Source organism: Pieris brassicae, chromosome 10, assembly GCF_905147105.1.
Source record: "Pieris brassicae chromosome 10, ilPieBrab1.1, whole genome shotgun sequence".
Taxonomy (NCBI): Eukaryota; Metazoa; Arthropoda; class Insecta; order Lepidoptera; family Pieridae; genus Pieris; species Pieris brassicae.
In genome coordinates, this window is record NC_059674.1 from 3,772,511 (window position 1) to 3,887,193 (window position 114,683).

At 33.7% G+C, this 114,683-nt stretch overlaps 7 protein-coding genes and 1 pseudogene across 11 annotated transcripts in view; 2 read left to right on the forward strand and 6 right to left on the reverse strand.

The window, feature by feature from the left end:
- Positions 1-25,205: 25,205 nt before the first annotated feature.
- Positions 25,206-37,999, reverse strand: LOC123715631 (homeobox protein CDX-1). Of its 2 annotated transcripts, XM_045670820.1 has the most exons (4): positions 37,584-37,999; positions 35,237-35,251; positions 26,915-27,060; positions 25,206-26,266 (listed from the first exon to the last, which is right to left on the reverse strand). In XM_045670820.1, the coding sequence occupies exons 1-4, from the start codon at positions 37,909-37,911 to the stop codon at positions 26,021-26,023; spliced, it is 735 nt and encodes a 244-aa protein (XP_045526776.1). In that variant the 5' UTR covers positions 37,912-37,999; the 3' UTR covers positions 25,206-26,020. The 2 variants fall into 2 exon arrangements, with proteins under 2 accessions (XP_045526776.1, XP_045526777.1); XM_045670821.1 differs by lacking the exon at positions 35,237-35,251.
- A 5,167-nt stretch (positions 38,000-43,166) lies between these two features.
- Positions 43,167-47,013, forward strand: LOC123715501 (apoptosis inhibitor 5). The gene is made up of 8 exons (XM_045670525.1): positions 43,167-43,418; positions 43,503-43,664; positions 43,894-44,238; positions 44,401-44,598; positions 44,797-44,991; positions 45,385-45,651; positions 45,922-46,086; positions 46,256-47,013. Exons 1-8 carry the CDS (start codon positions 43,344-43,346, stop codon positions 46,526-46,528), a joined length of 1,680 nt encoding a protein of 559 aa, XP_045526481.1. The 5' UTR covers positions 43,167-43,343; the 3' UTR covers positions 46,529-47,013.
- A 295-nt stretch (positions 47,014-47,308) lies between these two features.
- Positions 47,309-48,482, reverse strand: LOC123715225 (mediator of RNA polymerase II transcription subunit 7). The gene is made up of 4 exons (XM_045670155.1): positions 48,347-48,482; positions 48,054-48,252; positions 47,714-47,982; positions 47,309-47,607 (listed from the first exon to the last, which is right to left on the reverse strand). Exons 2-4 carry the CDS (start codon positions 48,240-48,242, stop codon positions 47,403-47,405), a joined length of 663 nt encoding a protein of 220 aa, XP_045526111.1. The 5' UTR covers positions 48,243-48,252; positions 48,347-48,482; the 3' UTR covers positions 47,309-47,402.
- Positions 48,483-51,024: 2,542 nt separating this feature from the next.
- Positions 51,025-83,870, forward strand: LOC123715059 (tyrosine-protein kinase Btk29A). Of its 4 annotated transcripts, none has more exons than XM_045669874.1 (16): positions 51,025-51,175; positions 53,520-53,651; positions 55,290-55,383; positions 57,799-57,975; positions 65,293-65,363; positions 66,163-66,237; positions 68,154-68,218; positions 69,572-69,637; positions 71,319-71,447; positions 72,445-72,638; positions 76,580-76,751; positions 77,802-77,967; positions 78,646-78,741; positions 79,633-79,774; positions 80,153-80,286; positions 80,630-83,870. In XM_045669874.1, exons 1-16 carry the CDS (start codon positions 51,029-51,031, stop codon positions 80,729-80,731), a joined length of 1,962 nt encoding a protein of 653 aa, XP_045525830.1. In that variant the 5' UTR covers positions 51,025-51,028; the 3' UTR covers positions 80,732-83,870. The 4 variants fall into 4 exon arrangements, with proteins under 4 accessions (XP_045525830.1, XP_045525831.1, XP_045525833.1 ...); XM_045669875.1 differs by lacking the exon at positions 51,025-51,175 and adding an exon at positions 52,147-52,210; XM_045669877.1 differs by lacking the exons at positions 51,025-51,175; positions 53,520-53,651; positions 55,290-55,383; positions 57,799-57,975 and adding an exon at positions 59,342-59,364.
- A 5,526-nt stretch (positions 83,871-89,396) lies between these two features.
- Positions 89,397-92,944, reverse strand: LOC123715620 (CRAL-TRIO domain-containing protein C3H8.02). The gene is made up of 4 exons (XM_045670797.1): positions 92,645-92,944; positions 92,262-92,471; positions 91,271-91,482; positions 89,397-90,792 (listed from the first exon to the last, which is right to left on the reverse strand). The coding sequence occupies exons 1-4, from the start codon at positions 92,798-92,800 to the stop codon at positions 90,696-90,698; spliced, it is 675 nt and encodes a 224-aa protein (XP_045526753.1). The 5' UTR covers positions 92,801-92,944; the 3' UTR covers positions 89,397-90,695.
- A 3,722-nt stretch (positions 92,945-96,666) lies between these two features.
- On the reverse strand, positions 96,667-99,565 carry LOC123715122 (annotated as a pseudogene).
- A 2,554-nt stretch (positions 99,566-102,119) lies between these two features.
- On the reverse strand, positions 102,120-107,668 carry LOC123715121. The gene is made up of 7 exons (XM_045669956.1): positions 107,462-107,668; positions 106,594-106,790; positions 105,552-105,700; positions 104,622-104,767; positions 103,937-104,190; positions 103,460-103,621; positions 102,120-102,529 (listed from the first exon to the last, which is right to left on the reverse strand). Exons 1-7 carry the CDS (start codon positions 107,649-107,651, stop codon positions 102,281-102,283), a joined length of 1,347 nt encoding a protein of 448 aa, XP_045525912.1. The 5' UTR covers positions 107,652-107,668; the 3' UTR covers positions 102,120-102,280.
- Positions 107,669-113,125: 5,457 nt separating this feature from the next.
- Positions 113,126-114,683, reverse strand: part of LOC123715070 — a 3,130-nt gene continuing 1,572 nt past the window's right edge. The window contains exons 3-5 of the mRNA XM_045669887.1: positions 114,563-114,683; positions 113,362-113,523; positions 113,126-113,167 (exon numbers count right to left, since the gene is read on the reverse strand). The exon at positions 114,563-114,683 is cut by the window's right edge and continues 133 nt beyond it. Coding sequence (XP_045525843.1) covers positions 113,126-113,167; positions 113,362-113,523; positions 114,563-114,683 — 325 coding nt within the window. The remainder of the gene's footprint in view (positions 113,168-113,361; positions 113,524-114,562) is intronic.

A 114,683-nucleotide genomic window follows, 5' to 3' on the forward strand; every position in this document is an offset into this window, starting at 1 on the left:
TTAACATCTAATCTAAGCCTATTAAGTATACCGTCTCGGACCTCTGAATGCATTTCCAAGTATTCGATATAATTATAAAAAATACTGGACAACAAACACGTTATACGTAATTTGCATCTGATTCTAATAAAAGGCGTATAAAGTTTTTTATATACACACAAAATTTACTCTTATTACATACACTTTAAGGTGAAAATCCTGTGCATAGTGTGGTATGTGTGCTATTTTGAACCGCCAAAGTTTTATTGCGTTGGCGGCTGGGCGGTAATTGGAAGGATGCGTTGGCGCAGTAAAGCTGCAATTGACCAGAAAATAACGAGCTCCCATGTGTAAATATATACCTTGAACGTAGGGTTATGTACGGCTGCTTTTTTTGTTGTTCTATGCGGTAAATGATTTTTAACATATGAGACAAGGACACGTATGTACATACTCGTACACAGAAAAATGCAATACAACATTTAACAGCAACAGATAAAAATATTTAATATTTCTTACAGTACATGAAGCAGATCTTTTGTCAGTTCACTTAACGGGCAATTAAAAACTTCTGTTAATATAATTATTTTCACACGTGACGTTTATTGCTAATCATAACAATCAAATATACATTATTTACAATTTTCTTAATGGTAAAAAGTCTGGTCCCTGTGGCAGTGTAGTAAACGTTGACAGCATTGCCTTGCTGTACTGCGATACTTATTCGTTGAACGAGGAAAGCCGTTAGTATCTCATACATTGTGTCATGTGTGCTATTTTCGAGAGATTATTTTGCTGAAAGTACAAATAGTAACGGCGGCCAGTGTCTCTTTCCAACGTAACTATCAGGTACCCTGAGGGCTAGCTGTTGAAATCAGCTGTGGCACAAGCCATAGGACAAAGTTCAAATCATCAAATGCTTTTATTATTATGAAGAGATATTAGGCCTTTCTTCGACACGTACGGTCTTTAATCATCAAGAAATGAGCGTGCCAACTCTTAAAAGGCCGGCAAGTGTCCATAGGTAATCCCTCTCCGAGCGGCTCGATCCTTTGGCGTTGCGTAGAGATGAGGAATCACTCTGCATCTTCTACGGCATTAACCATAGAGAGTGTTCAGAGAAGATTTTCGAACAAATACCTACAGGTGAATTTCATCATATGACGTTAAAATTCCACCTGTATCAATACGACGGCTGTTGTTCCACAACTTTGCGATTTTTAAGGCAGATTTTGCCTCGCACCCCTACTTTGCGGAACCAGCTGCCCACCGAAGTATTTCTGAACCAATTCGACTTAAAGCGCGTAACGATTCATAAAAGGCCGGCGACGCACTCGCGAGCCTGGCATTAAGTGTCCATGGGCCGCGGTATAACTTAATTGGGTGAGCCTCCTCCTTTGTACTATAAAAAAAGGTAATATTGAAAACTTTTGAATTCTAAATTAATTCGCAACAAATAAAGCTTTATTTATAAGATTAAAAAATGCCACCAGCTTTTAAAGTTCGTTCGCGTAACTCAAAAAGCTAGAAGTCAAATATGAATGGTTATGGACCCGCTGCAAACAGTAGAGTTCATACAACGATGATGATTCCATAAAGTTATATAGTACATAATAAAACACTTCGGAAGTCAAAACAAAACGTGATCACGGCTATGAACCAATCATTGTTCTGTTGTCTATAGGTTACGGCAATGGCCGCTTAATTTCCGTGAAATTTAGTCTATCTTAATTTTAGATTTTGTCCAAGGTATACATCTTTTGTAGGAAACTGTGTTGGCCTTCAGCGTGCGACTCTCAACCCGAACGTCGTAGGCTCGATCCCCGGTTGTGCACCAATGGAATTCCTATGTGCGCATTTAATATTCGCTCGAACGGTGAAGGAAACATCGTGAAGAAACCGGCTTAGTACAAAAAGTCGACGGCGTGCGTCAAGCACAGGAGGCTGAACAAATGATCATGAATGGTTACAGAAATCTGAGGCATAGCCTAAAAAGTTTATAGCGCCACTTATTTATTTTTATATTATTTTATTGATCTTTTGAGAGAGGATAGTATAAAAAAACACAATAGATCTTTAACGACATATCAGATCAAATTCTTGCAATAATTGTTTATACTTGCCATATCATGCTAATGATGAGCACATTCAGCGGTTCTTGACAATTTGCATGTACACAAATTTGGCGATTAAGAGTGGCGGACAGTCTTGCTAGTTCTTCTCGCCGGCTCTTGATTTGGAAATTAAATTAAAATATTTACATAACAAATATAAATCGATGAATTTTGATTATTTAAAAATTCTTGTCAACGCTAGGACAATGCTGTGGCTAGGCGTTAATTGGCCATTAGTATAGCTTTTGAGTATTCGATGCTTAATTTTCTATTGTATTTATATTACTATTAGCGTACTTGTAGTGTTTAACATTAGAAAAATTGTAAATGTGTGCTTTAATTACATAATTAACAACAGCTTGTTTACGCAATTGATTTAACATGAAACCTTGACATCAATATTAAAATTTTATGTCGTGTGCTCCTCAATAATTAACGTATGTATGCTAATTAAATATCTATATAACTTTAATTGATAGCATCAATTAATTTATGTAAATAATAATCCATTGTCAATCCACAAATAAGGTCGCCTTATGTGCTGTTTTTCCTTATTTCAAGTATTAATTGACCATATAGAAAAAACAATGCAGTTCGCCCTGCTAGATTCGAAACGACTCAGGGATTTCGCGTCATATCTACTCTATGCAAAAGTTGATGAAGTGTGGCGACACCTACCACTGTCATACCCTGAAATGCGCTAAAGAAATTATTCCGACTAAGGATATATGTAGGTACATCTCTCATTTCGCTTTGGCAAGCACTCGGTTGCTCTCAGTCAGTATCGGGAAAAAATCCTTTAAATTAACCTTGTGTGCTTCCACAATCACGTTTGCCGACGTTTGCAAGAAGGCCTCGTTTGTCCTCTCTCACCTCTACTTTCTCCTGAATAAGTGAGATGTCCCATAGATTCAAGGTGACACTATAAAAGACCTGTATTCGACCATGCATGAGGCACGGCATGACTATGCTAGTATAGTTATCGCACGTTGTGCCCCTGGACACATCAATCGGCTACAGGAGCTCCAGTCCAGCTCCAGGCTAGCGACCCTCTAAACTCCCGCCCGCTAAACTCTTACTCTTTCCTGACAAAAAGGCCGGTAGGAGGCTCCGACACCTACTAACGGATCCAATAACTCCTTCCATGAATCCTTCGGTTCGGCTAGTCAGAGGTTAGCTTGGTCGAGTAGACCCTTTAGGTCGAAGGCGCAGCAGATGTTTTCCTCCGCAAAGTAATTCACTAGAATTAGAATAATTATTAAGTATAATAATAAAAAATCTTTTTTTATTCAATAAGTCTTAAGAACTAAACTTACTTATGTACTGTATTGTCTCTTACCATTACAGCTAAACATAACTTGACACAAAGAGACGAAATATATAAGTGCATATATTAGTGGGTTAGTATATTTAAAAAGACATTTGAACAGCTAGTTTCGTAGCGTGTTAAAGTTTTGAGTGGCATTAACATATGACATGACACCACCTACGATTTCTGAGGTGAGAGGTCACTGTTTATTTACATATTCAGATTACGCTTCTAATGGACAGTGGGAACAGATAGCCTTCTTTTTAAATTATCATAACAGACTGTTCTTCTTTATTTATTGTAAATAAAATTTTAATACGAATTTGACGATGTAGTCTGAATGAATCTAGATAACTACCCGAGGGTCCGGTTAGAACGAGAATGTGACGGCAGTCTTGGAACTGCCCGGTGTGGCTTCAAAACCTTGTCTACCTCTGTCTGTGTTTGTCTATCTTCATCTGTCGCCTCCCGTTCTCGGGTGAACGCATAAAGCCATCAGCTCTGGGTAATTCTCTTCAGTCTACGACCCAACCTATAAGTTATGGAAAGGCGGTTTCAATTGACCGCAGTGTCTGAATCCTTGGGTGATATTCGGAAACGAGACTATGACGCTTTTGACGTACTTGCGTATGACTTAGCACTAACTCCCTGAATCTGACCCCTAGGGGACAATGTACCTTAGAAAACGTAAGCGATATCTAGGGCCTAATAGGTCGTATATTGAAACATATGGGCGGCGGATTATAAATGGACAAAGGCGAACATGAAAAACGCCGACGAATCTTATCAAACGCTTGAATAATACCCGCTATATATCTCACGTGGGCATGTTATCTTGTATATACAAAGCTACATTTAATTGAATTTGTTCACGAAATTATAAAGTCAGATATCTGTCTGAAGTCAGGCAGGGAGCAGGTACATTCAGCCACACTTATTGAGCTTATTTGAAGAACGTTATTTACATTAACCAAAAAGGTATTTTTTGTATGAGAACTTAATTATTTTAAGAGTTGCAGGTCACGATCTGACAATATTGTTTGGTATCTTCAGACTTCTAGGATTGTGTACTTATAAAGCCAGCCCCAAATTTAAGGGAGGGCGAGCGAGGCTATACAAAAGAGGGGGTATCACAATAAAAACTTTATAAATAAAAGAAATAATTAAAATTTAATAGAATCTATAGTTGGTTGGTTCATACCTCTAAATCCGGCATTATTTAATGCCGTCTTTAGTTTATCAAATACGATTAATATATAATATTGCGATCTTTTGGACGATAATCCATGAAATAGTAAGAATATTGTTAAATTATATTTACTTTTGTAATTTGCGATAAATCAGAATTTTTAGTTATATTGTTTAATATAGTACATATACAATGCGGAAATGTGGGTGAAACTAGGAATACAAGTGCCTAATAAACACTCCGCTTCGGTAGCGGTGGCAATTTCTATCAGGGCCGCGAGCGCTTAATCATTAATACTATTCACGCGCTCATGTCAATATTATTGCATCTGATACTGAATTATTTAATTACATACTGACTGAATTTACAGAAGGTTTAGGTTTCTTGTTCTGTATATACAACTTTCTATTATATTAGTATAAAGTTGCTGTAACAATACGGAAATAAATAATAATGTAAAATAGTGTTATTTGCGTAGGTTTTTATTCAACCAGTGCCTTTGCACACGGCTAAAAACTTTTGCCGTGTTGAAGACAATCACTGGAATTTGTTGTGTGAGATAATCACTAAAAGAAGATCGCATGAGTGTATACGCTTTTTTATAACTTGGATGATGAAAATTTTATTTTAAAATAGATATAAAAAAAATATTGTGTATATTCTATCGTATAAATTAACAAGATTTTACAAAGCATTGTCGCCCTAGTGAATATTCGTGTGTTTGACAGGGACGTATTTGAGCCGTCGAATGTAATTTTTTGACAGGTCATGCATCGAAATAGTACTGTCATAAGTGGGTAAAAGCTGACGTTTTAATTTTCAAGTATTTTTCTTTTCGAACACTGAATGATTGACCACCAAACTTTTACTTGGCAAACTGTACACGACATCAATCCTATAACACAGAGCGCTTCTTAAGTTTTTCATACTAACCTTATAACAAAACAACATTGTATGAAGCGTTAGACTACTTCTGGAGGTCTGTGGAATCAAACTTTAGATTACAAGACATAATCGCTGCAAAATTTAATATATTGCTGGAATTTTTGACCCCTCAATTACGATTTATTGACCTCCTCCTACAGCTTAGTTAAAAAATTGATTTGATTATCTATCTATTTCGATTTTACGTATTGGGTCTAATGACGTCTCTTGCGCCTTGCATCCTGCGAATTAACTTAAGTTAAAACCCTTAAGGGTTTTACAACGTTTTATAGCACATAATCGTTCTTATTAAAATTTAAGTACTGCCTTTCCTTGCAGCTTTTCCTTATTGGCATTTAATTAACTATACGTACGAAATTAAAATACTCTGTGGACTATCATGAACCTATTGAGGTACTTGTTCATAAAATAGTTTTACACACTTTTAATTGTAGTAATTTAATTATATAATATGCATCATACATCATAAGTTATGTAAAATTATGAATAAATGGAATTTTGAATTGATTTTACTTACTGATAGGAATGAAGTTTGTTGTTTAAGAATTTCAGCGTTAAGCAAGCACAAATTGCAATTATAGCCATGTATCTCCGCCATCTTGTTTTTGGGTTTTTTTGGAGTATCTTTGCCTTTTTTCACAACGTCAATTGCCACCAGTATTTTTCCTAATATCTATAAATTCGCTAAGGTTTTGACGGCGATCGTTGAAATTTTTAAAAGATTTCAGGTCTCGGAATATGGGGTTTTTCATGTATTACGTAAGCACTATAGGGGTGATTACGGCAACAGTAATTTTTTACTTTTTTATACATATTAGACATAAAACGTTTATGTACTATTATTTTTGAGACCTTACATTTGCTGATAACAAGAGGGAGGGGGGGGATAAATGCAGTAAATATGCTTACGTAAAACTTGAACGGCCTCTGGGAAAAATTATTTCTTTACTTTCTTTAGAGTCTCTTTCTATACGAAACCCAAAAACCTACAAACCCTGTAAATAAAAGAAATGTGGTAAGTCCAGCTTTATATAGGATTATATAACTAATGTTATGCACTACAACGTTTATATTAATCAAATGAACTGAAACAATTGAATGAATTTTTTTCTACACGTCTTTACTAAGACGTTATGGAACATTACGATCTAGCCTAACTTAAGACTAATAAGTATTTTGAGCCTAACCTTACTAATAAGGATGTTTAACATAAGAAAGTGTGTATTGTTTCACTTACCACTGTTTAACCCCAAGACTAACATGCACTAACACTAATTCACTAGATCAAATGGTTTTTTCCTTTTCAGTCTTTATTAGGCCTAGGTGTTGTTATGTCAAGTAGGTGAATAGCCTCGACATTTACGAGATGGTAGAGCCTATGGTATACCAGGGGGCATTGTAACTGAATGAATAAGAAGAATTTATTAAATATTGACTATAGGACATCTTGCTATTAAAGTTAAAACGTTATAACTTATTTTGTTTAACATATAAGTATTCTATTTTGTTTATAACTGTCTCCTACATAGGTACCTATTACACTTTTCAGCATGTAATTAACTCACCCTACTTTAATCTGACGCGCTCGAGAATATGTGATGATTAATATTTTTTACTAATCTGTTCCTTTAACCGGTTAAATATATATGGGGCTCATATTTGGTGGAGGTACGTCACAGGGTACAAGGTATTCTCCTGTATATTAATCTGCCACGCTGTAGTAAATCCCGAAATCCCCTCTTGGACTACTATTATGTCCGCAGAGTGAGTTCACAGGAGCAGCAGTAGTTATTTTAAATACATAAAATATCGTGTACCTATATCATGTATTTAAAATTATGTACTTATATTTTTTCGAAATTATCGTATTGGCTGTAATGACAATGTATGTATTTGTGTGTAATTAAATTTTCCAGAGTTCATGTACGTAATATTGTTTGCTAGTTGTGGATTCATTTCGTCTATGATTTTTTCTACTACAGACTAAAAAGCTTAAAGTATGAGGTTAACTGTTTATTCCCAATAACCAATCGGTCCGAATGTATTTATTATAAATTCTAGGTATAAGTCGTTTTGTAAGATTCATAACACTGTTCATGTTTAAAATTATCCCATTTATTATGTAAAGTTCACTATATAGGTTACAAGCTATATAATATTCTAAAACTATATATGGTAACTATAAATATTCACAATCTAAAATTTGTCACTTTTCTAATTAAAAGATGATGGAGGTACTATATATTTATATTATCATCGTATGGTTATACTGACATAAAATATGAACATGCAATCTAAGGCTGTAAAATTTAATTATTGCAATAAAATTAATATCTACTATGCATCGAGTAATAAGAGATATGAACTACATTTCAAATGTATTATAAAATGGCCGACTGCCTGAACAATTTCATAAATGTTGGATATCGTTGATAAATGAAATTGAGATACTAAAGCAACGTTTTCTTTATTGCACAAACAGCCAGGGGCTCGCGAGTGCGTTGCCTTTTAGGAATCGAAAAGGTCACAAAACAAAGAAAATTAACAATCTTATTTTTTTCCTAATAAACTGTATAAAAACGTAAGAATGTATTAAATTTTGGCTGTCAAATATTTTTTTTGGCGATATTAAACAAATGAAATAATAAATATTTCATCTCCAATAATTAAAAATGGATGAGAAGAGAATAAAGATTGCTCCATGTAGCAGCGTACCAATAATTAGTTTACAAAGTAGTGGTAAAAGGTAAGAAAGTGTGTGTCAAATGTCTATAATTAAGCTAATATAGACATTTGACACACACATAATATTCAAAAGGCTCTAGTCATAAAGCCCTTAGGCGGACTAAGATAAAAAAACAATACATTTTGTGTTAAAATAAGAAATTCAGAACAATTCTAATTACAATAGAATACTCGACCTGGGGATTATAGTAGCGGCATGCTTTGACAGCTGTCCTTTGTTTCAACGTCTACAATAGTCTGTGGAAATATACAGGTAAAAACTATACACCAATAGAAGTACCTGTGGTATATATTTTCTAAATGTCTAAATCTGTGTAAGAAGTTTTTTAATTGCTAATGCATTCAAATCTTTCTGTCAAACCAAAATCAGTGATTATTTAAAATAATGTAATTATAATTACACTAGGTATTTAATGTAATTTATAAATGTATAATTTAATACCTATATATACCAAAATTACAACATAATACATAATAATATGTAGTATGTATTATTTTCCATATCGCGCATAATACGCTTTCTAGCTTAAGACGCGTTTTTGGTAGGGTCCCTGAGAAATCGTCTTAAGCTGGTTTTACTGACCTATTTTTAGAGCATTGATTACCATTGCTGACAAGAGTAATGGGGGGGGGGGCATAATTAAAGTTGCTTCTTCTTAAAGAATTCTTTCCCCTACCTTAATGTTATATAATTTTTTTTTGCTTTTCTAGCTCTGTTCAGGATATGTACAACAAACATCGTCATATTTACTGTTTTCATTGTCTATTACCAAGGTACCTACTATGAAAACGAATATCTATATGGGGGTTTCTTCTACACTAACCAAATTATGACTCATTTCAAATACGCTAAACATCATTGAATACCTGTGAGCTCACATATTTAGACAGGCGGTTAATATTTTTATCTACAAAACACAGACTAATTTCATTCTCCTGTAATCTAGCCTATTTAAATTACTAGCACTAATATTAATAATATTTTATTTTTCTTAATATAAAGTCCTTTCACTAGTGTCTAAGTGTATGTATTTGTTTTCTTTGGAGGAGATTTATAGACCAAACCTATGTTTTTGGACCAAAAGGTACAAAAGCATAGGTTCTACTTAAAGATTTAAGTAAGCACCTATTAGAGTCCTTCAAAGTAAGCGTACCAATTTTTGAAGGTATCACATCAGGTGACCCTCCTGCCCGTTTGCCTCATATTACATAAAAAAGCCCTGAAAGGTAGTACCGGTGACCATAGGGCTGGTGCTTTCCTTGCTCAATGAATCGCAATACAGCGCGGCATTGGTAAACACAGGTTAGCCACAGAGACCTAATTTATAAATTTATTTTTGTTTTTTAATTATTATTATTCAAATGTAACCTACATTTAAATATAGTTACAATATAATTATATTGTAACTACTTGTAACAATATGTTAGGTAATAAATACAACGAAGTTTACTCAAAAGGCTTATTAAGTTAGCTACCAGCTACCTGTTATATGCGTAAATACCTATTTGGCCTCTCACCGCACTAGTTTCAAATCACCACTGGAAATATGCAATAAATGAAATTCTCAATTTCCTGTCGAAAATAAAGTAAACAATAACTTCTGTGAATGCTTTATGGCGTGGGCTTAATTTTGAAAGAGCATCTGCTAAATCCAGTTAAGTAACAAATCATTTAACCATTGTTTTGCAAAACAATTAGGTCCAGCCTGGGGATTACCTTGGCGGTATGCTTTGACTACAGTCTTTTGTTTCAATTATCTGTGGATACAGGTAAAAACTATAGAAAAATAGTGCATTTATTTTTCAAGTAATTTATTTTTTTGTGTCTGTGAAAATGTTGAGCACAATTTTCCCGCCAAAAGTTCGCCAATGTCATACTGGTTATTAAAATTGAGAATACCGCGAAATAATTCATGTATGACAAAATCCAACACGGAAGTCATACTTGGGAATAAATCTCGTTTTTGAATGTCACGTTTTCATCTGTCTTAGGGCATATGTACTTAAATGTGAAGTTTTCTATACTACGCAATCTCCTATTGCCAAGATGGTGGACTTTTTTCTATAAATTTGAATCCCTTATAATTTATTTTAACTTGAAAATGTGATGATATTTTTAATTAGTCATAAAATATTATAAGAATTAACTATGTTATTAATAATTTTATGTAATGCGTAACTTCTATGTAAAATTCGACCTTTTAATTATGTACGACAAATTAGTATGCCATTAGGTGTGCCAGAATTTGAGAATTTGCGTATAGATTGTACTAAAATAACATTTTTGTCCTGCAAAACAATAAATTATTATTAGGTGTGGTCTTGTCAAAAGTATATACTAACAACTGTTTTAAAATCCCATGTCAAATAAGTAATAAGAGGTATTGAAAAGTCGTAATATCTTAATACAAGGTCGTAGAGGAAGACCTGGCATGTAAAACTGTTCCGTCAATTTTCTCGTTATTGTCAATATACAGTGTATATTCTTTAATCATTCATTAAATGCGTGTCAAAGACATGATAGATATTTGCTTTTCTGTGTATTTAATCAATGTGATTATCATGTTGTAGATAAAACTATAGGTATCTAACTATAGGTGCCCGTAACCTAAGACGAACAAATAAGAAGCGCGATTTTTTTTTAAGTCAAATTATATAACTTTCTAGCTTAGCATGCTTCATATATCGTAATCATTAATATATAAGTACGTCAGCTTTCTAAGACACGCCATTCAGTTTTTGATCTAAGGTAAGCCGGTTGCCTCACTTCGTTTTCCTTCTGCGTCCGAGTAAAGAGACCCATTGGTTCACTAGCAAGCCCATTTCACAAGACATACACTTCGTGATTCTCGTATGTCTATCAAAACCCTTTTACAGACTAGCGTCTACTAGCAATTATATTTATTACTGCTGCTTCAGTGATACCGCCCATGGACAATCTCAATGTCAGAGAACTCGCGGCAGAAGCTTATTATTGAGGAAATAGGTAACTATTTTCTCCATTATTTATCTTTGAAAACCCACATTTTGGTGCGTTTATTTACCAAGTCGTGGACAAAGACGTTGCCTTTATGATGCCATAAAACTATTGAAACGAGCAGATATAAATGCACCGCACTGTTCGAACTTAAATAAGATATCCATTTTTTATTGTTTCGCCCATTAAGACCTTCGTTTGTACATATTTTGACTTGCCTTTTCAGAAATGTTGCTTTGAGATACGCCGACTTTTTTTTATACAAAATCATCACGTGCGAAACCTTAACTCTCTTAATTGTTGACTTTAGAATGCAAATTGTGATAATTTAGGTCTAGGTATTAGTTAATTTCACATAATTACGTAATAACTTGGTTTTATCTACAGCTTATTAACTATTTCAAAGAATTTTCTGTTTTTTAATAATCGTTATTTCCGCCAAATTACATAATGAATTGTTTACATACACCTTACTTTTATACTCTGTGGTTAAAAACCGTACAAAATTCGGTAACATTTGTGTTTTTTTTAAATATAACAGGTGGGCAAATGGATCCACTCACCTGATGTTAAGTGATACCGCCCATGGGCACTCACATTGCCACAAGGCTTCCAAGTGCCTTGCCTGCTTTTGAAGGACCCTAGGTCAAATTGGTTCGGAAATACGACTGAGGTTCCACAGAGTGTTTGTGACTTGTGGTGTTAAACGTTTTTATAGAAACTGGGCTGGGGGGAAACATTTTATAAGAAACATTTAAATTCTTAAGCGAAAACTAATATAAGGTATAAAAAAGAAAAGAATGTGACTTTTATAGAAAGGTCTGGTTTTGTTTTCCGTTTCCTCGCAATACATAGTATTTATTTATTTTTTGAAAAGCCATACACTAATTCAAAAAAGGTCGTACCAACGCAACGCACTCGCCCTCTAGCATTCAGTGTCCATGGGCGGCGGTAACACTTAACATTAGATAAGCCTCTTGTTCAATAAATTTTTTGATGTTACCATACTAATAACATTAAACCAGATTAAAGCCTATTAATGTACAGCAAAAAAATAAGCCTATCAAAAGTCCCGAAATAAAGCCGTAAAACAAATTCCAGTTATAACGAAATATTTTTAGATAAAACTACTTTAACATTAAACTCAAATTTATTATATTATTTACATAAATCTACGCTTCGAGTACTCTCCAGCGATCAGCAAATCTCTCGCCGTTATCGTTAAAGAAAATCTAGGACTACTGTATCGGCTTCGCAATGAGAATGTTTATATGTTTTTATATTCATTTGAAATATTTGGAAAATATATATAATCGATAATGTAGGTAAAACATTTCTTTAAATGGGCCCAAAAGTATTTGTTCTTTCCGCTTCATTATACGGGTTTAGGTCTAATTGAAAAATAATAAAGATCGTATACTTATTTAAAAAAAATCGTTGTCATATTGAGCTAGATATAACAAGTATCATGTATTGGAATTTCTTGCCAATTTCTGTCTGTACTAGGCTTTCAACTTCAGAACTATCCGTCAATGTATCATTTCATAAATATTGATGTTCATAATAAAAGATAAGATGAATGAATATATTTTTAGCTTTGACGTTGATAACATGTCTCAACCCTCGAAAATAGTCGCTAATTACAAAAAAACATACGTAGCCCGTACATGGACGTTTTGGACGTATTTTATAGCATATCATAAATTAGAAGGGGTATAGTCATAAATTCGAATCACGTCAAATCGCATTCGAAATTTAAAATCAACCTGTGGAACATTTTATGTAAATAATATTATATATGTACTTTAGAAGACATTTCGATGTCTAAAATTCTTTTAAATTAAATAAATCAGTGGCGCTACAACCTTTTTAGGTCTGGGCCTCAGATTTCTGTATCTGTTTGACAATCAGCCTCATGTGCCGGAAGCACGCCGTCGACTTTTTGGTTCTAAGGCAAGCCCACGATGTTTTCCTTCACCGTTCGAGCGAATGTTAAATGCGCACATAGAAAGTCCATTGGTGGACTGCCATAGATCGAACCTACCACCTCAGGGATGGACCACGCTAAAACCACCAGGCCAACACTGCGCTTTTACCAGTATAAAAAAATTAATGCTGTTCGGCGTATATTCTAAATAGAAAGTGAATGTGCCCAAAGTACTATTTAGGCCCAATCTATAATATCTATCGGTAGAATGGTTATTTCTTTATTTACATCCTGTCCTTCGACAAAGGCTTCATCCTTCCAATCGTGAATCCATTTATATACCAGTAATGCTAAGATAAAAACAGTAATCAAATTAAAATTGTATTTAAATTTATGACTTTCGGTAAGCCCAAAAACACCTTCTTTGTTATAAAATTATGCGGTTTGCAAAATGACGTGCTGGAGTTTTTTTTTTTAGTTATCAGAAGTCTAAATACATAGAAATCAGTTGAAAACATCTAGATAGTATTTTTTTGCAGATATGTGAATACGAATAGTGGTCATCTTCCGTCTTTTGTCTCTAGATTTCTCTGGCCTCCTGTGACACAATCGATTCATAATTGCACGAAAATAATAGCCACATACCTAATTGCTGTTGGTATTTCCATCACAAAATTTAGACATTTACCTCTATAAGAGAAACGTAATACTCTGCAAATAAACTTATCTATTGATATGAATTTAAAAACGTTCCTAACAAACATCAGTAAAGATAACTCTCATTGGCTACGTGCATACCTACGTCTTTCATAACTAAGACGGTGATAAGTACAAGGCCAATGTCATAATTAGAAAAAGAAACAGAAAAACGCCTCAAACCTGGACCTTGAGATTTTTGAATGAAATTCTTGATCATCTTTTTAATACTACCTGACGTTACCCTCAGGGCGTGACACACGCCTTCGAGATGGGTCTATGCCGGTTACCTCATGATTTTTTCATTCACGAGCAAGTATCGTGTGGACATAGAAAATCCCAACGACAACGATCAGCTCTTAGGCCGTAGAAGCCTTAGCTTAGATCTTTGTCTTACTCTCCTCTATCCCCTTGGTAAGGCAGAAGTTTTTCGTGCTTTGTCACGCTCATGCTAAACCTGTCGACTGTCAGCAACTAAGAGTCTCTAGGAATGCTTAGAGTGATCAGAGGTTTTTTTGGGATTTGGATGAACTTCCTTCGAAGAGTAATTTATGAATATGTCTTTATTTCTTTCTGTTAATACAAAATATACGATTTTGTCTTTAAAGGAGACTCATAACTTTAACGGACAATGAAAAACGTCGAATAATCTATGATGTAGACTAACTAACGTCATGTGTGCCCTTTTCATAAGTTACCCATGAGGCACACTGTAGAGGTACTGTAAACTGCTGCATTTCTGTCCTTGCCATGTAACAATCGCAAGCGCGATATAAATATTTATGATATTGCGCTCATCGCTAGATTGTATATTTGGATATAGTAGTATACAGTTAATAGATTGAAAACGTTTTGGAACTTACGTCAGAGATGGTATTAGTAATGACGTTACTAAAGAAAATCCCTGTCGCCTCTTTTGTGAACAATTCAGCGTGATTATGTTTCAATAACAAAATGATATGATTTATTAACGTAACTGTACTCAATGAGAAGTCTTAGCTGAAGAGACTACTTCATAAAATGGTTGACATTGTAAAATACATAGTTATATCACGATTAAAAAAACGTGTATGCATATAAAAGGGGGGGAAACGGGCAGGAGGTTCACCTGATGTTAAGTGACACCGCACATAGACTAACATTGCCAGAGGACTCACAAGTTAGTTGCCGGTCTTTTCAGAATTGGTACGCTTAAAGGACTCTAAGTCGTATTGGAAATACATCGGTGGTTAGATGGTTCCATAAAGTGGTGCACGGCAGAAACTGGCTTAAAACGCTCAGTTTTAGAATGACAGACAAGGTGGAATATCGTAATGACCATAATAAAAACACAAAGTTGTGTATCCAATTTGTGTATATATATTAATAATAATAATAAAAACCAGTTTAAATTTCAATAACTACAAAAGTAGAATAAACAGCATTGTGTTTCTTCCAACTTCGATTTTGTTTCCTTTGGAGTAGAAACTCTTGAGCCGTGGGGCTCAAGTGCACAGCTAATTAAAGATTTAAGTTGCCGCCTGGTAGAAAGTGCCGGTGACCCCAGAGCTGATGATTTCCTCGCTCAACGAATAAGTATCCTTATAGCGAGGAAATGCTTCCAGCATTAAAGGTACCTGCACTGCCACAGATTATGATTACTAGTTAAATTAATAATGGCATTATATACCTATATACATATAAACTACTATTTCCCTACCATTCATCGGAACCCCTTCAAGGGAAAGCCTGCTCCAGATTTTCCAGGTATATCTGTCCATTACTCTCTTTTTCCATTCGCTTCTTGCTAACGCTTTTATAATTTCTATACACCATAAATAACTGATACCAATTCTATCTGTAATCTGCTTTTCCAACATACCAAGTACCCCAAATTTTATACACCGTAGAATATTGTTAGTTTTTATGAGCATGGGTTATCAGAGTCACGTAATCAAGATATGGCGAAGGAAAAGCGGGATTAAAAATTCATTTAGACGCTTTCATGTTTACCGATAATCCGTTGTTTATCAACGTATCAATTCATGTGGATTAAGCATTCTAAATAGTACCTACGCGATAAGAATTAATTATTAACTCTGCGTTTTATCTTTGTAAGTACATTTTGATTTTGTGTTTTTATATTATAATAACTTTGCAACAGAGAGTTGAAAATATGAAAAAGGGCGGTAATGCGATTGAACGCCGCCATTTTGGGAGCACATCAAATCTCTAGAAACATTTGTCATTTACGACAGTTCAAAACGAAATTAATTTTTGTGAAACTATATTAATTATAACCTTTCATTAGTACAAAACTCTTCTTGTTTTTATTGCTGACCTCTGATTCTTTGGTGTACATCAGTTTTAAATTCATACGAAGTAAATTATTATTTTTTAAATTGCAAGAATTCACTTCATGTGTATTATACACGTTAGTTGATATACCACAATTAAATTTAAATAAATTAAAGTTCACTACAGTCAATCTAATTTTAAATACATTAAAATAATTACGATCTATACAAATTTTAGAAAAAAATACACATAAACTACAAATTTTAGTTTTTTGTAGTAATTTACTATTTAAAAACACTTAATAACGTAATACTCATTTGCTTAACAATGCGGATTAGGTATCAAATAGGGACTTAACAACGCCTTAAAATTTATCAGCCCACTACCTAATAATTAAATAACTGAAGTCGAACTTAGAACGTAAACTTCATAGATACATAGTAGAAACAGGAATTCTATTCGAACAATGGGTTTTGTTCTTTTGAATTCCAACAACGGCCAACTGCAGCTATTAGCCAGCCAGCAATCAACCGTTGATCAACGCAAAAACGTAAGGTTTCATCTGTCACTAGTACTGTTGACCAATCACAATCAATCGAATAACACGTTCCGTTTTACACACGTCACAGTATTCCTCGTTAGCTAAATAATCTATAATCACACGTGTGAATTGCCACGGGAATTTTAATGTAAACATAAAATGCTTATTCAATTTCAAATTACCATAGAGCGTCTAGATTTCGTACCAATTGGTAACAGCTCGAATAAATAAAGACATAAAGTAATAAATAATTGTACCTCAAAACTCCATATTTCTAAGTAATCAAAGTTTTCAAAAGACTGCAAGTAAAAATTCATGCACTTTTGCACGCTACCTATCGTGTTTCTCATATAAAAGTAATTTTTAGCTGTTTTAAAAGTTCTAGTAACGGAAATAATTATAATATGTTCCATATATATGCCTCACATTTCCCATAATTTGATTTTAGGTACGTCAAAGTCAAAAATCATTTATTCATATAGGTAATACAATGTACACTTATGAACGTCAATAAAAAAGACATATACATTAAATGCTTCTAATTTTACATTTACTGCCCGTTCTTAAATCAAGGGCGTAGAACGGAAGAGAAGAACTAAATAAACTCTCCGCTACTCTTTTTAATCGCCAAGATTTTTTTTTGTATTACACAACGTTTATAAGGAGCTGTAACCATCACACCATGTCCCACATGACATCAGCAGGAGGCATGGTGAAACAGGAGCACGCACTTACATTCTCGTGGGAACAACACGCAAATACATAGTCAAAAATAACTAACATCACCGCATACACGAATTCAAGTACTAAAGTTACCTATTTAGTACAATTCGCCAAATACTTACATCACCGAGTCTCTGCTCCTCAGTCGGTTAGGCATAGGACGGCCTACCGCCATGTAGACAAATGGTTTTTGTTGAGTCCCCAGTCGGTTAAGTATAGGACGGCGTTGCACCAGGTGGACACAGGACCAGGTACGGGTGGAGAAAAGCGCGGTACCGGTGGTACAGCAAAATTTTGGAGAGCCGTGTCCAGCATTTTCAACCTGAGATCCTCGGGACCTCTAGTCTCTTAAAGACCTATTCGTTCCATTTGTATCATCGTTTCTTGAAGTAGGGCGAATGGAAAAATATGAGGTGGAGTTGAGTAGTTTATGTAGGTATCCATTTTGAAAGATTTAAATAATCTTCGCTCGATACAAAAAAATCCAAACATAGACAATTTTTGACACTTTGAATTCATTTTATGACTAAAATGTATATGGAACATGATTTTGAAATTTACACGATATATTTTATCGCTAGCCATGTAATCCATTTCAGAAAAAAATTGATAAAATTGCATTCATTTAATGTTTTACACCATTAATTGTTATTACGGGCCGGCGTCTCAGTGCTCCAGCTCTCCACGGTCCACCCCGAGACACTGACACAGCAATTCGTTCTGTGGTAGAGCCTTAAGATTTACAGTCAAGAATAAGCGTGAACTAAGAGTCCCGTATGTCTTATTAACACACAGAAGTCACACTTACATTCCCTCTAAATACGAATATTCTACCATTTCAAGGAAATCATAACGGGTGAATTAATAACAATGTCTCACTCTTTAAATATCCGCCGGCGACACTACCATGTTCGTGGTGTATGTAATGATGTGGCTCGTGATTTAATTAAATTACATATGTTGACATTGTCCGCCAGTTAGGCGTGACGTGTTAACAACCTGTAAGACTGCTGTCAAAGTGTAAACAGAGCGAGGAAGGGCAAACATTGGTGGTGTTTGCATAGCCCGGCGGAGACGCTGTGATCGTAGCCATCTCCGCGGTGGTCGAATCTGTAATCTATGACCCCTTTATTGAGGGCGAATTACAGGGCTAACTGATATTATGGGTTAGTATAAAGATAGTATTGGTTATAAATAAATTTATTATACCCAATAATGTGCCTGAGAAAGCCCAGACGGGGTTACTATGAAGTCTAAGAAAATATAAGACTCGTTGGTTGGCATAACTTCTAGAAGAAAGAGTTAACTATTTGGACCCAATAAATGTTAAATATTAGTGTGAATTAGTTGTTAATATTTTTTTCTTTACGTTATGAATGGTTGATTAAGGAATCAAAAATATCATCCATATCATCTCGACATCCGTCATTCCACAGCTGAGCGTTTCTTAAGACAGTTTTTGTCGCGCACCGCTACTGTGTGGAACCAGTTGCTCACTATTTCCTAACCAATTCAACTTACGGTATATCAACAAAAGAGCCTACAAATTATTAAAAGGCCGTCAACACACTTGCGGCCGGCTCGCAATTTGAGTATCCATGGGGGTTGTATAATATTGCCTATACTTAACTTCACATTAAAACCTCTGTTCAGATTTCACTTGAACATTGACCTGCTGACCGTTCACGTGGCGGTTCCAAATTTTAATAGCTGGTGTGCAAAAACCCACAGCTCATGAGAGTAATTTTATATATGTATGAGGTGTAATTAGTATTTAAGATGTTGTTTATAATAATCAATCAGATTTTATTATTGCTATATTTGCATTTCTCGCTTTATCTAAAAGTGTCGAAGCCTCCTACAAAACTTTAAATTGTAGTGGCGATAACTGGGATAAAAATTCCACCACCTTGAACCTCTGACCATATCCGTAGGGCTCCATCTGTTGAACACATCGTGTACTTATTTATGTATTTACTATTATAAGGGTAGGGCTTAGCGATCCGTAGAGTTGTTAGGCCCTTAGGCCCTCACCCTCATATAATTAGTTATCTAATAATAATTACTGTATACCTAACATTTATTAAAAAAAAAATCAATGGCACTACAACCTTTTTAGGTCATGGCCTCAGATTTCTGTATCTGTTTCATGATCGTTTGTTAAACAAATAGGTGATCAGCCTTCTGTGCCTGACTTTTTGGGTTTAAGGCAAGGCAAGGTTTCCTCACGATATTTTCCTTCATCGTTCGAGCTAATGTTCAATGCGCACATAGAAAGAATATCCATTGGTCAGCCGGGGATCGAACCTACGACCTCAGGGATGAGAGAGGCATGATGAAGCCACTAGGCCAACACTGCTCTATTACATAAATTTAAATACACATTTCACAGTCATATAAAATAAATATAAATGTATCGCTGACGATTCGTTGAAATCCATTAAAGCAATAATAATAAAAGCCTGTTTAATATCCAATCATTACAAAAGTAGAATATACATCTTAGATTTGTATATACTAACATTTATTTTCTTGTTACCCTAATATTTATTTATCCACACTTCAAACAAAACAAAAATGATGTAATATATCAAAATTATAAAAGACTAACGGGCGGGCTTATCGCTAACAAGGCAACCTTAGTAAGGGTAAAACTAAAGACAGAAATATGATGAGCTCTTGCATAACCAAATGCTATATTAAAAAAATTAAAGAACCTTAAACCTTAACCTTAAAGTCTAATACAAAAAAAAATAAACAAACTAAAAATTAAAAAGCTCATCTCAAGGATTCCTTCAGTACCGTTGATCGGAACCACTTCACGGGTACAGCCCCTTCCAGATTTTTCCTTTGTACTACTAGCAATTTATTAGTTTCATATAGCTATGTGTCCCGTGCTCTATGGTATGTCTATTGTATGTAATCCTAAATGACATTTTGTCGTCAGTGATTTCCGGCGATTATACGCGTGAAAATGCGGAGTTGATTGATCAGTTTTTGTTGATTAAAAACGGTAATCATGCCGGCCATGTAATCAGCTTATTGTATTTGACATAACGATAATGATATATAGGTATATACTACATTGACTCATTTCTATAGATAATATTATCTAAACTTATAATTGCTACGTAGATAAATTAAAAAAAATATATAATTTAATGTTAAAATCCTTTGTCCCCTAAGTGGGGAAGAGGGCACCGACGGCGATAACCAGAGTGATTGGTCATTGATTTCACTCCACGTCGTTCCAGCTTCCTTCGCCTCTGCAATGCTTCGTTGCCAGATCTGTCTTAGGTGGCCACATTTCAATTGCCTTGAGGATTCCAGTCGAGCTTGATTGGAAATGTGACTTGTGATACGGACATACGGAGGGTATGGCCCACCAATTTCCACTTTCGGCATTTTATAGATCTGTCAATTGGCACCTCATTGCATAGCTCCCCATAGCTGATGATAAGAGATTCTCTCTGGCCAAAATATTCCATGGATTCTTAGGATTTTACAAAGGAATATTTCTACAACTTAGAGACTGTCATTTGTTTTTTGTCTATTGATTTCGATTCGCGATGCGCAATAAGATCCACGATTGTAAATACTAATCATTTTAACGACTTGTATTGTTCAATTTCAATAAATAGCTTTTAGACTTGAAGTTTAATCTTCTGTCAAAATTGATTGGTTTGATAATTTATTGCATTAGAATGTTTGTGTTTCTCAAGTGCAGTGGTTAATGTGACTCACTGAGGAGCATTAAAATCTTTCAGAACGACATCATGCGGAAGACAATAAATAATTCCCCAAAAGTATCTTGGCGAATACTGCACATATATTTTCACTTAGATATATTTATTTCTAGGACACCGTCATGATATCATTCATATTTCTCTATTTGTACTTCTCCCGTATGAATAGCGTAAAATACAAAAGTTTGAATGGGCTATGATAATATTTAAAGTAATTATTACAATTAGCGCTATGCTACGGGAAGTCATTGATATGGGTGCGGTGCCTTTGAGCCCTAAAGGTACTCTCAATAAGTATAGTTTACATAACACTTAGCAGCATTCCTTTGTCTGCCTACTCCTTATTCCTTTATAGTCATGGAAATAGACACACTAGAACCAACGCTGACATTCTTCTCTTCTTGAAATAGCAACTACATTTAACTGACAAAAAAAACTTGTATGGGCAAACGGGCAGTAGTCTCACCTGATTTTATGTGATACCTCCGCTCATAGACACTCTTATTTCTAGAGTGCTCACAAGTGCAGTATCCTAAGTCGAATTGGTTTGTAAATACTTTAGTGGGCAGCTGGTTCCACATAGCGGTGGTGCGCGGCAAAAACTGCATCAAAAGAATGCTTAGTTGTTCTTTAAGATGTGTATCTACTTAATATTAAAGTCGGTATCGCGAATTGTACTCTTGACCATAATTCATCCCTGAAAAATATACAAATGATAATAAGGATTTATTTATTTGTTGCAATAATTAAATTGAACCCACCCTGGATCGGTGCTTGCGCAAATAGACAAAAATTCTTGACATAAAAAATTGCAGGATTGGTAGATTGACGGAATATCATCAAAGAAACAATTCTACCTTTGTCAGCCGCATGTCCTTAAAATCTTCCAAATTGCAAACAGCAAAAAAGTAAAATTAATGATATTCAATTAAACACAATGGTTATGTTTTAAATATTTTACGGACAATTTACAAAATGCATTTTAATCGGATGCAACATCGTGACTTCGAATCCATTATTTAAATGCATTAATTAAATTAATTGGAAAACATAACGTTTTTTTTATTGCAGAAACGCATTTCAGGTATAGCCGAATACAAAGCGTTATTAAATATATAAAATATAACTTTGTATACAGAACGTGAATTGATAAGAATATGATAGAAATGGTAATTAAAAATAATTAATTGGGGCAATCTGTATATAAAAATAGCGTAAAAACTTTTTTGATTTATTATACTCTGTGGAAGGTTTTTGTGTTGAGAAAATTGGAAAGGTTTTCGATTTTTATTTTAATGAAACAAATATACAGTATTCACAATGTTCTTAATCGTACATAGTGATAATAAAAATAATTATAAAATATAAAAAAATTGGTCCCTGTGGCAGTGTACTTTTAATGCTGGCAGCATAAAGTACCTACTTTATTACTAAGGTTTAATTCCGGAAATCGAAGTCTCTATGGTATATCATAGCAAAATAGGGAAGATTATGCTAAAGAAGGAAACAGCGGGAGGCATAGAGTGGAACAGGCCGTGTTAGGATTTGGATGAGGCCATACCATTTACCACATATATATATATATATACTTTTTTAATACCCGACCATTTACCATGTGGTAAATGGTATATATGTATATATATATTTTATACCCGAGGTTTTTTATACATTCCCTGCCTCCGAAAGTTGCAGAGGTATGTAGGACTTGACCCACACCAGAATCAGCTATTCAGAGACTGGGTGAGCAGTACCCACTACAACCACCTCGAGTAGTTCTTACAAACCCGGGTTACAGAACAAACAAACTCTCGCTACCGGGACCTTGCCACAGACACCTACCTAAGAATCATAATAGAAATAAATCTATGTTAACCTAGCATCTGAAATTAAAGGCGTTGTATATATGTATATATTTTTTCTCGCTCACTCACACTTATCACTATTCGAACGAATGTGTATGTAGTGCTATATATTAAATTATATACTATTATCGATACTTTTTAGTACTAAAAATCGTTTAAAGTTCGTACAAGTTGTGTTTAATGTGTGTATCGGCAATTTCTACCAGATAGGCCGGTTTATTTGTGACAAATAAATTCAAAGTATTGGAAGATTTCAAAATTCTTTCAGCATCATTGTAATTACACAAGAAGTATTCACAAAATACTTAAATAGTCTTTGAGATATTGAAAGTTTTTATTTTTAATCGGTAATAGTAGTTTGATACAGCTAAAGTTCTATATGTAGTCAGTGTTATTAGATTTACACAAGTCTAGGATTTCTTACTAATTATGCGTGAACGTTCCTACTGAAGATGTCGGGAAAGCCGTTAACCAATAAACGACGTATGTCATACACAGAAGGCTGGTTTATACAAACTATTACATTTTTATTATTCTGCTGACTGCTATGATAATTAGGTGTAAGTATTGTACGAGGATGCATTTTAAGCCTGGAAACTCTGCAATGCTTTTGGTGTTCTCATGCAGATACTATCAGTCTGTCACGGCCCCGTCGTCCACTGGTACCTTCTGCCACCAAGCACTACAAAATACCCATCACCAATGCCGTAAAACCGGTATAGATTCGGATCGATACCCGAAATAAAAAGGGTTCAGGGTGAGGCTTTGGAGTTAAACGTGGCAATCCCAAACGTCCCATCAGAGGCCTAGAGGGTACGGTGGGGCAGTCACCTTAATACCCAAAAAGATTACAAAGGGAACAGCAAAATAATATGTGTTATTCCATTATGAGTTTTATTCAACTAAACTTACTAATCGATTTTGGTATACCTACAAAAATTCACAAATACTTATCGAAACCTCAAATAGTTTATTAAATAACTAATAATTATTTTAAAATTAAAAACTAAATTCGCAATATATAGCCTTCATACTTAACCCACTACAACGCGCATCGTGGCAAGAATATTACAAGTTATTGAAATCACGGCAAAACTGCAAACGTATGAATATGTTCATCCTGTTTTCTCTAACGTGATCCTAATGCGTAAAAATGAGATAAAATAATGTTTCGCGTGTTACTTTTCGTAGGCTTGGCTTTCGGGCTAGTATTGTCCTATATCGACATTTTTTAAGAATCATGTTTATGATGAAGGTTCTTTTATTATTAATAATAACATATGTATGAATAATACAATACTAAATAGTCATCATTTTTTGATATGAAAGGCATTCTGTGTATTAGCCAATCTATTTTTATTTCCTGTTTAAATCTTTACATCTAACCTAATAGACCTACATACTCTGAGACCAAACCAAAAAACCTGCATATATAAAACTTGCGATACCATTCCGCTAATATTAGTCTACTTTTGCTTCGACACGTAAACGTTTGTTTATGAAAGCAGTAAACTATAGAGTAGGGCTTTCTAACGATTAATATTCTATGGATAGAGTAGAGTATAGACTCTATATTTCTATAGTATAACATTTTTTCACTTCAGTTGGCCTATTCCATATTTAAATCTCATTGAACTGTAATGCACATACGAGCATTGTTACTACTGGCTACAGATTATAACTTTTTATAAACCATTAATGTTTATGGTACGTACCTATAAGAGTGTTAATAGATTTCTTTCCTTAACTTACATTTCGTTTTCAGTATTCATTATTATTCTTTAAATAAAGATTTAGAATTGTGTTGTATGTTCATAAAAGCGAGACTGAGATACTTGGAAATAAATAGTTCGACATCGTAATGAAATCAGGAAGAGTACGAATTCAAATAGGTTCTCCTTTGACATTTGTATTAGTATTCATGATGCTCTTTTGTTTCTTTTTAAGGAAATTTCTCATAGGAACCATCAGCGACTTAGGAAATTTAAAATGATGTCACTACGATCGGGGGTCTCAAGTCGTTGTTACGATCGTATGGTCAAATACAGAAAAGAAACCTCAAAAAAAATACTTGTAAAATAGTAGCTACATATATGATGTGGTGAACTGTAATAAATTAATAAATATATAGGCCTTTGTTTAAAATAAACATTATGGGAAAAAATATAAACACTATTGAATAACATGAATTTATTTAGTTTATCAAATGTGTTTCGTGTAGGTGCTTCTTACATTAGTGTTTCCAAACAATATCAACACATACACTATACAATATCTAGGAAACATGACCATTATAGACGCAGACAAGCGTAATTTTACGTCACGTTAACCAAGTGTCGTTTGCTGCATTACGCTCGGCTACTGTACCACCAACAAAACATTGACATGAAATTGATGAATAAATTATTTATATTATTACATTTTAATAACTTAACCGACGGCTAAGCAATGTATCCAGTCTAAATAAATCATATTTACAATTATAACTAAGATAATCTCAAACGCAAATTCTCAATGCCAATAATGCTTTTTTAATTTTGAATACATTTTCAAAGAGATTCTAGAAAGCTCTGTAATTTAATAAAGCGGGAAACAAAAGTGCCACTGAGAAGCAATAGGTCATACTTATGTATTATATAAAAATATATTTCTATATTTACAATGGAACATTAAATTAAACGCTAATCTAACTGGCTCAAGATAGCCGTAAGGCGAAACCGTTTAGGCACATACTAAGCTATAAAAGGCTGTGATTGTCCGTCTCTGAGGCGAAGGCTCTTTCGTTAATACGTGATAAGGTATTAAATGATGAGGGAACGGAATTAACGAATAGCCTGAACCTCGGAGAGTATATACTCACGAGCAGACGGTGAGAATATTGCACTACGTTTATCACTTTATAAGAGGACTTTAAAGCACAACGCCCGTGGGCTTTCACTGGTCAATTCTCACTGATAAGTGTCAAAAACACCGAAATCTTCACTTTGCGGTCACAGCAAGGGGACGGGTGCAACACTAGGCACCAGCGGCTCAGGCACGCCCTGTAGAACGCCTTGATGGTAGTGGTGATGGTGCATCATGCCGTTCATCATCTGTTGGTGATGCAACATTGTGGCGTGGTGTAATTGCGCGTGTTGGAGTGAGGCGTGATCGCCCTTCTCTTTCATCACTACCTCCTCGCGTTTCTTCACTTGTTTTCGTTCTTTAGCGCGACGGTTTTGGAACCATATTTTAACCTGTAACAATGTATTACATTAATATAATCAGGGGTAATTGGTGAAATAATTTACAAATCTTTTGTCTGTATAATATTCGTGTAGATTATCTACAAATGGGTATTCTAGATATAAGCGAGCTGAATGGATTTTTATCTTTTAAATATAGTAAATTTGTATGTATGTACTGAAAATTGTGTGGATTATCAACTTATTAACAAGGTATACGAAAGAAGAACAAATACTTGGGGAAACTACGGTGGTCACGCAAGTTAGTAAGTTTAAAAACTTTTATTGACAATGGAGGTTTGGGGCTTCTAAGTTTTAGAAATACATTCAAAGAATTTGTTAACAAATCGTCGAAAAATCTCTACATTGCGCTACAAGACTTGGTCTGGGACTCAAATTTCTGTACCGTAATCATTTTTTGTTATGCCTTACAGGCGCTGACGACTGGGACCTGCCGGCCGACGGCAGTCATTCTTTGTATATAATTTTATTTCGATATATATATATAGTATATGGATTGAGCAGCTCTTTATATAAACACATTTGCACGCCCTCCAGAACCCTCAATACAACGTCCGTTCGATTTGTCACAGCATCAATGAAATTTGAAACCTATAAACAAAGAATAACTATCATATTTGCTCGTACAAATGGGCTTACCTGTCGTTCAGAAAGTCCAAGGCTAACGGCTAACTCTGCCTTTCGCCTGATGGTGATATATCTGCTGTAGTGGAACTCCTTCTCCAATTCTAACCGCTGATGATCACTGTATACCACTCTATATTTGTCCTTTGTTCTTGTCTTGCCTGTAACAAAAGATTTGTAACAAAATAAGTATTATTTACATTTCGCTTAATTTTTTTTTTATATTCATATTTTCGAGTTAAAATGTTTGTACTTAATTAGAATAGTTTTTTGTGTGCTAAAATCGATTTCTTTTATAATTTATTTCCATATTGAAGTTGATAAAACAATTTCGCAAATATTTTATCTATCTGATGCTTATTGAGATGGTTATTATGCCATAGACAAAGAGACATCTTTCTGTAGAATGAGCTGATAAGATCCAAGTAGACTACAGAGGCACCGCAGTGGTGGGCTTAGTAAAGGATCACCATGGACCACACTGGAGAAGCCAAATATCAAGGCAAGTTTGAAAATTCTACTCGACATTATTGATAAATCACACAATCACCAACTTTTGATATTGAATATTTAAAGTTAATTTAATAGATAAAACAATACTTAAATAAAATAATAAACAAAATACACTCATGAGTTATTGCTAGTATACAGACACAATAAACAAAAATCCTTTGGAAATTCGTGAACATTTTCAGTAAAGAAAATGTTAATTTCTATTTACATTTTTTATCTGTTGATTTCTCAACGTGTAAAATCAAGATAGGTAGATCTGTTGACACAAGAGTTGAGGTGCCTGTGTACTCCGAGTGTGTAAATAATTCTTATCTTGGTATTAGGAACTTCATAAATTATGTTTGTCACATACGACAGAAATGTGGAATTTAAAACAATTATGTAATGATTGCTTAGAGACAGATACACTAGGCAGTCACGTTTTAAGTCGCTTTAAGGGGACAAATAAATTCTTCTCCAAGCTATTATTGATTATTCTGCCAACGTATGTTAATATATGCATATCGCAGTAAAGTAGTTAAATCAGAGAGTATTTGAATCTCTAGAAAGTTAATTAAATGTCGATATTCAATCAAGTCGCTAGCATTTTGATTTAAATAAAGCAGCGTGTAAAACTATCTGTCTGACTGAAAGCCAGCGTGTATTAACAATGTATTACTACATGATAAAACAAGACTCCGCCATGATTATTTCATGTGTTATTGTTAATTCTTTGTGATCGTGAAGAACTGAGATCTTGGAAATCCCGTGTTTTGCTTTATTGTAAATGGTTAGGTTAGGTTATGTTAATTGTTATGCCTAGGAACGTTTAGGAAACTCGTTAAACGTTTCATTCACTCACTTGTCTGACGGAACTTTAGCGACTTGAATATCCATCTTTTATTAACGGTCTAGAGATTCCATTAACTCTCTGATTTAACTAATTTACTGCGATATCTATATTTTGATATCCATCAAGGCTTGTACTAGAAGTTATTAGAAGCATAAAGCCTTTAGGTTCTCCTACTAAAACATGCTCGAACCAGTTATTAATTTGCTTGCTTAGAGACGCTTAAGGGGCACACTTAATTAGTTCTTAATAATTTAAACGTATGTTCATGCTGGAAATGTTACCGTGGACAAACCTACATCGGAAATAAAAAAATAACCAATCGCGATACAACCATTTTAGATCTGAGTCTCAGGTTTCTGTATTTGTTTCATATTCATTTGTAGCCTAATAGACAAGTGGGTGATCAGCCTCCAATGAGTCAGTCCTAACTTAGGCCGTCGTCTTTTGGAGTCAAAAGCAAGCCGGTTTCCTCACTATATTTTCATTCTCAGTTAAAGCTTTACGGACTCTTTAATTTAGTTCGTTATCGTACAGTATAAATTATATAGAACAAAAAACAATTATACAAAACATATAGCCAAAGATGGAATACATAATGTATACAAAAAGATTCAAACATTTACGAATTAAAAAAGAAAATTAGTTAAAAAATATTAAATACATTTAATGAAGTAATACCTAACACACACCAGTGTTGTGTGATGTGAGAGTGAGGATATGTACGTGTGGGTGTGTATGTGGGGTGTGCTCATACCGGGTATAACACTATGGATATTGTTAATACTCCTACAGCATTCCGAGATAGCTTAACAATTCCCATTTAATAAAAAGTTATATAGTCACAGCCCAACAATACCTTCCTTATCACAAGCCTATAATTAAATATATATTATATAGTATACTATTATTTATTGTATAAGTATAATAAATAATAGTATATAAATAATATACGTATCTGCCTCCTTTCTAGTTTCTTCTATGTATTATTGCTAAAGTCATTTTGTATGATGATTTGATATTTTAAAAGAGTACCGAGTGACATGGAATAAGTGATACTTGTATATTATATTCCATAATAAATATATTTTATACGTACTTGAGCACAGTTGATGGAGAAACACCATTGAATTTGAATGACTCAGGTAAATTGTTTTCGTGGCTTTTTTAACTTGCAAGTGGTAGTAGGTATTTTGATGTGGGCTCCGAAGAATGCCTGAACGACTGCGGCATGTGTACTGCTTTGTAGGAACTACTGGGGGTGATTTGAGCTGGCTTACCCAGACTCTGAATAGCAGAGATTTGGTGTGGAGCCAGACCCACATACCCTTTAACTTTCGGGGGGAGGGAAGCTAAAATTTCCACCTCAGATTAAAAAAAAAGAAAAAAGTTTTTTGACAGGCACAGATAAGAATATAATAATGGGGAATTTGGTCTAAAAGTAATCACGTTTTTAAATTAAATGCCATTACATACTTTATTTTGAAAATAATTTAGTAACGTAGTAAAACACGTTTAAAATCAAAATGACAAAATGAATTTCCTGTTGGGGATGCAAACAAAATGAATATGCGCTCTGTCTATAGAAAGATGCGGTTTTGATGGAAGGTGTTAATTTTTAAGGTAATCGAGTATAGACGCATGGTGCTTTACCATATTAATCAATCTAAATTTGAAGAAATAATATTATTTTAAGTTTTTTTTGCTCTATAGCAATTATAACGTTACGATGTATTACAGCTTTATACTTTTAAATATATATACATAGATAAAAGGGTAGGAACGGGTAGAAAGTCTCATCTGATGTTAAATGACATAGACACTCAATGCCAGAGCGATCGCGAGTGTGTTACCGGCCTTTTCTTAATATTTCTTGAAGTAACGTTCAGATAGAAAAACTGGCAATGTTTTAAGACGAAAAGTGATTTTATTTAATACTCTTGATAAGCTCATTGCGTTATACAAACAAAAAACCACATAAGCCATAAATCAGAATAGGTGTGTCACGTTTATTTACTAGCGAACTAACACAAGAGTGATAAAGACAAAACATTGCTTTTTGACGCTTAGGGTAAAAATTTTAAACTTAGAACAAGAATAAAATTAGCGCTAAAAGTCGAGTAGTTATTTTATGTACATAAATTCTTATATATCTATAATAGCGAAACAGTTATCATTTGAATCAGAGAAAATATTTGTAAACAAACATTGCGGGCGGGCGTCGGCCTGGGGCGGATAGAACTGCCTTATCATAGGCAAATATACGCTTAGATAATGTGGCCCCAGACCTCATCTCAGCCGCCATTTTAGTATTCCAAATTCAAAAGCGAACACTCCATATTTAAAATACCATTCGTTCTCACGAATTGCAATCGTGATTTTGATTTAGCATTGTAGGTATAACCTTCTTTATGTAAACCTATATAATATAATAAGAATTATATTTTGAACACACAGTATTCCAACACGCATTCGGTCCGACATCGAACATGGCAACCCTGCCAGCGGAATCTTGCGCGTCGCGAATTTAAATTAATTTAAGACGTTGTTAGATATTACAATGGAGAGTGAGTATCATTCTTTCTACGGTTTAGACGTACGCGTGAAATGAGAGGAAAACTTTAAGATACCCAGAGACATCGTGCAAAACGCGGCTGCCGAAGATACCAGACAGGAAATCCTATTTCATATTTCACAACCAACATAATACTGGCTGTTATTCCGCTCGTAATATGCCTGATTGGTTTTCCATTTTCATTAATTTTGATGAGAACCTATAATATTTTAACTCAGCCGTTCTTCATTTGATCACTTGCTTTTATCTCGCTCGGGTAACGCCTAAAATGAGTCAACGTTTTTATTTTTTAACTTTTTGTCAATTATACTTATTATTAGTTACGTCCTCAATTACGTATTGTAAACTATTGTAAAGGCAATATTTTAGTAGTATATCACCAGTCTAACCTCTGTTATTGTTTCCAAACTAATTTTCTCTATATCCTTATGACTTACTTATGACTTATGTGTGCCTTTCATTTCATGTTAAGAATATATGGAAACGAGGTATGTACTCAGGGCTTATTATTTTAATATAATAATTGTGTTACCAGGGCCACCGAATCGTTCTTTGTTGTATATATTCAATTATTAATGATAAAACACACACATATCTCTATATTCATTCATTATATATGTTATTTATTGTTGTGTTTGATCTTAAAACATTTCAAGCAAATTTAATCCGGCCCACTCAAGATAATAGACCAATCGATAAGATTCATTCATGCAAATTCTATGAAGTCGTTAATTGAAAAATAATAAGCAAATCGCTTGTCGAACATTATGTTTGGATGTTACAGCTTTGTCGGTAAAGTCCAAATAAATAATCGTGATAAGATAGCGGTCTTTTTGAGGAACACTATCTCATACCTCCTTGTAAGCCTGTAATACGTTTTTGATGGACGAGGCGCGGTCACTGATAGTGATAACGAAGTGGAAATCTTTAACAATCTGAGTGTCTTCGATTTCCTTCTGTATTGATAGAATATGTAGAATGTTTTAGTACACAATCTAAATTTAATCGTGCAGGATATTACCCATTAAAAATCCAGTCGTGTTTTATCCGTAAACTATGCTCCGTCCGTATTTACATACAGTTAAAATCTGTTATAACGATATGCAGGGACTACTCATATTTGGTCGTAAAAAACCTAATACTTTCAGCCGCCGGTACCTTTAATTTAGGTCAATATATGTATGTTCTAATCGATACGGTAAACGTTTAACTGTAGTAAATATACACTCTATATGCGTTTAACAGTGAAGGAAAACATCTGTGGTAGCTGATCAACTTGTTTATTAGATTGACAAATGATCATGACAGATACAGAAATCTGAGGCCCAGACCTCAAAGGTTGTAGCGCCACTGATTTATTTTTACCTTGTAAGCTAGTGACTAGGGCCGCGGCATCTGTTCCAGCGTGAACTGATTTAGAACATTTGGTTGTTAAGAACTAATTCAGTGTCCCTAAAGCGCCATTAGCGAGTAAATTAATGACCGTTTCGCGCATGTGCTAGAAGGAAAAAGCTAAAAGTAGAAGCTCTTAGCGTAAAACGCTTATCATGACTTAACTCCGACTACAAACCTTAATATTCATAGTAACATATGTTGGCAGAATACATCATATTAGGTCAGTACCGAAGAATTATTTTCCCCCTTAAAAGTAAGTTGTAATTATTTTAATTGTAGATTTGTTTATCAAATTAAATCTAAACATTATGGTGTTGTGTTTAGGGCTTCTCTCATAATGTTTAAATCACTAGCACGTTGTAACATTTCGATCTACCTGCGTATTATAAAATTATTTTTACTATAAATATTTTTCTGTAATCTCAATAAAATTTAATTTATCATTATCATTGCACATGCATGTATTGTGTGAGTTTCGTTAATGTACCTTTTGAAAATAAATAAATAAATTAAGCATATCTGCGTAGTAGGTACTTCCGCTGGCGCAACGACCCAAAGTGTGCTTTGGACTCCGTACGCCTTTACCCATTACGGACTAGGTACTCCTAGCTCTAGCGGATCCCGCATTGGTCCTATGTTACCGTTGTGATACAAATAAAATCGTTTCGGAAAAAGAACACCTAACAAAATTGAACTAACCAGTTATACATACGAAACAGTTTAATAAGTTACAGTTAACATTGTATTTGATGGTAACATTGATTTGTATACTAATAACTACCAAAAACTGATTTCAAATAATGCTTTATCCCTGATATATTTTAAGAATATAGTAGGATGTATTTTCAGATCATTGCCTAACTCCAGCCTTCTTTTTTTGGGACATATTTTCGTGCTTAAACGACAAAAAAGATTGAGTGCGAAACTAATAACGACAAATAATGAAAACAATTATTGATGGTAGAATAGGCTTGGCAAGTTCTACTGTTTACTACCGTAGACTCCCCACTGCGTGACTGACATTGTTTTCTATTACAAATTGATACATTACTGGGTGACAGTTTTGGTACAATATGGATATATTATCGTGCTGCTCAGTGGGAACAAATTAGTTAATTTACAACAAAGAATACATGTTTGTATTGAAATCTTTAGTAGCGCAACGTAAGCGTGTTTAGAACTCAAAAAGGCTTTTTAAGGGTGAAATAAAACGTTTAGCCATCATAGACCCGAATATTCTTTTATTGACCTTTGGACTCCAACGCAAGAACTACCTCTAGTGATCACGTAGGTATCGCTTGCATGAGCGTGAGTGTATTACAATAAAAACCTTTAAGACACAGAACTCGTCACAAAATTAAATTAATCAAATAATATATTATTAATATACCGCAGCGAAATATTCCGTTTTAGAAGTTTATTTATTTATGTTATTAGGTAATAATATTAATATTCTCGTACAATAGCTATGTACTTTAGAAATTGTGAATAAAGAATCTTAACTGTTTATACATCAAATAACTGAAGAAATACAGCTTGGTCATTTTGTATTTGGTACCATTAGTTAATGGATATCTCTCAGAGTTACTGTTAGTATCATTCCAGTATTGATGGATCGTCATTGGCTGAACGGAGAATTTCCTTGAGACGGGCAAACACTTTGAATAAATAGACAAATAGTGCTAGACTATTGTGACTGAGACAATGGCTTGACAAATATGTAGTATTAAATCGTGTATTAATTCGAGATATTAAAAAAAGAATAAGAATTAATATTCGAAATTTAAATTTTCAAATAGATTCTGTATTTTTATTATTGTCTATGTGTTTTAAAAGTGGCATCGGAAGTAGAATTCGAAATTTAAATACATTGTAATTTATAGTGATAGGTTCCATTTTTAAAATAAGACTTTTCCAAATCTAATAATGTATAATTTTGTGAAAGAATCTTAGATACGTAAATTATTATCAGAAAATGTATCAGAATCTCAAGTATCAAACTTGAGATTCTCTCTTTCGTATCAGTCAGGACGTCTATATCTTTATATGACTATACTGTACTTAATTCAACAACCTGCACTTCCATATGTATTAAATCCTATTATTATATTATTGATATCAAAATTCAAGATTAATATAATTTTCCCTTAAATAATAGTCATGAACTGCAGAGTGCACTAAATAAGACAAGCTAAGTACAATTACAGTTCCGGACAAAGTTGGCAAAGATTTAACTTGTTCGATTCCCGCGGGCGCCATTTCCCGTGATTGTCGCCGGGGGTTATCCCCTTCCATCCCGCAGTTTCCCGGATTAATTGTTCACACCATACCATCTCCCTAGGCAGACGTTACGGCTAAGCATAAAATAATGTAATTGTGGAATGTTGGAATGTTTTATGGAATTTATGATTTAAAATTATGTTGCAATAGATTAACATCTAAGCGTAATAATCAACAATCTAGGATTATACTAGTATTTTTAAGGTTTCTTGTAATACAAAGCGCAGAGGCAATGAGCACTTGGAGAATCTGATGGGGTTGATACAGCAAAAGGCAAAAGATGACGTGGCCGTTCAGCAATCAGACGGATTGATCAAGTGAAACTCATCGTCCTCAAAACTATACAACTATACTCTTAAAGCAGAGGCTCTGGAATCCAGATGTCTGCTCCAGATGTTTCCTTGCTGACCACAACACTTGGACATAAGCAATCGACTGAAGAAGGATTTGTTTAAAAAAACAATTGTATTTCGATTTTTTTTTTATAAAACGCAAGCCCTGAGTAACAAACTATGGCTGGATTCGTTGTAGTAGTGTAAAGAATGAATATGTGTGTGTAACCTACCTACTTATAAGTCAATTTCTCGTTTGTTTTTTAGGTCGTGCTTATAGATATATATAGTATATTATGTAATATTAAATTAGGTACAATTTTATTTATTTAGATCGAGTTAAAATATGTCAATCTTACGTAAACTTCATAATTCAAGTTATTATATAAATACATCAATAAAAATGTACGTACCGACTATTAACATTCCTTCGTCATTGAGCGTACATGAAAAATAAATAAATAATTAATTAATTTTTGTATTAATTTCATGGCCACGTTTGCATAAACTGCAATTAATAATCTTTTAAACTGTATTTTTTCTGTTATAAATACATCATAGTAAATGTTTTTAGTAAGACCTTTGAAATTTTAACATTAATTTTGACGGTTTAATGGCAACATAAATATAACATTATATTAATATATTATGATAAATACTAGGAGAAGTATGTGTACTATAATATATATAGTTTTGAAAACTGACTATTGACAAATTTTACTAAATGACAATTGACATGTCAAACCATATTGCGATTTCTTTTCTACAGTCTCAGTAAATTACATTCTTTATTAATTCAAATACACTATAAAACATTCCAACTTTTATGGTTTTAGAAACAGGTAAATGCCATAAAAATATACTCGTTGAACCTAATAAATAGCCTAGAACGTATCCTATGAATTCTTTAACAAGATAAACTGTTTAAAATACCACTTTCATCTCGTTGTTGTAAATAACGCAGTAACAGTGCGCAATTATAATCGAGACATACAAAGAACCAAATAATTGCAATTTGTCACGCAGCCAAAGCAAAACCTGGATATTATTAACGGTTTGGCTATTTGACCAGTCAAGGTCACAGATTATTAAAAAAATACTAACATGATCAGTGTCGTTTATGAAAAATAACAAACAACGTTTATGAATAATAACTATAATAATATATGTTTTATATATTAATATATTTTGTTTCCTATCTGTCTATCTAGCCAATATGTAGATATAATATATACTGTATTGACTGAAGAATATAAACATATTTATGTTGGTATTGATTCGAACGCATCCAACCGTTCACATTGACATAATATAAATTTATGTATCATGAGCGTCTTAGTTGCCAGTTTTTAAGTGGATCTTTTAACATCTTACTTATAATATTCATAGTACATATAAAAATTCTAAAACCGAGGCCCGTATACTAAAACGTTAATCACAATTAAACCTAGTTTATATCTGTCTAACTATTATGTATTCAGTTTTATATATTTGACAGCGTTTAAGAGCTGTGAATTGAATGAACTTTGGATGTCCGTGATCATCTTTTGAAGGGCTGGATCTACGGTCTGAACTATATCCAGGGAAGTTGTTCTATTTCACTATATTTAATATAAATCATTTAACATAACTTAAACATATACATCTCAGGAATTTTGGTATTAAAAGAAACTTTTTGAATCCTGGCGCTGAGACCGACTTAGCGCGTTAACCTAAGAGAATACCAATCAGTAATCCGTGACGCCTATTTTCTTCTGATCTTTTAATCCCATCAAATGTCTACATATTGTAGGTAACTTAAATTGATTGTGAACCGCTTTGAACCCAATTTTATTGGTATTTAGTTCTATTATATATGTACCTACTTATTAGTAAAAATGCAAGTATATCAATAGGCAGGTATAATTTTAATTTCAATGAATGGTTTTTGGTTTTGCCTACAATTTGCAGTGATTTTAATATTTTAACAAGCCATTTTTAAGATGTCATCTTTGTTATTGTACCATCTAAAATAACAAGGTAGATATAGATCTATAATTAAAACCTAAACGCGTCGAAACTTACTTCCAAACTACCTCTTACCCTTATTAACTGTATTCAATATAAATTCTCGAAAATGCCACCAAAAGTATCCGACATTTCTTAGAATATAGAACAATTACAAAACTGCACGTTTACGATACTTTTAAGCTGTTTATTGCCATAATAAAATTTTACACTTTGTTTTTATTATGCCGACGGTACTGTGAACATAATTTTAAGCGGTCAAAATATTCTCCAGTGCGCTTGCCGACGGTGTCTACTGTTAGTGCCCAAAACCAAGATATATAAATAGTAAATACAAAAAAATATATATTAAGAGACCTAAGGCTTATTATAAAATTAATTTGTCGTTTGTTACTTGCTTTGCCATATCTCTTGTCGGTATAATATGTAATTTGTAAAAATGACGCCGAGTAAACCTAACTTATAGGGCATGCGAACACTTATAAATTATAGAACTCGAATGTCTATGAAGTTTATATTTTATTGTCTATGAATTATATTATAGATAACCTATGATTAAATGAGTTTTATCATATAATCAACAGACGATAATAATACTTATAATTAAATTAAAATACTTTATGAAATCTTAGTTACTACTTTAATAACAGTCCAAGCGACTACACTATGTGGGTAGCATTTATGTAGGTAATGAAGTACATAAAATGTTTGTTTTAACAACAAATATTTGATAAATTGTAAGAAAATGTATACCTGGGTTAGGCTGTGACTGGTAGCTCGGTTTCTTCATCCATTCATATGGGGAACGAGGTGGGGCCGGTGGCTGTGAAGGTCTGGAACCGGGGGAACCTTCTCCTGGGCTTGCCAGGTCTCCCCGGGCCGGTGACGGCATCTCCCCCATATCTCTCTCACCGGGCTCCCGCTTGAAGTGATGTGGGTCGGACGGCCACTCAGTTGGGGCTCCATTCCACGCACACCACTGTTGTTCCTCAAAGTTCTGGTGCTGCCAGCCATACCAGCCACTCGCGTACTGCCCGCCCTTGCCTTGGTACATGGCCAGCGGGTTAACGTAATTCACCATTTCTCGATCACCGTCCTAGCATCGCACAACACTGGCTGTCACAACACTGCACTGCTCGATTAGCAAGCAACGCGGGACGTCCGCAGACTGAGGCGTTGAGCCGCGATCGGAGCCAGCCACGAGATTGTGACTAGAGGGGCGGAAGGCGGAGGCGTTTCGACCAATCGCGACGCTCGATTTAGTCTCCGCCTCGCAAAATAACTCCATCGCGCCCCAATACAATTTGCCTAATTAAAACAAAAATAATGGACACCGCGCGTAATGAATTCGAATTTCGAACTTCCTTCACAAAGGGATTGTCGTTAATAGCACAAGGTGTGATTCATTTGCATGTATGCATTTCAGAGAAATAAAATGTGACGTTTAATATTATTATATAATCCAACTTTAATTAATATCTACTTGATTATTTTATAGCATCTATAGCTGGACGTATAGCTACGGTAGTCTTGACATTTGCGTATGCCGTCCGCGTATAATTGTTACTGTTCAGATTTAATTTGAACATTGACCAACTGCTGACATGGCTCACGTGGTTACTCTAAATCTTAACAGCTGAAGGTGCTCGATAGGTATATCAACAGCTAACAATTATAACATTATGTAAGTCCTAATAGGTGTAAGTAATATTTAAGATATTGATTTACAACAATAATTAACAACTTATTCAATTCTCGCTTCCTCTCAAAGTGGCGAAGACCCTTAATTATCGTGGTGAGCCTGCCCGATAGCATTGAGATAATCCCACCACCTTGAACCTTTGATCCTACCCGTAGGGCTCCGTCTGTTGCCTTAGGTCTCTTGGTGCAGACGTCCCGTACTTATTCTTACTTATATTCAATATTTATATGATTACGTCTGAAGGACTTAGGTATCCGTAACCATGTAAGGTTCCTATATCTCATATATGAAGTTATCTAGTGCAGTTTGCTTATACATACACTACATATATTATACAGATACTGCTGACCTTTAATACATATAAATGGTCATGATCGTGGAACAATGTCGGATTAGAAAGGTACGCTACGGTAGGTAATTTATTTTGTTTTAAAACAAACCCTTTTGTTTGTATGCCAATTTTCATAATTACAGAATATGAATAAAAAAGTTATGACAAAAACACTAACATGATTATATTATTTTGAAATGGCTGCCGTGTAAGGTTTGCTATTTGTCAGATCCGTCACTATTCTACGACTATGACGAAATTTAAAGACACATTTTACACTCCACTAGTTGGCAAGCTGTACAGGTAGGACATTGCCTTGCTTGACAATAAATAAGATGGCTATCAAACACGTACAATGGTATAGGTATAGTTTCTGATGTATTTAATTGATTGGCAATAAAATGTGTTTTGGAAGATAATACAGCTAAATAACGTTTATGTCACTTATGAGTTAAAATCCTTTCATTTTTATCGGTTATTTATTTAGCAACCTTCTGTGTTTTACTCACAAAGACGGCTTTTTAAATATCTTGTTAATAAGGTAGTTAAAAATAGTGAACCTACTAATTCAACCACAAGGATTTGGATTCCTTTTACCACAAATATGGGATTTTGTTAATTGTTTTTACTCCATAAATATTAATTATTTACCTCCCTTAGCATAGACGATTTTTGATTTAAATAAAAAGCTAATTTTAAGTCGGCGCCAAATTTTCGAAAGCGCTTTATATTATATATATGTATACTCGTAGGTATATGACTCAAAACATTATAACGACATATGAAGTTTTTTTTATGACATAAGAGGCAAACGGGCAGTAGGCCGCTGATTTTAAGTGATACCGCCGCCCATGGACTCTCACATTGCCAGAAGGCTTGCAAGTCATTGCCGGCCTTCTAAGAATTGGTACGCTCTTTTATTGCAGGACCCTAAGTCGAATAGGTTCGGAAATACTTCAGTGGTCAGCTAGTTTCACGTAGTCGTGATGCGCGGCAAAATTTAAAAAAAAACGCTCAGTTGTGAAACGATGGACGTGTGTTAGACACACGTCGTTCCACGACATCGTTACACTACCACTACCAATTAATATTTATACAACGAATCTAAAATGAAAGTGCAGATTAATTGCTCCAAAACTGGCGATATACAGGGATGTTATAGTATCATTGCTGTGTAGAGTATGGACTCTTCTCCATAACTCTCTCCATAACATACAAATTAATAGGTGTATTATATGAACCTATTGTAAAGAATTAAAAGCTATTGGCTATTAGATTTATGTTTCTAAAACTCTTTTAAAATATGCCTTTTGTGCCTGACACGATTTTAGGTATACCAGTTTCCTTCCGAGCGAATACGCACCTAGCAAACTCCATGGGTGCCGTGAGTCAGGGTTGAGATATTTGAACTAAAAAGAAACTTACTCCTCAGTGAAACCTTTATTTTATAGAACAGGGGTCAAACGGGAAGGAGGTTCACCTGACGTTAAGTGATACCGACGGCCATAGACACTCTCAATGCCAAAGGGTTCCCGAGTTGCCGACCTTTTAAGAATTGAAAATCTTTTATCATAGGTTTGATAGATAAAATATTATCTACAGTACAATAAAGCCGTTCTTTACTATTACTGTTCCGCTCAACTATTACCTACTGCGTTTACAGCCCCTTCTAGGGACAATGTTAAGATGTCTAAAGTCATCCAAGGGTATAAAGATGATTAACACCCTCAAGGCTAGGGCTCGTGATTTTGTTGTGGTAAGCCCTAAGAAAGAAAACTATGTAACTATTTAGATTATTATAATTTAGATGCCTTTGTAATTTTTTTGCATAAACTTTTCGGTTATATGCTCTAAAATATTAGCTTAATACGCATGCCTTTTATTTTATTTAAATAAATATGTTCTTCCTCGTTATATTTACCTGCTATTGTTCTAAGTTAACTATTAAAGTTCACGTGTTATTCGTGATTTTTCTACCTGAGTAGTTTGGGTTATGATCAATCGATTCCGCAAAAAGGTACGCATCTGTTAGATAATAAAAAGGTATTGTTTAAGTTTTCCATTGACCGACACATTTTACTTAGACCTCATTTACAGACAAAACCTTATTTCCTGTTAATCTAATTATAGATCGTGTAGTAAAATTTGTTATGGCAAATAATCGCCTTTTAAGTTATTAGTTATTCATTATGAATGATACCTATTTCTGGGGGAATTATAAATTATACGGGACTATATAAAAAAAAAAAATATTAGATAATGGTTATTAATTAAAAAGTTTGTCGTGTAAGAATTTTCTTTTTACACGTATGCTATCTGATTAAACAATCGTTAATGTCATACATGTATAGCAATAAAACAAAAGCGGCGACACAAAAATCAGACTAATGCCGCAAACTCATATATCGGTTATGACGAAGTTTTCGCTATTACATTTATAAAAACCTATAATCTAGTCTTTACATGATAACCTATATTAATAAGAAAATCTTAAATTACACACAAAAGATAAACAATGAATAACTATTAAACGATTGTAATTTACAATGAGAAAAATAACTTGACATTGACAAAATAATAGACCTTATCGCTAACGCATACTATACACATGTGTATGTGTATGCGTGTGTATATACCATCGTGAATTTACGTATTGATAAACCGGATTATCCGTCACGTAGTTAAAAATGTCTTAACGTAGGTGGGAAACCAAATTTTTAGATTAAAGATATTAATTGCCCTTATTGAACAATCAAGCTCGCTCCTTGCACGAGCACCAGGAGTATGATTTAAGTGCATACGTTCATTAGCTCATCATTCGTTCATCTGATTAAATATTTCAATATTTGTTTTTGTATGTGAACCTCTGCGTGTCATTCATTATTATCTTTGGGTGTCTTTTCTTATTTATTAATATATAACATTTGCATATACCTACATATAGTTATCGCGTTTAGCATTGTAAGTCCAGTCTCCAAAATCTCGGAGAAATAAGCAAGAGCTTAGTGTTAAATTTAAAATAAGAAAAGATTATAAGTAATAAAACGTTCCTAACGAGTAATCTTCCGCTAAAACGTATATGATTTTTTATTATTTTAAATAAACACTAATTCTATTTATGTGCGTTAATATTTTTTAACCCGTTCGTTTAGCGCATCAAGTATGACATCTATTGACAAAATTATGAAAATGGAGAACCAAAATTATTAAATGGTATACCTCAGAACTCTGACAGCTGACAAGCTCATTCTAAGTCTCAAGCTGTTGTCACACCTGAACGTAATGTTGCCATATATGAATTGAACATTTTACACACAATACAATGTTTTCCTTAGCTCGGGCTGTTTTGGCGGGCGTAGCTCGGCGTGGCGGTTAAATAAAGTTAAAATATATAAAGTTTAACAAAAGGCTTTTATTATCATAGACATGAATACAAATAATACAATTATTTCACCTTACCATATTTCTAAGATTATTACAGAATTTCATTAATTGTAATAGATTTATTACTATCATTGTTGTCGTTATTATATATTTTATGTTATTAATGGCTTCGAATCTCTTTGAATCAACCGTAGTAGGGTCAAAAAAAAGATGGCGCGTAACTGAAAAATGTGTCCCATCACCGAAAAATGTGACCGAATGTGTTCAAAATAAAATTAAGTACATTGAAAAAAATTGATCCGTTTAAACGTTGACATTTGTGTGTCATTTATTTTAAAAGCAGGATACTTGATTATGTGTCACAAGACGTAACGTGACACGTTTTGAACAATGGTGACGTGTTTTGTAAGTTTGGATTTCCCTAATTTTGAACTTTTTAATAAGAAATTAATTAACTTTGCGACGATAAAAAAAAGGGCATAGAAAACCATTCTTGAGATAAAATTAAATTTTATTGATTGTACCTTTTGATCGAATAATTGCGTTGTCACAGTGAGTGCAGTGTGTGAAGAACGGTAAAATAATGTTTCAAATGCATGTTTTCAATGTGACACGAGGATGATAATGACAAAATATGTTATAGTACACTCATATAAATAATGCAACAAATCAATTATTATAATATTTTCAATAAATACTATATTGTAGATAATATTATTTTCCTAACCTTTAGAAAAATGACCCTGTGACGTTATACTGGTAACATTAACAAATGGGCAATTTAAGAAAATAAAATGTTTAGATAATAGCACAGATAATAAGCATTAAAATGGTAAATTTACAATTTGACATTTGTGATATCTACCTAACCTAAGACGGCAACACTGAACACTAACGATGACGAGCTAACGCCGAATGCCATTCCCTAATTTCCGACGCCATTCGCTAAAGCATCGTCAAAGTGTAAACTTGTACGGCCATTGTTCATCGCTGTTTCTGTTTCGAGACACTCGTGTTGATTTTAGATTTGTAGTAGTTTTTGCATAGTGTGTTTTATTTGTACTCGCTTTCGGGTGTAAAAATAAAGTTATTGAACATGACTACCGATAATATTGAAAAGTTATATCAAAATTATGGAGTTCTCGCCGACGCCAAGGATGATATTTCAAAGGTAACCTATAAACCATAAAACAAAAATGATTTCATTTTATATCATATTATTTTAGCTATTTGTTATATACTATGTTATTTTCAGAATGAAAAAGAGTATTTAGAAATATTAGCTGCTGTCAAAGGCTCGGATAAAGAAAAACGTCTAGCATCACAGTTTATCGCCAAGTTTTTTAGCAGTTTTCCTAATTTATCTGAACAAGCTATAGAGGCTCAATTTGATTTATGCGAAGACGACGATGTTGCGGTATGTATTACTTCCGTCTGTCCGTAATTACTTTAATTATGTGTTCCACTAACCAACCTCCCTTTTATCCATATCAAATTAGCAAACTAAGGATGCGTAAAGTTATTAAAACAAATTTACATTAATGTGAACATTTAACGTAAATTATTTAAAGAGTTTAATATTTCTTTAATTTAGACATTTCTTACTAAACTTGAGTGATAAATTATTTTGTTGTTTTTCATTTTAGATTCGTAAACAAGCTATCAAAGAGTTGCCTATAATGTGTAAAAGTAACAAGGAACATACTCAAAGGATTGCTGATATATTAGCACAATTGATGCAATCTGAGGATCCTACCGAAATCAATGTGGTCACTAATTCGCTGTTGGCCATTGTTAAAATTGAGCCTCAAGCAGCTCTGGCTGGTATTTTTTCTCAAATTCATCAAAGTACTAATAGTGAAGTACCAAATGAGACTGTTAGGGAGAGATGTATTAAGTTTCTTGCTACAAAAGTGAAACAACTGGGAAGAGAAGTAATAAACAAAGAGACAGAGGATCTGATTATTGTTGAAGGCAAGAAAATATTAGAGGTAACTCTTTTTATTTTGTTACAGTTCTTCTTATGTCAGCTGTTAAACTAAAACTTAGTTATTAAATTATATTAACTATTCTCTTGTACTTTATTAGTTGTGTGGTACTATTGTGTTTTTAAGAGTGTTTAAATATGTTAATGTTTGTCTCTATATTTTTAGGATGTGGGAGCTGAAGAATTTGAACACATAATGGATTTGTTAGCTTGGTCACGACTAGGAAAAACTCCAGCTGGTAAAAAAGAATTGACCCAAATTATCGCAACTCTTGCCTTTTCACCAGATGATTGGCATCCCGAGGATCTAGAATATGTGGATAGACTTATACAGTGCTCTCAACATGCTTTGCCATTGTTCACGGTAAGCCCTTTTAGCAAACTTTTATATTTTTGTCAGTTCATTAGCAAAATTCTAATAATCACATTTACTAATTACAGGTTAATATTATCTTTATCTATCTTTAATTATAAGTTGACTTATTAATTTCCTTTCAAATTCTATTCTTCTATTAGCAACATCATTTATAAGATAAAATAGATATAATGTTGTTTGTTTCAGGCACAAGTTGATTCAACACAGTTTGTTAATATCTTTTGTGATCATGTTCTATCAAAATGGAGTAATATTGCTACGACAGGTGGGGGGACTGATACTAAGCTGGAAATTCTAAAAATATTTGCTGAACTTACTGAGCATTGTGGGGATATTGAAGATATTGAAAAGAAAATTAACACTGTTTACGATGTTCTATTGGTAAGTAGTTACTAAATATTAGATTTGTGGTTTTAAATATACGTTGATGAAATTATATACAGATTAAGTAATTTAACTAGTGCTGAAGCTACAATGTGTCGTGAAAAAGTCGTGATTGGCATATAATTAGTATTTAATAAATAGCTTTTTTAATTTAGGGTTTCTGTTAGCTATGACACTTGGATTTCCTAGTGACTCATACTTTGTTTCTAATAATACTGAATAGTATTCACTCTTTTGAAATAAACAAATATAGTATTGTCTTTTGTTAACATAGCTTTTACACATTAAGAAAACACTTTTTAAATGGATTGAAGCTATGTATTATTATTATTTACATAATTTTAAATTTTTATTTTAAACAAATATGTTTTATTGTTATTCATATTTTAGGATTACCTACCAGAAGCACCGTTACCAACAGAAGATGAAAGCACAGATAAAGATGTGGAAAAGGAAAAATCTGAGGAAAATAAGACAGTTCCTTCGCTTCAATTTTCTCATGTCGAATGTGCATTATTTGCTTTACATTCACTATGTAGGAAATCTCCAGAAGCAATTGGTGCTGATGCAGCAAGACTTAAGGCGTTACGTCTCCGACTACAGTATACAGCAAGATTGACACAGGGATATATTAAAAAGTTGAAAGAAGTTACTCAGGTAATTATATACATCATCGTTTCTGTTTGATTTTTGTGACACTTTCACCAAAACATTATGTAGTTCAATGCTTATTATTCTTTCTGCTACCATTACTTTGACATCTGAAATGGAGAGAGTTTGATTCTAGAACTGTTCTACTTTCTTTAATATTTAATAGATTTGTTTATGTAAATAAGGATATATTTCAGGTAATAATAGAAAATAATTTTCTATGAGTAGGCATTGTCATATGATACATATAACCATTCAATTATAATTTTACTTTAGGGTAAAAAAGGTGAAGATGCTAACAGTGATGAAAACAAGTTGAAGATAGCTGCTTTGAAAACCACTTCTAATATTAATACATTGATTCGTGACCTATTCAGAACACCACCCAGCTTCAAGAGCAAAATACAGTTGTCATTTGCATCAGCTAAAGAACTTAAAGAGGTAAATTTCTTTTTCTTATACTCTAGGATTGTTATTTCTAATTTTAAAGAACTTGTGTATATTAGGCATAAAAACTTATTTTTAAATATTTTATAATAATTCTATAAATAAAGTTATATGCAAATATCAAAACAAAACTTATTGTCTAATAGAAGTTATTGTATTCCAGGAAAAAGTGGTTTTACAACCAGAAGAAAAAGAATCAGGTGCACAAAAAAGACACCGTCCTATTACATTTGATAATGGCGAGAAAAAAGAATCACCCGAAAAGCGTTCTAGAAGTGGCGATAGAAATATAAAAATGTATACTCCACCATCAGGGAAATATAGTTCAAGATTCAACACGGGTCGATTTAGTGGGGGAAATTCTGGAAGGGGTAGGGGTTATGGCAGACGTGACTATCAAAACAATGGTGCTTCATTTAGAAGGCGCAATTACTGATGACAAATTACATCTTAGAAATTGACTTTGACGTTGACTTGTGTGAATATTAGTTTTAATATCTTAAGGTTTGTCAATATTAGATATAGGCAAAGGCTGAAAAGGGTCCTGATTTTTAGTTTAGCCACAGAGATCTATCATTTCAGGATATCATATAGGATGCGGCAAACCTTTTTGCAATAAGAATGAATGTGAGTATCTGCATGAACTAATACATATGTATTAGTAAACTTTTTATAGATGTGGTTGCTGATTACATTGGTAGGATCATCACTGTACTATCCCTGGTCATAGTATAAGTATATTTATTTCACTTCATCTATAGACTGCAGAACAGCTCAAGGTAAGTAGTACCTTCAATTCTTCTTTATTATTATAAATCCTGGTCAGCAGAGATTGAGTATGCAGTTTTCCTGTCAACTTCAAAATTTAATGTATCTTTTTCAGATTTTCAACTTTAATTTAATAAACTATCAAACTTTTAATTTTGGTTTTATTTTATTTAAATAAATCAACAATAATACATTATAAAAGAGAAATATTACTAGAATATTTTAATTTAAAAGAAAGAAATACATAACTCTCCTAATGTTTTTCCCCACCAACAACTAAATAGTCTGATAGTAAGCTTTGTAATATTAGTATCATTTTCAATTCAATGCTGACACCTAAAGTTATAGACTTGTCTTTAGAATTCGAAAGAAGAATGTGTCATCAAAATTAGAAATCAATTCTGGACTTTTAAAAGGTTATATAATTTTGAACAATGAAAGAATATCATTGGTTTAATGAATTTATTTTTGCAACTGATTGATGAACTTACATTACAATACTTAAAGTTATTTTAAATATACAAAATGAGTACTACAAGTTATTATCTCATATTATCCACAACATTGCACATAATATAGTCTAATTCATAGCAAGGATCTGGATTAGCACTTTCATTTGGATTGTTTTCCATTTGTTCGAGAATCTCTGTTGGTACTTTAAAATTTGATTCTATTTCATTCTGGTCTGGTAGACTTTGCAGAGCATTTTGTAAGATATCTTGTACCTTATCAAGATGCTTTTGAAACCTAAAAGAACAAATAGATTATCATACTGTTTATAAATAAAAATGTACATAACTTAAGACGTATCTTTCCAACCAACTCAATGGCATTTCTTATTAAATTCATTTACCTCATAGCTGTCTCTACTCTTTGACGCTTTTGCAACTCCATCATAACTCTTAGGGTCTCTCTTGCTTGATGTGGTCTAAATTCATTTAATAGATGATGAATATGGATAAATAGAAGACTTAAATCTTCAACCTTTTCAGCTCTTTTAGGAGAGTCTGGACAATGTACTAGTAAATCTAATAAATCTAAGAAGTTTACAAGCAATGAGTGATTAAGTTTTTTCAGTTCTCTTCTTCTTTCAAAATGCATAGGATAAAGTCTTCTAAATCCCTGAAAGTAATAAATATTATATGCATGATTGTAAATATTAAAAAATTTCAACAACTTAATAGTACATGTACCTGGCTTTCTAGCGACCGAATAATCGTATCATCAGCATTAAACGCGTTTCCGAACATTGAGTACGTATCATGAATAGGTCTTGGTGGTAAGGGTGCACGATTTCGCCTTACGTTTTCATCCGTATAAAAATTAATGTACTGCATTGGAGGAAGAGGCAGCGAACTGACTTGAGCTGTCTCCGAAGACATTGTGAGACTTCTGAAATAATTTTAACGAAACGAATTAATGAACACCATAGTGTTAATAATTAGACTATGAAATCACTTAAATACCGCCTTATTAAATTACTTACAACACAAAGTAAATAACTTATGGGTAAAATGCAAAAAATTGATTGAAACTTTAAATAATATGATATTTTTGTTTATAAAGCTGACTAACAAAATATAGGTATGTAATATGTATTAAATACTACGACAAACTAGAAGACTCAGAAGTAGAATATAAATCTACACAAAATTGAGTTGACAATCGACACAGACACAGACTATTTAAGTTACTACTAGTATTCTGTGGACAAGCGAAGTCAAAAAATTGTTAAATAATTAAGTAGCTGTGCCATACAGTTTCGCGCGACTTGGTTGGCGAGGTTGGGGAAAAAGTGTTTTCGCATTATAGTATGTATAAACTTGTAATAAAATCTCTTTTGCTAGTTGTATCTGGCTAGTTTTGGTATCATTAAAAGTTTAAATTTCAAAGAAGATAAATTCAAATTAGGAAAATGTGTGATTTTTATTTATTTCCCGTACTGTCGAGATAAGTAAATCTAATGAAGAAATTCGATACATTTTAAAATTTTACTACAAAAAAGGTAAAAATGCAACGCAAGCCGCGAAAAAAAATGCGATGTTTATGGACCTAGTGCAGTGTGCAGATGCCATTTTTGAAAAAGTGGAGCAAGTTCGGCATATCCATTGTTACGACGTAGATAAAAAACTGGCAATTGACCATAAAAGAGTTTTGGCGCATTTGAAAAAAACTAGGTACACAAAAATGCTTGATTTGGGTACCCCACGAGCTTCAGTAAGCTTATAACTGGCTTAAAAGTGGATCATGTACGACAACAACGTGTGAAAAAGGTAGTGGTCCAAGACTGGTCAGGCTTCACGGACTGTGGCGAAACCCGGGTACCACCTGGCAGGACCATCGATTCTGAACTCTACAGCGAATAACTGAGGAGATTATAGCAAGAAGCTGAGAGAAAGCGGCCAGAATTAATCAACAGAATGGGAGTGGTTTTTCATCATGATAACGGTAGACCTCACACATCTTTACCCACTCAGCAAAAATTGAGAGCTTGGCTGGGAAGTGTTAATGCATCCACCGTATAGCCCTGACATTGCACCTTCAGATTTCCACCTGGACTTCTTCAGAATTCTTTAGGCAGTGTCAAGTTAACATCGCGAGAGGACTGTCAAAACTAATAGTCGCGGTATTTTGATCAGAAGCCCAAAAATTTCTATAGCAATGGGATTATGTCCCCACCTACACGTTGGAAAAAGGTTATCGAATAAAATGGTACCTACATATTTTAGTTAAATGTACATATAACTATATTAAAAAATGTTGTAAATTTTCTTTAAAAATGCCAAGAAACTTTTTCCCCAACCCATCAGATATAGCTTATTTAACAATATTTTATATAAATATATATATTATTTTAGAGCGACTGTGGTATTGTTATTTTTAATAATAAAAAATAAAAATGGCCTTTATTCGATTACTAAACTACACTTAATCCATGTCATTATGTTTTACACTAGTACTCGACCTCCGACGGAGAGAAGGCCTATTCCAAATTTTTCCGATTGTCCCTTTTCCTCGCATCAATTTTCCAATTCTGCCTTTTCTAAATACTGTTAAGTGATTGCTGTAAAAATCAAATCAAAGTTTCGTAATTATTTTCAGAAACCCCCAAAATTATTCTCTATGCAAGTGGAGTCACACCAGTTCCTAGCGTATAATATTTTTTACGGTTTAATTATTATCTTAAATAATAAAATTATATATATATATATATATATATATAGGTTCTTTTAAGATTACTTGAATTTTTATGCACTTAGTTCATTACTATGACGTCATTACAGCGAGGTGCCAAGTTAACTTCTGCGTGTAGTATATATATATAAACTACACGCAGAAGTGTGCGCAGGTGCCAAGTTGATTTCTGCGTGTAGTATATTCATTAAAAATAAGTCTCCGTCGAAATTACGGGATATTTAAATCTTGTCAAATAACCTATTAGCATCATCCGTCATCTGTCATTATGTCTTTCTTGAGATTTGAGATAATAACTATGTGTCAGCTGTCAAAAAGTTTTAGTCACTTGCAAGTTTCAACTTGCAGCCGTCGGCAATCGTTTTCCCATTTGTAATACCTACACTATAATCTAAAGATTATTTATATTCATGAAGAACATCTTCTTAAAAAGCCCTTTTATTTAAGGGAACTTTTGTGCTTTTTTATAAGTGAAAGATTACAACGCTTAATATTGCTTTTAAAGTGCTTAGTCCAGACCGGTCTATACGTACTTAAAAACTATTATCGTTGTTATATTTTGTAGAATGTAGTTTCAAAGAAGGCGTCTTCCCGTGTTATCTGAGTGGTTTGCCTAGATTCTAGGTAAGTTCGTATACACATTATTTATTTATGGCCTAATAATATCAAGTTTGAGTACTTTATAAGCTTGCTTTATAAGCAAGTGTTGACATCGAATTCAGAAACTATAAAATATGTTTTAGATTTTTTTGTTTTTATTTGTCCTTTATTTTAAAGAGAAACAATAATAACCGAGTAACATTCGTTTGGTAATATAAGAAGGTAAGTATAATAATAATAATAATAAAATTTTACTACTTAATCATATAATAATAAAATAATAAAATGTCACTTCTCCCATAAAAAACGTTTAAAATATATTTTATGTTACTAAATATCCATGTATTGAATTAAACATATTTGTAGGATCAATATGGCTGGCACTGAAGACGAAGTGTTGAGAGAAGCGTTTATGGTTAAGAGGTCTCAAAACAAGAAAATATTTACTCCAGTGAACTACAAAGAACGATGGTTTGTCCTCACTCGCCAAGTACTGATTTACTATGACTCAGATGGCCCAGTAAGTTTAAATGAGATTTATAGTTTATAAATAGGCAAAAGATTAAACCTCAATGGTTTTATCATACATAACTCGAGTAAAAGGTACTTAAAGTTTGTATGTTCTTTATCAATAGAAATAATATTTAGTAGATTATTTAAACTTGCAAACAACTATCTCACTGAAATTTTTAATATCTGAAATATAAACTAAATTGTAAAACATAAGTTCAATAAAATAAGTAATTTATTTGATGGTAGATAAATTTATTAAAAGTTAAGTGAGACCCGGGTTCATAATTTTAAGCTTTCAGGTTTTTGTTAAAAATATAATAATCACATGTAAAATTAATTTAGTATCAAATCATTTTTGTTGTACATAAGAGTTGTTGGCTAAATTTAGCATTATTACTAAAGTTATAAAGTAGGTTAGTTTTTTTACATTTTAACATGGATATTATTATTTTATGCAAACAAGGATGTTGTCAGCAACTAAAAAGTGTAAGTAATTGAAAAATAAATAGATTTATGGCTCAATAGTGCTTGAGCTATATTTAGTGTATGTATACTATATCCTTCACAATCAAATCATGTGTTTTTTTATTATTATTTCAAAAAGCTTTCTCCCATGAGAAGCAGATGTTCTATCAGTGTATTTAGGATCTCAAAGTGAATTAAGATGTGTTAACCAGATTATGGAGTCTATGTCAATTTATAGAATATTATGGGGGTTATAATGTGTAAAAATTGTATGAAAATCCATTAAGAGTTTTTTTAAACGACTAGACGTACGTTTCGATCTGTAGCAGTAGTCTAAAACTCAAGCGTGCGTCGAATATAATTTCGATGCAGTTTAAAATGGTACAGACGTAAAGTGAAATTCTATTTTTAAATATCATTGTGACAAAGTGATTAGAACGCGTGGGAAGAATGATTGGGGCTAGGGTGAATAGCAAAGGGTCGGAAGACGCATGCGTGGTTTGGGCGTGTCGGCTCAACGCAATGGGGTCCGGCAGTCTAGGACCTTCGCAGTACCGTTCGTCGGCGTTTCCTTCCGGTAAAGATTTAATATTGCTTTTCCATTGCTTACATTTATTTATCGGCATACTTTTTTATATTATTTGCCAGTGTGTGTGGTGTGTGTTTTTTATGAATACATTTGTAAATATTTATCTACCATATTCAGTTTGATTCTAAATTGTTTTTAGTGTTTTAACAGTCTCACAAAAGCCGGTTGTTAACTATGTAGGCGGACCTTAATTAGCTAAGTCTATCCAATGATAGTAAAAATATTCACCGAGTTATATATGGATTCTCGAACATAGTTGACTATGGAAAAATACAAAAACCGAAGAAGTGAATCGATACTCTTAAATTTCATTAAATAAATCGGTAAAGATATTATAAAATTAAATCTAAGAACTGCATTTTAAGGATTGTTATTGCATTCATGTTGTAATGCTAATTGGTAGTTAAAAATATGACTTTTATAAAAATGTCAAGGCGTGAATGCACTTGCATTTTATAGTGCACTGCGCAGCGCTTATCTTACTGAGGGACCCTCCATGATAATGTATGCATAGGCAGTTGTGGTGTGTGAACAGCATTAATTGAGAACCCTCAGTCGGAGTGCTTGTTGAAACTCCCTTTGCGTCTTTTCGTGTACATTTTCAGCCAAACAGTTTCATTTCATTCAGTCCAGATAAATATCGTGATAACGTTAGAAAATTTACTTAAATGAATTAGATTCTATTTTTATTCTCATAAGTTCCATATGTTTACGTCGCTCATATGTACCGCGATATATGATTTAGTGAAATCGAGATAAAATGAAATATTTAAATATTTTTTAAACTTCGAAAGAAATTCTAGGATCCGGTCGGAATGAAATCAGGATATTGGTTGACGCCATTATATCCTGGAAATAGCTGCGGAAGTTAAATACCCGTAATATAAACCTGGCTGGTGATTACATTAATTTTGCAGCACGATAGAAAAGATTTAAAATTCAGTTATACGCAACTCTTATTGAATTTTTATATTAAACGTGTCGCGGTGTTTGCGGTATCAAAACTAGTACTAAAACGGCTTAAGTGATTCTTATAATGTTGTATATTAAGTATGTATGAGAATACATTGTAGGTTTCATATCACTCAGTGTCTAGGAAAAACCTATTTGTTTTTTTAACGAGTGCAAATATTCTTCTAGTCTAGTGAATTATTCTAGTCGAAACACCCGAGTATATGACTAAGGGTGTTAAGCGAAATCAGCGTTGTAATTTCGTTTTACAATAGAACATAAAAGACAAAAATCCCATTGTCTATGCCATAAATTACCATAGAGTATAGATAATAAATTTCAACAGAAACGGAAAGAACGTGGTCGCATCTCAACATATATGATACACACAGTGGAACAGGCCCAGCTCGGAGAACTCAACAAGCAAGTCCCGGAAGGTGATAACGAGAAAACGCCAGGATATAGATATCCCTTTCAGGTAAATATTTATGTTATATGAATTTGAAGTATAGAAGTATGTGTGTACACACCTTTTTGACTTACGGGAGTCACACTTAGCGTTGAGTCTCATTTGAATATCCCTAAGACTCTTTGGTACCACTGAACTGCATAATGCATTTTGACTACCTAATAAAATATGGCAGACAATAATAACAATACATTACTTTTATTATATTAATAATGACTATGGAATCACTATTACTAGCATTTAATAATCATTAATTTATAGATTAATGATTATTCAATATTTACCAATAACTTTTAATTAATTGACGTTCACGATAATTTATAAGTAATGTATGACAATGACAGATGACAGTTACGCCATTTCCCCGACATACGTATCTATAATCCTAAATCAGCTCAGGAAAGCCGCGTTTAGAAATTGTCAGTATGGCAGTAGATGTGTTTAGATATTTGAAGGTAATAAGGGGCTGAGAATGCAAAGTTTAACCAGGAATACCTTCAAAACTAAAAATAATATTTTTACCTAAACATTTAAACTTTATAGCATATACTTCTATGATGTGATCGTGTCACCTTAACTGTGTTTATATTATAAAAGCAATTAGTCAAAGAATTTTATGGTCATATTTCATATCCTAATAAAATCTTTTTTATTATAGGTTGATTTTAATGGTATTTGTTCCGTTAAAATTACACTAATCCCAGACTAGCTCCAAAATTAGTAATAAGCATTTGGCATTAAAAAATATAAATGACTTAAAAATGCAGTAAAGATTACTAAATAACAATGTCTTTATTAAGATAATTAAACGTGTAAAGTTAAGTGTATAATATAATTATAAACGTAATACACATTAATTAAAAAAATCGAATCTATATTTTCCTTAGTAACTCCTGCATTTATGAGAAAATGAGGGATCCAAAGCGGTCCCATGACGTATGGTAGTGTACCTTTGTACTGGAGAAATCGAATGGAATAAATAAAAAAAATAGCCACTTGTCTGCCAGTGACGTCAAGCGTACTCAAAAACTGCCTAACAGTTTGCGACTGAGACACTACAGTCGTCTATTGTATCATACCCTATTACCCAGAAGTCATCAGTGTGAGCAGTCAAAACAGCATTCTTATGATTGATTAATTTTAAGCACAATTTAAGGACCTATCCGGTGGCCAAACTCCAAAAAAGTACATTGTTTCTTTCCATATTTTGTCATCGTATCTTGAAGGGCAAATGGAAAAAATATATGGTGGAGTTGAGTAGTTTATGTATCCATTTTGAAAGATCGATACATGATTCAAATAACTTCGCTCGACAGAAAAAAATCCAAACATAGCCAATTTTATGACGAAAATGTATATGGAACATGATTTTGAAATTTACACGATATATTTCATCGCAAGCCAAGTAATTTTATGTTTAACATAACTAATTGTTATTACGGGCTCAGTGCTCCAGCTCTCCATTGCGTACCGCAGTCCACCCCGAGACACTGATACAGCAATTCGTGCTGGGATAGGGCCTTAAAGTCAAATGAGTATACCACATTGTGCTAAATTTTGAAAGTTAAAGCATGGTAAAAGGAAGTCATTTCATAATATTTGCAGTACAGCTTCATGATGACATAATATATCGCAGCTTGTGCACAGGTGGGTTACACGGAGCAGAATTCTGACTATACACTGTACCTGGCAGCACGCGAGCACTCTGAGCGTTTGAGCTGGATACATGATATTAGAACTGGTAAGAAAATAGATCATTCTTTATATTTCTGAATATATGAAAAAATTTCACTAAAACCTAAATTCTATTTATTGACTTCTTTCAAAGACAAATTTTGCTCACGCTGTTATGAAAAAGTTTTTTTTTGTAATAGTAGATGTTTTCTTGTTGAGATTATAGGTTTACTTTTGGATGTGTGTTAGATTTGTTTCAGATAAGGTACGTAACTTTTCTACGTATTCTTCATAAACGTGAAGTTACCATAAAGGTGAAACTATGTATAGGCCGTAGTGTTACAGATGAAAATAGTTTTTATTTTATGCGTTTTTCAAGGCATTTTTTGCCGCGAACCACAGCTATGCGGAACCAGCTGCCCACTGAAGTATTTCGGAACCAATTCGACTTAGGGTCCTTCAAGAAAAGAGCTTACAAATTCTTAAAAGGCCGGCAACGCACTCGCGAGCCCTGTGGCATTGAGAGTGTCCATGGGCGGCGGTATCACTTAACATCAGGCGAGCCTCCTCCCCGTTTGCCCCTGTTTTATAAAAAAAAAATGTAGTCGAGCTCAACCCAGTAATGTTGGCCCTTTAGCAATCCCCAAATCTGAAGTACGTTTGAACAGTTGCCAATCATTGAATTACTCTATTATATACTCGTCGTAGGTTCGATTTCCGGCATTGCACGAATAGGCTTCTATGTGCGCATTTAACATTCGCTCGAACGGTGAAGGAAAACATCGTGAGGAAACCGACTTGCTTTAGAACTAAAAATTTACCACCGTAGGCCTACAAACAAGCCTACACCTACAAACAAGATTGATTGATGATCATTTGGATCATGAAACAGATATAGAAATCTGAGATCCAGACCTAAAAAGCCGCTTTACACATTTTATTTTAATACACTAACGCGCAATTATGGAAATTATTGTGAGGCAACTGGCGTGTCTTAGAGAAAATTCGTACACTGTGTCTGTTTTAGATTATGAGGCCTATATGTTTAATGGGTTTGGGTTTTAGCCTACTAGATCTGTGTCGAAGACATTCGTCGCTCGACTTAATCGAGTTTGATAATATTTATGATTGTGGCTACCTGTTCGTTTTTATCTTTTAACTTTTTTATCGGACGCAAATCAGTAACTGTAGGAAGTGTGAGTCACCAGTTTAACATTCCATTTTGTGGTTACGGTTACATTCCGAGTTTAAGAAAAAAGAACACTGTATGTGGTAATTTTGCCCACAGCTATTACATTGAATTTATAGTAAATCATTATTTAAAGTAATCTTCAATTTTAATTAATGCATTAAATATATATGAAAGAATATAATGGGTAAGAGATGAAAAAAAAATGATCGTTTGTCAATCTAGTAGGGAAAAAGGTTGCCTTACCGTTTGAGCGAATTTTAAATGCGCACATAGAAAGAAAGTACATTGCTGCATAGACAACTTCTGGGAAGACAACACTCGCTCGTACCGCGTAGGAAAACATCTTGAGAAAACCCAAATGCCGTAGACGCAAAAGTCGACAGGGTGTGTCAGGCACAGAAGGCCTGAAGAATTACTTGTTTATTAAGAAAAACCTAAAAGGCTTTATATGCGTGGATTATAACTGATGAACTTAGTTTGAACCTATGACCGAGATGTTGCGTCAATGTATGGAGGCGGTTAACATTGCGTCATGTGTAATGTCAAAATTGATGGTTCGTTAAAATTTTGCACGAATGTATTGCAGTGTGTGCAATTTTTTATACTAATTATAGGTTATTCAAGCACAGAACATCACACAGAAATAAAGATAATAGTATTTATCAAGTATCGCAGAATCAGATAATCGTCTATTATCTATTGTTCATTTATTTATTAATACCTCGTTACAATAAAAATAAAAACAAAACAAAAAGTATTAGTGATGTAACGGGTGGTTTGGCTAACAAACGATCTCTTGCAGGCTACTCTAGTAAGTACCACTATAAATTTATTACCACGAATTGATTGGTTATGATTTTTCGTTACTTTTCTGTACGTTTTGCTATTGCTTTCATAAAGACAGACTTGACCGGGAGACTTAAAATATATAAGGACCATATTCAGTATACAGTTTTGGCTTAGCCAAGCGCAACTTATTACAGTGGATTCAGATACCAGCAGGTCAACGACCAATTACATTATTAATTTGTATACATGAATTTAGGATATACAGAAATCAGACGCCAACAACAAGAAAAAAAATTTTTTTTTTTGATATGTTTTTACGTATTATTAATAGTAGATATCAATTAGAAGACCTATGAACCTAAAAAAGTTCACGTTTCGCGTGTTTTACAGCAAACATAGTTGTCAAATGTCATTGAAGTGACAGCTGACGTTTCACTTTCTTCTTAACCTGTGGTATTTATCCCATAATCGCAGATTATTACGAATGTATTCCCTTCGCAGTGTGTATATCGAACACACGGCGTGCCCGATATCATCCAGCTGTCTGGTCTGCTCGTCGTTGGTCGTGCTGTGACGCGGAGCGCCGGTCCGCCCCGGGCTGCGCCCTCACAGCGGTTTGGCCGCTGCCGGAGCCCGATTTGCAATTGATATTGCACGAACCAAGTAGTCTTACTCCATGTAAGTATAAATGTACATATATTGTGATAGACAAAAGTATACGGAGCTACATAACTCTTATCTAAATTATTATATATTAATATATATTTAATTATATATTTCAAATAGAAGAGACAAGCTGCGAACAACACAGGCGATCCCATCGTGGGGGATTTGTGCACTTTCTCACTTTATTGTACTTTTTTAATTATGAGTAATGAAGTCTTTCTAAGCTATTTTGAATTATTACCTAATACATTACACCCATGATTATTTTAACTTATTGCGCTCCTAAGATATTTATCTATTTAATTTATCAATAAAATATATACAAGTTATATTTATTGACACTTGTCCCTAAATTGCTTTACGGATAGGATTTTGTTAATAAATGTATGAGGAACGCTATTAAATGAAAAATACAACGAAAATAGCTGCAAATGTGCAGAGCACTTCAAAATACTACATTTATATTTCAGCTATATCTACAGTATATGTTACAAGCTATCTTTTTTTAAATTCATGACAAATAAAACTAAAAAAATGCTACAATAAAAATAATATAATCTTTCAATTTAACAATTAGCAAAAAATGTACTAGTTAGATAGCCGATGAGGTTATAGGTATATAATATACTTAACAATGTTATTTTTAATTAATCAGCCCATTACCGAATAAATTATCTGTTTTTACTTGTTATCTGTTAAACTAGTGTTTACTTGTTACATTCGCGAAGAATTCGAGTTGCCTGAACTCCTAGATTGGTTTTTGTACACGGAATTTGTAAATTCTGCAAATTTTGAACATTGGTAGTGAATAAGGGACAATGTTAATGTAAAAAGTCACTGATGACGTTTAGAAAAACAAAATTATTTTAACATAGACTATACAGCTCGTAAAGACATCCGCCATTTTGTATTGTCAAAATTCGATACTCAATACTGAATTTGGGTTTTTGGTGAAATATTTTCTATATTGTTTGAACTGTTGAGTGGTGTTTATCGATGTCAGGTTCTTGTCTCGTTTCTTAAAAGTAACTTATACCATGACTGTCATATGAGTGACGCGACCCCATTTTTTTGCTAAGTTCACTTTCTTTGGTACTGGAAAGTTTTGAGTCATAGGGTTTGTGTATTATTCGAGAGATTTGCTTGTGATAACAATAATGATTTTAAATTTGCCTTATTTTTTTTCATACTTTAAATATAAACGGGACATTACACATCCCTGTGTTGTGGGTGACAAGATCGTTTTACAACTGAGCGTTTCATAAGGTAGTTTTTGCCGCGCACCACCGCTACGTGGAACCAGCTGCCCACTGAAGTAATTCCAAACCTAGAGACTTGGACTCAAGAAAAGAAAATACAATCCTAAAAAGCCAGCAACGCACTTGCGAGCCTCCTGGCAATGTGAGTGTCCATGTTTATCACTTTACATGAAATGAGGTTTCTGCTCGTGTCCTGTTACATAAAAAAAACTATACTGTCAACATCTTAAATTTTTTTGACGTGGAGTCATACACCTTCTTTTCTGAATTCGGGTACAATGGGGCTAATGGAAAGTTATAGAGGATTGCATCGAAGACAACCAAAGTGTTGTAATTTCGAAAGATTTAAAATATTATTATTTTTCGTATGTTTTAGATCAAAAAAACGACGAAGTATCAGTAGGATATATATAAGAAACACTGTAAACACTATATGTAGAGCAACATATATATAAAATCGTTATATATAAAGAAATATTGCATGGAACAAGGTAAACGAGAATCAAGTAATGTCGACGTTTTTGGGACTACACTGTATAGACATTTTTGCTGTTCTCAGAGTCATTAATTTATATGTAATGGTAAACTAATGCCCGATTAATTAACGACAGATGTACCATAGAGTATAAACAAAACACGTAAGTTTTGTTGTTTAAGGCAATGAGGCAGATCCTCTAATAAAAATGTATTATTAGCAAAATTGAAGTCTACTGCGGAGTAGGCAGTGTGTTAGCCACTAAGCCTCAGAGGCAGCTTGTACGCCTAACGTAACGCATTGTAGTTCGTCACATTATTCAAAATGTTATAAAATTTATGTAAATATTAAACTCATGTCTACGCGTCGGGAATAACAACAGCATCTATTGCATCACTTTCACTCCATTAGGCTATTACTCGTGCGAAAAGGGGACAGGCTATGTGAGCATCGAATAGTGAATGTAGGCCGTATACGTTTGATGCCCTCACTGTCTCGCCCTAAGTAACTCTGCGTTCACAATGGTTTAGAAATATTTAATTTCTATTATAGTTGTATCAAAACGATGTACCAAAAGATATTAATACAAGTATATGACCAAAAAGTAAATGTAAGTGGAGACAAGTAAAGTTCTGTATTAAATAATGAAATACCCAAAATAAGTAAATATTCTAACAAAAATGCTGTAAAAATTCAAGTGACAAGCCAAAACTCGCGTGTTTTTCCATGGAATAACACACAATACTACTATTAAATAAAACGTCACATCTGACACATGACAGATAATTAACAATATAATATTGTCTTTTATTAACATAACTTTTATACATTTAAAGAAAACATTTTTTTAACGGATTGAAGCTATGTATTGTTATAAAACACTGTGGCCACGCACGCTGTAAATCACGCGAAACTCGGGAAAAATAAATAATTATATAAAATAATTATAAGTTCATAGCGTTCATCCGTTACAAAAGTGTTTTCTTTAAATTAACAATCTAATCTAATCTTTACACCCTTTATAATAAAAAAATCAGTGGCTACAACCTTTTTAGATCTGAGCCTCAGACTTCTGTGAACAGTTTCAGGGTCTTTTGTCAATCTAATAGGTGATCAGCCTCCTGACACAAGTCGTCGACTTTTTAGGTCTAAGACAAGCCGGTTTCCACACGTTATATTCTTTCACAGCATCAGCGCACCTACGACCTCAGGCAGGAGAGTCGCAAGTTGGAAGTTACTAGGCAAACACTGCTCATATTTTATAATGAAAAATTATTAAATGCTCTACTATGCACGTCGCCTTAGTTTCGTTACGGTACATTGAAAAGTTATGAACCTCAGTCGTGTTTCGTGTGTCTCGCGTGCGGACGTCTCGCCGCTCGAATGTTACAAACAAAAACTGATAGTGAACCAATGGTTACCAAAAAGAAGTCTAAAATACCATGTCTCTCGCTATCATCATTCCTCCCGGCGTTAGAGGGTAATTTTTTTTTCTGACCTTTTTTCGCGGCCTCGCAATTGCGTTCACTCGCATTCACTTTCATGTCTTAGTAGTTGCCAAAATGGATTTTAAAGTGATAAAAATTAAGTGCTTTTTCGGGGGTTCAGTGACGTGAAGTGCAGTTTGGGTATTGAAACTGGTTATAAGTCGATGGTAAAGGTTCTTGGGTAGTCAAGTGTATGAAAAATTTGATTAATAAATTAATTATTAACAAAATGCTTTAGAGTCGAGTCGTTTGTAACAAATCGTCGATGCATTTTGCACGGCGTGATTTGGCCTAATTTCCCAGTTAGCGTATTACAGTTTCGCAACGTGGGGCAATTTGTTTAAGGGGGCTATTCGAAAATTTATTAAAATTATTTGTAATTAGAATTTAATTTATTCATTATATGTTGTACTTAATGTGTATCGTTAACACGTTAATAATTTCTTCCTAAAAAGGAAAGATATGATATAATTTATTTCTTTAATTTAACTATATTTCGTTTTAAATTAAAAGTAACTCGTAAAGTATCCTAAGTATATATTAAGGAACAAAATGGTTTTTTGTATAGACATTTAATTTTAGTAGAAAATTAGTACATAGTAACTTTTTTGTAGAAACAATTGTCTACATATGTATTCTATTTCACCATAATGTCATTAGTTTTACTTGATATAATTAATAAAATAGAGAAAACAAATCTGCTCTTTGCCCAAAGTGGGTTAAATACCACAAAATACAAAAAAAACAATTTTCTTATTAAATTTCCTTGAATTAGTTCATTTATATTAATTGATCATAAATTTAAATTGATTTATTCTGTAATTTGTATATTGCAATATATGAACTAGGATGTTACAGGCTTCTGAGGCACAGTTTTCACTAGATCAGAAACATATGTTTATCACCTAGTCCGTCGTTCCACAACTCAGCGTTTTTTAGGCCCGCGCTACCAATATGTTGGTAGCCCTGCCCACTCAAACGTTTCCGAACCAATTCTTAGATTCCTGCAAGAAAAGAGCTTACGTATTTTTAAAAGGCAGGTAACGTACTTCTGGCAGTGTGAGGACGGTTTGCCTCTTGTTCTATAAATAGATTCATGTACAGGTTATTGTAATTAATAATTACTATAATTTTAATTTTGTTTTCGTGGTTACGTAAGGAGTTCTACTTGATACTATTTATTAAGAAAACACTTTTTAAACGGTTTATTAGTTTAACATTTAAAATTATGTAAATAATTATAAGTTTTTAATGTTAATACATAGCTTCAATAACCGTTTAAAAAGTATTTTCTTAATGTGAAAAAGCTATGGTAACAAAATACAATACTATCCATTAATTTTTTTATGAAGTTCATAAGTTAGTTTAGTTTGGTTAGTTATTTAGTTTAGTTTAGTTATTAGTTTTATGAGTATGGTTGTGTTCGGTGATAATGCCCCAACAAGTAGCAAGTAACTTAGCTGTTAGAAAAAGAATGAATGTTTGTGTCTGTGCCAAATTAAAAGTCTTAAGAGCATAATTTTAAAGATTTAATCTATATATAATTATCGCTAATGTTTAAATATAATCCACTATATATAATAGTTAAACTCATCCGAAGTGGCTCGACCGATTTTAGTGAAATTTTGTGCGCATATCAGTTCATCATCAGATCATTAGGCCTACGAAGCGGACATCTATTTTTCATTCTTCTAAATGTTCTTAACATTTAAGGACGGACAGAAAAGGATGATGTTGTTTTTATGATACAGCATACAAAAATACATATAATCCTTAATTTTCACCCCTGTGCGATCAACTCCTTTTTTTGTTAATTATATGACTTGAACTCTGAGGTAAATAGAGAAAAATTCAGAAAAACTTAAAAAGTTTTCATTTCTGAAAACCGAAGTCTCTGTGGTACAAATATAGGTTAAGTAAAATCACAGAAAGGAGAAACTAAGTTCGGGGTTTGTTTATAGATAAAACTGGTTTTGATAAAACAACAGGAAAATAGATACCGGAAAATAAGCTTTTAAGTATAATAGCGAATGAATGACGTCATCAATTCAGTTATTTTTTCGAACATATATTTTTTGACTCGTGACAAACATGAAAAGTTCTCAATAAGTACTTATACTAATACTATCTTACTACTAAATAAATAGTATTAATACCCACGCTCGGTAAAAGTTAGAAAAGTGTAATACTTTCTCCGTTGCTTGGATGATTCATATCTTATTGGGTCATTTTATACGCAACGATAGATGCTTACATTACATATTGCGTCAATTACTAGTTTTTGAAAAGGAAAGTGATGTTCACTAAGGTTTGAGAAATATTATTGAGATTTAATTTATTTATTACTAATAGATTTTGCCATTCTACCGTATAGTTACCTAGTAGTGTTACCCAACTACAATTATTATTATTATTTATAATGCTTGGTTTTAGGTTTCCTAATTCCAAATTATTTTAATTTAGTGATATCCTTTCGCTTGATGCACAAATATTTTATATTAGGCTCCAATTGGGAGAGCTTTTTCTAACAATCAAATTTTACTTGGCCGTTTGTTTTCCGGAATAAAAATCTAAGTCCTAAATAAAATAAATATTCCATAAAAACCTTCAGAGTAAAAAAGAAAAAGTATCAAACTTGAATTGGTTTAACGTCTTCGAGTGTTGCGCTTAGCAACACATTTTGCGATTCATCTTTATTTATATATATATATAACTGTTTAATTTATCAGTTGGGTCGTGTTTTTTTTTTATAGAACAGGGGTCAAGCGGGCAGGAGGCTCACCTGATGTTAAGTGATTCCGCCGCCCATGGACACTCAATACCGGAGGGCTCGCGAATGCGTTGCCGGCCTTCTAAAATTATTATTTTCTATTCTTAAAAAAAGTAATATTTTTGTAATACATAAGAATAAAATAAATCAGGTTCATTACAATATAAGAAAATAACAGAACTTTATTTTATTCATAGATTTATTAATTAAATAAAAACTTGGGAATTTATTATGTACGGCAGTGATATCCAGCTCTACCTCTATAGGTTCCTGTATGTCGAAAACTGAGTCTACCAATGATTGGTGGTATTGTATTAAAATTAACCTATTAAAAAAAATAAGGGTTTGGGTGTCTCCTGTATAAGTTAGTCTGTATGTGTCCATTCCAAAATAAACGATTCAATCCTTAAGAAGCAAAACATTGTGAGTGTCCATGGGCGGCGGTATCACTTAACATCAGGTGAGCCTCCTGCCCGCTTGACCCCTGTTCTATAAAAAACACATTGTTTCGTTTTTGAATATTTACTCTCAAAAGTGACGAAGACGTTAAAGTATGAAATTGGACCATTTGATTTTATTACTCAAAGCTCCACCAGAGCTTCTGGTGGCCTTCAAAGGCTTTAGTGAAGTTCTGTTACAACTTTTAAAATATTAATACACCTATATTTATTTACACAACATAAAAAAACAACAATTGTTAATATTATGTCTCTATTTGCTTAACTCCTTCTGTATCTTTAAATCTCTACTTTACAAACATTACCTGTCCACATCGTATCCCCAACTTTTACTGTCATACTTTATAGAACAGGGAGCAAACGGGCAGGAAGCTCACCTGATGTTAAGTGGTACCGCCGCCCATGGACACTCTCAATGCTAGACGGCTCACGAGTGCGTTGCCGGCCTTTTATGTGAAACTGATCTAAAATTATCATTAATCATGTACACTTTTTCTTTTTCATGTATCCTGTTTTAGTTTAGTATTTGGTTCTTGTTTTAGTTCTGTCTATATATCTATATGTATTTTATCCCTTCTTGCTTACCTTGTCTAATTTTTTCGCACAATGGTTGGTAGAGATCGCTTAAAGGTGATAAGGCCGCCAGTTGCTCTCCTTTTTATTTCATTATGTCAATTGTTATTATATTTCTGTATGCAACGAAGTGTTAATATAATTAATTTTACAAATAATTCATATAAATGTTGAATGCTAAAAATTCTGACTTGGAATCGTATTGATGTTTTTTAAATTAATTCAGTAATATTATATCAAATATAATGTTACTTAATTATAATCGTTAATAGTAAAGGCTTGTTTTCAAAAATTATTATTATTACAGCGGTCACGGCGGCTGTCACGATGCCCGGAGGAGGGAGTGGACCTCCTGGGACACCATCAGCTAAACCCAAAGTGAGTTAATGTCTATGTGAAAAATCATTTATTCATATACGTAACATAATGTACACGTATGAACGTCAATAAAAAATAAATATATATTAAATGCTTCTAATTTTACATTTACTGACAGTTCTCAAATCAAGGGCGTAGAGTTCTTTTTATCTTTAGGTCACAATCTTGGGCACTATAAAATATGTATAATACGGGCCTAACATTTTTGTATGTCTGTCAGAAATAGACTCGAAAACTATTAAAAAAAAAATCCTGCATTTAATCCCTAAACAGGCAGACTAATCGTAAAATTTTAAAAAATGTCCAGTAAGGCAGCAGGGTCAAGTCGGGAGAGGCTATTGTAAATAATCTTTATATAATGCAAAGAGTACTTATTTTTCCATCTCTTGTATAACAATGTATACAAAACGAAAGGAAAGTCTTACTATGGGTGAGGTTTGCTATCTCCTATCAAAAAATATGTAAATCACTACATCTTAATTAGTCATAATTTCCGTCAACGCTCTGCCAGTGTGTCGTTAAGCTCTTAATTCTTAAATCTCTGTGATCTAATCCTTATAACAAAGACTATTCAATATCTATTTGCGGCGTGAAACGAACCTTAAAATGGAGGTTTGTACAAGACCCGAAGACTCCTTAAACAGAGACGCCGGAACAAAAGACCGCCTAGCCGATAGACAGTCCCAAAGCATGTAGGCTGGAAATTGATGCAAAAGCCGCAATGCATGTCGAAAAGTCGTCCATTGATGAAGAAGAGTGGCTCATGATAACATCTTTACGATTTTTTTTGTTTTTCTAGGAAAAGCGGACCAAAGTCGTCGTAGCTCTGTACCCCTTTAAGGCAATTGAAAGTGGAGACCTGTCTTTGGAAAAGGTAATAAAGCGAGTTGTATGGATGACGCAGTAAAGTAGTTAAATCAGAGCGTTAATCGAATCTCTAGACAGTTAATTAAATGTCGATATTTAATTAAGTCGCTAGGATTTTGATTTAAGTAACGCAGCTTCGAAAACGTTTAATTATCTTTCTGACCTAAAGTCAGCGTGTTGATTAACAATGTAAAGCAAGATGGTAAAACAAGACTTAGCCATTATAATTTCAATTGTTATTGTTATTTCGGTGTGGTCGTGAAGAACTGAGAGCTTGGAAATTCCGTATTTTGCTTTATTGTACATGGTTAGGTTAGTCTTGTTGCCTAGGAACAGGTTTCGTTCGGTCACTTGTCTGACGGAACTTTAGCGACTTGATTGAATATCGATCTTTAATTAACTGTCTAGAGATTCAATTAACTCTGTGATTTAACTACTTTACTGCGACAGGAATATGTTCAAATAAAACTCTATGTTTGAAGTTGGGTGACAACTGATTTTAATTGTTAAGGAGCTTATAACTAAGACAACATTACGTGTAGGGAGTTGCCTTATTGAAGAGTCGGTTAATCTAAGTGATACTTAATGTTATTGGACATTATCGGTTAAATTACAATTTATGAGTGGTAAAAACTAAAGGGCTCATATTGGCTTTAAGTGTGCGATCATTGTTTACGCTTTTAATCAATAACTAATATTATATGTAACTTAACTAATTTTAGGTTACATCACTAGCAGAAAGATTTTTTGTTTGTAATCAATATACTCACTCTCGAGTGATATAATAATAATATAAGCCTTTATTAAGACAGAATTTTACATAATTTAAAGCTCTATTCTGAGCTTACCTTGTCCATATTTTCCTTCCATATTAACCTTCGAAACTGGTTACCTCGTTGTCTCTTATTTCTTGGGTATCGAGTGATATAATAAATGATAAATGTAGAGTCGAGATTTCGTCTGTTCAGTTGTATACTCTATCTGGAATATGACTTGGATTTTGGCTGGAATATCCATTTAGTAAAAAATATATAATGGCTCTACTTTTAAGATCTGGCCTCAGATTCCTGTGCGTCAGACGTAGTCGACTTTTTGGGTCAATTCACATAATCTTATGTCTGTGTGAATAGTGTGCAAAGTATCCTGTTTCGGAACTCCTTACCTCTTGATATTAAGCAATTAGCATTTAAATTTATTTAAAAATCTTGTTTTTGATAATTTTTCTTCTGACTCGTAATTAGCTGCTTATGTATCGTGACCTAATTAACCCCTGGCTTTACATTTTTGTTTATTATTATTTTCTTTAGATTTTTTTAAAGTTATATTTAGTGATACGTGTTATTTTTTGTTGTTTATTTATACATTTGTACTTTACCCTCTATACGTGTTTCTTTTTTTAATTGTTCCATAGTAGAGTTGCCTGGAAGAAATCGCTTGTTAGCGATAGGCCCGTTTCCTAATAACTTATGTAACCTACTTTTTATATGTATGTTTTTTATGTAAGATAACGAAGTGTACATAAATATATTTTTACTTTTACTTGTTATTACGAGTGTTAAACTCGCACATCGACGGAAAGTCCATTGGTGTGATTCAAACCTACCATTTTGGTAATGGGAGACGCATAGAAATATGCTCCATTTATTGAGTATGTTAATAATATCACTCAGGGACGGAATTAATACAGGTAAACCCGCAAGGCAGAGCAATAGTTGGCCTAGTGTCTTAACGTGTGACTTTCATCCCTGGGGTCGTAAGTTGTATCCCCGTCTGTGCACTTATTGACTATCTATCTATGTACGGTGAACGAAAACATCGTGAGAAAACCGGCATGCCTTAGACTACCTGCCTATTAAATATGATCACGGAATATATACGGCAATCTGAGGTTAACACCTAAAAGGTTGTTTGCTAATGTTTCAGGGTGCAGAGTATGAAGTTATAGACGATTCGCAAGAGCATTGGTGGAAAGTGAAAGATGAAAATGGGTGAGATTAATACAAAATAAATTTATATTCATCGTTTTTTATTAATATTTGTATAACTTAATTATACGCGGTAACACTGAAAATGTTTAGAACTGGCCAGTTAGAAACATTGCTGATGAAAACTTTTATGAATTTCAATTTTAGAACTCTTTGGTAACCTAATGTAGTATATTGCATTCATTTGTCATTTGTTTTTGTGAATTGGCGGCAAATCTAAAACTCGTTGCACGTTGAACCTAACGCGAGAAAATTTTCGGTCAATGATTTATTATGAATTTCGTTGTGGGCTTACACAACAACAAAGCTTTGATAGGCTGCGATTAGCATTTCTTAATGAAGCCCCATCTCGTGCCATTATTTACAATTGGTTTAACGAGTTTAAGCCTGGACGTAGCCACCTCAATGATGATCGGCGTGACGGACATCCTTGAACAGCGACTACTGAAGATAACATCAGTTCTGTGCGACGCATGATAGAAGAACATAAGACAGTGACCTATCAGCAGATACGGGAAAGCCTAGGCATTGGTATGAGTCAAGTTCAAAAAATATTACACGAACATTTAGGCGTCAGGAAGCTTTGTACCAGATAGATTCCCCATACTTTGTAACCGACTACCAGAAACACCTTCGCATGGACTGCTGAATATTTGGCAGGTGTCGAGATAATGAGTTATCCGCCATACAGTTCTGACCCCTCTGCGCTCTGCCACTTTCATTTATTCCCACGAACTAAAGATAAAATTCGAGGAATTCGCTCCGAAGCCCCGAAAGTGCCGTGAAAGCGTCCGAAAATGCGATAGAAGAGAGCCCTAAGGAAGAATGGGCCCACGGCTTTTCTCAGTGGTTCCATGGAATTCGACGATGTGTAGATAGGAACGGAGATTACTTGGAAAAACAATAAAAGTATTCGCAACTTTCTACATTAAGCCGTTTTTCATTTTCTAAACATTTTCACTGTTACTGTACGTGTGTTTATGACTGATGTCCTCTTAAACGGCTGGAACCGTAATGAATGATTTTTTATGTATGCGTTTGAGTAGCGCCCTGGATGGTTTAATCAGCCAGGCAAATGGCGCTGTAGTCGGTATCTAGGTTATTTATCTATACAGCAAATAAACAGCTGGTATATATATAAATATATATATATTTTTTGTGTGTTCAAGTTAGTGAAATAAGTTTAGTCGAAAACTTTGTTAATAATGTTCTCCGAGCTGGCTCGTCTAAGTTTATCTGTATTGAGGCTATTTCTAATTTCTTGTTTGGGATTCGATCTAGAGACTTGATAGATCAATTATTAGTTTCTAGGGTGAACACATAAAATGTCGGTTTAATTTTTTTTTTAATTTTCAGGTCCGTCGGATATATTCCAAGTAATTATGTTAAGGAAAAGGAAACAATAGGATTGCAAAAATACGAGTAAGTTGTTTTTTTGTCAGAGTCGATAATTCCAGACATGTTGGTGGTCTTATGGCGTACTTGAGTTTTGCAACGGGACAAATTACTCGGCAACTTTGTTTAATAAAATAATGCATATATACATAAAAATTACAGTATTAAACATTTCTTAGTTAACCGCGAAGTATTGGAAGTTTTTGTTCCCTTCTAGCTTCCTTAAAGAGTGGAACATGTTGTAATGGTTTCATTCCGTCAAACAGGCACTTGTTGCTAGGGCTTACTCTCCAATAAGCCGTATCTTTTAAACTGTTCCGTATAAAAAAAAAAATTACGAAGTGAAACTTCTTTATGGAAGTTAAATAAGATAAAGTTTAACAAAAGGCTTTTATTATCATAGACATATTTAATACAATTATTTCATTTTACCTTATGACTACTAAGATTATTACAGAATTTCATTAATTGTAATAGAATTATTACTATCATTGTTATTATTATTATATATTTTTGTTATTAATGACTTCGAAGCTCTTCGAATCAACTATGGTAGGGACAAGAAAAAGATGGCGCGTGACGGAAAAATCTGACGCGTAACCGAAAAATGTGATGGTATTTTTTTCCAAACACCGATAATGAAGTTCACTTCAAAAAAGTTTGTATATGCATCTACACGGCCTATAGGGACAATGGTGGTGTGGATAAAATCGGCTCGTAGTTCAAATCGGTAGTAGCAGTAGGGTTGATAAGCCGTGTGTGTGCTTTTTCTCCATTTTCAAACGATTGCCCGTACCTTATTTGGAACTTAATATATACGTTCAAGTACTGGGCTATGATTTTCTTTTTTGGTGGTTACATCAACAGTAAATAATTACTTTTTATACACATATTACCCACACATTGTCTATGCTTTAAAACCAAATGCATTTTCGAGGATTCCTACAAAATATTAATACGTTTATTATTATTTTTGAGAGCTTTGCTTAGTTTTGCTGACAAGAGGAAGGGGGTGGGGGAGGGGAATAAATTGTAGTAAATCTGCTTACGTAACTTGAACGGCCCCATTACAATGGGCGGCGGTATCACTTAACTGGTTCTATAAACTACTAGAGACACGTGTTGATGCTTAGGTTTTATTTCTCAAAAATGACAAAAATGTCACTTACATGAGAATAATACTTTAGATTAACATTATATTGTAGTCATTCGATAAAACGAAAGTCGTAAATGCAATAAACTTAAAAGCAAAAGTAACCAAAGACATGAATAAAAATTACATATAAGAAATGAATTTAAAAGTAGTATTGTCTTTTGTTAAAATAGCTTTAACACATTAAGAAAAACACTTTTTGAACGGATTAAAGATATGTATTATTATTAAAATTTAGAATTATTTACATAATTCTAAATTAGTATTTAAAAGTAATTTTGTCTAACATATTCACTTAGCTTCGATTTGAATGAATTGAAAGAAGTAATATTTTTTTTAAATATTTGTGGGTAGTTTATTATACAGCTGTGCGCTTAAAGAATACTTAAAGATTACACATGTACTATATTATTATTAAAATGTGGGTTACTAGAACTGAAAGGGTAAAAAAATGTATCAAAAAATTGAGTTGACTAAGGGGTTTGGAAAATTGTGTAAGAATTGTCCGGAGGATTTTGTTTACAATGACACTACAATTTTTTATCCACCTTTCAGATGGTACGTTGGTGAAATGTCACGACAGCGAGCTGAATCTCTCCTCAAGCAAGAAGATAAGGAAGGATGTTTTGTTGTACGCAACTCCTCTACCAAGGGAATGTACACGCTTTCACTATATACCAAAGTGTAAGTATTGCATAGATACCAGAGTGGCTTCAGCGACTTAGTGAGCAAGACAAGCCTTTGTGCTTAGCATTATCTTGGTCGTGTTTCCATATATTAATTATTATACGATACTAAATTCGTCAACCAAACATTATCTAATGAGATGGAAATCCTTTGTATTTCATTAGTACTAATGAAATAACAATGGCTCGTATTTAGATGTGATCTATTTCATGATTTTCTGTATAGGTAAATAGGTGATGCGCCCGCGCTTCTTGTGCGTACTTGCTAACACGCATTTCGTATAACACTTGTAAAAATAATTAATTAACGATTTTTACTTAAATTCGGATTTTAATGATAATCTAACATAAGCTCTTCATCAGCTTGCCAAATGGCAAAGCCTTCCCCCACTCAAATTCATTCACTCTCTTTGATTACCTCGTAAATCTCGAATCGGCATTTAAATAATAATCAATGGCACTACAACCCTTTTTAGGTCTTGTACCTTTGTTTAATTATATAAGAAGGGTATTCATAATAATATATATGTGTATTACATCTTGCACGTGACCACTATAATCAGTGTATATATAAATGTACTTTAAAAAAATCAACGGCACTACATTTTTAGGTCTGGGCCTCAGATTTATGTATCTGTTTCATGATCATTTGTTAATCGAATAGGCAAGTAGGTGATCAGCCTTCTGTGCCTGACACTCGCCGTCGACATTTTGCGTCTACAGCAAGCCGGTTTCCTCTCAATGTTTTCCTTCACCGTTCGAGCTAATGTTAAATGCGCACATAGAAAGAAAATCCATTGGTGAACAGCCGGGGATTGAACCTGTCGTAGGTTCAGGTCAGGCCACTAGGCCAACACTACTGAATCGGCATTTAACTACCGAAAATATTCCTCACGTCAAGCACCAAGCTTTCTGACGTGCTATGAGTGAGACAACGTACCCCGCTAACAGGTGCCATATAGGCCGGCTCCTTAAACTTGAACTATCAATTGCAGCACTCACCCCCAAACCAAACATTACCACATAAAGCACAACGGACGGGGCGAATTCTACCTCTCGGATAAGCATTGCTGTCCAACAATTCCGGACCTGATCAACTACCACAGGCATAATAGTGGTGGACTATGTTCGCGACTCAAGGCCACGCCCTGCGATCGCCCCGCCCCGCCCACGGCTGGATTGTCGCACGGTAAGACTACATAACCTTTCTTGTGATATTATGTGTAAACGAACGTAATACATAACTGTAATATAATAATTCTGGATGCTTTGTGTCTTCCGCATTATTTCTTTGCATTTTTACAGACACCTAGGTGATCGGTCTTATGTGCCTGACACGTGTGGGACTTAGTCAGATCCTATATTTCAAGACTTTTAAGGGCCAGGGATATGATGATGTATCATTATTTATTTTATAAAATCAACATAAAATTACAATCAATTGTATTGCTTTTATAACAGACAAGCCGACGGACGTAGTCCTGTCTTAACTATGAAGTTAATTTCGAGTTGGTATTATTAACTAAAAATGCTTTATGATATACAACATTCTTTGTTTTTCTGGCGCGTATATGAATAGTTTTGTTGGTATTCCGACATGGGAAAAGGCGGTATACAACTGGCCATGTGAAAAACGGATTTTCATGATTAATGCCACAGACAATTAGTGACTGTAGTTATTTCATATGTATTTTATCAATATAATAACTCCAATAGAAGCATTTGTTTTAAACGATATTCATTCTTCGACGATATTTGCAGCACGCATTCGGTTAATGTTATGTCAAATGCAATAAGGTTATATGGAAAATGTTTTGTTGGTATTCCGACATGGGAAAAGGCGATATATAACTGGCCATGGGATAAACATGGATTTTCATGATTAATGCCACAAACAATTAGTGACTATAGTTATTTCATATGTATTTTATCAATATAATAACTCCAATAGAAGCATTTGTTTTAAACGATATTCATTCTTCGACGATATTTGCAGCACGCATTCGGTTAATGTTATGTCAAATGCAATAAGGTTATATGGAAAATGTTTTGTTGGTATTCCGACATGGGAAAAGGCGATATATAACTGGCCATGGGATAAACATGGATTTTCATGATTAATGCCACAAACAATTAGTGACTATAGTTATTTCATATGTATTTTATCAATATAATAACTCCAATAGAAGCATTTGTTTTAAACGATATTCATTCTTCGACGATATTTGCAGCACGCATTCGGTTAATGTTATGTCAAATGCAATAAGGTTATATGGAAAATGTTTTGTTGGTATTCCGACATGGGAAAAGGCGATATATAACTGGCCATGGGATAAACATGGATTTTCATGATTAATGCCACAAACAATTAGTGACTATAGTTATTTCATATGTATTTTATCAATATAATAACTCCAATAGAAGCATTTGTTTTAAACGATATTCATTCTTCGACGATATTTGCAGCACGCATTCGGTTAATGTTATGTCAAATGCAATAAGGTTATATGGAAAATGTTTTGTTGGTATTCCGACATGGGAAAAGGCGATATATAACTGGCCATGGGATAAACATGGATTTTCATGATTAATGCCACAAACAATTAGTGACTATAGTTATTTCATATGTATTTTATCAATATAATAACTCCTATCGAAGCATTCATTTTAAACGATATTCATTCTTCAACGATATTTGCAGCACGCATTCGGTTAATGTTATGTCAAATGCAATAAGGTTATGTGGAAAATGTTTTGTTGGTATTCCGACATGGGAAAAGGCGATATATAACTGGCCATGGGATAAACATGGATTTTCATGATTAATGCCACAAACAATTAGTGACTATAGTTATTTCATATGTATTTTATCAATATAATAACTCCAATAGAAGCATTTGTTTTAAACGATATTCATTCTTCGACGATATTTGCAGCACGCATTCGGTTAATGTTATGTCAAATGCAATAAGGTTATATGGAAAATGTTTTGTTGGTATTCCGACATGGGAAAAGGCGATATATAACTGGCCATGGGATAAACATGGATTTTCATGATTAATGCCACAAACAATTAGTGACTATAGTTATTTCATATGTATTTTATCAATATAATAACTCCAATAGAAGCATTTGTTTTAAACGATATTCATTCTTCGACGATATTTGCAGCACGCATTCGGTTAATGTTATGTCAAATGCAATAAGGTTATATGGAAAATGTTTTGTTGGTATTCCGACATGGGAAAAGGCGATATATAACTGGCCATGGGATAAACATGGATTTTCATGATTAATGCCACAAACAATTAGTGACTATAGTTATTTCATATGTATTTTATCAATATAATAACTCCTATCGAAGCATTCATTTTAAACGATATTCATTCTTCAACGATATTTGCAGCACGCATTCGGTTAATGTTATGTCAAATGCAATAAGGTTATGTGGAAAATGTTTTGTTGGTATTCCGACATGGGAAAAGGCGATATATAACTGGCCATGGGATAAACATGGATTTTCATGATTAATGCCACAAACAATTAGTGACTATAGTTATTTCATATGTATTTTATCAATATAATAACTCCTATCGAAGCATTCATTTTAAACGATATTCATTCTTTGACAATATTTGCAGCACGCATTCGGTTAATGTTATGTCAAATGCAATAAGGTTATGTGGAAAATGTTTTGTTGGTATTCCGACATGGGAAAAGGCGATATATAACTGGCCATGGGATAAACATGGATTTTCATGATTAATGCCACAAACAATTAGTGACTATAGTTATTTCATATGTATTTTATCAATATAATAACTCCAATAGAAGCATTCATTTTAAACGATATTCATTCTTTGACGATATTTGCAGCACGCATTCGGTTAATGTTGAAATTAACTGATTGATGAACTAATTTTCCGCGCAATTTTCTTAATTTTTCCTTTCATAAGAACCTTCTCCTGACAATAACAAACACAACACAAAAAATGTTAGCGAAATCGGTCCAGCAGTTCACGCGTTATGCCGTTACCAAGGGATATAGGGATTCATTTATATATATATATATATATATATATAATTATTTTATATGTATTTTAATTACAGTCGCTACTTGTTTATGGCATTAATCTGGAAAAACCATATTTTTCACATGTCGTCTGTTGCCATGTCGGAATATCAACAAAACTATTTATATATTCGCCAGAAAAATAAAGAATGACGTATATATCTCGTAATATCGTAAAGCATTTTTAGTTAATTATACCAATTCGAAATTAATGTTTATAGTTAAGACAGGACTACGTCTGTCAGGTCCGCTAGTTAAATAATAACAAAAAGGAACGAATCAAATTAATTTATAATTCTTTAAATTAATAGAATCTCAATTATTAACCAAAGTAACAATAATATTCCACTGTCAGAACAACAACATTTCTTGATAATCGGTACAATATATATATATATAGGCGTAGCGAGTGTTTTGCCGGCCGCCCGGCTAATTGTTACATATTCGATGTTATTTATCCCGAAGCATTTAAAAAACGTAGAAAATCATTATCAATCATATAATAATAATAATAATAAGCCTTTATTCCACTACTTTGACATACATTTGATTGAAATAAAAAGAAAAAATATAGTTTTACTAAGATGCGGCCCCTGTCCGGGAGAAGGCCTCCTCCAACTTTTTCCACCCTACTTTATTTTTCGCCATCGTCATCCAATCGCTGCCAGCTACCCTCTCGATCCCGTCGGCCCATCGCTCCATTGGTCTTCCTTTCTTTCTGTTTCCTTTCGGACCCGTCCATTCTGTTACTGTTCTAGACCATCTGTCGTCTGTAAAACGGGCTACGTGGCCTGCCCATCTCCATTAAAGGGCATATTGCTCAGCATCAATAATATTGGTTTTTCTGCGAATATTTTCACTTCTATGTTTGTCGCGTAATTTTATTCCGAAAATATTCCTTATCAATCAATCATATAGTATGATTATTGATTGGCACAGTAGGCTGATCACCTACTTGCCTATTCAATTTACAAACGATCATGAAACAGATACAGAAATCTGAGGCCCAGACCTAAAAAGGTTGTAGCGGCATTGATTTTTTTAAATTTATTTTTCAGATAAATGGGAGATAGATCCTTCGGAATTAGTATTATTAGAAGAGTTAGGGGCCGGTCAATTCGGCGTTGTGCGTCGCGGCAAGTGGCGTGGGAGAATTGACACTGCTGTCAAGATGATGAAGGAGGGCACGATGTCTGAAGACGACTTCATTGATGAGGCCAAGGTTATGACGTGAGTCCTTGTCTAATTGTACATTAATGAAAGAGACGGCTATATTGCCGTACAATTTAGTTTACCATTTTTCAGGTCTCTTTGTTTATAATAAATGAGATGTTAGTTGATATTATTGATAAGATTTGGTATATAGGAGTTATTAGAGCGTAGAGATGTGGGCTCACTCTGCATCTTCTACCGCATTTACCATGGAGAGTGTTCAGAGGAGTTGTTCGGATTAATACCTGCAGCTGACTCATCGTCGGACGTCGAGGCAGAATACAAAATTGCACCCGTATCACCTCGACGTCCGCCGTTCCACGACTGAGCGTTTTTCAAGGCAATTTTTGCCACGCACCAGCGCTATGTGGAACCAGCTGCCCACTGAAGTATTTCCGAATCAATTCGACTTAGGGTCCTTCAAGAAAAGAGCGTGCAAATTCTTAAAATGCCGGCAACGCACTCGCGAGCCCTCTGGCATTGAGAGTGTCCATGGGCGGCGATATCACTTAACATCAGGTGAGCCTCCTGCCCATTTGCCCCCTATTTTATAAAAAAAAAAATTGAGCCGAGGTCAGATGGCGAGTGATACAAATAGCGTTTAAAGGAGGACTTTGTCGAGGAACTAATTAATAATAAAAATATATTTTTAGTTTAATATAGAGACAAATAATAGTGACAGGCATTTGAAGATTTTTTTAATAGATTTTGTGTTATTGGAATTATTGTTTTCATTACCAATCTGACATGATTTGCTTTCTGTGGCGAATCATTGATCACGGTTATTTGTATTATTGAACGCAATTTTTGTTTTGCCGAGCCTCGAATCACTGTATTTTTTATCAGTATCAATACGCTCATTAACTTTTCGTTTGTAAAAATTTATCACTAAATATTCTAAAATATACGCTTCGAATACACAAGAGACGGCCAGGTGTGTCGGGAGCAGAAACCTAGAGCCAATAAGACAGTGCTCACCCCCCTATAACCAATAGTGTCTCGTAGCCTAAGGGTTTCCTTGAAAGGTGATATGCCAATACCGCTCTACAAGTCATTATTTATTTCCAGCAAACTCCAGCACCAGAACTTAGTACAGCTGTACGGTGTGTGTTCAAAGCACAGACCGATATACATAGTAACTGAATATATGCGACATGGCTCGTTGTTCAACTACCTGCGACGCACATCTCCAGACCAGCTCGGCCCTGCTGTCCTGCTCGATATGTGTATACAGGTAAAATGTCAATACAAATTGACAAATGTCAATTTTTTTTTTGTAATTATACCTTTTTTTTTAGATTGTTGCGGCCGACAAACGTCCTTCACATGTTAAATACAAAATTTTAAACTTAAATTCAAACAATAACCATCTAATTGTATAATCTGAACTTTTCTTGAATCCAGTTAAACTAGTGTATTAGTTAAAAGTTCAAAATTAGTTATTACGTTGTCTGAAAATATTCTAGCTTAGAATTGTCTTTTGTTAACACAGCTTTTACACATTAAGAAAACACATTTAACGGATTGAAGCTGTGTATAAACTTATAATTATTTACATAATTTTAAATTTTTCCGACGTTTCGCGTGCTTTACGGCGTGCGTGGTCACGGTGACTGAAGACAAAAGGTGTTGAATGTCAAAAACATCACAGCTGTAGAGAAAGTTGTGTTATCTGTATTTATTTCCCCGGAGTTGATATCGACTAATTAATTATGTAAATAATTATACATAGCTTCAATCCGTTTAAAAAGATTCTATCGTGTTGGCATTGTTAAGGATAATATCGGAACGGCATAGAACCTCGAAATAAACAACCGATCAACTTCAAAACCTCTAATTGTCAAATTATCAATCATACTTAACCATAGATAATATTACGTTTAGCTGTCAGTTGCATTAAATAATTTTTCAGGTGTGCAAAGGTATGTCGTACTTAGAGAGGCATAACTACATTCATCGGGATTTGGCCGCGAGGAACTGTTTGGTTGGAGATGAAAATGTTGTCAAAGTAAGTCTACTGGAAGGTCAAAAAGACCAAAGACGAAATCGTTTGACGTATGATGTCGTGTGTTGGTTTCGATATGATCAAACATAATCAAATGGAATATGAATTTATTTTGTTTTCCGTTCTCAACACACAATGTAATAAGTCTTTCAAATATAACAACCATACCACAAATGACAAAAGTAGGGTCGGAAATATTCCTAAGACAAAGATGGTTATAAGAACTCATAATAAGAGAGAAAGAGATATATATGTCGCAGCCAACTAGCTTAATTAGCCGTTCAATTAATAGCCTAGCCTTTTAACAAAACGGCGCAGTTTAACTAGCGGCCTGAAAGATATTCAGCCGTAGCGTTTGTTACAACATTTAATAAACTGACTAATGTTTCGGCTCTTTCGTACTATAGAGTGACCATTGCCAGAAATGAAAAAGATGACACATAACATAAAAAATATTTCTTTTAAAATTCAATTGCATAAGTCAAATTCACATTCAGTGAATCCTGTTGTGTATTCGTTGTTTTTCTTTGATCTTTAGTAAACACCATCAAGATGTTGAGGCCATATTGACAGTTTGAAGAGTTTCGTTTCGAGTTTGAGAGTGGCAGAAAGTGGAACTAAATTAAAATTAACAGTCAACAGGCTAGGCCAGTAATGGAACGTCATCGATCCAAGTCATTTGCCTAGCTGTTTGACCAACAGGCTGAACATATTTCAGGCCGCTAGTTAAACGGCTAGGCTGTTAATTGAAAGGCTGATAAGGTTCAGCCATCTCTTTCCCTCTTATTATGAGTTGTTATAACCATCTTTGTCGTGGGAAAATTTCAGACCCTACTTTTGCCATTTGTGGTTTTCAATTGACGTACTTTGCTATAGATAGTAATTTTTTTATAGGTAGCAGATTTTGGCCTGGCTCGGTATGTTCTTGATGACCAGTACACGAGTTCTGGCGGCACCAAGTTCCCAATAAAATGGGCACCGCCTGAAGTTCTCAACTATACGAGATTCTCTTCTAAATCCGATGTTTGGGCGTTTGGTATGTAACGTTGTATTTAAAATTAGTCTAGTCCAGGTTAGAAGTTTACTATTTATTGTGAATAGGACAAGAATTACTCGTAACGAAGAGTTTCGAATAGAAAAGAGATATGGGTGGGACCATGCCAACAGCTGAAAAGTGGGACAAAGCTATAACGCCATTTATATATATTTAAAAGAGTGCCGAGAGTTTACGCCGGCTTTTTCATGCATATACATGTATCTTATATTCAATAATAAACTTTTTTTTTTAACGATTTGGTTCCCAAAACAGGCATTTTCACCCGAGATGCAAAGACATTCTCAAGAGGGGCGACAAACTGGTCTTAACAAATCTTAGACGTAATATTTAGGTTCACGATAACACGATAAATTGCAGGAGTGCTGATGTGGGAAGTCTTCACGTGCGGCAAAGTGCCGTATGGACGGATGAAGAACTCGGAAGTGGTAGAAATGGTTCAGAGGGGACAAGTGCTGGAGAAGCCCAAGGGATGTTTGAATGAGATATATAACGTAAGTTTTAGTAGGACTTATTTAAATATAAATTAATTTTTTATAATAATTGGCTATTAGTTTCTACAAGTTCCGAGTTTGGTACCGACTAACCCAATCTTCGAGCCGGTGACTTATATATACATTTTATATTGTATTTACATACAGTGTATTCATTAATTAATATTAATATTAGTGTTAATATTCATAATAATTTAGCTGAAAGATACTTTAGAAGAATTATTTAAAAAAAAAAACAAAGTTTATAAGAAACTTTACGTTAGCAACTCGAAGATCTCCCAACAGTACATATAGGGCAGTCCAACCTGGTTATTGCTTGTATTCATGTGTACTTGACGAACAGGTAATGCGAGCATGTTGGCGACACGCCCCCGACGAACGGCCTTCGTTCCGCGTGCTTAAAGAAGAATTGGCTCAAATCGCTCACACCGTACTCGCTGATTGACTGCGTCTTTTGCTCTGTTTGCTGCGTCCCACTCCGCCAGTATCGCCTGGCAACCCTGGTATTTCCACCCTCGGTATACCCGGTAATCCGGGTATCGCGAGTAATCCCGCTATAAGTCTCGGTTTACCCGGTATTTCCAGCAATTCTGGTGTAGCGAATAATCCCGTTCCCAGCGACCTAAGCATGCCCGCCAACTTCCTCATCCCCAGTATAGCCAGCCCCCTAATTCCGGCAACTCCCGTCAGTCCCTCGACCCAACACCCGCTTACACTCCCACGCGCTCGCAGAGTACACGCATCGCCTACGTAAGAATAACTATTAAGCAGTTACGCAGTCAAATTAACCTTTAGCTAATAAACGTTAAGTTTTCGGGTCCTTTTTGAATTTAAAATCTGACGGCAAAAATATTTTGAAAGCGCCCAAAGATGCTCGATTTTAATAGATGCGATTTTATAAACAATGTTATCAAATGTCATTGTAAATTTTGACAATTTACTTTTGGAGTACAGTATTATATGAAGCTTCGCGCGCTCGACGTGATTGGATCTCGTTATCAATTTATTGAATCTCAGTTATGTGAAGATGTGGTTTTCACATTTGTATGAAAATTCTAAATGTTCGATCTGAATTTGAACAGCCAAGTTTTTATAAAAACAATTGTCAAACTCATTGAATTTTGTCAATTAATCAATGAATGATTGACAATTGGATGATGTTTAATCCGATAATGTTGAGAAAGGCGTTCCTCGTACGTCTCTCAAGACGTCACACTTAGCGCCGTCTCATTTCTGAATATCACCCTTTCGGTATACAGAGTTGCTGCTTAGAGTTAAGTATCTGTGTGTCACAAACAGTGTTCGGCACACGGGTCTCGCAGCTAAGTCTCAATGCGGAGTCTAACTAATGATGTAATTTTAAAAGCCACACCCGATTTTGTATAAAGGACTTATGTATATATGTTATTTTACGCGTAAATTTTGGTGACAACAAATTGTTTTCTCTAATACTGGCCGTCCACTGCCTCTCAGCAAACTTGATTTCAAAGTATAAATACTCATATATATAGCTTCTAGTCGCCATTTTTAGCGTTTTCATTCACTTAATAATAAATCAGCTCAAATAATGTACATTAACCATATCATTAAATTAACTGTATATAGTTAGTATTGTATATTGATTGTGTTTGGAATAATTTGTTTGTATAACATTCCTTTATTGTTACGAATAATGCAAGTACAAATTCGCTACTAGTAAAAGTAAAGGGTTCTCAAAACAAAATAGGCGAATGTTGGATACCTGTTAAAACGGAGAATTCTTCTGACAGACATACAAAAACTTAAAAAAATCAATTCGAAGTTTTGTAGCCATGTCATGTTATTAATTAAATAAAAAGAGTAATAATTACTAGGAAAACACCCCTTTCAGCAAATCTTAATTACTATATTTACTAAATAGTATAAGTAGCCGCTCATAATGAAAGACTCTACTTAGTGACTCTACTACTCACTCTCTAGAAACTAGTAGTGAATTACAGAGGACTTAGCACGAACGTTTTGATAGTTTCGTCAATTGCGATATTCATATACGCTATGATAAAGTATATTTAAAAGCTGGAAATCTTTCAATTTTTATATCGAACGATTGCTTCCGTTCACTTCCAAATACCATAGAGCGCTTTTCCATAGACATTTATATTACGATAGCTATACACTTATTCGTGCTAAGACCTTTGGACATAGCGTACACATCGTACTGATTAATTATGGCGTCATTTTTAAGGACCTAGTCATATTTTAGATGAATTAAGTATTCGGTATTACGTTTTGGGTGGGATCTCACGTACTGTTCAAATGAGAATAGAAACGTCAAGTAAAATGTCAATTGTCAATTGTCACTCGATTAAAATAATACTTGGCATTGCATAACGGTGTTGTCAGACTTTTAACGCATTTTAGTATAAATTAACGATCCTATTCTTATTTGAATAGAATGAATATCAGCGAATTAAGTACATATTAAGAAATAGGGTCAATTTTATTAATAATGATCGGCTGAAATATGGGAAAAATTCTAAGCGTTGAAGTGATTTTTTATATAGATTGAAGTGGTTAACTATAACGCGGGTGGAACGGACCGCTGCTGTTGAATTCTAAATTAATTGTTATATTGATCCAGGGGCGCTACAACCCCCTGGATTATTAATACATGGGTGTACAATTTTGTTTCATAGACAATTAGGTGATCACCCTTGTGTCTGACAGATGTCGGGTTAAGGATTTGAGACATGCCATTTATGATGTTTTCCTTTACCGAGTGTAAGACATAGAAAGTCTATTGGTGCAAATCCCAGAACCTGAAAGATGGGAGAGCCTGAAGTCTATGTCAACACTGCTTTGCAATTAAATAATATATATAAAACACTTATATTGGCTAGTTACAGTATCTGTATGTTTAAATAGTGGATTTTTTATTTTTTGTATACATATTTTGATATTGTACAACATTTACTTCAATGCAAAAATTCTCCATACAATTTGTATACTTTCATTCGTTGCTATTCGATATATTTTTGGACTTCGTTTAGTTTAAAATAGATGCTTTCATTTAGTTCCAACCCACCCACAGAGCGCTGCTCATTTTTCCATACAATATTGTATCATTACCATTCTATATACACGAACTGAAATGTCAAAATAATCATGAACGTAAAACATAAGTATTATTGAATTAACGGCAACGGTCCTTATACGCTCTCGGCCTCATAAAACGTGAACCAAACATAGACCGAAATTACGACCGACCCAAATTACGGTAACCATGGTAACGCGGCACGTTTGATCTACGTTTTATAATAGGCCCGTTTGTGATTTGTTTATTATACTCTTCGACTGATTATATTTTATATTACTAGTCTGATTTGAGTTGGAATTTACGGCGACAATTGATTGTTCCTGTATGAGAAAATGTGGAGGTTTGGCCTCGCAGTCAAAGGACTAATGACTGTATATTCCGAATACATATTAGATTTATGCTTTTTGTAAAATTTATTAGTACAATACCATTTAAGTGCTATGTTGTATAACAATAGTGTTTGCTTTGTACAGCGGTTTATTTGTATACCTATTTTGTAAAATTTAAATAAAATATATAATTATGCATTGTTTCATTTATACTATTAAATTAAGGCAAATTCATGATTGCGAAGTTTTTGCTAAAACTTGTATCGCGACAACATAAACAATTTAGTGTAAATTGGGATCAAAATCTTGAAACATTTGATTGATATCGGAAGATGGCATTACCGTTTGTAGTATTTGATCATAATCAAGTTCTTGAAAAGGGAAAGTCAGCCGTAAATATAATAAAACATCCATAGCCATGCATCTTTAGTAGCGGATTTCCCCCATAACCAAGAGTTGAGACGTGAAGTCTAGAAGAAAATCTTTAGTAAATGAACAATACCAATGGCAATTTGAAGATCTAAATATAGCTTAAAAAGACAAGCTAATTTGTATTCAATTATATTGTAAATAGTTAAACCTTTTTATTATTTAATTTTTAGACCAATCAAAAGCGTAGAAAAAATCACTAGTAGTAATGTAATAATACATAATTCACTAAAACGAATAGTTATTAAAAAATGACTGTTTGTATAATATAGTTATTTTGTATGTATGTAGTGACATATAAAGGCGCTACACAAATGTAAGTGTTTTAGGCAGGAGATAGTGACACAAAATAGTTGGTCAAACTAATAAAATAAAATAATTAAATATTAGATTTTTTCTGGAACAAATCCTTTAAAAGTCGTAATTAATCTGGCGAGTTCGACTAACGCCCACGCGCTTGGGCCACCAGCGCTATGACCATCAAAATTATTTTATTTTTATTTCGTCATAAGACCCCTGTAGAACCACCATACTGGTACAAATGCCCAACTATTTTGTGTCACTATCTCCCGGCCTGTTTGGCGAACTATGATTTTTTTATTTTTGTACGTAACTCTAACCAAACTCAATTGGAATATTAAAAAGAATCTCATAACATCATCGTCTATATACACTTAACATCTTATTTCAATTAATAAGTTATCAAAGCTATTCAAAATTTAAAGGTAGAGAAAATAATATTATATGTGATTACTATAATCTTTTTAACGTCTATGTTTAAATTAAAATCTATCTATACTATAATCCATTTGCTTTCACATATCGAAATCCAGCTATTAAATTACATTCATGTTTGAAACTTCACAGCAACTGCAACTGTCCTCTGGTATTTGGTTGTTTTACCGGAACGCACTAAAACAACTAAATACCTGGGCTTAATTATTGATTCAAGGCTTTGTTGGGGCCCTCAAATAAACTACATATTTTCTCGAGTCCGCAAACTTATAAATGTTTTCAAACGCCTTAGAAAACCTTCTCATCCTCATACAATCAAGATAATGTATACTGCATTATGTCAGTCGATATTATCTTACTGCGTATCGGTATGGGGTGGAGCGGCAATGTTCTTAAGATATCCTCTCGGAAACCTTTCCGCTACCCAACTGCAAAATTGTACAGTGAAGGAAAACTTTTAACTGTAAGACAATTGCTAGATGTATATGTTCTCAGGTGTGTGCCTGACATACCCATACACACTCTTCTAACACTCACTCACACGCGTACATTCCTTCTCCCACTATCACACACACATACACACACCCTAACATACACCCATACACATTTATTTCTAATAATTTCTAACTAGTTGACTGCTTTGTTTTGATTTTCTTTTCTTATTTAAAACATTAAATTTGTTTGTCTACCCATATATGTATGTCCTTTTTGTTACCACTCAATATGACTTTGCTGTAAATTTAAGCCTGGTTATCCATAGCACAGGTTCTTACCTAGTTTGGAAACCAGCCTCCCAATATGCAAATGTTATATGGGAGAAAATAAATAAATTTAATATATTATTATTAATTATACTTTATAGCAATATCAAACAAAACGCAAACCGATATAAAAGCAACCCAAACATCGCACTTTCTTCGCCCAACGCATTTTCTCTTACCGAGGCCCTTTAATCTTTAACAAAATATCACTAACATTTAAAAAATCACATTGCATAAATTTACTAAAAATCTCAAACAATATCTTGTTAACCTGTCCTATGCTGATACAGAAAATATTCTTATTGAGCAAAAATAGTTTAAATATGAGTGTTATGTAGAAGTCATTAAGTAATATACTGTTTACGTGTCAAAAGGAAGAGACTGGCTGCCCACAACACAGGGAATCCTAATCTAAATATCCTGTATATTGTGATTAATTAAGATTACTTTCTTCTTTTAATATAAACCTACGATTGACACATAAACTTACGATTTACGATTAACTTTCTATCTGTTTGCCGATGACTCGAAATTCTTTAGCTTTCGTATTTGCATTACGTCCTGCGTGAAAAAGACCATGATCAGCTAAAAAGTAGTGTCGTTTGAGCCTTAACAAAGACAAGTACGCAGCACTTGTATACCATTCACTAGGAACAGCGCCGGAACCTCCACTATGAAGTCCACAGAAAAAAGTGTTGAAGACCTGCAACGCGTTTTCTTTAGCCATCGTACAGAATTCGTCTAGAAGATTGCTACTTCTTGTCGTCATCTGTTGGATGCTTTGATTCTTTATGATATGCTGGCGTCATATCTTGTTTGAATTGATCATTCCTGTTATTAGTGGTTTAAGACGTTCCAAAAACGCGGTTACATTTTTTATCTTCCCTAAGCGCTCTTGTTATTGATTCTACGCTCCACTAAACAGAATGTATATTTTGTGATCGGCTGCAAGGCCCGAACAATCGGATATTTTCGAATATTTTTTCGGATCGTCATCTGATTCTTTTTTATTATATAAATGTCCCAATATATGACTCTTCAGGACCTTATTTTATACATATATTTTGTACAAACATATATATCTTACTACATATTTCTATTTTCCAGTTGCGATCTGGAGTTTCTCAATATTTCGGGTAAATGCTCGATTGTTACCTTTATATCGATTTGTTGCTCGAGATCGCACCTGGAGGTTCCAATATTGGACATTCTATAATAAGATGTATCACTGTCTAAGTTGTTTGTGAGTCGGACGTACATGATGGATCTGACTTCAAGCTAAATCTGTGCAGGTATTCAGCAAACGCCCCGTGTCCTGTTAAGATCTGTAGACTCTTGTAGTCGTCTATAACATTACTTATAAAGCATTTTGTTGTATTAGCGGTATGTGCACTCCGATATCGTTTTCGGTCTAACCTCTTTCCTGATGAAAGAAAGTGGTATCTTTACGTATTCCACTTTCATCCCAAATGTTTCCGCCGTCTCCTTTGCTGGTGACCGCTCTCTCATTTCCCGTTATACCAATGTCCAACCTATGTTAATCAAATGAAGTTCTATGTTGATTCCATTTTATCGGCTAGTTCTGAGCTTTTGACGGATTTTAACTACTTCAGGATTTAGAGACCGTTGGCCCGTGACGACTTCCAGGGACGCGCGTGAGTCACTGTACATTGCTGTATGTTTTTTGTTTTTGATGACATCGACTGCACTGCGGATGGCTAATTCAGCTTGGTATAGTATACAGTAAAATGTCGTGATAGCTTGATTTTTTGATTTTCTGTTTCACTTCCGTTTTCCCATTTTGACCAAGCCGCCCGCCACTCCTAGGTTAGTCTAGCTACCAACGGTATAAATTTTTAAGATTTATTCGATTTCCGGCCGTTCGTGGTTATCAACGATTTTAAAATGTAGGCCTGTTTCTTTTGCAGGGTGTGGCATATCTTTAAACGATGATCTTAAGATCCTCTAATCCGCTCGGAGATAAACCCCTTCTGGCTTCATACATAGTAGCTTCCTCTTGTACTTTTAAATCGAGAGGCAGTGTGCCTGAGAGTAGTATGGAGGCGTTGAATGTAACCGTCCGGTAGGACCTACATATTTTCTGGGCGAATCCTCGTTGTAGCTTGCCCAGTGTTTTGCGTACATAAAGCTTGTTCACAGCAGGTGCCTAGGCCGCAGCAGCGTAAATAATAATAGGCTCTATTACAGTGTGGTACATACTGGCGATAATATCCGCAATTAGTCCCCAGTGAATTCTGGCTACTTTAGTTGTTGTGTAAATTTTGATTGCCTTATTACAAACGTTATTTATATGGCTGTTGTAAGTTTTTGATCTATTTCAACTCCCAATTGTTCGATTTGGTAATCAATGCTGATTGGTACGGAGTTCATGGTTCGGCGTGGGGTATAAAATTTATGTTTGCGCTTTACCACCATGGCTTTGTCCTTGTGGTGCGCAAACTTAAGATCGTTTCGGGCACCCCACTCGTGAACGAAGGTAAGGAAACGGCTTTCAATTGAATCCCCTGCCTTCGAATATTATCAGTATCCGTTATATGTGCCAACTCCTTAAGAGAAGAGGGGCAATTAACAGGTTCCATTTGGTAGGGCCTCCGATAGGGCCTTGAACGCACCCTTTTGATGTTCCTTTGCTTATTTCTTCTCCAGCATATCTTGTGTCCCATTTTCTAAATAACTGTCTATAACTCTTCTGAGGTTTGCCGGTTTACTTCGTATCTTTTGGATGTTCTAGTGATGACTCTGTATATTCCTTGCCACATAATCTTTTTGTTTGTCTTGTTTGCTACAGAAGTTTTTCCAACTGTTTGTTGGTGCCTCCCTAGCTTGCGTTTCGTATTTTTCTTTCGCGTCTAGATAGTCACAAAGAATGCGACTTCTTTTTACTGGGACTGCTTTTTTGAGTGCGTACAAATCCTTATTACACCATAACACTTTTGTTTCAGTTTGTGTTCTTATTTTGGGTAATATATAGTGACTGGCTTCTATTATTATATCTGTATATTTTTCCACAAACCTATTGTTTTGCCTTTAGTATCTGCTTTCGCTTTTCTCTAGTAATTGTGTGATTTTCTCTTTAAATAACATCCAATTAGCTTTTTTAGTTTTGAATATCCTAGTTGTTCTGTAGTGAAGTGCATTTGCTCTGTGTCAGTTTTGGTCGGTATGTAATTATTCCTTGCGGGTTCGTTTTTCTTGCAACACAGAAAAACGCACACTTGCGTTGGTCTTAAGGTGTGTAAGAACACACCATTGATTTTATTTTGTTTTCCATTTATAATATATATTTTTTTCCCAGTCTATCAATCTATTGTCTTATTAATTATAAGCATTATTGTATTATAAGAATTATGTTTGTGAACGCTGTTGGCACTTATTATCGAGGCCACACGTTTTTAAGTAGTTTTTATCCTTTTTTATGTTTTTTCTGTGTGTTCTTGTTAGCACTATAAATAAATATGTTTAATAAGAGCCAGCTTTGTTTTTTGTAACGGGATTGATTACATAACACCACCAAGCCTTACTTCTGCCCTCAGTCTTCTGATAAAGAGTATGAATCAAGTCTTATAATCCTTTTAATAAAAGGTGGTAGTGTAATGATAAACGTTTTATCACTTATTTGTATCTCCACAGGCAAAACAATTTGACGAAGACTACTCATTTACTAGTGTAATAACGGCCTTGGTTCCAATAAGCATTTACGGTAGTGGCGTTATTACCTAGGTTATTGAAAAGGATATCTGAAGAAAGAAAAATACTTGATGATTATGAACAATATATTTAACATGGAATGTTACAAAATTGTCACACAGTTTTTGGTTTTACAATAAATTCAAATTTGACAGTTCGACGGCTTAAGAATGTAGGTAGCGCCATCTATCGAAGTAGTTTCAAACTCCAAAATTTATCTACTATTCGCGAGCTGGCACTTCAGTAAAATATTTGTCATTGATTTTGTTTTTTTTTTACACATTACATGAAGTTCTAGACTAGTGTTTTATAACAGTAGTTAAACAAAACCAGTTAGATGGGATATAAGTCCGACATATATAGCAAAAATAATAAATTTTAATGCAAACATGCTTAAAATATTATGGCAAGATTAGCACAAATTATTACTTACAACAAAGATAAAATTATTAATAACTTATATGAACAATATTACTTCAATGTGTCTATTATATATTTATAACGGTTATAGGGTAACATTGCGAGACGAAACTTAGCACTGAGTATTACGCAATCAAAAACATATTGCATACATTATTTTAAATCTTTACTAAATGACTTAAGTAACTGTTTATTTATGCACGACTCCGAGAATTATATAATAATACATAAATGTATAAGATATGAACACCAATTTTTACCTTTAAAACAGGTTTTATTTTAATAAGAGGAATTGCTTAATAGACATTGATAATACGTTAAACATTAAAGGAACCGGGTCTTCTATTATCAACGGTTAGTTATTGTTAACCAATTGTATGAGCTTAAGTGCCTTAGCATAGACACAAGTTTAGTCGCAAGAACTTTCTTCAGGGTTTGAATAAGCTGTTAATTTAATAGCAAAATCCTTTTGTTGTAAGTGATTAGTAAGTAATATTTAATGTTAATAATTTAATTACTAATTTTCACTTTGGTCCTTCGAGCCGGACGACGACATATTTTTGAATAGTGCTATAAAAGTAATGATTTTATTTTAATGAGGCCCAATTCCATATCATAGAAAGGAAGGTAAACTGTATAAAAATGTTTAATAAGTTACCCTTAAGTAATATTGTCAAATTTAATATAAAGTTTATGTGCATACACTGAATTTTACTAGATATAGTAAATTAGAATATCAACCAAATTTATTACATTAAACTTTAAAGGAAATTTAGCTTTGAATTAAGATATTCCAAAAGGTTTTGACCTGTAACACATCAAAAGATTGATAAACAACGATTTTGATAATAATGAAAAACGTTAGACCATTGAAATAGCAGACTCGGCCACAGATGAATGACTAGTTATTAGATTACAGTTATTTACAATGTTATCTAGAGTTATCAGGTGTTACATATCGGTGGGCAAGATATCTGGTATCAGGTACTGACATAAATCCATTTCCGAATTTACAAATGTTACTTTACTCGCTGTGTTTTCATCCAGCCTGTAATTGAGAAAAATAATGTTTTAGTTAACATGTAAAGAAATCAGCAAAATAAACAACAAATCTTTTTAAAACTTTTAGGCAATATGTACTAGGATAAGCTTAAGGTTGAATTAAGAAATGTAAATACTTTATAAAATTTTAATATTTTTGATACCGGTATGGTCATGACATTTTTGGGTGATCTACATTAATGCTTTATCAGGCTTGATAGATTCATACTTTATGAAAAAGAAGAATAAAGATAAAATTTTAATTATTTTTAGTCATTGTTTCTAAATATCTAGTTTTTAAAACTTGGAATTAAATAATTTGACCAACTTTAAAAACAACTACAATAAAGTAATGAAAACCGTTTCATTACTTTATTAAATTGATTTGAAGTCAAATCATGGTTGGCAGGTAAAGGCTGACTACCTGATTGGGTAATAAGAAAAACAGAACTAAATGTCAATGGGGATAATTGACTTTCACATACCATCCTTTAATAACTGCCCAGCATCCGGAGAAGAATGTTGGTGCATTAATTATAAGACAAACACCAAGTCGCTCTGGATAGTGTCTACTCAGCAGCCAAATAAGATTCTTCAGTACTTGGTAGTCCATACACGAAAGTGTAAAATTATTCAAATCAAACACTATACATAGATTATCTACAACCTCTTCAAAACACTTCTTGCTAGCATCCTCCTGAAATTAAGGATTAATTTTTGCAATTACTCAGAAAAAGTTATATGATATTTATCACACCAAACATCTAGAACTCCTGAGACATTTCAGCAATTAATGGATGCTGTTTTAGGGATAGACTTCTGTAAAAATGGGGTGGTAATGTTTAACAACATGAATATGTGCATGGACTGAAAGAAATTACGTCATTATATAAATATTTAAATTAATAAAAATGTATTCATTCAAGACAATTTATTTTTGTTATTGTTTTTGTAGTAATTTGAAAGGCTTGTGTTATCTCTTTGGTCAAACATTTAGTATTTTTATCAAACCAAAAATTTTAAAAATCCATTAGGTTCCTATTCTAATAATAAGAAATATTTGACTACAATGCAGCATAAAATCTACTGTAGGCACTGAATAGCCAACCTAGAAGTCTTCTATTTCTTCCAACTTGAAAAATTTGTTTTATAAAAATCAAACCTATGTTATGGTGAAGATTTTGCATATCTGCTTTAAAACAATGCAAGTAACTGATGTTATAATATTAATTAATATATCAGAAATAGCAATAAAGATATGATTTCAATAACATAAATCTTGAAACACAAATTGTATACTTTACACACATACTAAGAGTCACAAATAGCTAATGAGTATATTATTTTTACCATTTCACTTTTACTATCAAATAAATAAACAATGCTTTCCAAAACTATTTTAGTTTAGGAAATCTTTAAACCACCAAAATTTTACTATCATTACTTAACTATAGTAGATAATTATATAAAACTTACTAAACAATATACAATAAATTTTGTCAAGTCGTCAATGTCTCTGTCGCTAGAACTGTGGTTCTTAGCTGGTATATAGATAATTGGTCTTCCAACCATATCTCTGTGTCGAAGTACTCTTGCTTTATTGTTATATTTCTCAATAATGTCTTTATTTTCATGGAGCTCTGTAACACCATATTCTGCTCTCCATTTGTTGGTTTTTAATATTGCCTATAAATCAATCCAATGTATTAATTTATATAAAACGACACAAAAAAGATTTGGTATTTTGCCTCGTTTCACTTTCGATTATATGTATATAAAACAATCTATAAACTTTTCACTATTATTGTTTTACTAATTAAGCTTATCAAATTGTTTGAATTTGAAACAGTATTACTTACCTGAAAGGCACTATCAACTGTTTTAAATGCCCTTAAGTATCGTTTTAAAGAAAAATCATTGTGATATTGGGCTGGATCAGCATCAGCTATTAGTTTCATTCTTTCTTTGAGCTGTTTCAATTCTTCTGCGTTCACTGGTTTTTGTTCTTCAGCCATCGCTATTTTATGTTTATCTACGTAATAGAATAAATATTTTATAGGCGTATGTTGAAATAAACGAAAATACTATTAGATGAAGTTGTTTTTAATTTAATTCTAATGACTTATCAAGTTATCAGCATTCAACGGGCACTTATCAGTTACAGTGTTACCGTCTCTAAACCAAAATATCTCTAATTGCAAAGTCAAAACCCCTTATTATGGCTATGAATTTAAAAAAAACAAATTGAGCCGGTGTAGATCACTTAAATATAAAAACCATAAATTTTAAGGTCAGTAAGGTAAAGAAAGTAACAATTATTATTAATATATTTAATTGTATAAAAATAATACGAATTACGCCTACGCTGACTAGCAAGAATATCAGTAGTGACAGCTTTGCTTCTTTTGGGACTTGAAATAAATCAATAGACTCCACATATATGTTCTGCATTCTATTTAATTACTCCTCAAATTCGGGAATATTCTAGGGTCGAGAACCCTTTTACTTACGTGACAATTGACAATGAGATATTACTTGATGCTTCAGATTTTATTTACTTATCTAAAATAAATTACGCATCATACAAATTAAATACTATTACGAGCGTCAACAGAAGTTTCGGACTCTGTTTTAATTATGCAATTAACATTGATTTTAATGTATTTTGTAATATGATATATATTATACTAGCTAATTCGGCGTACTTCGCACCGCCTAACAAGTAATAAATGTCATGATACTAATATTAGAACTGTCTTAATGTATGATTTTATAAAAGTATACAAGGAATTAAAAACAAATATTAGGTTCCCTACTTTATTAACAAATTAACAGGAAAAGAAATAAGCGTCTGAACGTTCGCATAAATGTAACGAGATCATACTATTAAGTACATAATTTTTTTTCGTTTTTTTCAACTTTTAATTATTTTGAATTTGGAACACGTATATTATTCTAAAAACTTTTTTCGATTTTGCGCCATTTCACATATTTTTTCGTGTTCATTATCAAATTACAATATAGAATGGGGTGTTAAAAAAATAGGATTGCAGCGATCACTAAACTATTTTTTTATGAAAAAGGAGTGTGAAAGAGGAGTGAAACCTGCCACGTGTTTCAAGATATACTCTTGGATCATATTGAAAACCTCTCAGCAATACACTTTTTAAAAATATACCGTGGACTTTCCAGCAGGATTCTGCACCTGGTTATAAGGCACGAACTACCCAAGCCTGGCTTAAAACCAACGTTCAAGACTGTATAAGAGCTGAAGACTGGCCCTCAGCTAGCCACGACCTGTATCCTTTAGACTTCAAACTACGGATAGTTTTAGAGGATACAGCGACACTGAGTTTCTAAAAATATCTTTGGAGCAAGTAGTGGTGAAATTTCCCTTGAAAACAGTGCGTAAATCCATAGATTCGTAGTCAAACATATTAAAGGCCTGTATAAAAGCAAAAGGTGGCCATTTTGAACAGTTTTTTTTTCTTTTTTGCTTAAACTTTTATAAATGTGTAGGTACAAATTTTAACCATATTAGATTACTTCATTAAAAAAATGCATTTTAATGTTAACAGAACATATTGCTGGACTAGGTATATGTCAATCCTTTTCCATAACTGGTTTCATTCGCATTGTTTAAATTTAAAATATCTACTTGTATCGTTAATATCTCGTTACCTAAATATTGTGGATGTATTACGTTAATTCGAAGCCTTTATTAAAATACGGTGTGTAATTTGAGGGCGTAGTTTGACGGAATGACCATCAATATTTTGACTGTTACGAAGCCAATTAATAATTTGTAATGGATTTTTTCTCTTTTACTTTAATAATACAGAACCTAAAGTTATTGAATAAGAAGCAGCACTAGCTGTTCCGCTGATTAGGAGAAAATATTATGAAAGACGAACATTATATTATTCCCTTTACAATAATAGCAGCCTATGCACCTATTGAAAGCTCACCTTAAGAGGAAATTGATAAATTCTATGAAGACTTAGCAAAAGCACACATCTGGATCACAGATTATAAAGACTTATCCATCTAGAACAAAAAAAGAAGGCGCAAATTTTTAAATACAACCATGGAACTGATATCGAAAGACGAGCATGAACTCTAGATCATAACTTAAACTATTTTATACCGGAACTCATAGCAACATACAAAACGCACTGAGCTGCGGGATATTGGCAACGCTATATTAAAAAGCAAAAGCGGGAGAAAGCACAATATCCTATTAGAAGAGGCGTCAAAGCCCATACAGGAAAGAAACAAAGTACCAAATATGAAACATTTAAACAAAACTGATTCAGAATGTCTTAAAAGTATATACTAAACTACGAATAAAGTTACAAGAAGTTGCTATGAAGAACACAGAATGAATACTATAAAATATAAGTTATAAAGAGCTGAATAGAACAAATCTGTGGATCTTTACTTGACGGCTCCAATAAATGTAACAAGTGAAGTCATACAAACAGCTACGGAGTTTTATTTTAATCCGTATAACCCAAAAACACTCGAAAGAGTTCTAAAGTTCACTGATGCATTAACTTTCTCCCTTAAAGAAAATGGAAATGAAGTGGTGGACACAAAGACTTGTAAAATGGCTGGACCACGAGACACAAGATGGAGAGGTCAAGAGGAGACGTTTTTTTTGGAATGTCATATTTTTTTAAAAATAAATTATAACTAAGACATGGATTATCTAACCAAATTTAAAGACTAATAAATAATTTAAGCCTAATTTACTAATTAGGATATTTAGGTTAAGAACGTGTCCAATCACACTTCTTACAGTTTCTAAAGGGGAAGACACTCTGTTCTTGTGTTTTATTATTCCACTTGGGGGTCCATATAAATATAACATAATTTTATTGCTTATTGTTTTCGTGGCCAAGTCAAGCTCGTCTTGAGTGCTGACAAATATGTCAAACTTCATACAAAGTAATGCTTTGGCAGATCCTGAAACTAGATTTAACTTTGATTGACGTTAATATCTTGTGTCGTATATGAGTTTGTATTTTATGGAATAAAGGAAAAATGCTTTATAACACTTAATAAAAAATGTGTTTATTGATTTGACAACGATTTATTTTAATGTAAGATTTGGGAACCCTTTTTAAGTAAGAATATACCTAAAAAGGATGTATAGTTAAAAATAATGTGCACTAGTACCCACACTAGGATTCCGTGTCGTGGGCCTAGGCTCCCTTCCATTTGATATATTAATGATTAGGTACGTACTTGTCATAATTATTTCTACATAACACAATATTATGATAAAACTACTTTTGCACAAGAAGAATACTTTCGGTTCGGAAAGATTGGGAAGATTTAGCTTAAGATAGTTTGTGAATGTTTAAAGTTTTGAAACAATGGTAAAAAGTTTCAGAAAGGGCCTCTGAAAGAGCTTTACTCGTTGGACGAAGAAAGTGCGATTTTTGGGTTGCTTATATATAGGTTTGCGTTTTGTTTGATGTGGTGTGGTCGGTGTATAGTATAGTATAGATGTCTTAACGTCAGAAGTTTAGTTTCGTACAATTTTGAAGTTGGGAAACAAAAATAAAGCTATATTTTCGTTATTTTTACTGAACTTGAACGTTGAATGAAAATTGTATGAACACTTGGACTTGGACGAAAACGAATGCAAAAGCTCATGAAATGCTTTATGCTGCAACCGTAGCTTCGGCTATACGCCACAATATGAAAAATAATATTGTTGAAATTGGTAATAAAATAAGAAATATTAAAAACAATAGGTATATTATATTATATCACAAAATGTATAAAAACGTAGTTAATTATTTCCCATTGAATGTAAAGATAATCTTATAAAAATTCTAGAAATCTAAATAATCGTCAATTTAGAGTCTGCTATACGTGAGGTTTCTCGGTTTTTGATGCTTATGTCAGGAGGCCGTTGACTTGAAATTGTGGAAGGTGAGGTACTCGTCGCCTAAAGTCATTAATAGTGCAGCAAAAGCTGTATCCCATGTCGATACGGTCTGGTTGCCACTTGAGCCATCTTAAGGCGTTGTTATTCCGACACCTGTCTGTACAGAACTGCAGAGCGCGGACTTCAGAAATCGTATAGTATGGGTTGTTGATACCAATGAATGCGGTACCAATGCGTCTGCTAGCATCGTATACCACCTGAAAACATTTATGCATAGATTTAGAAACGCCGCAGAACGTAAGTATTTAGCATATAGATTATATTACACATTAAAAATATGTAACAACATACATTTTAATTAAATAATTTAAAGATGCCACTTTAATGATTATAATTTTAATACAAGCTTTAGGTAATCAAGAAATATGGTCATCGTTCGATATGATAAGCACTAATACATAGGATTTTAAATGACATAATTAAAATGTTTACTATATATATATTTACCTTGTAGAAGTAAAGAGGTACGGGTACTCTGCGCCTATTGTTAGTGTTGTCGAGATAAATGTCAACAAAATGGCCGGCGGAGTTACGAAGTTGAGTGACGCCAAATGTTCCCGTGTATACTGTTGTGTGGTAGCCCGCTTGGGCAACGCGACTGCGTAGGTTCTAAAACGAGGGTTAATAAGCCTTCTCTTGGTATATTATATACGTAATCTGTACAACGGATGAATTAAAAGCGATTAACAAGACAACCGTGCATTGAAGACTCGGGTTGGGTAGACTTTGTAGTACATGTGGAATCAGCTGCCCACTGAAGTATTTTCAAACCAATTCGACTTAGGGTGCTTCAGGAAAAGAGCACATCACTTCTTAAAAGCCCAGCAACGCACTTGCGTGCAACTGGAAATGTAGGTATGTATCCATGGGCGGCGGTATAATTTAGCATAGGGTGAGCCTCCGGCCCGTTTGCCTCCAGTTACATAAAACAAAATATTCTTGGACTAAACCTAGGAGGTGACTAGAGAAAGAGCAAGTTAAAAGTTATTAATAAAAAAAGAAAAGTAAGAGAGGTACCAATTAAAGCTAGCCTTTTTAAACGTAAAAATGATTATACTTGTTCAAGACTATTCCAGTTTCCACCATTGAAGGGTTGCCATTGAGGACTGGCATTGATGAAGTGGAATGTTGCACGCTGACCGACGGCAAATACTAGTTCACTTTTCGCTAGAAGGTGGCCACGGGCCAAAAACTGTTGACTTGTGACGTATCGGTTCACCATATTACTTCCCACTGCTCTTGCTATGGCTTCGCGATGTCGGTTTTGTGTATATAGATATCTATACCAGGGAAGAATTTTCCCGCTAAAATTAAAAAGTGCTTTCATTATGATTTCAGGAATTAAAGTTAACGCTTTAAGAATTTAAGTTAATGCTTTGAAAAATTGGGATACCTTGCCAACCAGGCCTGCTGACTCCTGTTTGTTGTATAGCATTTATTGGAGTTTGAGGGTATGATACATATAGAACTTCATATCGTTTTTTATCATAGCATACCGTATAAAGAGGATAGAATACTCTGTTAACACTGTAACCGACTCTGAAATGAAATAAATTAAAATTTATGATGTTCGACAGTAGTGTCAGAGAAAATTATCCAAATATCATCGTTCCTATACACGAGTTGGCTTACCTAATAATAACATTATTGCCATAACATCTTTCATTAGTCTCCACGGCCTCACTATTAACATTACTATTACACGTTAATTGGCCAAAAGCACGGTTTCCATTCAGCAACCCCGGAGCCGTGACAAGATTGCTATTAACACACCTTACAGTCTGTTAGAGAAAAAAGGCTGCAGATTTTTAATTTGCCTTTGGAAAATTATTGAGAATTTATAAGTTACACTCGTAATAATTGAGTATTGTCCTCAGGGTAAGCAATTTGAAACGTATGACACTGATTACATTCTTGGACGATAGAAAAGACCTCGGGATAAATGTACGGAATAATAATTTTTAAATTGTTTCATTGTACTTACACCAACGGCAATATTAGTTGCAGCAATATTTGGATGACGAATCTGACGGCCATTACAACCGACTATAACTTCGTCGCCAGTTTTTAAACGAACTACTCCAGAATTACCGTCTGGAGTTAGATAATTATTGATCTTTTTAAGGATAAACACTGGTTGGGGGCTGGCGAAATCGCTTCGCACGTTTAGTGAACAACCTTAAAATTTATAATTATTAAAAACTTTTAGACGTGTTTCATCTGCCAGACAAGCACAAAGTAGAGCAAGTGGTGATAAAGTGAACGACTATATTTCAAAATAATAAGATGGATTTCAATGGAATATTATTTCCAGTACAGACGATAATTAAAGATTTAATTAGGCTGATAGACAGTACTGGTTATACCCGAGCTAATGATTTCTGCGACAGTCGTACAACGTCGCATCGCTGCGAAATGCTCAGAGTATTAAGGGTAGGTACTTTGGTTATGTTATAAAAAAAGGGTTTTAGTTTTAGTATTATAATTAATCAATAATTTTATAATAACATCGTATATTTCTAGTGAAAATGTATGGATTGAATCTGATAAATTGTAAAATCTAAAACTTTTAATAACTTACCACTTCTGGTACTCGTGGTTTCTACTTTAGAGATATTATGCCATTTGCTTTGTTCATTTTCCAGCCACTTATCCAAATAGTCTTCAAACTCTTCCTCTCCAAGCTTGAAAACCATTTCTTCTGGATGTGGCATCTCCGTTGGTAGCGAGAAAGTCGCCACAAAGAGCGTGAAAAATACTACAATCTTCATTATTACTTTCCTATATTCGTTGGTTTGAAAAGTGGTCCGTAGACCAGCCTTTCGATTTTCTGATGACTTAGAGATAGGAAAGACTTTTATATTTATACATAGAGATTAATTTGATAAGATATTATAAAGGTATTTCCATTTTAATATTTGTTAAAGATATTTCTTTTTTATTGACAGTCGGCATTTTTCTCTTAGTGATTGATTTGTTTTGATAGGAATTAGTAGATACATATATAATAATAAACATAAAATCTATATCTATCTCGTCGCTTTATAAATATTGTTACACATAACTATTCCTTACTCTTGACAAATTATAAATATTAATAATATCTCCTAAGTTAAGTCTTCATTATACGTCTTTATTTAGTTACTGTATTTTAATTCTAACAAACCTTTTTCTCAGTACCTTTTTGTATTTAATAAATAATTTAGCTATTTAAATATAATACAATAATCGTTCAGTGTCTCAAGATATTGGATATTTATCACTCTATGATTATGCATCTATGGACATTATGGCTGCAGGGTGATGACTAATGTATGACTGCTGTACTGATGCAGTAAAAATCGTTAGATAACAGTGTCATGCCGTAGACCTAAAAAGGACCTGAGTCAGGTTGTGCCGGAACTTATTCCCGCAAAGGAAAATTATCAATAAAAGCGAAACAGATCTCAGGTATATCTACTACCAATTTACTTACTTCCTGCTGTACACAAAATCAGATTTATACTAGCTCGTTGAAGATTTGAGGAAATCGACAAAAACGACGGCGTGTGTCAAGCATATAGTGCTGATAAATAGTGTATCATAAGTGTAAAGTATATAAGTTATACTACCCTAAGTGTGTCTAAACTAATATTAGTTAGTTTAATATATACAAATAGTTGAATTAAAATGATTTTATTGTTACCAATCCAAATAATTATTAAGTACTTAATTATATGTTAAGTATATTTAATGCCGTAAATATATGTTAATATTTAGTAATAAGCTGCCAAAATATCTCAATAAATAAATTTAATAATAATCTACTTAAGAAAAAAAATATCGGAGTAATTTAGCAGCAAACTTCTTGGCGATTATGTAGGATCGTATTTAATGTTTATCAATACTTATAATTCATTAAGATAACAACAAATGTTTGTTTGGCCTTTTTATTTTACAGGCCGAGAAGCTGAGTATAACAAAAAGTAGACTTCGTTTAAATTATAAATACGCATAGCGATCCTATCCGGCTTCGCAATGGCAACCGTGACCCGTAAACCTTGAAAAGTTAAATATACCTAATTCTTCCTAATTAATTATTTTATATATTATTGAAAAAAGCAACTTTATCGCGAACAGACAGATAGCCTACTTGGCTATTAGACTGACAAATTATCATGAAACTTTTTTTTATTTATTCCATATCATTACAGATACGAAATCTGAGGCCCTAAAAAGGTCGTAGCGCTACTGATTTTTTAGAATAATATTAGTATAGATTTTAAATTGAGCCCCTACCTCTCTAAGACAGCAGAACCATTTTAAAATCTCTATTGATATTATAAAACCACCAGGCAGACTTTTCAGAGGCAGACCCTTCGCTTGATGGGATGATGGCAACAAAAAACTTGCGGCCCAATGGATCCTAATTGAATAGAAATAGAAGCCTTGAAGGACGCCTTTACCGAAGAGGGTTTCTGATACATTAAATTAAATCAATGGCGCTACAACCTTTTAGGTCTGGGCCTCAGATTTCTGTATCTGTTTCATGATCGTTTGTGAATTGAATAGGCAAGTAAGTGATCAGCCTTCTGTGCCTGACACACACCGTCGACTTTTTGGGTCTAAGGCAAGCCGGTTTTCTCACGATGTTTTCCTTCACCGTTCGAGCTAATGTTAAATGCGCACATAGAAATAAAATCCATTGGTGCACAGCCGGGGATCGAATCTACGACCTCAGGGATAGCCACTAGGCCAACACTGCACTATATCTGATACATACCTACTGAAAAATATATTTACTAACACACGATAATTAGATAATAAGTATATCGGAAAATAAAATAAAGCTGGCAAGATATAGGTTTTTTTAACGTAAAAAAACTAAACCTGATTTTCACCATAGTTTTGCGGAAACTAAGTTACATATACATTCTATTATATTGTACTTACGTACAAAATAATAGACTTGATCTAAGAACATTCCTTAGATTTCTATATCTAGTTTTAGTTAATCAAACAATAAGTAAGAATTTTACTAATATTTTAATAATGCTAAATAATTGATCTGTATAGTAGTTTTATTCTAGGAGTACATTGTCTTAATATATAATGATTTTACTAATGTATACGGATATGTGTGTCCTATTTTAAAACAGTAAGTGTCATTCTCCACACGCTACCTTTTGAAAGGGGCAACTAGTAACCTTTGTATTTTATTTAACGTTCAAAAGTACCATTTTAGGTGGTCTAATTGGAATAAATGATTTGACTTGACAAGATGAGGGTATCTCTTCAGATACGAATAGGAATATGTATTCGTTTTGAAGATTTAACTTTAGGGGAAAAAAATACATTTATCCTTTTTCGGTAAATTCAATAAAATAGTTTACTCATGTGTAAATATATATTTGCTAAAAATGTCAATAATATAATTTTATAAAGAACAGCCAACGGTGGTGGTAGTCTAACATTATATAATACAAAAATGTATGGTGTCTCTAGACGGAAAATAACATAACTATTAATTTTAACAAACGTATTTGTTATTTATTTATGAAAGTAATCCGTTAACAGTAAAAGCTGGCAAGTGCGGTACTCGTCTTCTGAAATCAGCGATAGTACAGCAGAAGCTGTAACCAAGATCCACTCGATCTGGTTGCCACCTGAGCCAGCTGAAGGCGTTGTTATTCCGACACCTGTCTGTGCAGAACTGCAGAGCTCGGGCCTCAGCCAATGAGTAGTATGGATTGTTGATACCGATAAAAGCGGTACCAATGCGTCTGTTTGCATCATATGCAACCTGGAATAAGATTATAATTTATATAAGTTACGGACGGAGTTATTTATATTCGATTGTCCAACGAATTCTAGTCCATTCTGTATTTTAAGCGTCATTATGATTTTTCGGAAACTCTGTGTACTTTCTGATACTCTGTGTCGTGGGCAGTCTCTTCCATAAGGTTCATTTGACGTGATAACTGTAGGCTTGACAATCATTTCTACATAAAGAATTTTTTAATTACACTATTGTTGGAATATTTATATATGGAATATTTTTTTATTCCAGCGTAGGACAGGTTGAGAAGGTGTTATTTAAGATTGTATAAAGTCTTGAATCGTTAGTAAAAATTTAGTTTTTAGGAAAGGGCCTTTGATGGAAAAAATAATTTTTGGGTTGCTAATATGTGGGTTTGGGTTGTGTGTGATTTTGTGTGGTTAACCAGTTGTCTACCAAAAGTTTTGTTTCATAGTACAATTTTGCACTTGAGAACGACGCGTTGGGCTCGCTAACCATTGACGACGATTAAAAGTTATATTTTAATATCATGATTATAATTGTTAAATTAGTTTGTCGAATGTCGAAGCGTTCTTTGACAACCCAATTTAAAATTGTTTCTTTACTTATAAGCATGAACAGAACTTTCCCATTCGTTAATTCTCAACGTTGTTATAAATTTGGACTTCCGTAATAGTTATAAGAAATTGATAAATAGAAACTTAAAACAAATTTAAAATGTTTGGTTCCTGTCAGTGTACCTTTAATGCTGGTAACGTTCCCATGCTTTGACAGCAACAAGCTCGGGTCACCAATACTATCTACCAGGCTTCAACTTTTAATTCGCCATAATATTTTAATGCATTTCTTTACTTATCTTTACTATAAACAAATGATAGTCGATCGATATGATATGAATGAATACTTAAATAATTAATTTAGATAATATAGTACCTTGTAGAAGTATTGGGGAACTGGCACTCTACGATTGTTACCAGTGTTGTCGAGAAATAGGTCAACGTAATGGCCAGCGGAGTTACGAAGTTGTGTTACTCCAAACGTACCCGTGTAAATTGTTGTATGGTAACCTGCACGAGCAATGCGATCACGAAGGTTCTGTAAATATTTTTTGTAGCTTTTACTAAAAGTGTTGGTATAGGCGAGTCTATACACTATACTATTATAAAAGTAATATACCAGTTATTTACAAGCGCAAAAATAAGAATAACATAACTTCTCAATCATCAATCATCATCAATGAGGAATCAATTTCTCAATCTCACCCTCAATATTACATCTATCCGTTTGATAGAGCGAATCTTTGAAACTAATAAACGGATTTATATGAAGTCAAGAACAAGGTCATTATTATATTAAAATTGTGACGAATCTTTTACCAAAACATGATTTGAAAGAATAAAATAGTTGTACCAATTCAAGACTGTTCCAATTTCCACCATTAAACGGTTGCCATTGAGGACCGGCGTTGACGAAGTAGAACGTTGCTCGCTGTCCAGTAGCGAATACTTGGTCACTCTTAGCAACGAGGTGACCACGTGACAGAAACTGATGATTGGTCACGTATCTATCGACCATGTTGTTACCAACCGATCTGGCTATTGCTTCGCGCTGGCGATTCCTCGTGTAAAGATTGTTGATATTCACTCCCGGAAAGAAGTTTCCAGCTGTAATTTGGCAAGCGTTGAGAAATGTCTAGTACTACACCTCAACTGTTCAACTAGAACTTGTCCCATGTTCAAGGTCTGGCACTTTTCTTTTGTTTATAACCGTAAGCACAAATGGGCTTCGGTTTTTATATTTCATAACAACTTGTTGTCAAATGAGCCCAGAAACAGGATACATAAATGAGCGTGGAATTCGATCAGATATCTTACTGAAGTCACAATTACACATATGCACAGAAGACACCTAACCTAACTTGCCGAGTTCTATGTCTGGATTTACTGTTCTATTAAGGATTCTTAATCACCTTTTTTGAAGCGGTGAAAAAGCCACTAGTTAACCTGGGCAGCTCGGAGTTTATGAACACGGCATGTGATTCAAATAGTAATACACCAGATAGTTAAAGCTATATTTTTTGTATCAGAAACCTTACCCATCCAGCTAGGTCGGTCAACGCCAGTCTGAGGAACAGAGTTGCTTGGATTTTGTGCATACCAAACATACAATACTTCAAATCGGCGCTTGTCATAACACGACCAATAAGTTGGATATAACACGTTATTCACGACGTATCCGACTCTGGAATAATGATTTATTTGTAATACAAGTTTGTGTCGTGTTTATAGATTATTTTCCAGAAACATTCAATAAAAATTTAAAAGAAAATATTTGACGGATTACTTACAATCTTAAACTTAAATTACAAAATATAAAATAAAAACTTGGTCCATATGGCAGTGTTTCTTTAAATCTAGCATTTTCTCTCTCATCTATTTAAATTATATATATACACTCTCCGCATATGAAGGGAATTGTTGATCACGAGCAAAATAAGTTATTTTTATTTTCATATTGGTACGACGGAAACATTGAGGACGTAAATGTAATACGGAAACATACCTCTTTCTCAAATCAGGAAAGAAGTTGCACAATAATATCAGAGTACAGGACAACCGGTGCAAAGAAGCGCATATCGCCGAAAAAACAAAATCTTTCTAAGAAATGTCACAGACAAAAAGACCTAGTATACAAGTGATGCAGAATTAAACAGAATTAAAACACAAACAGCAAACAGGTGCTACCTACAAATGACAGACTATAATGGCCATGTCCAGAAGTTGGAGCCACTAGATCCGACATCAAGTAATTATACAAGTTATCAATCATACACAGAAGGAAGGTAGGTAGGTAGGTAGAAGGAAACCTTAGGTAGGTAGGTCTACGTCTTAAACAATGGTTTGATCAAAGTCATTGATTAGAAGCGCAGCATCTAAAATTAAAGTAGCCACCATGATCGCCAACCTTCGAAAGGAGAAGTCCTAAAGAAGACGATCCGATCTGGAGAAAAAAAAATGAAATTTACCTTATAACAACATTGTTGCCATAACATCTCTCATTTGTCTCGACGGCTTCACTAATGGCATGGCCACTACATGTTAATTGTCTGAAAGCTCGATTTCCGTTTAACCAACCTGCACCGGATACGAGGTTATTGTTCACACATCTTGCTGTCTGAAAAACGTATACGATGATATATCGATTACGACAAACTTCACGCTTATAACTTTCAAAGGTTCAACTCTGAAAACTCCTTTGCGGCGGCGGCAAATATTTTACCGCTAAATTTCGTAGGTCAAAAAGTTTGTACAAATCCTTTGCGTCAGTGGACTTTCTTTACATGTATTTAATACTTGCTGGCACAGTGAATTAAAACATCGAATGTCATGCCTAGAACTTCTGTGTCAGGCACAGAATCGGATCACCTACCCTATTACACAAAACAAATAATCACTTAACAGATACAGAATTATGGAGCCCCGGCAATAGGTTTTTATGTCTAGACAAAACACCTTTGTTTTTTTTTTCATACGGCGAAGATGTTTGGTAACCACAGGCGTATAATGCCTTCCTTCTCTAAAAGAAGAACGATCATAAAATCAGATAGAGTAAAACTGTGATGAAAATGACTTTAAGGACATTTTCGGCAATTTTATAGTAATCTTGCAATGTTAATTTATTTATTATTGTTTTCTTCTGCTTTTTATATTTCTGCCTAATTACTATTTTGTTTTTACAGCTTACAAATATAATGTTTGGGCATTCGCAAATATACGCTCTTTTTATCAAAAGGTTCCCTCGGGAGTTGTGCTGCGATATTGGGTTCTACTCGATTGTGAAGAAGTTGAATGGATCTGGTAGATCTGGAGAGATCTACGCTTAAGTTCTCATTTCATTTTCACACATGTATATACTTTTTATGTAGTATATGTAACATATTTTTATAAGTATATGATTGTCCTCATTTTAATATGTGTGACATAAAAAATGGGTAAGAGACTATGAGTGTTACGGAGAGGAAGCGATCTTATGATAATCATAGGATTATCATCCGTAATAGTACTTACTGCAACAGCAACATTGGATATGATATTAGGGTGTCGTATTTGACGTCCGGATCCAGTACATGCGACAATAATTTCGTCTCCACTGTTTAGGCGAACTTGTCCCGAATTGCCATGTGGTGCTAGGTAGTTGTTCAACCATCTGTGTATAAAAACTGGCTGGGGACTTGAGAAGTCATTGCGTACGTTTAGAGTACATCCTGAAAAGGGGCATTAAAGAACAATTATAAGCTAATTTATTTTCTCCACATCATTTATACTATATCTACAGTATACGTTATACTGTATTTTTCAAAATACATGACAACTACTGGAAACGTAATTACGTAATTAAATACTAGTAAAATAGCGGAGTAGGTAAAGTAGGCACTGAACAATGCTTTTTTACCCAAATACACACACACAGTGCCAATTCCCATAATTATGATGTATTTCTTACAACATCTACCCTTGGTGTCTTAGACTTGATATGAAACTTTATATCTGATGGTATTAAGTTTTAATAGCAATATTGCGGTTACATAGTAAGCATGGAGATCCATATGAAAGTGATATTTTACAATAGTTTAGTAAAACTATTGTAACGCTCCATTTGTATCTTGTAAGCTAAATTCAACAAATTAACGATTCTTTCTCAGAAAACACGTAAAAAGGTTTGGCAATGGAAACATTTTATCTGGCATAATTACTTTTTACGATATTTCCATATTATGGATTGGTTACTCGGACAAAGCATTGAATCCTACGTGAGTGATGAATACTGAATTAGTCTTTTTAATGTATTTATTTTAACTTAAATGATATGAGAAGTATATATGCTACATAGAAAAAAGACAGAAATAAGTGAATGTAATTTAATATAAGTACTCACCACTCCTGGCGCTTGTGGTTGTTGCTTCGGACGTGTTGGTCCATTTACGTTGTTGGAATTCTATCCACTTATCAACGTAGTCCTCAAATTCCTCTTCCCCGAGTTTATAGACCAGTTCATCTGGATATGGCAACTCTGTTGGGATCGAAGACACCGCTGCAAACAACGTGACAAGTAGAACAAATTTCATCTTGAATTAGGTCCTGGCCAGCCTTTGGCCAAAGAATAATGACAATCATAGGATAGCATTGTGTTTTTAAAGATATGGATTATAATGATAAGATACGATAAATATGAACACCCGTAAAACTTCTTGATTGGTTTAATTACATGTTTGTGATTTAAAATGTATTCTCGACCTGAACACTGTCCTGTCTAGGATTATTTTCCTTGAGCTGGGCCGCTGTTGAATTATCATAAGTGTTCAGCCTAGAATTCCACCTTGGGGCATGGCTTGTATCTGTCTGGCGACCTGGCGAAGGACGACAAACGCCGGTTCAGAACTTTTTTTATGTTCCTAAATAGAAGTATGATTATTCATTTTTTATTTTATTAATTTATAAGTTCTAAAACAACGTGTATGCATAAAATTATAAAAAAAACATTCTGCCTCTATGAGCCTCCACCGTTTATGACTTAAACGAATTTTGACCTAGACATAGATTAAAATAGTCCAAAAAATCTAGCCAGAAGACAACAAACATCGAATAATTCCCTAGCAGAAAATATTAGAGATTTTTTCGAAAGAAAATATATTGGACGACTTTTTGTGATGAGTCACTCTTTCACCTCGAGGGGTACGTCAATCGTCAAAATTTCCGTTACTGGTCATCAAGCAATTCAAAATAAAAACACCAGAAAACATTACACAGCCTCAAAGTTACTGTATGGTGTGTAATATCGAAGATATATATATATATAGATAATATCGGGCCATTTTTCTTCGAAATTGACGTACCACAGTTACTGTAACGAGCGAGCGGTATATTGACATGATTCATATTTTTTTTTGTCCCGCAGCTGCAAGAGGAGGATATTGAAGTCATGTGTATGGTTTCAGCAAGATGGGGACACAGCCCTCACTAGGGTTTTCATAGAAGCGCTAAAAGCGTTGTTTCCAGGAAAAATCATAAACTGCTTTGGAGACATATTGTGGAAAATCCGATAATACAATTACTTACCGGCACTATAATATTATTATAGAAAATATTTGATTGTTTGTTTGCATTAAATAGACTCCAAAACTATAGGACAAACTTAAAAATTATTTTACCGTTAGAACCCTACGTTTTCCCTGACGAACATAGGCTATAGAATATTAAAAATAAAGTTAGTATACTCTATGTAATTACATACGTCATACCCAAGGTGTGAAACAGACCTAAAAAAATATACATTACGGACGCTGCCTTACTTGCTTGCTTGACGATTTTTGACTATAGCGAAAAGTTATGAACAACAAATTTATAGAAGACAAGAGTTTTATTTGTACACCAAAAAATATTTTGTTTTGTATAATTGCGAATGAATGCGGGTTTAACCGCAGAGCACAGCAAGTTTTAAACATTCTTATAAGATAAGATTAAAACGCTAGTAATAAAATCGAATCAAATGTAGACGAGGGAAAACAATAATGCCGATTAGAAACATAAATCATGCAAATAAGCCTTCATGTTAATATTATCAGAGTGTTATCAATACAAATGCTAAACAAGAACTTCCTACTTAGCTGTTACATTGAAAAAGAAACTTTAACATTAACATAATAAACGTTCTAAATAGCTGGAGGACATACAATTTATTATTAGGTCCTTACATATAAAATTGGCGTTTTGTCGTACTGGCCACTTTGACCTCAAATACCTCCTCTTTGGTTAGGAATTTCAAATTCAAATTTGTACAGTTATTTACTCATGTATTTGTGCTTCGATGACCGTCATTCATTTGTTTTTTTCTGTTTGCGTCACTCATTTTACAAAATGGAAAACTTAAAGTATCGCATTATTTACGAGTACGAGTTCCGCCGTGGCACTAGTGCTGCGGAAACGACTCGAAGGGTGAACGGTGTGTATGGCGGTCATGTTGCAAAAGAAAACACAGTTCGTTTTTGGTTCCAACGTTTTCGTTCTGGAAATTTCGACCTGCAGAACAAGCCCCGTGGACAGCCTGAGACCCAATTTGATAATGAAGTATTGAAGGCATTTGTGGAAGCGGATCCATCGCAAACCACGTCCGAGTTAGCTGCAGGCTGCGGTGATTGATCCATTTACTAAAAAAAACAGTCGGACGGGAATCAATAAAATCTGTGAAGGCGATTTGGACTGCCCCATCAGAGTTAAATTTTTTTCCATGCAAGAAGTTGTCGAAATTTCGAAAAAAATGGTAATCTGTTGGAGCAAGGTCCGGGGAGTACGGAGGATGTCTTAGACATCACCATTTCAATGTTGAGTGGAACACGAAGCCACGGTAGTAACATCACCGCTATGCGCTGATATTGAGAGAATATCGAAAGTGCATAAAATAACGTTACGTTAAATTACCTATAACGGTGCTTGCTTATGTTTCACTGTGCCTTGTAGTGCTAATAGAGGCGTAAGCATTTCATTTATTTATTTAATTACACTTCAGTACCATAATATACATATAAAACACAAAAAAGCAGGTTACATAAGTTATTAGGCAACGGGCGGCCTTATCGCCGACAAACGATTTCTTCCAGGCAACCCTAATATGGAACAATAAAGAAGTAACACCTACAGAGGGTAAAGTACATCAAGTGCATATTAATTGACAAAAAATTCTCAAAATAACGTGTAACTATCTAACATTAAATAAAGTAAAATATGAATAATAATATGTGGTTGATTTACTGTGATTAACGTCAAAATTTGTGTGAGCATGGTGTAGTATTTGCACCTGACAAACATTTTGTAAAAGAAAACACGTGGCGGTTAAAATGAGTAGTAAATAGATTGAGTAGAGACAAAAGAGAGTCTATGTTTCTTGTACCGATTTTCACTAAGCTCACGCGGGATACATACGGTGAGCAAAGATATTCAAATTTACATGCAAATAAAGAATTAATAACCTAACCTTTTAATAAAAAATATCAATGGCGCTACAACCTTTTAGGTCTGGGCCTCAGATTTCTGTATCTGTTTCATGATCGTTTGTGAATTGAATAGGCAAGTAGGTGATCAGCCTTCTGTGCTTGACACACGCCGTCGACTTTTTGGGTCTAAGGCAAGCCGGTTTCCTCACGATGTTTTTTTTTCGTTGGAGCTAATGCTAAATGCGCATATAGAAAGAAAATCCATTGGTGTACAGCCGGGGATCGAACCTACGACCGCAGGGATGAGAGTCGCACGCTGAAGCCACTAGGCCAACACTGCTCTACTCTCTGTATTATAACTATATACAGATATATACCTTATTATTAATATATATATATATATATATATATATATATATATATATATATATATATATATAATACACCCAAATGCAAGTTCTAATATACTTATATCTGAAGAAAATATACGATTGAACCCGGTTATAACCAATGACGACACTAGGCCCATACAGCTATCAATCACCGTATCAATCAATTTGATTAAGCTCTCATTAGGATTGTGATAATTGCATGATAAATGATAAGACGTCAAAACCTTGTCTAAACACCTATTTTTATATCGAATAGGCATCGCAACTATTCGTATACGATGACAATTGGGATGCCGAAGTCAACCTTTACTTTCATTACGGCCCAAACCCAAGGTTGGGACATCAGCGCTAAGGGTATTTCGAGATCTATATTGGGGATTGAGTAACGGTAAGATTGTAATCCTAATTTAATTGGTTTTCGCGTGTCTAGCTCTGAATAGGAATCACACTATTACTGAACTTAGTAAACCATCGCGTTCATACAAACAGACTTATGCATTTTATAATAATCATCATAATGTCTAAAACTTTTTTATCTTTCATTTATTAACATTAATCCACTGATTAGAGCGATACTTTCGAGGTAAGTATTAAAATAGGATTATTATATTTTCAATTAAAGGAGAAAACTTGAAGATAAATCTAGTTTTGTTACGATTATGTGATACTGGTATTCTAGTAGTCAATGGCAGCAGCATGGTGAAACAATAGGCCTCCTCCAAAGAACGCCATATTTCCTACCAAAATTGTATTGTATAATATTTATACTATTTGTTTTTTATGTCACAATAGATAAATAATTATTTATTTTATTATTATTTTCTATAAAAGTAACAAAGAAAAGTCATATCAAATTAATTGTATGTAATCGCATTTTTATTGATCTCAAATATCCTGTTAAATTACGCCTATGGATGTTTACAAATCCAGACGTGTGGGTTGACGAAAAAAACAATTTGAAACTGTATATTTTGATTATTTTTATTTACGCAAGTAATCCGTTAACACTAAAAGCTGGCAGGTGGGGTACTACTCTTCTGAAGTCAGGGAGAGTACAGCAGAAGCTATAACCAAGATCCACTCGATCTGGTTGCCACCTGAGCCAGCTGAAGGAGTTGTTATTCCGGCACCTGTCTGTACAGAACTGCAGAGCTCGGGCCTCAGCTGGTGTGTAGTGTGGATTGTTGATACTTATAAAAGCAGTTCCGACACGTCTGCTTGCGTCGTACGCCACCTATCGGAATAAATAGTATATTTCATTTAGTAGTGATTCAAATAACTTTATTAGTAATATATTGTCTTAAATGTAATGTAACGTGAGTATTTTGATATACACAATTTGCTCTACAAACAAGTATGATGGTAGAAATTATAACATTTAGTTATACTATACTACTACTATAATAAATATTCAGATACGTATTTCTAAACGCAACTCAACTCATAATAATATCTAGGATCATGTCATAAAAAGTAGTTTGTCAGGTCACTAAATTTTTGATGATTGAACTCCATATTGTGCAAAGCACTTTCTTATAAGTCTTATAAAGACAAATCGTTCAAAAAGTTAAACACAAAGTTGAATTGGAGGAAATTAAGGATCCCATATTTACCGCCAGCTTTATAAACAACTTTTTATAGGCTTTTTTGTATTCTTTTATCTTGTTTTCTTTTTTGTATTGTGTAGCTGTTAATTTGTGTATTTAATAAGTTTTCTGTTTATTGTCTTCTGTTGTCCTTTCTTTACTATTGTCATATACGATTCATTAATGTATTGTTGTATTAGTATATTATCTCAGTGAATGTTTTTAATGAGACACCGTAAATAGTAAAAACCGTAAACCTTATAAAGTTTAGAAAATCGGTTTAATTCGTCGTAATATCAGCGTGAACCGGATTTTACCTATAAATTAATGATGCCCATCACTCTTATTAAGTAATAACCGTGATAATTAAATTACAATATTAATAAAAAGACTCGATAAACCTCAAGAGACCAATAACACAGGGGGCTTTAAAAACAAAATGTCAATGTCAAAATGAACTGTTATTTTCATACAAATTTAGTTTTCGACTTCCTACATACACTACAGTTAACGGTTTAAACAAATGTGAAAATTTATACAACCTCGGACTTCTCGCTTCAAACTTCTTAAAAAGTTACCAACTTGGCGGATATTTACGGAAAATTAATCATTTGTTAGATTATTTTTTAACGTTTTAAAGGATATCTGTGACAATTATTGATTTATGGTAGAGATTCTGGTAACATTATTTGTCAATGCTTAGCTTAGAAGATGTGAGCGGTTTTGTCAAAATGAAGACCTTTTAATTTTATTGATGTAAAAATGCTCAACTTAGATATCCAAATTTCTATCTTTGCGTTGAAAATCGACAAAACATTTTACACTAAATTATTCGGCAAAATATAGTAAGCAAATAGATAATGAACCTACCTTATACATGTAAAGAGGCACCGGTAATCTTCGATTTCCATTCGTATTATCAAGGTAAATGTCCTCAAATCGTCCATTTTGATTTCTTAATTGAGTTACTCCAAAGCTACCTGTGTATATTATACAGTTGTACCCAACGGCGCCGATACGACCCCGTAGATTCTGTTAAATTTAAGACATTTAAATTACAGTTGTGCTATTTAATAAAGTAATGATATTAGATTAGAATGTAATAAAATAATCGTCAATCGCCTTTTTAAAGAAGGCAAGAAGTACTACCTTTATTTTATTGTTTTATTGGACAGGAAAAGTAGAAGTAAGGAACAAAACGACGTTAACATATGTTAGCTTTTAATATTAATTTAATTGAATTCTAAAGATTTTTATGAAACATATTCTTAAGAATCTTGCTACAAGTGCGCATGTGCAATAGTTATTCATTTCACTCGGTCGGTTGTTTACGAGTTGTTACGAATTGACTCGACCATCTTCCCGAAGTGGGATGGTCGAGTCGGAGGAGGGAGTTGTGATTATAAAAGAGGTTTTGACACATGCGCACGGGCCTTTTCTTTGTCCAAGTTTGAAGTTATACAGTTCACGTAAAATCAGTGAAGTAAATTATAGTGAATTAAGTCATCATTGAAGTGTTTAATTTCCTACCCTAAGAACTAAATCAATCAAGAGTTATAAAAATATATGTTTCGAAAATAAGTAAACCTTGTGACCACATCACAATGGTACAGCATGTAAAAGCAGCATGTATAAAGTCCAACCATGTCAATAATAATTATAACAACAACAAAAAAAAACTAGTCCGTGTTACTAAGCGAGTAAGCTATAATGTCTTACACTTATAGTAGACTGACGTTTGAGGGAGCCTGCTTCGATGACAGATATAGCATCTGTCAGTCTTTAAGAGACGTTTATCGTGCTCAATGACAGAGACTAAATCATAGATTTGTGTGTTATTTGTTAAATTACTTCTATTTATCATTCATTTTATATTGTTCTCTTGTTTTGTGTTTAATAACTGTTAAAGTCTGATGATCAAATTAATTATATATGTTTGTGTGAAAAACATAAAGTTGTAGTAGAAATAAATATTATATAACCATAACTAAATATAATAATTGTATAGTCATTACGATAGTATTGTCATTAAAATAGGTAAATACATATAGCATGATACCGACAAACTTACCTGTTCAAGCCAGTTCCAGTTACCAGCATTGAAAGGCTGCCATTGGGGCACAGCGTTAATAAAGTAAAATGTAGACCGCTGTTCTGGTGCAAATACGGCGTCACTTTTAGCGACCAGATGT

Coding starts and splice junctions, on each gene's coding strand:
- LOC123715631 (XM_045670820.1), bottom strand. CDS start 37,911: ATGGTGAATTACGTTAACCCGCTGGCCATGTACCAAGGCAAGGGCGGG. Junction 26,267..26,914: donor TTGGACTTTCTGAACGACAG/GTAAGCCCATTT, acceptor ACATTGTTACAG/GTTAAAATATGGTTCCAAAA.
- LOC123715501 (XM_045670525.1), top strand. CDS start 43,344: ATGACTACCGATAATATTGAAAAGTTATATCAAAATTATGGAGTTCTC. Junction 45,652..45,921: donor AGTTGAAAGAAGTTACTCAG/GTAATTATATAC, acceptor ATTTTACTTTAG/GGTAAAAAAGGTGAAGATGC. Junction 46,087..46,255: donor CAGCTAAAGAACTTAAAGAG/GTAAATTTCTTT, acceptor ATTGTATTCCAG/GAAAAAGTGGTTTTACAACC.
- LOC123715225 (XM_045670155.1), bottom strand. CDS start 48,242: ATGTCTTCGGAGACAGCTCAAGTCAGTTCGCTGCCTCTTCCTCCAATG. Junction 47,983..48,053: donor TTCGGTCGCTAGAAAGCCAG/GTACATGTACTA, acceptor TATTACTTTCAG/GGATTTAGAAGACTTTATCC. Junction 47,608..47,713: donor AGAGTAGAGACAGCTATGAG/GTAAATGAATTT, acceptor TTGTTCTTTTAG/GTTTCAAAAGCATCTTGATA.
- LOC123715059 (XM_045669874.1), top strand. CDS start 51,029: ATGGCTGGCACTGAAGACGAAGTGTTGAGAGAAGCGTTTATGGTTAAG. Junction 65,364..66,162: donor CACCATCAGCTAAACCCAAA/GTGAGTTAATGT, acceptor TTGTTTTTCTAG/GAAAAGCGGACCAAAGTCGT. Junction 80,287..80,629: donor GTTTGAATGAGATATATAAC/GTAAGTTTTAGT, acceptor CTTGACGAACAG/GTAATGCGAGCATGTTGGCG.
- LOC123715620 (XM_045670797.1), bottom strand. CDS start 92,800: ATGGCTGAAGAACAAAAACCAGTGAACGCAGAAGAATTGAAACAGCTC. Junction 91,483..92,261: donor AATTTATTGTATATTGTTTA/GTAAGTTTTATA, acceptor CCTTAATTTCAG/GAGGATGCTAGCAAGAAGTG. Junction 90,793..91,270: donor TGGGCAGTTATTAAAGGATG/GTATGTGAAAGT, acceptor TCTCAATTACAG/GCTGGATGAAAACACAGCGA.
- LOC123715121 (XM_045669956.1), bottom strand. CDS start 107,651: ATGAAATTTGTTCTACTTGTCACGTTGTTTGCAGCGGTGTCTTCGATC. Junction 105,701..106,593: donor TATCCAATGTTGCTGTTGCA/GTAAGTACTATT, acceptor TACGTTTTTCAG/ACAGCAAGATGTGTGAACAA. Junction 102,530..103,459: donor TTCCCCAATACTTCTACAAG/GTACTATATTAT, acceptor ATCTTATTCCAG/GTTGCATATGATGCAAACAG.